This window comes from Musca domestica, unplaced genomic scaffold, assembly GCF_030504385.1.
Source record: "Musca domestica strain aabys unplaced genomic scaffold, Musca_domestica.polishedcontigs.V.1.1 17, whole genome shotgun sequence".
In the NCBI taxonomy this organism is placed as follows: Eukaryota; Metazoa; Arthropoda; class Insecta; order Diptera; family Muscidae; genus Musca; species Musca domestica.
Window position 1 is genome coordinate 10854972 of NW_026712230.1, and position 118147 is coordinate 10973118.

A 118147-nucleotide genomic window follows, 5' to 3' on the forward strand; every position below is an offset into this window, starting at 1 on the left:
GACCGCCTCGTCGTCTACCTGGCCTTTAGCAAGTACAGATTGTCTTTACCTTAGCTTGTTTTTACCGAGCCTTTAGCTTGTTCGTACAGAATGCCAGGCTTTAATCTCATCTAAACCGACTCTCTGACCAGGAACTCGTCTATACCGACTCTCAAGTCTGCAGCTCGTATATACCTACTATCTGGCCTGTAGCTCGTTCATACCGTCTTCCTGAGCCTAATCCTTTGCCTTTAGTTATTCTACACAGACTGCCTGGCCTTTATCTCGTCTATACTAATACTCTCTTGCCTGCAGTTCGTTTATACCGACTCTCTGACTAAAATTTCGCACACATGTTTATTTTGCCAGTAGGTTAGGTTAAGTTCGTAAATGGGTCATTTAGGTTCACGTCTTCGTATAGCCCCCGTATAACGGTACCTCCCGATTTTTGGTATTTTGATGATTTTAGCGACATTATTCACCGGAATTGGTTTCAAATTTGCCATTTGAAGTTCATAATGGATACTACAGCCTGTGACAGAAAATTGTCTATGCAGGTCCAGGTCTTCGTATCGCTCCGATATAACGGTACCTTTTGAAGATGCTACATAATATCCATTTATAATATGGTAATGGCTTATAACAAACAATGCCTATGTAGGTCCACGACGTATAGACCCCAATATAACGGCTATATTCGGTGTTGTTAAGATTTTAATAGAATTTCTAATGGATTTTATTTTTTGAAAATTTCAAAATTAGTTCGAAATGTTGGAGGGTATTCAAAGTTCGGCCGGCCGAACTCACTGCATTTTAACTTGTTTTCCTATAACTTTATAATGTTTATTCGACACACTCAAATGTTTTTAATCTCTCGCAACCTTGACCTAATGCAATAACGAAAACGTTTCATTGATCTTCCATACGAGAGTAATCAGCCTTGGCATTGCTATTTTGAATACATCTTTCCATGACTGGACAGAGATTATCTCACAAACTATATTTTGGTGAATACCTATCCTATGTGTTAAAAAATTTGGACACTTCAATGCATTTCAATGGTAACCACTTTCCGGGACCCTGTAATTCCGCAGAGAAAGCTTTGTACATTTGTCCCCCCTCTGGAACTCAACTGATAAATAGAATCGCAACGGATTTTCACAAACAATCTCAGCATTCAGAAAGAGAATCAATTTATAAATCGATCTTCAGTTTTATTCGAAACCGCTGATAAGAATGTTCGCTTTTCATTGGAATAGAAAGAAGCGTGTTACGTTTTTTCTGTGAATAAGATTTAATTTCGCCATATTATAAAAATAATACAAATAAAAACAAAAGAAAACCACACAAACAAACATGCCACCAAAATTGTCCATGAGAGTTGCCAATAAATCGCCCTGGTTTTGTGTGGCCTGTGTCATGGCCATTTTGGCCATTATTATTTATGCCTGTCTCACCGCGTACAATGTCACAGGCCTGTTGATCTATTATCAAATAATTGAAGAACAAACCAAAGATACGGATCCAGATGTTTGGACAAATGAGCTGAGAGCTCTACTTAAACACATTAGCGGTATGTAGAAAAGATCATTCGAAATCCATTGTTTTTTTGTTCGAGATAAGGAATTGATTTGAGTACACATACACTCGTATAGAATTTATAGAGAACATCATACCAAAATATTGGGATTGTTTGAAATTGTCTTAGGACCATGGAGGGGGTTTACTTTAAGGGCTTGAGGGATAGCAGAATACGAACGAAAAGGTGTTGAAAAGCTAGGGAGTCGGTATGGACAAGGTAATGGTCAGGGGTCGGAATAGACGATGTGATGGCCAGGGAGTCGGAGTAGACGAGCTGAAGGCCAGGGAGATGATATAGACGAGTTTCTGGTCAGGGAGTCGGAGTAGACGTGCTGAAAGCCGGGGAGTCGGAATAGATGAGCTGCAGGCAAGGGAGTCGGAGTAGACGAGTTGCTGGCCAGGGATTTTGAGTAGACGAACTGATGGCCAGGAAGTCGATATAGACGAGCTGAAGGCCAGGGAATCGGTATAGATGAGTTGAAGGCCAGGGAGATGGTATAGACGAGTTGCTGGCCAGGGAGTCGGAACAGACGAGCTGAAGGCCAGGGAGTCGGAATAGACGTGTTTCAGGCCAGGGAGTCGGAATAGACGTGTTTCAGGCCAGAGAGTCGGAGTAGACGAGCTGATGGCCAGGGAGATGGTATAGACGAGTTGCTGGCCAGGGAGTCGGAGTAGACGTGCTGAAAGCCAGAGAGTCGGAAAAGACGAGCTGAAGGTCAGGGAGTCGGTATAGACGAGGTGATAGTCAGGAAGTCGGAACAGACGAGCTGAAGGCCAGGGAGTCGGTATAGACGATGTGATAGTCAGGAAGCCGGTATAGACGAGCTGCAGGGTAGAGAGTCGGTACAGACAAGTTGTAGATTAGGGGTAAACAAAGACAAGAGAGCTGCGCGTCGGGATTCCGTATGGTAGGGAGTATATCATCATTTTAATCTTCCACCTTTTCTACCTTATTCATTTTCCAGCAATTAATCTATATGCCAACATTGCCAGCCTTTTCGTTTACGTAGTCATGTTAATTCTATCGGTGCTAATGATAGTTGGTTTGGAAATGGTAAGTTCTATGCAAAAAGATATTCCCAAAAACTCAATTTAACACAATACTGAAATAACGAACTCTCTTCATAGAAACGTCATCAATTCATTTCACCATGGCTAGTGGCGGGCTGCATTATGGTTGGTTGCGGCTTCTGCCTGAACATCGTTACATCCCAGAGAGATAGCCTCTTGGATTACATTGTGATGGGTAACTTGTTTTGGTGTGAATTATTGTTATTTGAATACATGTATCTTTTATCAAGGCCTCCAAATATTTACGTGGTTTCCCGTCTATACCTATTACAAAAAGCTTCGCCCGACACGTTACTGGAAACAATACGGATTTATTAACGTCTATCGCGTCTGGGATCAACCGGAGAAATTTCATCAATGGCGTGGACAGTTTCCAATTTTTTTGCCAAACAAAAGTTGCACATCTGAGGGAGAAATAAAAGCTTAAATAAAATTGTGATTTTTATTTGTAAATTATAAAAAAAATTAATGAATTAAATAAATTTTTCTGAATGAATGGCATCCCTAAATTATGAGTAGTAATGTCACTTCGGCAAATTTTGTATGTGTTCTCAGGTGTGGGGAAAAATGCTCACTTTTTCGAATTGGTTTTTCTATCTAAAGGAACGCCTCATATGTTCCTTCCGATACAAAAAAGGCATTGGTTACTAATTTTTTCTATAGAAAATAAGACTCATTTCTTCTCAAAATTTAAATTGAAAATATTATTGTATTACTACTCGCCTGTGCTCCGGCTCTCTTTCCATTGATAATAATATTATTAATTTTTTTTCAAAACAATTCAGTTTAATTCATAAGAAAAACTAATCTTTAGTTTGTTTTGAGACGATTGTTTAGATTGATCGCCGTAACGCTATACGTTCGAACGTTTAAACGAATTTTTGTGTTTAAGGCTTATCATGTTATCATCGTTTCGAATTGTCTTCTCGATTGCCATCTATACGACGGTAATGTACACGCTGCTGCTGATCCATAATGTGGTTCTTATCAAAAACTATCATGAGAATATAAAAAATGCGAAAGAAATGGATTATACGTCATATGAAGATGATAGCGATTATGATGGTAGTAGACTGAGGATGGATGAATTTGAAGGTATGTAGGCTAACTGAGGCAAATTTAGGACCTTTGTCTTCTAAAGCATCAAATAATGAAGGAGTTTTAAAGACTTTTTTAAAAAGTTTCGCTAACAAGAGGCAAGGGTGATATCGATTTGTAATATGTATAAATTTGTATACAGGGTGAGATAAAAAACTGCAACCAATTTCAGACTGCTGTCATTTCTAAGCCACTCGTCCGACGGCTGTTAAAATTATTCCACTGACAGCTCATTATATTGTTTACAAACGTATAAAAGCATTTTGGTGACAATTTTCCAGAAAAAAAGTTATTCGTGATGGAATTCAAGCGTGATAGTGTGATTTCTTTATATTTGGCTGGAAAACCACAAATGGCTATCGTATGAGCAATCCATTATTTAAATGTGAATAAATTTTTAGTGTCTCGTACCATCGCTCGTTACCGTGATGCAGGTAGCGTAGCCCAACGTCAAGGAAGTGGACGGAAGAAAACAGCAACATCAGCAGAAATGATTCGAAAATTAAAAAAGCGACTTGATCGAAACCCGCGTCGCAGTGGCCGAAAATTGCTCGTGAGCTGAACGTAGCGCAATATTCCATTCGGCAAATATTGAAAAATGAGCTCGGTCATGAGTCATTGAAATTCCAAAAAATGCAAGGACTTATACCGCAACAGAAAGAAAATATACTAGAAAATAGAAGAGCTAAACAGTTGCTTCGCTTGGTCGAAAGTGAAAATGTGCACCTTCGGTTGGCCACCAGAACTCAAACGCCAGCCTTGGTGATGGTGGGGGCCACCATAACAGCCTATGATCGCCCTCCGCTGGTATTAATCGACCGTGACATTAGAATAAATGCCGAATATTATCGCGAAAATATTCTGGAGGGTGTATTAAAGCCTTGGGCACGCAAACTCTTTGGCCGCAGTCCTTGGACATTCCAACAGGACTCAGCACCATTTCACTCAGCACGCGTCACCAAAGAATGGCCACCAAAATCTCCGTATACCAATCCGTTGGACTATTGTATCTGGAATATTTTGAAAACAAGGTTGGCATTAAAAAATACCAAAGTGTTGATCACCTCCAGCAATCGCTTCGCCGGGAATGGGCCAAAATACCACAGAGCAACATCATTGGCTGTTTGAAGGCCATAATTCGTGCCAAAGGTGACCAATTTAAACAAATCTAAACTTATTCTAAAATTTGATGCTATTTCCAGCTGCAGTTTTTTTTATCTCATCCTGTATATTGTTACTAGATGTTGTTCCTTTATCTAAAAGCCCAGTAAGTGAGAGAATTTAAGAGTACAATTTTAACATTTGTGTTACTGACTGTTTACAAATTCTTATTGAGAAAATTTCGATTGTTTTGTAAACAAACAAATTTGAGTCTTGGATACAAAACGGATAAAGAATAACGAAGTACAATTTTAAACAAGTAAGCAAAGGCTATAGTCGTGCGGGGCCGACCATGTGATACCCTACAACACTACAATATGTTAGAAGCACCCTTATGTCCAAGTCCATTTTGGAAGATTTCGCTTTTGAAATTTTGTCATGGAGCACTGCCCAGATATTGCCCTTACCATTTTGACCAGGGACATTTGCGCACTCCGTCGTGCTGTTAGTTTTTGTGGTCCATTTTACAGCTAAATATAATCCAATGGTCATCCAAAAAGCTAGAATTCTTCCCTATCCCTAACTCTCTTCTCAGGCATGTTGATTGGCTTCAATTGTGTGATCAGTAATTTTTTCTGTTTTGGTTCATTTGAGCCCCTTAATATTTAGCGATCATCTCCAAAAGCAAGAAGCCGTTCTGCATCTACAAATTTAGACCCATCTATATGATTTGCTTGCCTACGATATTTAGCTATATTCATCAACGAAATCAGCATAAAAAAGCCAGAAGTTCGCCTTTTGTGTATTTCGGATATCGCCTGTAAGTAATGTTGGTATTTTTTTCACACAAAAGTTGTGGTCTATTCTACCCGTGTTGTAAGGTGAAAAAATTTTACAAAATGTACATTTCAATATTATAAGTCAAATTGAAAAAATAGCATGCGATAAAAAATATGAAAAAATAAAAACAATTCACTAAATGCTACAAAATCTATAATAACACCATTATTTGCTCATTTTTATGCGATTTTTTTAGATTTTATTCTCTTATGCCAAGAGGGCATTCTGAATTGACAAAATTTGTCAAAATCGGTCCAGCCATTCTTGAGATATAAGTATTTTAGCTAACATCCCCTTCTATTGTATATTTACATTGTATATATTTCCCGATATATATCAGATATATTTGCTATCGGCATCTACGTAACGGTCAGAATTGACCTCTTCATCTATTGTGATTTCGCCGGGATTAAAAATGTTCGCGGTTTAATGAAAAATTTGACTTTTATTTAACACAAATGCTATGGTCTGTTTCACCCACTAAATATTACCCGATGACCATCAAAATTCGAAGACTTCTGGTCAGCCCTAAGATCTAGCCCCATGCTAACTTCCGCGTCGATTGGTCTAAAACTGCGACCTGTAGAGCAACTGTAAAATCAGGAAATTTTTCAGTATTTGGTCCATTTTAACCCCTAAATATTATGCGATCATCTCCAAAACCAAATTTTCTGGGCCAGACCCCACCTCCATTCTAAATTTAGTGAAGATCGGGCCATAATTGCGACCTGACATACATAGCTAGATCGACTCAGCTCGGCGAGCTAGGAAGATCCATATATACTTTCCTATGTGGGAAACCAATATTTCGAGGTGTTACATAATTTTTGGCCCAATCAAACTTATAATACCCCCAACACATAGTGTTGTAGGGTATAATGATTGTCATCTACCAAATTTCGTGGGTAAATGTGACTAGGATTATCAACATACCGAGTACCGGTGGTTATCGTTATATGTGCGCTATAGGAAGACTCGGACCTAAAGTTTCAATTTTCTGCCGCCGAAAAATGTGGCAAAAATAATCAAAATATTCGGAGGTACCATTATGTAGGTGCTATACGAAAAGGTGGACCTATACATACTATGTTTCGCAACAGGGGCTAGAACACATTACGAACTACAAATACCAATTTTTAGACAAAAATCATCAAAATAACGAATATTGAGAGGTACCGTTGTATGGGTGCTATACCATAACGTGCACCTATATATACAATGTTCCGCCACCGGAGGTAGAACCCATTACGAATTACAAATAGCAATTTTTAGACAAAACCGTGGAAAAAATTTAGTGTTGTCTTCCACATAAAAAGTCCAAAATTTCGAAAAAAAATATTTGATATAATCCAATCGTGGCACGTGGGAATCTATATACATAAAAGAGTAGTGAAATAACCTACGACTGAGTATGCCCAGACGAAATGACAGAAACAAGAATCTTGAAATTTTGGGTGAGGTGAGGTGAGAACGGTAAGAAAGCTACTTAAAGGTACCAAATATAATACTCTTTGAATTTGACGAACCAGTAAAGCTAGAACTCTTAAATTTGGAATGTGGGCCATTGATAGGATGTGTGATGGATGTGGCACTTTTTTTGGAAATTCATACGAAAAGTATTAAAATGTGATACATTAAGTACCATTTTGCTAAAAACTTGAAATTTGAAATGGGAATCGAGGTTGAGGAATAAGTTCTATGGGTGGAGGTAGTTTTGAAAGTGTGTACTCATGTATACCAAAAATACCAAGCGGTACTAAATATGATACAATTTGAATTGGGAGAATAAAAATAAAACAAGAATCCCGAAATTTGGGGTGTAAAATTGGGAGGTAGATTGAAGGTAGTTTTTGAAATTCGTACTTACGTGCACAAAAAGTACTAAATGGCACTAAATTTTGTAAAATTTCGTTTTGGGTGAGTCGAGATATCTGTAATACTGAAATTCGGAAATAAGATTATTATTGCATTGTAGGGCTAATGTATGTAGGTAGTTATGGAAATTTGTACTTATGTGTACAAAATTGTACTAAATTTGAAACAATTTGGATTTTGTTGAACCGATAGAGCTGGAATCCTGAAATTTGAAATTAAGATTACTGTTGGAATGTAGGATTGGGGTATGTAGAAAGTTTTGGAAATTCATACTTATGTGCAAGAAATGTACAAAATGGTACTACATTCGGTACAATTCGGATGAACCAATAGAGCTGGAATGCTGAAATTTGGATATAGAATTACTATTGTATTGAAATATGAAATCACGATGAGATAAAAAAACTGCAACAAAGTAAAACGCCATAATTTTTACATTTTATTTAATTTTATTGAGTGAATGCACAAATTGTCGGAAATAGCATAAAATTTTAGAATAAGTTTAGATTTGTTCGAATTGGTCACCTTTGGCACGAGTTATGGCCTTCAAACGGCCAATGAAACCGTCACATGCAGCCCGAATGTTGCTCTGCGGTATTTTGGCACATTCCCGGCGAAGCGCTAGCTTGGTATTTTTTAGTGCCAACCTTGCTTTCCAAAATACTCCAAACACAATAGTCCAACGGATTGGTATACGGAGATTTTGGTGGACATTGTGCGCTGGAAATGAAGCGAGGATCCTCATTTTGTTACCATTCTAGGGTGGCGCGTATTGAGTGCGACGGTGCTGAGTCCTGTTGGAATGTCCAAGGTCTGCGGCCAAAATGTTTGCTTGCCCAAGGCTTTAATACACCCTCCAGAATATTTTCGCCACAATATTCGGCATTTATTCTGATGCCACGGTCGATAAATACGAGCGGCGAGCGACCATCGGCTGTTATGGCGGCCCACACCATCACCATGGGCGGCGCTTGAGTTCTGGTGGCTAACCGAAGGTGCACATTTTCAGCTGGCCTCTTTGCCAAGTAATCACTATCATTTTGTTTGTTTACAAACTGCTGGACAACGATTGTTTTCTCATCGGAGAAAACCAAATTCGACAGTTCACCACTTTCGATCAAGCGAAGAAACTATTTAGCTCTTTTGAGTCTATTTTCTTTCTGTTGCGTTGTAAGTTCTTGCACTTTTTGGAATTTCAATGGCTTTACCCCAAGCTCATTTTTCAGTATTTGCCGAATGGAATATTGCGATATGTTCAGCTCACGAGCCATGTTTCGGCCACTTCGACGTGGGTTTCGATCAAGTCGCTTCTTTACTTTTCGAACTATTTCTGCTGATGTTGCTCTATTCTTCCGTCCTCTTCCTTGACGGTAACGAGCGATGGTACGAGACACAAAAGATGTATTCAAATTTAAATGCTGGAGTGCTCTAACGATATTTACTTGTGGTTTTAAAGCCAAATATAAAGAAATCACACTATCACGCTTGAATTCCATCACGAATAACTAGTTTTTCTGGAAAATTCTCACCAAAATGCTGTTGTGCGCTTGTAAACAATATAATGAGCTGTCGCTGGAATAATTTTAACAGCTGTCGGACGAGTGGCTTAGTGATTACAGCAGAGTGAATTTCGTTTTTTCATCTCACTGCATTTAGTATAGGGAGAAGGAAGAGAGCTGGAGTCCCCAAATTCGGTGTAGATGTCACTACTGGTTTCTCTGGTAAAGATATGTAGGTGGTTGTGGAAATGCGTCCTATATTTGAACGAAAAGTACTAAATCTTACTAAATTTGGTATTGGGAGAAGGAAAAAGGCTGGAGTACTCAAATTTGATATTTAGGTCTCTGTTGCTATCGAAACGAAAAGTACTAAGTGGTACTAATTTTGGATCACTTTTGGTGTCTAAAATGGAAAGATGTAGATTGTTTTGGATATGCGTACTATATATTACTAAATTCGGTATTCGGTATTATTCGGGAATCCCGAAATTTTTTATTGAGGTGTTTGTTGTTATATGTGATTGAGATATGATATGGAATTTGTACTATAATTGTACGCAACTTACTAAATAGTACTAACTTTGGTACTGGGTGTAAATTTTCAGCTCTATTCTGAAATTTTATATGGATATCACAAATGGTACTACAATTGACTAAATTTAGTAATTGGGGGAAATTACAAAGCTGAAATCCCTAAATGTGATATAAGGTCACTATTGCTATCTGAGGTTGAGATATGGAGATTGATTGTTTTATTATTTTAAAGTGCGTACTTTAACACTACGTAAATAACTAAATGCTACTCATTATACCCTACAACACTATGTGTTTCCTTCCTCGCTGAAGGAAAAGTTTGCAACAACAAAAAACTGGATAGCAGCAACTGGAACCCAACCAGACAAAAAAAGGCAACAGATAAGCGGCGCGCGAAAATAAAAACAACGCTTTTTACAATCCGACAAGATTTCGGTTTGAAGAAATTAAGCAAATTTCTTCCGTTTATTAAATGTACAATTTTAATAAATTACACACGATCAGTTAAACAATTCGAATTTCGTGTCTTTTTAGAAAAATGGCGATGCGAACGACAACCAAAGTTTTTCGGTCCAAAAAAAAAGCAACTGAACTCGCCGTCAAACTTGCTCGCTGCTAAAAAACTGACGAGAGGTAATCCATCAAAAAATCCTTCGTCCAGTACATTGTGGCCACATTTATTTCAGTATTGCCATATCTTCTTAGAATTGCAACATCTCCTCAGAATTGCCACTGGAGCTCGTTTTAAAATTGTTCACGAACGTGAACATTCCGCCCACCTTTCAGTCTTTCCATTAGAGAAACGACATGGAAAGGCTCGAAAAAAAAACATGAAAAGAAAAATTAATAAAGAAAACAATGATTAGTTAATTGTTCCCAGTTGTGCATTTTAAATATGACACTCCTTATTTATTTTAGATCTTATTCAGAGAAAGAAACCAATAAATTTACAACAACAATTTCCAATCCAAATTTATTTTATTAAAAATAAGAGAGAAAAATTCAAATAGATCCACTTATGCCAATTCGACTTCAACTGAAATAACAAAAAATAGGGTGAAATAGGTCATGGCTAAAGCTTATATTAGTTGGCTTACATCCAGCTTATGGGGTACACAATCCCGATATAATGTAGCCAAAGATCGTAAATTGTGCCAGAGGTTTTCCAAAAGTACCTCCACTTACCCCATTCCGAATAATTTTGAGTACAGATCACCCCCTAAAGTTATAAAAACAGGGCCAGAGGTGTAAAATTGTTCATCAGCTAGTTGTAGTCCCGGGAAATCTTCGGTAATACGCACGTCAACGGACCTTTTCGGTGTCATCACTTTGTGATCTCGCCTCACCTCAGCGTAGGTTTCAACAGTCGTAGACATACCGTGATTGCCTCTAAGTCTAAGAAGACATCTAGCTTTTTTTTCCGATTTTCACAATTTTTTGACTCATCCTTCTTGCCAATGATTCAGAAATTATTGAAATCTCATTGGTTGGGTCAATCAAAGCCCTTTCATGTATATACCGGTCTCCACAAACTATTTTAACCATCGCCGTCGGTTTCAATAGAACCGTCTCCTGCAAAGTGTATGTAGGAATTACTTCACTGGACTGGTTCTTTCTTCTATTGTACGGCTGAGCATTTCGTCCACGGTAAGGAACAACCTCATTTAAAAGCCTCTTAGACTCACTGTGAGAATTTCGGGACGAACTAGGTCCTTTTTTCAATGCAGATTTGGACGAACTGGGTCCTTGCTGCGATAAGGCTTTGGACGAACGAGGTCTATGCCTATATGACGAGTGACTTTCATTCTCCGATATGGACTCGGAAGTACTAGGATGTTGCCTTGCCTTTCTTTTTCTTGCGATCTCCCTAGACGAACGAGGTCCAGGTTTATGGAGTAGAGTGTGATGCATATCACCACATTTGTGACACTTTCCTGTGCTTGTACATGTGCGCCATGTATGATCATGTCCCAGGCATCCAGCACAATGTTGATAAATTGAAATTATTTTCATTCTCTCCGCATAGTCCATATTTAAAAATTTTTTGCAAAAACGAAGAGGGTGATCTTTCAAGCAGACACGACAAACTATTCGTTTCTTGCCTACTCGATTTTCGACGTTATATTTCTTAGCTTTAACCATTACCCTAAAATAGAAAATTTAATTGATCAATTTGAAGGCAGAAGCACGAGCTTTACCACAGGTCTTACAACAAGACCACGTGATGTTTTGATCTCTGCAACACGCACCAACTGATCGACACCTGGCAACACTTTAGTGACCCGCCCTAACCGCCACTCGTTTGGGGGGATATTGTCTTCCTTGATGACAACCATATCATTTACTTTAATGTTTTCTTCTTGATTCTTCCACTTATTCCTTTTTGTCAGCTCTTTCAAGTACTCATCTTTCCACCGCAGACATAGACGCTGATTGAGAGCTTTGACTCTTTGCCATCGGTTTATTATTGACTCTGGTGTCTCACTTATAGCAGGTTCTGGAGGAGACAAAATTGGACCACCGATTAAAAAATGTCCCGGCGTTAAAACATCCAGTGAAGATACGTCTTCTGAAAGGGGACAGAGCGGTCTTGAGTTAAGACAAGACTCTATGCGTGCCAATAATGTTGAAAACTCTTCGAAAGTATATTTTAAATTAGCTGCTATTCTTTTGAAGTGATATTTAAAAGACTTGACCCCGGCCTCCCATAAACCTCCCATGTGTGGTGCGCTTGCTGGATTGAAGTGCCAATCGATACCTTGTGTAGCATAAGATTTCATTATTTCGGGTGCAATGTCCTTTAGAAAAGATCGAAATTCCGCCTTTAAAGCTTTCGACGCTCCAACAAAATTCGTGCCGTTGTCGGAATACATCTCACGCGGACACCCCCTACGTGAAACAAAACGAGCAAATGCTGCCAAAAACGTAACTGTCGACAAGTCGCTGACAGCTTCCAAATGAATGGCTCGTGTAGCAAAACACACAAAAAGACAGACATATCCCTTTGTAATTAGACATGCACGGCCTGTGTAATTTTTGATGTCATAAGGTCCTGCGAAATCTACGCCTGTTCGAGTAAAAGGTCGATCAAGTACAGTTCTTGAAAACGGCAGAGACGCCATTAGTTGAGTCCTAGTCTTTTTTGCAATGATGGTACAAATTCTACAACGACGTATAGACCACTGTATCAGATTTTTAGCTCGAGGTATCCAAAATTCTGTCCTCAAAATACGTAGCATCAGCTGATTACCTCCATGCAAAGTTATCTGATGAATAAAATTAATTAAGAGGCGCGACAATTTGCAGCCATATGGCAAAATTATCGGATGCTTTTCGGTAAGTGACAGGGATGAGGAATTTTCCAACCGCCCACCTACACACATTAAACCCTTTTTATCAATGAAAGGATTCAAACAGAGTAAATTACTTTTTGGAGAAATGGATTTCCCTTTGGCAATATCATAATATTCTTCTCTGAAATATACCTTTTGGGAAATAAGAACTAATCGCTCTTTGACAGTTTTAAGCTCTTCAGATCCTACAATTTGGTTAGAGAACCGTTTTTGTTTATTAAGGCAGTCAATAAACCGAAAAACGTAGGCCATTATCCGCAATGCCTTTCCATAACACGAAAAACGGTCCAGAACATCATCATAATCTTTAATGAAGGTATGGAAACTTTTCAACTTGCGTTCTTCTTCTTCAGTAGCGAACTCATTGTTGATAATTTCCCATTCGTTACTAGGAGACTTAAGCCAAGAAGGTCCATACCACCATAGTGAATTATCTATAAGATCTTGCGGACGGATACCTCTACTTATTATATCTGCAGGGTTAAATTCAGATTTGACGTGTCTCCACTTGTCCTTTTCAACCTTATCCAGAATCTTTGATACTCTATTTGCAACGAAAGTTGTCCATGAACTAGGGGGCTTTTGAAGCCATGCAAGGACAATCGTGGAATCTGACCAACAATAATATTTGGTATTCTTTTCATTTAGGCACAAGTCAGTTTTAAATGACCCCATCAAATCGGATAATAAAAGAGCTCCGCAAAGTTCCAACCTTGGGAGCGATACAACCTTTAATGGGGCCACTCTTGATTTTGCTAGCAATAAATGTGTTTGTATTGATCCATTATCAGCATGAACTCTTGCATAAACACAGGCCCCATAAGCTTTCTCTGAAGCATCAGAAAATCCATGAATCTCTACTAGTGCATTGGGTTCAAAACCTACCCATCTTGGAATTTTAATGTGATTCAAATATGCATAGTCGCATATAAATTGATGCCATTGATTTTGACTATTTTCAGTTAATTCTTCATCCCAACCTATGCCATCACTCCATATTTGTTGCATCAACATCTTCGCGACAACAATAACAGGACCTAACCATCCTGCTGGATCAAATAGACTTGCTATTATCGACAGAACTTCTCTTTTAGTAAATGTCATCTTCATGTCAATAGGTTTTACCGAAAAGTAAAAATGATCACTTTTAGCGTTCCATCGGATGCCTAAAGTCTTGGCATTACTCTCATCTTCAATTTCCAAAAAATTCTCACGTAGAATATGCTCTGATGGCAACCCATTTAAAATTCTTTCGTCATTGGAAGTCCATTTTCTCATACAAAACCCAGCAGAAGATAATGCTTGAATCAACTCATTTCTAGCCTTGATAGCTAAATCTAACTCATGCGTCCCTGCTAGTGCATCATCTACGTACATCATGCGTCGAAGAATTACTGCAGCTAAAGGCAATTCATTTTCGACATCTTCGGCTAACTGGAGCAATGTTCGAATGGCCAAAAAGGGCGCACAATTGACCCCAAAAGTAACAGTCTTTAATTCAAATTCATTCAGATCAGCTTTGGGGTGTTTTCGAAAAACAATTCTTTGAAACTTGGTATGACGTTCCTCTAACCATATTTGGCGATACATTTTCTCTATATCTCCATTAAAAACAAAACGGTAGAATCGCCATCTAATGATCAACAACATTAAGTCATTTTGGAGGATTGGACCAGCATGTAGAACATCATTTAAACTGAGACCCGTCGTTGACTTGCTAGATGCATTAAAAACAACTCTCACTTTTGTAGAGGAACTCTCAGGCTTTATAACTGCATGATGCGGCAAATAAAAAGAACTGCAAACATCAGATGATTGATCAATTTGAATCATATGACCCAAATTTTCGTATTCTAGTAAAACACTGTCATATATAATTTTAAAATCTGGTTTCTTACACAACGAAGCTTCGTTCCTAAAAAATTGTCGACAGGCTTTAGTTTTAGATTGTCCTAGACCTCGTCCATTTAAAAACTGGGACTTAAATGGCAACGAAACTATATATCTTCCATCTGACCGTCTTTTAGTGGTTTTCTTATAGACTTCCTCACAGTACTCATCTTCGGGACTGAATTCAGAAACTTTTGGTGGCTCTTCTAATCTCCAAAATTTTTCTAAGAGTTTATCCACTTCTACCGAGGTACAAAGCGAAACAAATGTCGTAAACGCAACGCGATTGAGACTGGAAATTGGTCCAGTGAGGATCCAACCAAAAATAGTTTCCTGTGCAAGAAGAGACCCTAGAATATTCTGTCGCACACCGCCTAAAACAATTTGCGGATACACATCACCCCCAATTAGAATATCCACCTTATCGCTTGTTGCAAATTTTGGATCGGCTAATGGCAATGTACCTAGTGAAAAAGAGGAAGGAATATCAACGGAGGTACTCGGTAATCTACCAGTAAGTAAGGGCAGTACCAACGCAGCGACTTCAATATTAAAATTATCGGAATGTGGCGATTTTAAACAAAACTTACATTCCTTTTCTGCAGAACCAGCTATTGCTTCATTCAGGCCAGAAATTCTAGCATTGACATTCGTCACTGGCAGATTGAGCCTTCGTTGCAGCTTTTCTGATATAAAGGTGGCTTGCGAACCCGAATCAATCAATGCTCTTGCTGTAAAAACATCCCCGTTTGAGTGGATATTAACAATGGCGGTTCCCAATAGAACCTGTCTTCGAGTGTTCGTAAAACAACTTTGAACATTAGATCCACTGTTATCGGAATTCTGTCTTGTTTGCTGACTAGTGCTTGGCTGAACATCCGCATCTGTAACAGAATTTGAGATTGTGCGGCATCTATGTAAAAGAGTATGATGCTTCAAATTGCATCTAGAACAACTGAACTGACTAGAGCACTGACTCAATTTGTGATTGTTACTGAAACAATTAAGACATAAATTATTTCTTTTCACCAAATAAATCTTTCTCCCTGGGTCATTTTTAAAAATTTTGGACATGATTTTAGAAAATGATCTTGAGAACATGCAAAGCAAGCTCGTTTATTAACATTTGCCTGATAGGACTTGACTCTCTTATCGGGTCTGGTAGATTCATTTCTTTGTAAACTTTCGGTCCCTCGGGAATGTGTAAGGTCATACACAGTTTCCAATGATTGAAATCTGGAAGTCAAAAAATCATCAAGGTCTGCCCATTTGGAAATTTCAGTTTTATTACTAACTGTTTGCTCCCAGAGTGATAAAGAAGTTGCTGGCAGTTTAGTGGAGCATAAAAATACAAATATTGGGTCCCAATTATCTATATTGATATCGTGTAATTTAAGAGAAGTTATACAATTATTTATATCCCTTTGCAAACGTTTGATTTCTCCTGCTGATTCATTCCGAACAGGTTCGAGGCTAAAAAGTATTTTTAACTGACTGTTTACCAAAATACGCTTATTTTCATACCTATCCCGAAGGTTTGACCAAGCATTTTCAAATCCAGAATTCGTCAGAGGTGATTTTTTAACAATTTCCAACGCCTCTCCTTGAGTACTCTGACGTAAATAAAATAGTTTTTCAACTGGCGTGATAGATTTGCAGCTAATGTACACCGCGCTGAACATGTCTCTAAAGGACGGCCATGAGAGATAGTCGCCGTGAAAGATTTCTGTAGTGCATGGTGGTAAACGTAAACGATGATCGGGTATTCGGTTCTCTAAAGGGTCTACTGCCTGGTTATTTGTGACCATTGTTGACGTCAAAGCGGATTGATTCATAAAAGTTTGCGACAACTCACCCATTTGAGCAGCGCAGACGATGTAAGCTTCTCTACATTGCTTGAACAATTCTGATGCTTCTTTTTCTTCGTCCAATCCATCACTCCCAACACAAAATTGTTCATAAGCCGATCTAACTTTTTGCCAAAGTCCTTTAAACTCTTCTTTCCGAAGCTCTACCGTGAACATCGTATGTTCACTAGGGAGAATAGCAGTATATTCCTTTTCAAATTCAAGAAAAAGAGCGGCAAGCCTTTTGAATTTTAACAACATTGTTGATTGTGACATTTTAATTTCAAATAAAGCTTAAAAACTGCCACAGAATTATTAACAGAGAAAGCAAATTATGACAAATATATTTACAACCGCTTAAGATAACCTGTGAAAATAAGCAACCAGTCTCGTTTTGACGATTCTATTTTATCAATCCAACAATTTGTATTTTATGAGTACTCAGAAATATAAGAACAAATATTCTTTATTCCTGTATTCTGAGAATATTGTCACCGTCAATGTTCGTATAAATTTCAAAAGATAACAAAACAATGAAAGGAAATAAACAATATATATATTAAATTCTATTCCAGTCACGACAGTATAGAAATTACTGAAAGCTCTTGTTATTATAAGTCTCCACTGAAAATTGCCTCGACAACAGATATGTATAACAGCTGAGTGTTATTATTTCGTAGTGAATGCAAACTTCATATGATCACTAAAGTTGACCGAATAAAAAGAAGCAAGAACAAAACAAACCACGAATATTAATTTTTTCTTACTCTCTTTTCTCTTGAAACACAGCAGATAATATAAGTAATTCAAGGAATAAGTTGCGTTCCTTGAATATTTTCCCAACAAATTTAGGTTTATTTTAATCTTTTCAATTTTCACGCACTCACACTCACACTTTATTTTTAATAATATATAAAAAGGGTATGTTTTTCCTCAATTTTTACCACTGGATTTAATAAAGGTTTTAACAATTAAATTTTTTCACTTTTGCTTCAATTTAGATATAAACTAATGAAGAAGTAGTACAGAAAGAAAGGAGAGGACAATTGTTGTTGTTTTGATGCCAAATGTCGACTAGTGGTAGCGTAGTTGCCAGATCAATAATTTATAATGCGTAAAAATGGGGAATACAATAAAATTAACAATTTCCCAAAAAAACGAATTCTTGTTCACAATTTATAAAAAATTTTGGTTTTATTCATAAAACCAACGAAGTGTTACCTTTTTTTATGAATATCAAATGAAAAAATGTTCCTCGTTTTGCTATCCGGCTCGAAGGACTTATGTTTCCTTCCTCGCTGAAGGAAAAGTTTGCAACAACAAAAAACTGGATAGCAGCAACTGGAACCCAACCAGACAAAAAAAGGCAACAGATAAGCGGCGCGCGAAAATAAAAACAACGCTTTTTACAATCCGACAAGATTTCGGTTTGAAGAAATTAAGCAAATTTCTTCCGTTTATTAAATGTACAATTTTAATAAATTACACACGATCAGTTAAACAATTCGAATTTCGTGTCTTTTTAGAAAAATGGCGATGCGAACGACAACCAAAGTTTTTCGGTCCAAAAAAAAAAGCAACTGAACTCGCCGTCAAACTTGCTCGCTGCTAAAAAACTGACGAGAGGTAATCCATCAAAAAATCCTTCGTCCAGTACATTGTGGCCACATTTATTTCAGTATTGCCATATCTTCTTAGAATTGCAACATCTCCTCAGAATTGCCACTGGAGCTCGTTTTAAAATTGTTCACGAACGTGAACACTATGTGTTGGGGGTATTATAAGTTTGATTGGGCCAAAAATTATGTAACACCACGAAATATTGATTTCCCACATAGGAAAGTATATATGGATCTTCCTATCTCGCCGAGCTGAGTCGATCTAGCTATGTATGTCCGTCCGTCCGTCTGTCCGTCTGTCCGTCTGTCCATGTTAATTTGTAATCACTCTACAGGTCGCAATTTTGACCCGATCTTCACGAAATTTAGAATGGAGGTGGGGCTAGGGTCAGAATAGAACCCTATTTCTTTTGGAGATGATCGCCAAATGTTTAGGGGTTGAAATGGACCAAATACTGAAAAATATCGGATTTTGCAGTAGCTATACAGGTCGCAATTATAGACCAATCGACGTGGAATTTCGCATGTAGCTAGAGTTTAGGGCGGGGAAGAAGCCTACCAATTTGGGTGGTCATCGGATAATATTTAGCGGGTAAAATAGACCATATCTCTTTTGTTGAAAAAATTCAAAATTTTTCATTAAAACGCGAATATTTTAAACCCCGGCGAAATCTCAAAGCCATGACAAGGTTACTTCTGATCTTTACATTGATGTTAAGATTCAAAAAATCGAATATATAGCAAATATATGCGATATATATGTCTATCAAAGGAGATATGCTTAAAAGATCTCTTATATGTCGAGAACGGCTGAACTGATTTCGACAGTTCTCATTAATTCAGAATGGTCTCTTGGCAGGAAAGAAAAAACGTCTAAAAAATCGCATAAAAATATCTCTGTAAAGATGAAAATATTGATTTGGTAAAATTTTCTCATATTTTTTCAATTTTGTCATATTTTTGGCATATTTTCATTTTGAATAAAACATTTGGAAATATTTCTACAGCTAACAAAACTAAGTAGTTAGGATATCAGGATATCATATACAGATCTCATTTATGGCCCGATCCTTACGAAATTTTGCATGGGGATAAGATGAGGGTCAGAATAGAAGCCTACTCTTTTTGGAGATGATCGCCATATATTTAGGGGTTGAAATGGACCAAAAAAAACTGCAAAATTGTCGGCAGGTCGTAATTATCGCCCGATCCTCACGCACGTTTGAATGGGGGTTACCTGCAAATTGCAAAAGCCAAGCAGTTTTGGATGGGCATCCAAAAATATTCAATGTGTGAAGGAGTTTGCCAACTTTTGTAGACAAAATACGAAAATATCCATTCCAGAGACTTTTTGGAGAATTCACAAATACAGGAAAGACGCACTTCTGACTATTTCGTTAAGGCTGATTTCGTTGAAGAATATAGTCAAATGTCTGTATCTCATATAGATGCGTTTTAGTCCAAAACCAATAATAAATGATAATCTTTTACCACTTCTGAGAGGTTATAGGTCTTTGGGAAATATTGGTTCCAGATCTAGGAAGACCATTTACGTGCAACATCTACCAATAAATTGGAAATGAGCAAATTAGTTTTAGTTGCTATTATTCGAAAATTAGAGAACGAAACCTGATGGCTTTCTTTTATTATTTGTCACAATATCTTGTGGAATTCTGTCGAGTATTTCGCCTATATAAACTGTATGGTTTATTATAGTGTTGTAGGGTATTCAACGGTCGGCCCCGCTCGACTGTAGCCTTTGCTTACTTGTTTTAGTATTGACTGACTTTTGCCAAAATAAAAATTCTTCTACGTAACATAACTGAGCACTTAGCACAAAATACATTTCCTTTGAAAACTTGGATGGGCACACTCAATATTTCCTTAACTTATTAGTGATGCAAAATGTCTTGATTTTACTACTTAGGAATGCCAAAAAGTTAATTAATATTATCTTTATATACCCTACACCACAAGGTGGTCAGGGTATTATGTCTTCGTGCATTTGTTTGTAACAAGCAAAAGGAAACGAGATAGACCCGTAGTTCCTCTTGATGATTTGCATAGAATCACATTCTGAGTCGATTTATGCATGCCCGTCCGTCCGTCTGTCCATGTATTTTTGTAAACAAAGTACAGTTCGCATTTATTGCCCTATCCAGATGAAATTTTGCACAGATCATTTGTTTGGCCCAAGGACGAACCCTATTGAAATTGGAGATAATCGGTCATAATTTAGATACAGCTCCCATATATATATTCGTCCGACTTGACTTTAATTGTGCACCAAACGTGTAATATCAGCCCGAATAGTATGCACATACAACTATATTAGGCCTGAAAATAATTATGCCAAATTTGATCGAAATCGGTTCCGATATAGCTATAGCTCCCATATATATTGTTCATCCGATTTGTTATTTTTGTTCTCCGCAGCCGTAATATGCACTCTGTAACAACAAAATTTGGGGAAATATAGCAAATACAGCTCAGAAATATCTTTGCAAAAATTTCGGTTCAGATTTGGATATAGCTCCCATACATAACTTCGTCCGATTTAGTTTTTATTGTGCACCAAACGTCTAATATTTGTCCAAATGTAATGGAATTTGGCACTTACGACCGAATTGAGTCTAGAAGCTAGTATGTCAAATTTGGTAAAGATCGGTTCAGATATAGCTATAGCTTCCATATATATTGTTCATCCGATTTGTTATATTTGTTACTCACAACCGTAATATACACTCCGTAACAACGATATTCAGGGAAATATATCAAATACAGCTCAGAAATATCTTTGCCAAATTTTATCGAGATCGGTTCAGATTTGGATATAGCTTCCATATATATCTTTATCCGATTTCAAATTAATTGTGTACCAAATGGGCAATACAAGTCCGAATTTAAAAGATACAAATGCTTCGGCATATTTAGTCCTTTGAACTTTAAATTATAATTATAATCATAGCGTGTATGATTGAATTCTCCCATAAAAACTTTTAAATGTTATGTGGAGCTCTACTAAATTAGAAAAGTGGTGTAGGGTATCATAAAGTCGGTCCCGCCCGACTTTAAGACTTTCTTTACTGGTTTTAAAACACATTTGACTTTTTCGAACAACCATTTGTTCTTTTTCAAATGCTAGGCACCCATGTTTATACCGTAACCGAAGAACTGAATTGGTATGCTGTTATGTGGACCCTGTCAGTGCTCCTGATTGTAGGCGTAAAATTGGTAAGTTCCATTTGTAAAGTGATACAAATTCGTAAACTCTCCCTCTTTAAAAGCAAATCCATCAAGCAATTGCTCCATGGCTGCTAATGGGTGGTATAGTCGTTGTCATCGGTTTCATTGCCGGCACCATCATTGGTAATCCTGAAAAGTATATTTTGGAGCTTTCCGTAATAGGTAAGGTATATTTCCAAATATAGTTCTTTTGTTTTTAAAATTAGTCTTCTTATTCGTTCAAAGCGATTCAAGCAGTGACGTGGATACCCGTCTATTTGCATTACAAGGCATTGCGAGAAAGTTTCTACTTCAAACCGAAGAATTATGTACGGCCCAACAAATATGCTGGAGCTATGGATTAGATATTCATTAACTAAATAAATGAGTTGGTTAAAATGTATAATAAAAAAAATTAATATAAAAAAAAAAAAAAACAAACAAACAAAACAAACAAAAATTTGGTGATATACTTGAAGGGTTTGTTATGTTACGAGGGGGCAAGACACTTGCACCGCCCAGAAGCTAAAGACAATTTAAGGGCTTAAACACAGATACTATCAGTAATATAAATATCAAATTTCATAATTTTATCTCTATCCCTTCACCCAATACTAAATACAGTACCATTCAGTTCTTTTCGTGTAGTTATAGTATACATTTCCGAAACAACTTTTGTGTCTCAATCCTAAACACCAACAGTTACATGTATACCATATTTCGCGATTCCAGCCCTATTCCTTCACCCAATACCAAATTTAGTACTTTTTGTTCAATTGTAGTATACATTACCGAAACCACCTCCATAGGTTAAGGCTACAAATGAACATTGACTAAATGCCAAATTTCAGATTTCAAGCACTATCTGTTCACCCAATACCAAATTGTACCAACAAATAGTACCATTTAGTACTTTTCGTGAACTTGCCATACGTATTTCCAAAACCATCTGAAGTTTTTAGTTCTACCCGTTCACATAATATCGTTTTCGTAACCTTAAAGTTCGAATTTCCAAAAACCCTTTAGTACTTCTATCTTGAGCTCCATTAGTGTCGGCTGTTACCGTGATACTGGTACTGGTACGGTAGCACGACGTCATCAGTAAAAATGATTCTAAAACAAGTAAGCAAAGGCTACAGTCGAGCGGGGCCGACCGTTGAATACACTACAATAATCGATACAGTTTATATAGGCAAGATACTCGAAAGAATTCCACAAGATATTGTGACAAATAATAAAAGAAAACCATCAGGTTTCGTTCTCTAATTTTCCAATAATAGCATCTTTAACTAATTTGCTCATTTCCAATTTACTGGAACCAATATTTCCCAAAGACCTATAATCTCTCAGAAGCGGCAAAAGATTAACATTTATTATTTGTTTTTTGACTGAAATGCATCTATATGAGATACATACATTTGACTATATTCTTCAACGAAATCAGCGTTATCGAAATAGCCAGAAGTGCGTCTTTCCTGTATTTGTGAATTCTCCAAAAAGTCACTGTGGATTTCACACACTGAATATTTTTGGATGGCCATCCAAAGCTGCTTGGCTTTTGCAATGTCCGGTAACCCCGATTCAAATGTGCGTGAGGATCGGGCGATAATTACGACCTGCTGACAATTTTGCAGTTTTTTTGGTCCATTTCAACCCCTAAATGGCGATCATCTCCAAAAAGAGTAGGCTTATATTCTGACCTTCATCTTATCCCCATGCAAAATTTCGTAAGGATCGGGCCATAAATGCGATCGGTATATGATATCCTGATATCCTAACTACTTAGTTTTGTTAGCTTTAGAAATATTACCAAATGTTTAATTCAAAATGAAAATATGCCAAAAATATGACAATATTGAAAAAATATGAGAAAAAGTTACAAAATCAATATTTTCATCTTTAGAGAGATATTTTTATGCGATTTCTTAGACGTTTTTTCTTTCCTGCCAAGAGGCCATTCTGAATTAATGAGAACTGTCGAAATCAGTTCAGCCGTTCTCGACATATATGAGATCTTTCAAGCATATCTTCTTTGATAGACATATATATTGCATGTATTTGCTATATATTCGATTTTTTGGATCTTAACATCAATGTAAAGATCAGAAGTAACCTTGTCATGGCTTTGTGATTTCGCGGGATTTAAATATTATGCGATGACCACCCAAATTGGTAGGCTTCTCCCCCGCCCTAAACTCTAGCTACATGCGAAATTCCGCGTCGATTGGTCTATAATTGCGACCTGTATAGCTACTGCAAAATCCGAAATTTTTTCAGTATTTGGTCCATTTCAACCCCTAAACATTTGGCGATCATCTCCAAAAGAAATAGGGTTCTATTCTGACCCTAGCCCCACCTCCATTCTAAATTTTGTGAAGATCGGGCCATAATTGCGACCTGTAGAGTGATTACAAATTAACATGGACAGACGGACAGACGGACGGACGGACATACATAGCTAGATCGACTCAGCTCGGCGAGATAGGAAGATCCATATATAGTTTCCTATGTGGGAAATCAATATTTCGTGGTGTTACATAATTTTTGGCCCAATCAAACTTATAATACCCCCAACACATAGTGTTGTAGGGTATAACTAAAGAAGCGAAGAATGGTTATAAAATTAGGTTCCTCGCTTCATTTCCAGCGCACAATGGCCACCAACATCTCCGGATACCAACTCCGTTGGACTATTGTGTCAGGAGTATTTTGGAAAGCAAGGTTGGCACTAAAAAATACCAAAGTGTCGATCAGCTCAAGCAAACGCTTCGCCAGGAATAGGCCAAAATACCGCAGAGCAACACTTGGGCAGCGTGTGACAATTTCTTTGGCCGTTTGAAGGCCATAATTCGTGCCAAAGGTGCTATTTCCGACATTTTTTGCTTTGATTCAATCAAATTAAAAGAAAAAATGTAAAAATTATGGCGTGTGACTTTGTTGCAGTTTTTTTATTTCACCCTGTATATACCTTATGGGGTCTACGACGAATATTTTGGGAATTTCAAAATTACAAGAAAATCGAACATTTATATCCAATTTTGTGTGAAATGATAAATTCCGATAAATTTCATATTCATATCAAATTTATGGTTGAGAGAAATATTTAGATATATAGCAAGTTGTAAAGAATAGCTTTTGTGTTTAAATTTGTTTCGTAAGTTATGACCGAGAATTGTGACCCTTTGTGGGTGAGGTACCAGAAGGGGTAGCCAGATATCTATCATCTTCACAACAGATCTTGCGTTAAAAAAAAAATGTTTGGATGAGTGACATTTGAGAGAGTTAATCCGTGTTTTATGAGCGGTTTGATTTTCCATCTTCACAGCAGATCTTGAGTTAGTAGAAATAGTGGGATGTGTGTAAAATGAAGAGGACCGGATGTTTATTTCGGGTTTTATAATCGTTTTGTTTATTCAAAACTTTTGGTTTAAGCCCGTTATTTCGATGAGGCACGTTTTGGCCTTATCAAATGAGATGTACCCTATGTAGCCATGTAGCTGAGGGTGTAAAAATAATAATAATAATAATAAATAATATAACTTTAATTTTTTTAAGGATTTCGAGGATATCCGTTTTTAAATGTTAAATATAAATGTATTAAGTATTTATTTAAGGGCGAATTAAGTCAGGTTCAAGTTCAAGTGTACCGAATTGCCTGCATTCAATATAATGCACCGTTCTCAAAGCAATAATCCCATATTCCAATTTTTTTGGCAGATGCCATATGACCAAAATAACCTTTGTAAAAATTCTCTAGATTTTCCTTCAAAAGAAGCCTATCCGTCTAATTTAAAACTTCGTGTGTCAGCTTCTTCTCCTTATCTACTCGCGAGAACCACAAATAAAACAAAGTCTAATGATTAGAACCTAACCTTTGATTTTTCGGCTTGGTGTAGTCTTTTACAGATCACAGAAATTTTAAAAAAATAACACACAAAATTGCATTTGACAACGTAACAACTACAACAAACGAGCTCATAAAGGAGCATAGCTTAGAATGAATGTTTTTTTTTTTATCAAAAAAACAAATTTTGACCTATGGCGATAACACCAACTTGGCCCGAGATTATAATTTGGCAATTAATCCACAAGCAGACAAATGCGCTTTAAGACTGTCGAAGGTGTAGCATTTTCAGTCAGTTGATTTTTTGCTGCTGTGCTCTAAGTTTGTTAAGAATTTTGCATTCCTGAACGCTTTGCTGCTATCATTATGTCGCGTTCTACATTTGCCGTCGTGATTGGTGTCGTGAGTGCAGTCTGGCATTTCATGGTTGCCGCATTATTGTTTATCATTGGCAATGTTTTCGATGAAGTTGTTGAGGAAGAGAATGCCTCGGAGGTGAAGGATGCAACCGTAGATCCTGAGAAATATGCTGCCATGAAGGAAATGATTAGTGGTAAGTTTGAAGACAATAATTTTGGGAAGAATTTTTTTAAATTGTATTTATATTTGATTTTGTGGTAGATTATGTTATGGGCTTCTTGTTCCTTGGTATCCTTGCCTGTATTTTTGAAATTATTGTTTCTATCCTGTTGGTTGTTGGGGTCAAGAAGGTGAGTGTTGATAAAGTTCTTGAATCGAAATAAATGCATTTTAGCAGATAGTCATTGAAAAAATCCATTATTCAATAGTCCTTATTCATAATCAATCGACTATCGACAATCGACTTTATATACATAGTGAGATAAAAAAAGCTGCAACAAAGTCAAATGCCATAATTTTAATTTTTTTATAAATTTTATTGAATGAAAGTAAAAAATGTCGGAAATAGTATCAAATTTTATAATAAGTTGAGTTTCTTCGAATTGGTCACCTTTGGCACGAATTATGGCCTCCCAATGGCCAATGAAACCGTCACACGATGCCCGAATGTTGCTCTGCGGTATTTTGCCCCATCACCGGCGAAGCGCTTGCTCAAGGTGATCGACACTTTGGTATTTTTTAGTGCCAACCTTGCTTTCCGAAATTCTCCAGACACAATAGTCCAACGGATTGGTATTCGGAGATTTTGGTGGCCATTGTGCGCTGGAAATGAATCGAGGAACCTCATTTTGTAACCATTCTTAGGTGACGCGTGCTGAGTGCGATGGTGCTGAGTCCTGTTGGAATGTTCAAGGTCTGCGGACTCTTTAATAAACCCTCCACAATATTTTCGCGATAATATTCGGCATTTATTCTGATGCCACGGTCGATTAATACGAGCGGAGCGGCTGTTATGTCTGCCCACACCATCACCATGGCCGGCGCTTGACTTCTGGTGCCCAACAGAAGGTGCACATTTTCAGCGGACCTCTTTGCCAAGTAAACACGATCATTTTGTTTGTTTACAAATTGCTGGACAACGAATGTTTTCTCATTGGAGAAAACCAAATTCGGCAGTTCACCACTTTCAGCCAGGCGAAGCAACTTTTTAGCTCCTTTGGGTGTATTTTCTTTATGCTGTGGCTTTATCCTGAGCTCAATTTTTAATGTTTGCCGAATATTGCTAATCAGCTCACGAGCCATTTTCGACCACTGCGATGCGGGTTTCGATCAAGTCGCTTCTTTACTTTTCGAACTATTTCTGCTGATGTTGCTCTATTCTTCCGTCCACTTCCTTGACGTCGGGCTACGCTACCGGTAACGGGCGATGGTACGAGACACAAAAGATTTATTCACATTTAAATGCTGAAGTGCTCTAACGATAGCCGCTTGTGGTTTCGCACTATCAGGCTTGAATTACATAACGAATAACTGTTTTTTGGAAAATTCTCACAAAAATGCTGTTGTACGCTGGCAAACAATATAATGAGCTGTCACTGGAATAATTTTAACAGATGTCCGACGAGTGGCACAGTCTGAAGTTAGTTGCAGTTTTTTCATCTCACCCTGTACATGCGATATCTAAAGTCTAAATATATTTGTGAGCACCTTAAAATACTCTATGAAAATGTGAAAAAGCTACTTTATATATGACTCCAACATGCTAACAAATATTACCTTCTCCATCCAGCAACGCCCTCACCTAGTTGCCCCCTGGGTTTATGTAACAGTTATTGCTCTGGTCCTGCAAATGGTGAACATTTTCGTTGATGCCGACGATAGCAAAGATAAAACTGAATTTTTGGAAATCATTTCTTGCGGTAAGTTAGAAAAAGTTTTCAATCTCTTTTGAAATTGACAAAATTCAATTTTTTGTCGTTTTAGTATTCTATGCTGCCATCTGGTATCCCATCTATCGTCTCTACAAGAAAATGGTTAGGGAACAAAAGACTGTCATGCCCCATACCGTCAGCAGTCCTGTGAATCCCCATTATGTTCCTTATGTTATGTCCGTATCGGATTCCAAGACAGTTCCTCTATCAGATTTTTCTCACAGCGCTAAATATGTTCATGCCGAAGCTAAAGTTGAGACCGTTGTTCCAGCCCAAACAATGTATCCTGAAATGCCCGCCGCTCCCGTTTATCCCACCAAAGTTTAAGCCGATTTGTTTCGTTTGGAATTGGGCATATTGTTTCAAGACAAAATGATAAAATAAAAATAATAAAAATGTGGGCAGATTAAAAAAATTATTTTATCTTCTTTATATTTAATTTGGCTATATTCAAATTGAGAATAAAAACAAATATTGTTTTTTATTTTTATTCTTTTATGAACATCATCAGAAACGTCTGTTGTAATTATGCTACAGTCAAAACGAATTAAGATAGGAAGCGCAGGCAGGTCAAGTTAGAAGATGGGCTATATCGGTCCACGATATCGTATAGCCTTCATACAACGGTACCCCCCGATATTTGGTTTTTTAAGATTATAACCACATTTTTCAATGAAATAGTCTGCAAATAAACACAAGGAGTTCCTTTTGAGTACTTTACCCCATGAAATAGATCTGGTTATATAATTCTAAGATTTCGAATAGCCCCTATGCAACAATAACCCCCGATATTCGGTATTTTGATAATTGTAGCCAAATTTTTTAATGAAATTTTTTGAAAATCCACAAAAGGATTTCCTTCTGAGTACTTTAAGACCAGGAAGATTATCTACATCTATAAAGAGGAAAATGTTTGTATGTTTGTTTGTAATTTATGGACTCGAAACCCGCTGAACAGATATTCCTGAAAATTTCCAAGTATACTACAAATCGCCTGAAAGTAACATAGACTATATAAATTTTTGAAATTTCAATTGGAACTGGAGATATAGGATCACAATCGGAGGTACCTCCAAAAATTTAGATTTTATATGCATATATCTATTAATCGATTACAGAAACAGTCTCCAAATTTGAAATGAGTAACGTTATTTGAAACAAAAAAATATTTGCCAAATTATTTGGAATGTGTGATGGAATTTGTCCAACAAATTTGTTTGCTAAAGTATATTCAAATCGGTTAAGATTTGGATATAGCTCCCATATATTTTCGCCGATTTTATATAATTGTGCACCCAACGCGATATGCATGTCCGATTCCAATGAAATTCGGAGGGAGAGACGAAAGAATTGGCAAATTATATTGAAATCGGTTGAGGTTTGGGTATAGCTCTCATATAAATATTTCGGCCGATTTCATGCGTGTTATGCACCAAACACGATATATATGTCGAATTCCAATGAAATTCAGAATATGTGGTTGAATTTGGTTACAATAATAAATTTGACAAATTAATTAGAAATCTGTTAAGATTTGGATATAGCTCCCATATATGTATGTTCCTGGCCGATTTGACATATTTGACGTACCAAATTCAATAAAAATATGCAAGGTCTGACGGAATTTGGTGTAAAAGTAAATTTTGTCAAATTATATTGAAATCGGTTCAGATTGGGATTGGGATTTATTAAGAAGCATTGGCCCAAAACGCCTTTGCAATGGTATTAGGCTAACAGTAAAAAACTACACAACAATTTAAATGAGGATACGACTACTACGGGGAAGTACGTTGCTACATCGAATTCTCTAAAAGCAGCAGAAATGCCATCTAACTTCAAAAGATTGCAATTTCTTGCACGCTTGGCATTTGCTATGAAATTAATAAATTCGAAGGACAAACCTTTCGTGTATGCGGCCTAAATTTGACATGTTCCTGCTTTTCTCATAGTCAACTGTTTCTGTCATTTTCACGCGTTGGTAGACCGAGCTATTTGTTTATTTACGCATTTATTTTGGGTCAGAAGAATTGGGCACACCTACTTCTTTAAATCTTTATGTATATAATTTAAAATAGTATAGTAATAGTATGAGAACAGCTTAGCCGATTTGTTTTAAATATTCTTTTTGTTATTTGTAATTACAGTGGAAACGTTTTCACGAAAGAAAATATTGAGAAAAGCCTCTAAAACAATCGCGGAACTGAAAAAATTGACTCTTCTATGTTGATACGAAATTGTTTATAGAATTGTTTAAGAATGCCTTTTGGAATCTAAAATTCTTATTGAAAAAAAAAAAAAAAACTAAAAAATTAGAAATTTTGCAAATTTTCTATACAATTAAATACAAGTAAGCAAAGGCTACAGTCGAGCGGGGCCGACCGTTGAATACCCTACAACACTATAATAAACCATACAGTTTATATAGGCGAGATACTCGAAAGAATTCCACAAGATATTGTGAGAAATAATAAAAGAAAACCATAATGTTTCGTTCTCTAATTTTCGAATAATAGCAACTTAAACGAATTTGCTCATTTCCAATTTATTGGTAGATGTTGCACGTAAATGGTATTCCTAGATCTGGAACCAACATTTCCCAAAGCCCTATAATCTCTCAGAAGTGGCAAAAGATTAACATTTATTATTAGTTTTTGACTGAAACGCATCTATATGAGATACAGACATTTGACTATATTCTTCAACGAAATCAGCGTTAACGAAATAGTCAGAAGTGCGTCTTTCCTGCATTTGTGAATTCTCCAAAAAGGCACTGGAATGGACATTTTCGTATTTAGTCTACAAAAGTTGGTAAACTATTTCACACATTGAATATTTTTGGATGGGCATCCGAAACTGCTTGGCTTTTGCAATGTGCGGTAACCCCCATTCAAATGTGCGTGAGGATCGGGCGATAATTACGACCTGCTGACAATTTTGCAGTTTTTTGGTCCATTTCAACCCCTAAATACATAACGATCATCTCCAAAAAGAGTAGACATCTATTCTGACCCTCATCTTATCCCCATGCGAAATTTCGTAATTATCGGGCCATAAATGCGATCTGTATATGATATCTTGATATCCTAACTACTTAGTTTTGTTAGCTGTAGAAATATTACCAAATGTTTAATTCAAAATGGAAATATGCCAAAAATATGACAAAATTGAAAAAATATGAGAAAATGTGACAAAACCAATGTTTTCATCTTTGGAGAGATATTTTTATGCGATTTTTTTAGACGTTTTTTGTTTCCTACCAAGAGGCCATTCTGAATTAATGAGAACTGTCGAAATCAGTTCAGCCGTTCTCGACATATAAGAGATCTTTCAAGCATATCTTCTTTGATAGACATATATATCGCACATATTTTGCTATATATCCGATTTGTTGGATGTTAACATCAATGTAAAGATCAGAAGTAACTGTGTCATGGCTTCGTGATTTCGCCGGGATTAAAATATTCGCGGTTTAATGAAAAATTTTAAATTTTTTCAACACAAAAGATATGGTCTATTTTACCCGCTAAATATTATCCGATGACCACCCAAATTGGTAGGCCCTACAGTCTAGCTACATGCGAAATTCCGTGTCGATTGGTCTATAATTGCGACCTGTATAGCCACTGCAAAATCTGATATTTTTTCAGTATTTGGTCCATTTCAACCCCTAAACATTTTGCGATCATCTCCAAAAGAAATAGGAAATAGGCTTCTATTCTGACCCTGTAGAGTGATTACAAATTAACATGGACAGACGGACAGACGGACAGACGGACGGGCGGACATACATAGCTAGATCGACTCAGCTCGGCGAGCTAGGAAGATCCATATATACTTTCCTATATGGGAAACCAATATTTCGAGGTGTTACATAAATTCTGGCCCAATCAAACTTATAATACCCCCAACACATAGTGTTGTAGGGTATAACAAGAAAGCAAAGGCTATAGTCGTGCGGGGCCGACCATGTGATACCCTACAACACTACAATATGTGAGAAGCCCCCTCATCTCCAAATCCATTTAGGAAGATTTCGCTTTTGAAATTATGTCACGGAGCACTGCCCAGATATTACCCTTAGCATTTGACCAAGGACATTTTCCCGATATTTATGCACTCCGTCGTGCTATTAGTTTTTGTGGTCCATTTTACTGCTAAATATAATCCAATGGTTATCCAAAATGCTAGAATTCTTCACTGTGCTTTACTATCTTCTCAGGCGTGTCGATTGGCTTCAACTGTGTGATCACGATTTTTTTCTGTTTTTGGTTCATTTGGACCCATAAATATTTTGCGATCATCTCCAAGGGAAATTTGGTTATATTTGTCAACGAAATCAGCATAAAAAAGCTAGAAGTTCGCCTATTGTGTATTTCGGATATCGCATGTAAGTAATGTTGGTATTTTTTTCACACAAAAGTAGTGGTCCATTCTACCCGATGTCTGAAATTCTAACTTCATGCAAGATTTCGTGTCCTTTGGTTTCTATTTGTGACCTTTATAACGGCTGCAAAATCATAAACATAAATATATTGCGGACATCTTTGAAGCCCTTCTGAGCCTAACCCTACCTTTGTCAAAAATTTCGTAAATAATAACCCCAACCTGTGTTGTTAAGTGCAAAAATATTACAAAATATACACTTCAATATTATAAGTCAAATTGAAAAAATCGCATGCGATAAAAAAATGTCACAAAATACTACAAAATCTATATTAACATCATTATTGGTATATTTTTATGCGATTTTTTGGATTTTATACTTTTATGCCAAAAGGGCATTCTAAATTTACAAAATTTGTCAAAATCGCTCCAGCCATTCTGGAGATATAAGCATTCTAGCTAACATCCCCTTCCTTTGTATATATACATTGTATATATTTCGCTATATATCCGATATTTTTACTATCGGCATCTGCGTAACGGTCAGAATTGACCTGTTCGTCTATTTCAACCACTATATGTTACCCGCTGAAAAATTGGAATGTTTCTGCCCAGCCCAAAGCTTTAGCCCCATGCTAACTTTCGCTTCGATTGGTCTATAATTGTGACCTGTAGAGCAACTGCAAAGTCAGGAAATTTTTCAGTTTTTGGTCCATTTCAACCCCTAAATATTATGCGATCATCTCCAAAAGAATAGGGTTCTATTCTGACATTATCCCCACCTACATTTTAAATTTCGTGAAGATCGGGTCATAATTGCGACCTGTAGAGTGATTACAAATTAACATGGACAGACGGACGGACGGACGGACATACATAGCTAGATCGACTCAGCTCGGCGAGATAGGAAGATCCATATATACTTTCCTATGTGGGAAATCAATATTTCGTGGTGTTACATAATTTTTGGCCCAATCAAACTTATAATACTCCCAACACAAAGTGTTGTAGGGTATAAATACTTCTTAATGAATCAAAGCGTCTAAAATCTCATCTTTTAAATTTAGGCTATGCCTAATGGGGAACAAAAAGTAAACAGTTATTACCGGTTTTGATTTCACAATACTAAAAACTTTAATGCCAAATGCAGTTCATTCGATTGAAATTATAACAAAAGCATGCAAAAGGACTCATGTTTAGTGGCATACCTAAACGAAACGAATATATTCCAACTTCCTAGGAATATTGTATAAAAGTTCAAAGATTAACCTAAATATTTCGTCTTTATTGAGATTTCAACGAGCGGTCGCATACACAGACGGCCACATAGATTATTTGACATAGAATTTTACACTAGTCAAAACTAAATACCTTTCAATATGGTCTTCTAAAAGTTACAAATTCAAAATTACTTTTGATTGTTAAAATGTTGCTAAGACCTTTATAATACTGACAATTGAAGTGTGAACATTTAATTAAATACCATTATATAACGAATACAAAGAGCTACTGGTGAATAGGAAATAAATCATAAAGTGTATTAAAGCACATTTGGTCAAAGAGTATTAGGAGATAATATTATATAAGAGCTAAGTGAGAACAAATATATACCTTTTGTAACATCAATCACCCCAACAATAATATATGAAAGATGCATATTAAATTTGGTGACCTCTATCGTAGCTGTAAATAGTGAACGGAGAGGCCCACGGACATATTTCATAGACAAAGATTTATAACATACTTTATGGGGTCTATAACTTTTACAAACGGATGACACCTTATTTGTGAGGGTTAAATTAAAGTCATGTTGCCAGGATTTCAATTTAGAAATGTTGAGGTCGAAAACTCAAAAAAATTGGAAACATATATACAAATGTATATGTAAAATGTCCTTCATTCACCATAAATATTGTCCACTCCAAATAAATGAGTTGAGAAGAATGCAACAATAACTCACAAAACAAGGAAAACATCAATAATCATGAACACCACCAAATTTGTGGATTGACGATAGTTGCAAGTCAAAGTTTTTATCAAAGCTTAGGCTTTTTTAATTAGAAATGTTAACCGTTTACAACTTATATTAGGTTCTTAAAAATATGCATTACTCGCTAATACTATGGGCCAGCAACGCGGTCCGGGATAGCTTGTTCATATATAAAATTTTGATCTGCCCTGCCCCTGTTTCGATGCTTTTAACTTCAACGGACTTTGCATGTTTTATAAGTTTGGTGATCGTCTTATTAGGAAATCGTTCATCTTCAGGATTTTTTCTGACGTCATGTTCATTCTTGAAATCGAATTTGCTATTGCTGATATTGAAGACTCTTCGTATGAAGTTTGTTGCTGTATTTATTTTTCTCCTTCGATGATGTTTTGAAAGATATTTAGTTAACACTGAAAACCCACCTCTTAGGCGGTATTTTTTGTGCCCAATAACATCTTTAGTGTTTTATCTGGTCCCTTTAAATGTTTTCCATCTATGGATATATTTTTGTCTACCGAAGTTCTTTGAATGGCTTCTGTATATAAGAGATATTCGACATCTGTACATAGGACACCTGCAATATACAGGTGAGGTGAAAAAACTGCAACCATTTTCAGACTGCTGTCACTCCTAAGAAACTCGTCCGATATCTGTTAAAATTATTCAGCCCATTATATTGTTTACAAGCGTACAAAAGCATTTTGGTGAGAATTTTCCAGAAAAAAAGGTATTTTTTCCAGAAAAAAAGGTATTTGTGATGTGGCTATCGTTAGAACATTAGCATTTAAATATAAACAAATATTTTGTGTCTTGTACCACCGCTCGTTACCGTGATACTGGTAGCGTAGCCCGACGTCAAGGAAGTGGACGGAGGATACAGCAACATCAGCAACATCATCATATCGCAATATTCCTTTCGGTAAATATTAAAAAATGAGTTCTGGTTAAAGCCATTGAAATTCCAAAAAGTTCAAGAACTTACACCGCAACAGAAAGAAAGTAGACTCAAAAGAGCTAAAGAGTTGCTTCGCTTGGCCGAAAGTAGTAAACTGTCGAATTTGGTTTCCTCCGATGAGAAAACAATCGTTGTCCAGCAGTTTATAAACAATCAAAATGGTCGTGTTTACTCGTCAAAGAGGTCAGTTGAAAACGTACACCTTCGGTTGGCCACCAGAACTCAAGCGTCGGCCATGGTGAATGTGTGGGCCGCCATAACAGTCGATGGTCGCTCTTCGCTCGTATTAATTGACCGTGGCATCAGAATAAATGCCGAATTATCGGAGGGTGTATTAAAGCTTTGGGCACGCAAACATGGTTACAAAATGACGTTCCTCGCTTAATTTCCAGCGCACAATAGCCACCAAAATCTCCGAATACCAATCCGTTGGACTATTGTGTCTGGAGTATTTCGGAAAGTAAGGTTGGCACTAAAAAAATACCAAAGTGTTGATCACCTCAAGCAAGCGCTTCTTCGGAACAACATTCGGGCAGCGTGTTTCGGTTTGAATGGCCGGGGATAATTCGTGCCAAAGGTGACCAATTCGCACAAATCTAAACTTATTCTAAAATTTGATGCTATTTCCGACATTTTTTTCTTTCATTCAATAAAATTAAAAAAAGAAATAAAAATGGCGTTTGACTTTGTTGCAGACTTTTTTATCTCTCCTTTTATTTGGGAACTTAAAATCCTCTTTAGGTTTTCTGAACACAAAATACCTTCTCTAGGTTTTTCAGTTATGGAATAGCCAATACACTTCGGCTTTGCCGAGTGTTATATTAGTTTACTTGCTGTTTTTGTTGTTGCCTTTATTTTGTATCTTCGTAATGAGGTTAACATTTCATTCATTGTTCTGAGTATGGCGTCATTTTGTTCGGTACTGTCGCATAACGTGGAGGTTGAAATCTGTGCTCATTCTCAGCTCAGTATTTCTCTTTTGATTCTCTCTCGCACTCCATATTCTCCCTAGCCAAGTGAGAGTATTAATCATTATTGCTTTGCGAAAATTGTGTGTGTACGTGCGTGCGTAAGGCAACCTGTCGCATGGCTCCCCTCCTAACAGGCAAAAGACGATTCCTTTTTGGAGTTGTGTTTGGAATTGAGAGAACGAGTTTAGTTTGTATTCGACCGCCGCCTTTTGCGTTACTTTGTGATTTTTAGCAAAACGCTGTAGAATTTTGCCGGTATTTCTTTTTCTTTGGTTGCCTTGCAACCACAGTTGTATTTTGACAAAGAATAGTATCCAGTGCGGGTTTTGTTGTTGAAATTGTTGCTTTTTTGCGTGGTGTGTTGTTCGAGGACAGTGAATATTGTTGCAATCATAATGGCCAACTCCACATTGTGTGCCATAATTGGCTGGGGAAGTGCAGTGCTGACATTTATTGGCACCATATATTCCTGCGTTCTGCTGGCAATCGATATTGACAGATATCAACATGAAAGGGAAAATCCGGATGGAACCCTTTACTTTGTTAGTGGTGAGTTAGTGAAATCCTCAAAATTCTCCAGAAATTTTAATCCTTTTTTATTGTCGCCCAGATTTTGATTTGACAGAAGTTATTATTGCTGTGGTGGCCTTTGCGGCCATGTTTATAGCTTCCGTTTTATTAATAATTGGTCTGCGAAAGGTGGGTATTGCACGGCAAAGAAAAAAAGGTCAGCGTGGTATTCATAGTATCTCCTCTTCTCTTCCTCTACACCAACAGAAACGTCATCAGTACATAGCCATTTGGATTGGTGTCACCGCTGTATGTATTGTCCTGAATTTGTTGCGTTTGATACGAAGTCAACGTTCAATGGCTCAAAATCTTTTGACTGTGGGTAAGTGTGTGTTCGGAGTGTATGTGTGTGATTCTTCTAGAAAAACATTGAAATTTTATAAAATATTCAAAACTTTATTTAAACGCAATATTTGGGTGTGAAGGAAGATAAAATGAAGAAATTAGCAACAGAATATTGAACAAGCAAGGCAGAAGGTTGTTTGGTCAACGGTGTTTTTGAACAAACACAGGCAGGCGTACACCTACACATGTACACGTGCTAGGAAATACAATACGAAACTGAAATGATTTTAGTAGTTGCTGTTGGTTATCGAAGGTTTGGTTTGGTAGAACTCCAACCCGGCAGTGTTATGGTATTATTCATTTTGTATCGCCTTGTTTGTATTAAACGTTGAGTAGGAGAATAGATAATGGAACTGCATTTTAATTTCTAAATTTTTAAATGGGTTTCAATTCCTTTTCTCGAAAATTGTCGATTCATTCCATGTTTAAATATTGTACCCTTATAACGGTACCACCCGAAAATCACTATTTGGAAAGATCTTTTTCAACCTAACTAGCTGTAATATAGCCATTTACAAGATTGTTTTTGCAAATTTAAATCCTAATGGGTTCATAAACTAACTAAATATTTTATAACTAATTAATTTATTTTTCGACCTTTTTCCAATTTTTTTTTAAATAAACTTTAGGTTAATATTGTTATTTAACCCAATATACTTCGAAATTTCCAAATTGAATATACCTTAATAGAATGAGATACAGTAGCTGAGATAAATTAATTAACATAGCAGTGGAACATACAAAAAAGAAAAAAGGTGTAAGTTCGGCCGGGTCATTTGGAACGATTTTGACAATTTTCAAAAAAATAAAATCCGTTAAAAATTCTGTTAAAATCTTAAAAATACCGAATGTAGCCATTATATTAGTGTCTATACGACGACGTGGTCCTTCATAGGCAACTTTTGTCATGAGCCATTACAATATTCAAATGCGAAACTTTAAAAAATCGGTGAATTTTCTGTCATAGGCTGTATTATCCATAACGAAAGTCAAATACCAAATTTGAAACAATTCCGGTGAATAATGGCGCTAAAATTGTCTAAGTACCGAATATCGGGAGGTACCGTTATATAGGTGCTATACGAAGACGTAGACCTGCACAGACTATTTTCTGTCTCAGGCTGTAGTATCCATTACGAACTTCAAATACCAAATTTGAAACAATTCCGGTGAATAATGTCGTTAAATTGTCAAAATACCGAATATCGGGAGGTACTATACTATATATTAATACTATATTGGGTCTATACGACGTGGACCAGCGCAGACAATTTTCTGTCTTTGGCTGTTGTATCCATTACGATATACCAAAACGGGGACCTCCATGGTCCATTTTCAATACCAAAAGTCCTGCAGACATACATTTGATATACATTTGAGTAAAATTTTATCAACCAACTTCATTCATTCCGAAGCTAGAGTGATTTCCATAGACGGACAGACGGACGGACGTCGCTAAATCGACATAGAATTTTTGCTGATCAAGAATATATATACTTTGTGGGGTATAAAGTGTATATTTGGAGATTTTACAAACGGAATGACAAACTTAATATACCCTCCATACTATGGTGGAGGGCATGGCTTGGGAGCATTGATGTGTCAAAAAAAATTAAATATTTTTTCAAATATAAGTAGATATTTAAGTTTTCTTATATTACGTCATTCGGAGGCTATTATAATTCGCGTTTTCAACAATTTTTACAAATTTAAATAATTTTCCATTCAACATTTTCAATTCCAAAATTGGTTTGACAGTTCATTGTCCCAGCAGCTGTGTCGACGCGTCTACCTATATTCTTCTACCATGGGTGGAGGGTATAAAAATACGTTCTAACATTAAATTCTAACAGGGCAAATGATAAGGGAATGAATGGCATATTGTCATATATGATGGCTTATAAAGGCAAAAAGTCAATGCAGGGAATTCGCTGCAATTTAGAACTAAGATACATAAATTGATTATTTGACTATTTCACTTTTGATTTAGGTCTATCGATCATAGAAGACAAGTTGGATAGAATTAGCGTTCGAACATAAATAGTATGGTACCGTACCGTAGTGTTCAGTACCGTTCCGAGGTGGAGTGGCGAACGAAGATAATGCACCGTACCGGAGCACAACCATTAAAAAATATTTTAGTGATACTGTACCGGAGCACAACTAGAATCGTACTGTACCGCTGTCGGAGCACTACAAAACGTAGTGTACCGCAGTCGGAGCATACGAAATCGTAGTGTTCCGCAGCCGGAGCCTACAAAATCGTAGTGTACCACATGGCGGAACATATAAAAAAAATTTACCGGTAGTGTACCACATGTGTGTTGTTTACAACTTGTGAGAAAAATTAGATTTTGGATGTTTTTGATCATGCAAAAAATTTCTAATACAATTCAATATTATGAAATAAAAGTTTATTTTTGTCATGTATGTTTAGATTAGTTGCGAAATTGAAGATAGTAGAAAACCAGTAAAGAAAGTCTTAAAGTCGGGCGGGGCCGACTTTATGGTACCCTACACCACTTTGCTAATTAAGTAGAGCTCCACATAACAATTAAAAGTTTTTATGGGAGAATTCAATCATACACGCTATTATATTATAATTATAATTTAAAGTTCAAAGGACTAAATATTCCGAAGCATTTGTATCTTTTAAATTCGGAATTGTATTGCCCATTTGGTGTAAAATTAATTTGAAATCGGATAAATATATATATATATATATATATATATATATATATATATATATATATATATATATATATATATATATATATATATATATATATATATATATATATATATATATATGGGAGCTATATCCAAATCTGAACCGATCTCGATAAAATTTGGCAAAGATATTTCTGAGCTGTATTTGATATATTTCCCTGAAAGTCGTTGTTACGGAGTGCATATTACGGTTGTGGGTAACAAATATAACAAATCGGATGAATAATATATATGGAAGCTATAGCTATATCTGAACCGATCTTCACCAAATTTGGTGATAAGTGCCAAATTACATCCCATTTGGAAAAATATTAGACGTTTGGTGCACAATATAAGGTAAATCGGACGAAGTTATATATGGAAGCTATATCCAAATCTGAACCGATCTCGATAAAATTTAGCAAATGTATTTCTGAGCTGTATTTGATATATTTCCCCAAATATTGTTGTTGCATAGTGCATATTACGGCGGCGGTGGACAAAAATAACAAATCGGATGAACAATATATATGGGAGCTATAGCTATATCTGAACCGATTTCGATCAAATTTGGCATACATATTTTCAGGCCTAATTTGGATGTATATGCAAAATTCCATACAATTCGGGCTGGTATTACACGTTTGGTGCACAATAAAAGGCAAATCAGACGAAGATATATATGGGAGCTATATCTAAATTTTGACCGATTATCTCCAATTTCAATAGGGTTCGTCCTTGGGCCAAACAAAAGATCTTTGCAAAATTTCATCTGGATCGGGCAATAAATGCGTCCTGTACTTTGTTTACAAAAATACATGGACAGACGGACGGACGGACATGCATAAATCGACTCAGAATGTGATTCTATGCAGATCATCAAAAGGAGCTATGGGTCTATCTCGTTTCCTTTTGCCTGTTACAAACAAATGCACAAAGACATAATACCCTGACCACCTTGTGGTGTAGGGTATAAAAAATGACCAAAAACCATTGAAAATTGAAATTTTTAATTTTCCGCGAAAAAGGGTATTTTAGTCGTTGCGTTGTAATGGGTTATTCTGCAGATACTTTACTTGCTATTTTGTGGTATCGAGAAATCAATGAATGTACGCGTAAAAAAAATTAATATTTTACAAAATATGGCAATTGTATGATTTCGATTTTTTTTAATGTGGCACATGTGGTACACTGCGATTTTTTAATGCTCCGACTGCGGTACACTACGATCATTGTTGTGTTCCGGTACAGTATCACTAAAATATTTTTTAGTGGTAGTGTATCGGTACACAACCGCTAAATTGTTTTTAGTGATACTGTACCGGTACTGTACACTATGTTTATGTACTGTCTATTTTCGAACGCTGGATAGAATACAGGAATTCACAAATATAACACATTGTATTTTTTAATATTTTAAAGTTCTGCGTTAACAACAATAGATATATTAAATACGATGATAAAGTATACAAACAGAAGAAAAGGACTACGAATCGTGTCTTCTCCATGCGATGAAACTACTTGACACGGTTACAGAGAAGCTACTTGACGCCTGTCAGGAACAAATTGCGAAGAAGAATATGGATGATTTTTTTTTTAATTTTTAAGGGTAGGGTAGGTTAAATCAAAAGTTGATACTATGACGATAATTAAGAAATTGAATAACAATATGAAGTTCACAATAGAAGAGCGATTTGATACCATAGCTTGACATCCTTATAACACAGAGTAATGGGAAATTGAAAGTTTCCACTCTAAGCACCCCAGAATCAACACAGGACGAAACTTTGTAAACATTAAATATAAGTGATTAAAAATTTTATGACAATAGCAAAAAGAAACCAGTAAGGAAAAGTCGAAATTCGTGTGGGCCAACTATTTGATACCCTACACCACTATGCATATTCAGTAGAATTTATTTGAAGTTGATCATACCACCTATCAACTTTTGGTACCAAATATTGTTGTGGGGGACTTAAAGACCAAATCTGATGAAACATATATATGGGAGCAATAGTTATATCTGAAGCGATTTCCACCAAATTTAATATACTTGCTTCTAGACTGGATTCGGTTGGATGTGCCAAAATTTAGGTCATTTGGCCATTGGTGATATTGGCCATTTGGTGCACAATTAACCCGAAATCGGTTGAAGATAAAAATGGGAGCTATATTTAAATTTAAACCGAATCTCAACTAATTTGCTTGCGCCAAACGAATATTGTTTGGAAAATTTCATCTCAATTGGATAATAAATGCGACCTGCATTTTTGTTCACAAAAATACATGGTCAGACTGACGGATGGACAGACTGACTTACATGCATAAATTGACTCAGAAAGTGATTCTATGAAAATTCCCAAAAAGTAACTATGGGTCCATCTCGCTTCCTTCTCCATGTTACAAACAAATGCACAAAGACATTATACCCTTACCACTATGTGGTGCAAAGTATAATAATAAAGGACGAATAACCAAAAATGAATTCCTAAAATAGTTAATTGAAATTTTACTATCTATTAGCTGGCCCGGTCCGCGTTGCTGGTCCCAATGCTTATTGTTCAATGCCGATTTATTTTTTAGAAAATTATAATCTTCAAATTAAATTGAATTGTCTTAGCCATAAAAATTGCAACCTTATGCTTCTTTCTTTTGCTAAGAAATATCGATTTTCAGCAGCAGGTGCCAGTTTTCATGATTTAGGTTTGTTGATGCTTTTCTTGTTTAGTTGATTATTGCTGTAGTCTTTTGACATCTCAAACAATTTCGGTGGGTATTGTACCTAAACGTTTACCTAATACCAAATATAGGGAGATACTGATATATGGGGCCATACGAAAACCTGGACCTGCATAGAAAATTTTCTATCACAGACTGTAGTTCCCACCACGAACTCTAAATACGTAATTTGAAACAATTACGATGAATAATAAAGCTATATGGGGACTATATAAAAATGATTCGAAAATTAAGGAAGCGAATTCATCGAAACCCGCGTCGCAGTGGCCAAAAAATGGCTCGTGAGCTGAACATATCGCAATATTCCATTCGTCAAATTTTAAAAGACAATATTGAGGTCGGGAGAAAGCCATTGAAATTCCAAAAAGTGCAAGAACATAAACAGCAAGAGAAAGGAAAGAGCTAAAGAGTTGCTTCACATGGCCGAATTTGGTTTTCTGCGATGAGAAAACATTAGTTCTACAATTTTGCACAGATCAGTCTTTTGTCTGCAGAGAGGTCAAGATGATGGGCTATATCGGTCCACGATATCGTATGGAGAGACACTATGGAGAGACACAGCCTTCATGGCTATATCGGTCCACGATATCGTATGGAGAGACACTATGGAGAGACACAGTCTTCAGCTGGTCTATGGAGAGACACAGCCTTCAGGGCTATATCGGTCCACGATATCGATATTTTTCAATGGATGTGGGTAAAATCATGAAAATACCGAATATCGGGGGGTACCGTTGTATGGGGGCTATAGGATATCGTGGACCGATGTAGCCCATCATCTTGACCTCTCTGCAGACAAAACACTGATCTGTGCAAAATTGTAGTTGCCCATCTCAATTCGTTTTGACTTATTATTGATCAGCGTAAAATTCTAGGCCGATCCGTTATTCCGTCTTTCCGTCTGTTGTAATTACGCTACGGTCAAAACGAATTAAAATAGGAAGCTAAAATCCTGTACATATCTGTCTTTTGTCTGCATGTAGGCCAAGTTTGAAGAAGGGCTATATCGATCCACGATATCGTATAGACCCCACATAACGGTAGCCCAATATTCGGTATTTTGATGATTCTAGCCAAAATTGTTAATAAAACCCACAAAAAGAGTTCCTTCCCAGTACTTTACTCACTGTAAGAGTATTGTTTATATAAGTACACGATATCGTACATTCCCAATATAACGGTAACTCCTTATGCTCGGCATTTTCAATGGAATTGTCTAAAAATCCATATTAGAAGTTCTTTCTAAGCACTTCCCTCTGGTAGAGAAATGTCCATATAGGTCACCGATATCGTATAGTCCACATACAACATTCCAGTTGTTTCAAATTTCGTATTTATTGTTGTGTTCCTTATGGAGCTACAGTCTATGACACAAAATTGTCTATGCAGGTCCAGATCGTCCGATCCTCACGAAATTTTGCACGAGGGTAGGGTTAGGGTCAGAATTAAAGCTTATTGTTCTTAAGATGTACATTTAGAGATGCAAATGGACTAAAAAAATTATTTGTTTCTATTCATAGGCCACAATTAAAAACTAATCCACACGGAATTTCGCATCAGAAGAGAGTTAGGGATAGGGAAGAAGACATTTTGGATGACCATTGGATTATATTTAGCTGTAAAATGGACAACAACTTTCGTGTGAAATTGTTTTGAATACTTACCAACACTACGGAGTGCGTAAATATTGCCCAAATTCTCCGGGTCAAAAAACTAAGGGTAACCTCTGGGCGGGGCTCTTTGACATTATTTCAAAAATGAAATCTTCCAAAATGGATTTGGATATAAGGGGACTTCGAACATATTGTAGTGTTGTAGGGTATCACATGGTCGGTCTCGTACGACTATAGCCTTTGCTTACTTGTTTTTTTTTCTAGTTTTGTATTTGAATATTGTAATTGCTTATGACAAAAGTTGTCTATACAGGTCCACGTCTTCGTATAGACCCCATTTAACGACTATATTCCGTATTTCTAAGATTTTAACAAATTTTTTTAATGGATTTTATTTTTATTTAATTTTTTTTTTTTTCAATTCAAGGTTTGGTCCGCCCGAACTTACTGTTTTTATATTTGTTTAATGTAATACTTATCAAAGTCACATTATGCACTCTATAGTAATAGTTGTGTTCCAGAACCTGCAAATTAGTACTAATTAGCACTAATTCTGCAACAACGCGTTCCCGTACTTCAAAAACTAGCAAAACTTGCAGCTCTCTCGAGAAAAAAATGGCGCTGAGTGGTGCACATTTCTGCTTGTTTTAGCTACATGAATTTGGCTGAGCAGAAATGTGCATATTGTAAATTTGACATTTAATTGGCAGGGCTAACAAGGTTGAAACATGTATTGATACATTTCAATAAAGAAAATTATCAACTTGAAAACTAAAGGAAAAACTAATATTTGTCGTGCAAAAAACAAAAAGAGAAAATATGGAGCAACTGATGTATTCACTTTTGGATGATTCCAGCAGTGAAGAGGACTGGCTGAATGAGGAATCAGATTATTAATTATTATTATAAATTATTAATTTTAACTTATCGTCTTCAATACTCATTTTTTAAATGTTGGCGCTCTTTTCAGTAAGGTTTCACCAGTCCGATTTAGGCTGTTTACTTTTGGAATTTTGAATTTTGACATTTTATCGCATTTCTGCTAATTTTCCGTTCCCTTATTTTTTGAGCAAACCTAAATGAGAATGACATTTCGAACTGTTCTCTATTCTGCTAGTTTTACTACTAAAAAAGTACTGGAACACAACTAATGTTATTTGGTACGATAGATACAAATGCCTCCTTCGAATTTCTACTGATTCAAAATCTGATATACCTGACATATATTAGTTTCCTCTGGTTCCAAAATATAACAGCTCTAAACAAATAATACGCATTCACAAAAGGTTCACATAGTGGTGTAGGGGATCATAAAGTCGGCCCAACCGACGTTTGACCTTTTTTTACTGGTTTATATACAGGTTAATGTACACTATAATTGCTGTGTTCCAGAACCTAGAGAATGTAAAACTTTTTACTACGATAACCGATTCTTCCTTCACGATATCGAAAAAAATACAAGACTCGTTGATTCTTGCAGATGCTGGGACTTTTCTGGAACAGAGAAAATATAAAGTTTTTACTTTTTAGTTAAAAAACTGTGATTGGTTCTAAAAGTATGATAAAATAACAATTTTTTCGATTTTATCTTCTCTTCTAGGCATACAAGTCTGCTTATGGTATCCCATTGTTAGCTACTACCGAGATATGCGTAAAGATTTAGTTCCCACCACAGCTGAGGAGGATCCCCTGGACTTTACATCAACATCAAAAATTCAACAAAATAACGTTGATAAGCAAAATCCTGCCGTACAGCCGCTATATCCCAAGATACCAGGCGCAGAGCAAAATGCTGCCGTTCCATTGGAGAGAACCAAGTTAACGGGCGAGGAGAAACCCACAAATACAACTTATCCAACATTACCAAAGGAGTGAAAGGAAATAGCAAAAATTTTATAAGACTATTTATATTCAAAAACCAAAGTGAAAAAAAATTAAATAAATATGATAATCAATGTAAAAGTAATAACAAACCTACATATATATTCTAAAATGCCTTGAAGTATATATCTATAATATTTATACGTTTTTTATAATTTTCTAAAATCAAGTAGTTGTATTAAATCTGAAGAATGTATCTATTTAAGTTAGTTGCTATTTAGTTTTTTTTTGTAAGAAATTCAAGAAGTACCTTATTTGAAATGTGCTAAAATTGTTTTTTTTTTTTCAAACGAATTTCAAGAAAAAATATTTAGTTTTAATTTTTACGACATAAGTATTTGTGCATTTAATAAATAAATATGTTTAACAAAATACACACATTTTAACAAAAATTTGTTAAGAATCGTTTAAATCTAAAAGAATTGTGAGGTTTGTAGAAAATATGTTAGTTGAGTAAAGAAATTTTCACTTGTACTTCGGCCAAACGTTACACGTGTGAATATGGCACGCCCGATTTGCCTTTAATTGTGCACCAAATTTGTAATATTAGTCCAAATAGGATGGAATTTGGCACATATAACCGAAATAAGCCTAAAAACATGTGTGCGTGTTTGTGAAAATCGGTTACGATGTACAGTGTGAGATAAAAAAACTGCAACAAAGTCAAACGACATTTTTTTTTAATTTTATTGAATGAGAGTAAAATGGTCGGAAATAGCATCAAATTTTAAAATAAGTTTAGATTTGTTCGAATTGTTCACCTTTGTCACGAATTATGGCCTTCAAACGGCCAATGAAACCGTCACACGCGGCCCAAATGTTGCTCTGTAGTATTTTGGTCCATTCCGGGCGAAGCGCTTGCTTGAGGTGATCGACACTTTAGTATTTTTTAGTGCCAATCTTGCTTTCCAAAATACTCCAGACACAATAGTCCAACGGATTGGTATCCTGAGATTTTGGTGGTCATTGTGCACTGGAAATGTAGCGAGGAACCTCATTCTGTAACCATTTTGGATGGCGCCTACTGAGTGCGATGGTGTTGAGTCCTGTTGGAATGTCCAAGATCTGTGGCCAAAATGTTCGCGAGCCCAATACTTTAATACACCCTCCATAATATTTTCGTGATAATATTCGGCATTTATTCTGATGCCATCGGCTGTCATGGCGGCCCACACCATCAGCATGGCCGGCGCTTGAGTTCTGGTGGCCAACCGAAGGTGTACATTCTCAGCAGAAGGTGCACATTCTCTTTGACAAGTAAACACGATCTTTTTGTTTGTTTACAAACAGCTGGACAACGAATGTTTTCTCATCGGAGAAAACCAAATTCGGCAGTTCACAACTTTCGGAATCTCAATGGCTTTACCCCGTGCCCATTTTTCAATATTTACCGAATCGAATATTGTGATATGTTCAGCTCACGAGCAATTTTTCGGCCACTACGATGCAGGTTTCGATCAAGTCCTTTTTTAACTTTTCGACGCTGTTGTCTGTCGTCTACTTCCTTGACGCCGGGCTAAGCTACTAGTATCACGGTAACGAGCGATGGTACGAGACACAAAAGATTTATTTACATTTAAATGCTGGAGTGCTCTAACGATAGCCACTTGTGGTTTACCAGCCATATATAAAGGAATCACACTATCACGCTTGAATTCCATCACGAATAAATTTGTTTCTAGAAAATTCTCACCAAAATGTTTTGTAGGCTTGTAGAAAATAATTTTAACAGCTGTCGGAAGTGTGGCTTAGAAATGACAGCAGTCTGAAGTTGGTTGCAGTTTTTTCATCTTACCCTGTATTTGTAGCGTCTTTCACTTTGTGCCACATTTTATTCATAGTCATAAAGTTGTAATACATTTCATTGGGAGGTAACCAAAGTAGGGTGGGAAAGTCCGGTTCATCTTACATTTTTATACCCTACACCACAATGCGGTCAGCGTATTATGTCTTTGTGCATTTGTTTGTAACATAGAGAAGGAAGCGAGTAGACCCATAGTTCATTCATTCTGAGTCGATTTATGCATGTCCGTACGTATTTCCATGTATTTTTCAAACAAAGTACAGGTTGCATTAATTGTCCGATCAAGATGAAACTTTGCACAAAATATTTGTCTGGTCCAAGGACGATCCCTATTGAAATTGGAGATAATCGGTCAAAATTAAGATATAGCTCCCATATATATATTTTTTATTCGATTTGGTGTTAAAGTCGCTCACATTTGTAATACGCATTCGACAATAATGATATTTGGTTCCAAATATTTTATATAGCTCGGAAATGTCTTTGCCAAATTTGATCAAGATTGGTTCAGATTTGGATGTAGCTCCCATATATATCTTCAGCCGATTTCCGGTTAATTGTGTACTAAATGGCCAATATCAGTCCAAAAGTCCTGAATTTACGTACGTCCGACCTAACTCAGCCTAGAAGCAAGTATATCGAATTTGGAGGAAATTGGTTCAGATGTAGCTATAGCTCCCATATATATGTTTCATCCGATTTGGTGTTTAAATCCCCCACATTCGCAAAATGCATTCGACAACAATGATATTTGGTATCAGATATTTTATGTAGTTCGGAAATGCCTTTGCCACATTTTATCGAGATCGGCTAAGATTTGGATATATCTCCCATATATAACCTTAATCCGATTTCTGGTTTATTGTGCAAATAATGGCTTATATCAGACCAAATGGAGTGAATTTCGGGACGTACGTTTCCATTTTGTGGAACTCGGCACCGATATATATTTATTATAAGTTTGATTGGGCCAAAAATTATGTAACACCACGAAATATTGATTTCCCACATAGGAAAGTATATATGGATCTTCCTATCTCGCCGAGCTGAGTCGATCTAGCTATGTATGTCCATCCGTCCGTCTGTCCGTCCGTCTGTCCATGTTAATTTGTAATCACTCTACAGGTCGCAATTATGGCCCGATCTTCACGAAATTTAAAATGTAGGTGGGGTTAATGTCAGAATGGGTTCTATTTCTTTTGGAGATGATCGCATAATATTTTGGGGTTGAAATGGACCAAAATCTGAAAAATTTCCTGATTTTGCAGTTGCTCTACAGGTCACAATTATAGACCAAACGAAGCGAAAGTTAGCATGGGGCTAGAGCTTTGGGCTGGGCAGAAACCTTCCAATTTTGATGGTCATCGGGTAACATATAGTGGTTGAAATAGACCATAGCATTTGTGATAAATAAAAGTCAAATTTTCCATTAAACCGCGAATTTTTTTAATGCCGGCGAAATCACAAATAGACGAACAGGTCAATTCTGACCGTTACGTAGATGCCGATAGTAAAAATATCGGATATATAGCGAAATATATACAATGTATATATACAAAGGAAGGGGATGTTAGATAGAATGCTTATATCTCCAGAATGGCTGGAGCGATTTTGACAAATTTTGTAAATTTAGAATGCGATTTTTTCAATTTGACTTATAATATTGAAGTGTCTATTTTGTAATATTTTTGCACTTTACAACACAGGTTGGGGTTATCTATATCTATAAAAGAGGAAAATGTTTGTATGTTTGTTTGTTTGTTTGTAATTTATGGACTCGAAAACCGCTGAATAGATTTTCCTGAAAATTTCCATATATACTGCAACATCGCCTGAAAGTAACATAGGCTATATACATTTTTGAATTTCCACTTGGAACTGGAGATATAGCATCAGAATCGGAGGTACCTCCCAAAAATTTAGATTTTATATGCACATATCTATTGATTGGTTGGAGATACAGTCTCCAAATTTGGAATACGTAACGGAATTTGGAACAAAAATAAGTTTGCCAAATTATATTGTAATCGGTTCAGATTTTGATATAGCTCCCATATATATTTTCGACCGATTTCGTTCATTTGATGCCTCAAACACAATATAAATGTTCGATTCCAATGAAATTTGGAATGTGTGATGGAATTTAATCCGAAAATAAATTTGTCAAATTATATTGAAATCGGTTCAGATTTGGATATAGCTCCCATATATATTTCCGGCCGATTTCAAGCATTTGATGCACCAAACACGCTATGTATCACCAATTTCAATGAAATTTGAAACGTGTGATAGATTTTATCTAAAAAATTGATTTCCCAAATTATATTGAAATCGGTTCAGATTTGGATATAGCTCCCATATACATTTTCGGCCGATTTCATGTATTTGGTGGACCAAACACGACATGTATTTCCAATTGTAATGAAATTTAAAATAAGTAACGGAATTGGGAGCCAAAATGAATTTGTCAAATTAAATTGAAATCGGTTCAGATTTGGATATAGCTCTCCTATATATTTTCGACCGATTTCATGTACTTTATGCACCATACACGATATGTATGTTCGATTCCAAAGAAATTTGGAATATGTAACGGGATTTTGATTAGAAAATAAATTAGTCAAATTATATTAAAATCGGTTCAGATTTGATTATAGCTCCCATATATATACTCAGCCGATTTCACATAAATGATGCACCCAAAGCGAGAGATACAAAATCTAGCACCAGAAAAAAATGCCAAATTATATTGAAATTAGTTGAGGTTTGGGTATAGCTAACATATATATTTCGGGCGATTTCATACATGTTATGCACCAAACATGATATATATAACCGATACCAATGAAATTCAGAATGTGTTGCGGAATTTGGTTAAAAAAATAAATGTGACAAATTAATTGGAAATTAGTTAAGATTTGGATATAGGTCCCATATATATATTCTCGGCCGATTTCACATGTTTGACGCACCAATTTCAATGAAATATGAAAGGTGTGGCGGAATTTTTTTAAAATTATATTTAAATCGGATCAGATTGGGATATGATTTTAATAAGAACCATTGACCCACAACGCCTTGGACTAACACTAAAAAACAACACAAAAATTGATTTGAAATACGCTTATTACGGCGAAGTATGTTGCTATCTCCAATTCACTAATTCACTAAATGCCACTCAACTTCAAAAGATTGCAGTTTACTGCACGCTTGGTATTTGCTATGAAATAAATAAATCCGAAGGACAAACCCTTCGTGTATGTATGTCATGTTTCTGATTTTCTAATAGTTTTGGTTATTTACGCATTAATGTAGTGCAATAATTTTTTTTTACTTTTTAAATTTGTTTTTTTTTTTTTAACCAACATATATTCGTAAATAAAATTTTGAATGCATATAAAATCAAAAGGGGTAGCGAAGTGCACCGGGTTCAGCTAGTTTGGTATAAAAGATTCGATTCAGAATTGGATATATCTCCCCTATATTAGTTTCCTCATAAACCAAATTATAACTGCTTTAAAGCTAAAAGGTATGATCTACTTAATCTACAAATATTTGTTTTTGTTACGAGAGCTCTACTAAATAAGCATAGTGGTGTAGGTCATCAAATAGTCGGCCCCGCCCAACTTTGACAATCCCTTAATTTTCTGTGCATTTCGTAATGCATTTGTTTTTGAATTCATATTGAAGATGGTAAATTACTTCAATCCTAAATCGATTAACACATTTATGTGGAGATTATATTAAACAATTGTACTTCTATTTTCGCATGACAAAGTTTCATCTTCTAAGAAAACTCTTCTCATATCATAAAATTACTTAAGATCTGCATATACTGTTATGACTGATTTGACCTCATTATAACCTCAATCATGAGGTGATCAAAACTTACCTTGCAGCATGATTTCTAAATGATACGCATTTAAAATTCCAGCTCATTTGATTTGACTTGATGACCGAACTTAGAATTTTACGCTGATCGAGAGTATATATACTTTCCTGGGTCTGATATGAGTATTTCGAGGCGTAACAAACGGAATGATAAAGTTAATATACAAGATAGAAACAATTTAAAAAGTAGTAAGTTCGGCCGGGCCGAACTTTGAATACTCTCCACCATTTGAAACGAATTTGGAAATTTTCAAAAAATAAAATCCTTAAAGATTCTGTTAAATATAGCCGTTATATTGGGGTCTATACGACGTGGACCTACATATGCATTTTTTGTCATAAGCCATTTCCATATTCAAATTCGAAACTTGAAATAAACGGTGAATAACGTAGCTAAACTCATCAAAATATCGTATATAGGGAGGTACCGTTATATCGGAGCTGTGCGAAGACCTGGACCAGCATAAACAATTTTCTGTCACAGACTGTAGCATCCATTACGAACTTTAAATACGACATCTCAAACAATTTCGGTAGGTGTTGTACCTAAAATCGTCAAAATTCCGAATATAGGGAGATCCTGATGTATGGGTCCTATACGAAGACCTGGACCTGCATAGACAATTTTCTGTCACAGACTGTAGTTTTCATTGCGAACTCTAAATACGTAATTTGAAACAATTCTGGTAAATAATGATGCTAAAATCATCAAAATACCGAATATAGGGGGTTCCGTTATATGAAGTCTATAAGAAGACGTGGACCTGTATAGACAATTTTCTGTCATAAGCTGTAGTATCCATTACGAACTTCAAATACGACATTTCAAACAATTCCGGTTAATAATGTCGCTAGAATCATCAAAATATCGAATATAGGGAGGTACCGTTATATGGGGGTTATATGAAAACGTGGACCTACATGGCCCATTTACGAACTTAATCTGCCTACTGTAAAAATAAACATGTGTGCAAAATTTTAGCCTTTTTTCTCAATTCGTTCGAAAGATAGTGTGATTACAACCGACGGACAGACTGACGGACATCGCTAAATCGACTTAGAATTTTACGCTGATCAAGAATATATATACTTTGTTGGGTCTGACAAGAGTATTTCGTGGAGTTACAAACGAAATGGCAAAGTTAATATACCCTCCATAATAAGGTGGAGGGTATAACTAGTAAATTCTTGCAGATACTTAAATAGAGCAAGTGTTAGATTTTCACCCGAAGCCATGATTTAAGCTTTGATCTGTTTCAGCCTTAACGACTCTTGGCTTTTGTTATATAGTCGTGGACTATACGGGGTGAGATGAAAAAACTGCAACCAGCTTCAGGCTGCTGTCATTTTTTAGGCAAGTCATGTTGACTTGCCAAAGAGGTCAGCTGAAAATGTGCACCTTCGGTTGGCCACCAGAACTCAAGCGCCAGCCATTATTCCCCGGAATTGTTTCAAATTTGGTATTTTAAGTTCGTAATGGATACTACAGCCTATGACAGAAAATTGTCTGTGCAGGTCCACGTCTTCATATAGCCCCCATATAACGGTACCTCCCAATATTCGATATATTAATGATTTTAGCATCATTATTCACCGGAGTAGTTTCAAATTACGTATTTAGAGTTCGTATTGCAGGTCCAGGTCTTCGTATAGGCCCCATATATCTGTACCTACCTATATTCGGTATTTTGATTTTAGGTACAATACTCACCGAAGTTGCTTGTGATGTCGCATTTGAAGTTCGTTGTGGATGCTACAACCTGTGAATGTCTGATATTGTCTATGCAGGTCCAGGTCTTCGTATAGCTCCGATATAACGGTACCTCCCTATATATTATTATTATTTTGATGATTTTAGCTGCATTATTCACCATTCATTTCAAGTTTCGAATTTGAATATAGTAATGGCAAACAAAACCTATGTTCGGTATTTTTAAGATTTTAACAGAATTTTAATTTTTGAAAATTTCTAAATTCGTTCCAAATGGTGGAGGGTATTCAAAGTTCGGCCCGGCCGAACTTACTGCTTTTTAACTTGTTATTGATAAGTCCAAGTAAAAACCAGTAACGAAAGGTCAAAAGTCGGTCGGGTCGACAACATGATACACCACTATGCGTGTTTAGTAGAGCTCCCGTAACAAAAAAGTTTATATTGGGAATTTATGTGAAGTAGAACATACAAAATATGAACCTTATGTGCTAATCTATCCAATTGGGGCTGATATTACATATATGGTGGATAATAACCGTAACACCGGATGAAAACGTATATCGAAGGTATATAAAAATCTGAACCGATTTCGATAAACTTTGGCAGAGGTATTTAGGAGGTGTATCTGATGTCCGGTACAACATATCCTTTTTGTGGAGTGCGTATTACGCAAGTGAGGGACTTTAACACCAAATCGGATGTAACATATATATGGGAGCTATAGCTATATCTGAAGCGAATTTCACCAACATTTGAAGTACAAGCTTCATGGCTGAATTTCATCGGAAGTGCCAAAATTCACTCCATTTGGGCTGATATGAGCCATTTGGTGCACAATAAACCTGAAATATGATAAAGATATATATGGGAGCTATATTCAAATCTGAATCGATCTTGTTTACCTGTAATCTTTAGGCAGTTTCTTCTGAGGTATATCTGATATCTGGTACCAAATATTATTCTTGTGGAGTGTATATTACGCATGTGAGGGATTTAAACCCCAAATCGGATGTGTCATTCGGTCGGATGTGTCATTTGGGCTAATATTGGCCATCTGGTGCACATTTAACCCAAAATTGATTGAAGATATATGTGGGAGCTATATCTAAATTTGTACCGATTTTCTACAATATCAATAGGTTTCGTCCTTGGGCTAAACAAATATTATTTGGACAATTTCATCTCAATCGGACAATAAATGCGTCCTGCATTTTGTATACGAAAATACATTAACAGACGGACGGACTGACATGCATAAATCGACTCAAAATGTGATTCTATGAAGAACCTCAAAAGTAACTATAGGTCTATCTCTCTTCCTTCTCCATGTTACAAACAAATGCACAAAGACATTATACCCTTACCATTATGTGGTGTTGGGTATGAATACACACACACTTGCAGTTCGTACGGCGCCAATATTGTCATTTAAATAGAGGTGATTGCTTTTATTCCACTTTTATGTGGTCGGCAGTGCGCCTTTCGTCTTTTATTTCTTTGTTTGTACGCATTGTATTATTGTGGGTCGTTGTCCCATCTAATGCTTCATTTATTACCCTGTGGTTGAAGAAAAGTTCTCAGATTGAATTTTGGGGGAAAAAATAACGTATGAGTAATATTCGTATAGTATTACTCATTTGCTGAGACAAGAGAAGACGTTAGAGAATCTCTGTTAACAATCAATGTTTCACAAATTATATTGTTCGAAAAATTGATTATTCTTGATCAAATTTTACAAAATAATTCACATTTCAGGGTGCACATTTTATTATCAAAACTCATAAATGTTAGCAAAAGTAGAACTTTTTTATGAACAACATGAAGACTATATTAATTGAAATAACGCTTTCGAATTCGCAAAACAAAAAATAGTTAGATGAAAAATTCAGCTGATTATGAAAGCAAAGCAAACAAGTAAGCAAAGGCTTTTGACTGAAACGCATCTATGTGAGATACAGACATTTGACTATATTCTTCAATGAAATCAGCGTTAACGAAATAGTCAGAAGTGTGTCTTTCCTGTGTTTGTGAATTCTCCAAAAAGTCACTGGAGTGGACATTTTCGTATTTTGTCTACAAAAGTTGGCAAACTCCTTCACACATTGAATATTTTTGGATGGCCATCCAAAACTGCTTGCTATTGCAATGTCCGGTAACGCCCATTCAAATGTACGTGAGGATCGGGCGATAATTACGACCTGCTGACAATTTTGCAGTTTTTTGGTCCATTTCAACCCCTAAATATATGGCGATCATCTCCAAAAAGAGTAGGCTTCTATTCTGACCCTCATCTTATCCCCATGCAAAATTTCGTAAGAATCGGGCCATAAATGATCCGTAAATGATATCCTGATATCCTAACTACTTAGTTTTGTTAGCTGTAGAAATATTACCAAATGTTTAATTAAAAATGAAAATATGCCAAAAATATGACAAAATTGAAAAAATATGAGAAAATATTAAAAACTCAATATTTTCATCTTTAGAGAGATATTTTTATGCGATTTTTTAGATGTTTTTTCTTTCCTGCCAAGAGGCCATTCTGAATAAATGAGAACTGTCGAAATCAGTTCAGCCGTTCTCAACATATAAGAGATCTTTCAAGCATATCCTCTTTGATAGACATATATATCGCACATATTTTGCTATATATCCGATTTGTTGGATGTTAACTTTAATGTAAAGGTCAGAAGTAACGTTGTCATGGCTTTGTGATTTCGCCGGCATTTTAAAATATTCGCGGTTTAATGAAAAATTTTGAATTTTTTCAACACAAAAGATATGGTCTATTTTACCCGCTAAATATTATCCGATGACCACCCAAATTGGTAGGCTTCTTCCCCGCCTTAAACTCTAGCTACATGCGAAATTCCGCGTCGATTGGTCTATAATTGCGACCTGTATAGCTACTGCAAAATCCGACATTTTTTCAGTATTTGGTCCATTTCAACCCCTGAACATTTGGCGATCATCTCCAAAAGAAATAGGCTTCTATTCTGACCCTAACGGGCCATAATTGCGACCTGTAGCGTGATTACAAATTAACATGGACAGACGGACGGACGGACATACATAGCTAGATTGACTCAGCTCGGCGAGCTAGGAAGATCCATATATACTTATATGGGAGGTGTTACATAAATTCTGGCCCAATCAAACTTATAATACCCCCAACACATAGTGTTGTAGGGTATAATAACTTCTGGGGAGAATATCCCAGACAAAAAAAACAAGGGAACTGATGAGGATTGGTGGCTCTTTCCGAAACCTAGGTATTCCCCGTCTTACCCCCTGGTAAACATTACCATCGTTCTCCACTAATAAACAAACGTTGTTTTTATAAAAACAACAATAAAGGGATAAAGCCTGACCATTTTGCAACAACAAAATACTACGGTATCCCGAACAAACAAGCCACACCGTTCATTCAATAAAATTATCATCTCCAAAAACAATATACTTATATTATCTCTCCACCTCCATTTTAAATTTCGTGAGGATCGGGTCATAATTGCGACCTGTAGCTTGATTACAAATTAACATGGTCAGACTGACAGACGAATTGACTAAAAGGTTAAGTTATAGTACTTGGCCTGATTTATTCGGAATATTCATTTGAAATATATTCATAGAAATATACCTACATATATTTCTTTCTTTTCATGTTTCACTTAGACAGATTCGACTGTATCTGTGGTGGAATGTTTATTTCAAATATGTGCGAAAATAAACATTTTATTGTGTGGGTGTCTCTGTGGCTTTATGATAAATGACATCTTAAGAATGTAAAGGCTAGCTAACAGTGGCCACCACTTATTTCTCTATTAACACATGATCACCCATGGTATTAATTGTGGGTGGTCCACGTTTGAGAGAGGGCCGAGAAAATATAATTTTGTGTCTTCCGTCAGAACTTATCTGTACAAAATAAAAAAGCCTATTGCATATCTGCTTGGTAGGCTATTTGAATATGAGTTTAATTTCAAATTAAATACTTAGAATGGAATTTGGTGACGTCGGTAATTTATTGTGATCTACCGGCAGATTCCTAATATAGATGTTGCTGCGATGTGTCGCGCATAAATTAAGACTTTTTAACAAATCGCTTTAAAAGTAGTCGATGCTATATCCGTCATTTAATAGAAAGGGGAATAGAGAAAAGCAACAATATTTTGAATAGACTTAGTTGTTTAATTATTTTAAAATAATAGCGTAGCCTTATTGGCTTTACTGACGTATGCAGATACGAAGATAGAGAAACATTAGAATTTCGAGATGTGTGTATATTAAAACCAAATTTTTGATATGTGTTCTTGTCCGGATTTCCATCATATGGTCTTCACAGAATTAAAAGGACTATCTAGCAGTGAAAATAGATTATATGTTTTTCTCGAAACTCAAAGTGGCATACTTTCCGTCAAAATTTTATTTTAGTTTACAAATTAGTATACCAATCGAAAACTTTTAAAGTAGTTGTTAAATTGTTAAACACTTAGTTAAATTCCACAAAGTTGGTGGAAATCACGACGCTTTAATTTAATCTGCACAAATTTTGACAAATCGTGTCAAAAAAACGAGTAAAAAACATTAAGTTCGGCCGGGCTAAAAGTCTCCACCTTAGGGTAAAGGAAACATTAAAAGAAATGTGGCAAAAACCATTAAAATGCCGAATATCAGGAGGTACCGTTATATGGGGGCTATACCAAATCGTGGACCTACACATGCAATGTTTCGCCATAGGAGATAGAACCCGTTATGACCAACAAATACCAATTTTTAGACAAATCCGTGAAAAAATGTGGCAAAAATAATCAAAATACCGAATATCGGGAGGTACCTTTATATGGGGGCTATACCAAAATGTGGACCTATACATGCAATGTTTAAAAAAGTTTCTCTAAAAAACCCATACACGAGCCGAGATAATGGTGAATGATATGGGTAACAAGATGGAAGCAATGGAAGAAGTATACACTAGCAGTATGCATTGACATCGAAGGTGCGTTCAACAACGTCAGCACAGATACACTCATTCAATCCTTAGATAATTTTCAGGTCGACCGGGCCCTAACGGACTGGATAAACCATATACTAAGGAATATATGGATAAGCTGTGGGCTATATGACGTTAACATAAGGGACAAATTTGGTCAAGGTCAGGGAGGGATATTATCACCCCACCTGTGGGTTATCACCATTAACAGTCTTCTAAAGATTTTAACCAATGAAGGCTTTGAACCAGTCTGTTATGCAGACGACGTTATAATACTTCTGAGGGGAAAGAACCCTAGCATGCTGTGCAGAAGGGGCGAGTCGGCTCTGAAACTTTCATACAACTGGGCCAGACCGAGAGGTCTTAACGTTAACCCGGAAAAAGCTGAGATATGTCTATTCACTAGAAAAAGAAAACTGGGCCATATCGTTGAACCGGTCTTCCAATAAGGTCAAATATCTGGGTGTGATTTTAGATAGAAAACTTAATTGGAGGGACCACATCCAAGAAAGAGCGAACAAAGCTATAGGCTATAAATGGGGTTTCAATGCAAAGATGACATACTGGCTATTCAAAAGAGTAATTAGACCTGTTCTAACATACGCATCGGTAGTCTGGTGGACAGCTATGGATAACAAATGTAACATCAAAATACTACAGAAAGTCCAACGAATGTGCTGCTTAAGCATCTGCGGCGCAATGAGGACAACACCAACTAGGGCATTAGAGACAATTCTATTTGTTCACCCAATAGAAATTCAGATACGGTATGAAGCGGCCGTCGCGGCCTTAAGGCTCAGGGCGACGGACGAGTAGATAAACAAAGGCCACGCTATATACTATCAAACAATTTTACAGGTAACAACGTCAGAATCTATAAAATTTTGCATCGGACCGGATATCTCAAACCTTTGTAGCTGCTTCATGTGAAACATTAATCCCTACCAGAGACTCGTGGATCGACGGATTTCTACTACAAATGCCGACTGGAAACTGTTGTTATACAGACGGCCTAGTGCTTGGGGAGGGAGCGGGACTGCTACTTTTTATCGAGGATACGAACACATAAAATCTCTTTCCGTTTGACGGATCACAATACGATCCTGCAAGTGGAGGTCCGGGCGATTGCAGAGTGTCTGAACTGGCTTAATGCCAACACGAGACCGACTACCGTAAACGTCCTAACGGACTGCAAGACAGCTATAAGGGCGACAATAAACGTTGACAGTCCAGTGCCGCTAAATGCGTCACGTATAGTATTAAAGACATGGGTAAAAAACGCCCACAAATCCCTATGGAACAATGAGGGTGTAGGGAAAACCACAAAAATCTTATAGAGCGATCCCGATGAGATAAAAACGAAGAACCTTTTATTACTAGATAAAAAATAGATCAGTGAGGTAACAGGCACCTGGGCCTACAAGCTCATCTGTACAAGATAGGATGTACAGATAACAGCATATGCAGGGGCTGTGGGGAAGATGACATTGGAACATTTTCTCTGATATAAGACAGTTAAGAAATTTCATAAAGGCAACTGAATTTCAAATATAACAGACTGTAAACTGCCCGTCTTCTTCAAAAAACCCTTAGTCTAGGGCTCACAACAGGCCTATACTGGCTTAAGTATATGCCCAACAGGGCATGCGGCGAATTGCTTCGCTCCTCTTTTCAACCTAACCTACCAAAAATGGGACTATATGTACTGAATGAAGTGGAACTAAATCTCAAAATTTTTATGATAACCGAATGTTGTACAAAAACTATTTGGGTGAATTTGTACTTCAAGCTAAATCAAATAAGCGACGACTATAGGCGGAGTAAAAAAGCATATAGGTGTCTATATTATATAGGGGTCGCAATTACTGGCCGATTCTCACAAAATTGAAAATGGAGGTGGTGTTCTGATCAGAATTGCAGCCTATTGCCTTTGGAGATGAATTGGACCAAAAATTTTGTAAGGTCGCAATTTGGATGGTCATCGGGTAATATGAAGTCTGTGAAATAGACAATAACATTGGTGTTAAATAAAAGTCAAATTTTTCATCAGACCGCGAATATTTTTAACCCCTGCGAAATCAAAAATAGACGAAAAGGTCAATTCTGACCGTTACGTAGATGCCGATAGTAAATATATCGGATATATATAGCGAAATATATACAAAGGAAGGGGATGTTAGCTACAATGCTTATATCTCAAGAATGGCTGGACCGATTTTGTCAAATTTTATCTGTGCTCTCTTGCTCTCTTGATATAAAAGTATAAAATTTAAAAAATTCGCATGAAAGATGCCAATAATTATGTTAATATAGATTTTGTTGTATTTTGTGATATTTTCTTTTTTTTATATTTTTTATCGCCTGCGATTATTCTGGCATCAGAATAAATGCCGTATTAAAGCCTTGGACACGCAAACATTTTGACCTCACCCTGTATAGAGGTTTCCGTTGTGGTATGGCCCCCATATAAGGGACTCATCCACTTTATGGTTTCTTGAAAAGTTTAACACCATTACGGTCTTAGTGGTATTTTTAGATTGAAGTGGAACATGTTTCAATTCAGATACTTTTATATAAAAATGTTTTTTTTTACCCAATGGTATTTATAGTTCGGCCCGGCAGAACATAGTTTTTATTGCTTGTTTTAAAATAAGGTGTTAGGAGTAAGTTTTGTAAGAAGAAATTAGTTGCAAAATTTGTGTTTTAAATCCATTTTTTGCTGGATTCTTTTGATTTTAATATCCCCCTTTCTCTCTCTGCCTGCATAAATTCGGCACCATAATGTTGAATCTCAATCTCATGTAAGGCATTGGGTGTTCATTGACCTTGCACCATAAACTTTCCGATGCTTTAGAAAATCTTTGCCCAGAATAACTTATTGGGTACCACTACTACACAGATGTAAGTGGTGTGGATGGTGATAAGGCACTTGTCGATTCCAGGTAAACAAGCGAATGTTTTTGTTTACAACATTTTTTTCCTATGTTACATGGAGTGAGATTACCCAATTTGGGGGAGGTGCTAACAAGCACATAAAACCAATTCGATTCACCTTACTTTGGCACTGTTCGATATCGAAAACAATGATAAAATAAACAAAATTTTCAAAAGTCAAAGAAAAAAATAATTAGCGGTAAAATTCGGCCATTTGTAAATCAACAGTTTGTATGAACTTGAAAATAGGAATTCGTGTGGTGTATCGGTCTACAAATTATGGCCAACACTTTCCATAATTGCCTCAAATAGTTTTCCATATTGGAATGATTGCCATAAGCGTAAGGTTGGCGGGTGGCGGCGGGTTTTATTTTGCTGTGATTTGTGTTGAACGCTGGTAGGAAGCTACAAATGCTAGCTGGCGGGCTGGCTGACTGCTTGGTTGGATGGTTGTTTGGCATGGAATATGTTGATGACAGAGGAATACCATAAAGCACCTTCCGCGCCGTCTCCTCCCACCCGTCCCCGTCCCCTTCCATTTTGGAAACACAGACAAAAACTATTTGATGTGCGTCCGCCAAAAGGGCGCCTTTTTGGCGCACCACATAGCTGCTGACACTATGTCTCGCACACAAAATTCCCATTTTTATAATGTTGCCATTTTTGTTGTTGTTATTGTCTTACTGCGCTGTTGTTGTTGCTGTTTGTGTCTTACTATCAAAATTCTTTTGGAGCATATATTTTTGTGGATTTCCATTTTATACAATTTTCGCCAATTTTTCTTTAGTATCAATTCGGTTTTCGGCGCGTTATAAGACACAGCGCTGTGTTCCTTTCAGCTTTATTTATTTATTTGTTTTTGTTCGTTAATTTGGCGCGGCAATGGCAAAATCGTCGTCTTCTTCGTCTTCCGCATCGCGACGCTCGAGTATCCTCCATATTATTGGCAACATTATCGGTTATATGCAAATTATCACCTTCACCATTCTGCTAATCTGTTCGGGTCACTTTGCTTTCAACGTTGACACCTGCCCCTTCGACAGTTGTAAGTTCAGTCTGAGCGTGTGAGTGAGTGAGCGATTGAATCATGAGCTGGTTTTTGATTTTCAAAAACTCAGAAACAAAAAATAAAAATCCTTTCTATGCGGAATCCAGCTGATCTTCTTCTTAACGTTTCTCGTTTCGTTCTCGAAATGCAGCCGCCTATGTTTGCCTGGGAGTGTTTTGTGTGATGTTGGCCATGTTTCTGTTGTCGTTTATATTGGCCGTGGCCATAACAATGGTAGGTGGTGTTAAGTGTCTGTGTCAATTGAAAGTGTTAATGATTTTGAAAGCAAAGCAAAAGAAGAAGAGCCAAAAAATGGAGAACATTTATGTCATGCATGATTCATGTCTTTGTTTTGGGGTGTTTTCCAGATTGTGATGATGACAAAGGTGTGAAAACTAGAAACAACTCAAACGACCTATTTTCAACTTCACAATATGTGCTTAACGTCCTTGCAAAAACATTTAATTATTTATACGCGCTTAGATAAGAAAGTGTTTTTTTTTTATTAATTTTAATAATAAAAACTTGAAGAGACTGACATGACCCATTTTTTAACCTGTGATTCTTGAAATAATCCAAAGCTCTATACAAATATCTGAGCTCAAAAAAAAAAATCTTGCGAAATATTGCTCAAAATATCGGAACCCTTTGTGTTTGGTTAAAAGTCATAAAAAGTTTGGGATGGAGTAATGAGTAAAATGGAGGGATATTAAGGTGGAAACATGGCCCTTCTATTTAGGATAATTTTAGATGCAAAAAAATGCCGAATTTAACGCTTTTTTGCTTGTCTTTTAAGTTAATTTTTGTTTGTTCAAGTATATAAGTTTGAGCATTGAAAATAGAACAGAAGTTTTAGAAGAACACCTATATTTCAGTATTACACTTTTTCTTCAATATTAAAATTTCGTTATAGGCAAGAGCATAATTAAAGGTGATGTAGCATTCATTTTTTTCAAAATGATTCCTATTTCCAATATATATCTAACGCCTTCTATATTTCAATGTTTTCTCTGACAATTTTTAGAGGCTTTTGTTCCTAACTACTACTGCAGATTTTTTAAATTTCTTTAGAAACGTTCCGTTTTAGGGGCATCAGAAGCCATTTGCCTAAAATTTGGATACCAATTCAAATTCGTAGACATTACAAAATTAAAACAAGTAAAAAGGTAGCTAAGTTCGCATATGAGGAGGACATGCGTACGATTTTTTTTGTATAGGCTATAGTACCAATTTCAATTTTCGAAAACAACATTTCAAATAATAATGTCGCTAAAATCATCAAAATACCGAATATCGGGAGGTATTGTTATATGGGGGAAGACGTGGACCTGCATACAAATTTTGCATGGAGCTAAAGTTTAGGGCTTGGTGGAAGCCTATGTTCACTTCAGACCGTATCGAAGATACCGCATATATATATCAGAATATATGCAATATCATATGTCAAAGAGGGGAGTGTTAGTTATACCGCATGTAACTCAAGAACGGCTGGACGAATTTTTCACAAGCCTCATCAATTTGAAATGGTCATTTTGCTGGAAGGAATAAAATCTGTGAATTTTTTCTGTAATATTTTGTTATATTTTTTTATTTTTTGTCATATTTTTTTTACCGCATGAGTTTTTTCCACTTGACTTACAGTATTGTAAAAATTTTTTCACCTTACGAGCGCTATGTATTGGGGGTATCTTATTCAGGATCAAAATAGAAGTCTTTTGTGTTGGAAGAAGTTCGCAAAATATTTAGAGTATAGAATGGACTTAAAAATGAACAAGTTAAAAATTATCAGTCGGCTTTGCTGACAGATGTTTACCCTCAGCCACTGTTCAAATTATTAACCCTCTCTGAAGAAGGTTCCGAAGGATTGGGCCAATATTGTTCATTTCGTATCGGACTTAAATTAATATGATATAAATCTTGAACTATATTGTTTACTTCCTTCACTTTATATGAGACTAGCTGGCCCGGTCCGTGTTGCCGGCCCGTAGTTTTTGTCTATCATGCATATTTGTCCAAGCATAATTATTCACAGATATGACTTATAATCCAAGATGACAAATAGAGGCCAAATCAAAAATATAGCAGAACAATATAGCATGTCATAGCATTTCGTGATTTAAATAATTAAAAATAGTTTTATCCATCTCATAATTGAGGGCAGAATGATAAGATGGGAATTAATTTTATTTGCCATTTAAATTGTAAGTTGGAGACCTCTTAAAGTCCATATTTTCGTCATAGTATAATTCCATGATGATTCAACAAATATTCGGTCCCGTGCTATTTGTTCATGTTTCCACAATTTATTTCATATAGATGTACATCCCAAATTTACGTTCCCAACCAATATTCTCTTGGGGGTTACAAATTCAATAGAATACACAATTTTCTTTTCTGATCACACATTAGATGTGAAAGTGGACTTGGGGATAATCCAATGTGGGACTTAACTTAAATAAATTCCTATGTGGCAATTATCTGTATGATGGTTCCCCACCCCAGGGTAGCATCAAATTTTATGCGAAGAGGTTCTCTACCCCCTTAGAAAGAAAGATGCCAAATATGGCGAAAATATGAAAAAAAAAATTGCCAAGAAATATGAAATCGGGTTGTACCCTTATCCGTGAGTTATGATCGATATCATGACCTGCAAAATCAATTTAAGGTATCTTGTATGTTTGGGAAGAATTTCTGGAAGGATAGATATCCTTTTCTTACTAAAATTTCCATTCGCTCTACTATTTTGCACCCTTTAAATTTGGTATTTTACTGATTGTACTCCCAAAGAATTTTGAGCTCTCATTGGACGGATTATTGTCACATGAAAGAAGTAGGTCCACGCTTTGAAATGAGCCCCATTAGGCTTCTTCGGTCATTTTTGTTTGATTAAATGTTCGCATCTTCCAGCTGAACCACGATGTAGGCCCTGGAATTGAAAGGTAGATGTCAGTTAAAATCCTATTTCGCACTTATTTTTTTTTGTGAAAAATTGTAGATAATGAAAAATTATTCTTTATTTTGTTCATAAAAAAATCACTGAATTCAATATGATAATACAAATTGAAAAAAAAAAAAACCAGTAAAGAAAGTCTTAAAGTCGGGCGGGGCCGACTTTATGATACCCTACACCACTTTGCTAATTAAGTAGAGCTCCACATAACAATTAAAAGTTTATATGTGCTATGTGCTAAATATGCCGAAGCATTTGTATCTTTTAAATTCGGAATTGTATTGCCCATTTGGTGCACAATTAATTTGAAGTCGGATAAAGATATATATGGGAGCTATATCCAAATCTGAAGCGATCTCGACAAAATTTGGCAAAGATATTTCTGAGCTGAATTTGATATATTTCCCTGAATATCGTTGTTACGGAGTGCATACTACGGCTGTGGGTAACAAATATGACAAATCGGATGAACAGTATATATGGGAGCTATAGCTACATCTGAACAGATCTTCACCAAATTTGACATACTAGCTTCTAGACCCAATTCGGTCGTAAGTGCAAAATTGCATCGCATTTGGACAAATATTAGACGTTTGGTGCACATTAAAGGTAAATCGGCCGAAGTTATGTATGGGAGCTATATACAAATCTGAACCGATCTCGATAAAATTTAGCAAATGTATTTCTGAGCTGCATTTGATATATTTCCCCAAATATTGTTGTTGCAGAGTGCATATTACGGCGGCGGTGGATAAAAATAACAATTCGGATGAACAATATATATAGGAGCTATAGCTATATCTGAACCGATTTCGATCAAATTTGGCATACTTATTTTCAGGCCTAATTTGGTTGTATGTGCAAAATTCCATACAATTCGGGATGATATTACACGTTTGGTGCACAATAAAAGGCAAATCGGACGAAGATATATATGGGAGCTATATCTAAATTTTGACCGATTATTTCCAATTTCAATAGGGTTCGTCCTTGGGCCAAACAAATGATCTGTGCAAAATTTCATATGGATCGGGCAATAAATGCGACTTGTACTTGGTTTACAAAAATACATGGACAGACGGACGGACAGACGGACGGACGGACATGCATAAATCGACTCTGAATGTGATTCTATGCAGATCATCAAAAGGAACTATGCGTCTATCTCGTTTCCTTCTGCTTGTTACAAACAAATGCACAAAGACATAATACCCTGACCACCTTGTGGTGTAGGGCATAAAAAGTGAGTCAAAATGGAAAAAAAAATCATGCAAAATAAAACATTACTATTGTACATTTCAAAAGTCAAAATGAAAATGTTAATATATCGCATTTTTACGATTTTTTTGGATATTATCCTTTTCGGACAGGAGACAATTCCGAATTTGTATGAATCGTAAGAATCAGTCCAGCGGTTCTTAAGTTATAAGCGTAGTAACTAACACAACTTTTTTATATATATAGATTTAGATCAAAAAGTAGACGTGGTTAGTTCCTCAGCCGCCAAATAAATACTCACGGTTGGATGGGAAGTCAACAGTATCTCGTGTAATAATTTTCAACTCGATATCTTCATTATTTTGGCAAATATAAGGATTTTTGATAAATCGAAATAATGAGCGTAAAAGTATGCGAGGTCAATATTTTTTTCTTTAAAAACCTAACTCGGGGTATGACGAATGTTTATACCAAAAATCATGCAAATCGGTCCAGCCGTTCTCAACTGATTCCATTACCAACAAACAACAATTGATTTTTATATAAATAGATAAAATAATCAGCATAAAATTCTAAGACGATTTAACGATGTCCGTCTGTCTCTTCGTCTGTCAGTCTGTCTGTTGAAATCACGATACAGCCCACATTAATTGACGTAGAGCGTCAAAATTTAGCAGAATAATTTGTATTGTGCCTAGGATGGTTGGTATTAAAAATGAAATATATCGGTCCACGTTTTGGTATAGTCCCCATATAACCGATATTCGGTATTTTGGTGATTTTTGCCAGGGTTGGGCATATTGCACTAAATTTTTAGTGCACTAAGAATTAAATAATTAGTGGTAGTGCAAGTTTTAATTCCACTACCACTAAAGGGTTAGTGGTAGTGAAAAATAAATTGCACTACCACTAACCCTTTAGTGATATTTAAAAAAAAAATTGCACTACCACTAAATTTTAGTGGTAGTGAAATTTTATTAGCACTACCACTAAATTTAGTGATTTTTCAAATAAAATTTGCACTACCACTAAATTTTAGCGAAGTCAAAAAAAGCACTATGTATATAAGTATTATACCAGCTATAATGAAGTTTAATGAAGTGAGTAGTGAGCAACAATCCAGAATATATAGTAAATATTCATAAAATTTGATTTCTTTTCTAAATAGCACTAATTTAGTGCTATTTTTTATGAAATACCACTAATTTAGTGCAAGTTTTTTTAAATACCACTAAATTTAGTGGTAGTGCTATTGAAATTTCACTACCACTAAAATTTAGTGGTAGTGCAATTTTTTTTTAAATATCACTAAAGGGTTAGTGGTAGTGCAATTTATTTTTCACTACCACTAACCCTTTAGTGGTAGTGGAATTAAAAATTGCACTACCACTAAATGAACAGTGATAGTGAAATTATTAGTGCACTAAAAATACAGTGCATTATGCCCATCTCTGATTTTTGCCACACTTTTTCATGGATTTGTTTATAAATTGGTATTTGTTAGTCACAATGGGTTCTAGCTCCGGTGGCGAAACTTTGCATGTATACGTCCACGTTTTGGTATATCCCCCATATAACGGTACCTCCCGATATTCGGTATTTTGATGATTTTTACCACATTTTTTCACGGATTTGTCTAAAAATTGGAATTTGTTGGTCATAATGAGTTCTAGCTCCGTTGGCGAAATATTGTATGTATAGGTCCACGCTTTTGTATAGCCCTATACAGCGGTACCTCCCGATATTCGGTATTTTGATGATTTTTGCCAAATTTTCCCACGAATATGTCTAAAAATTGGTATTTGTGGGTCATAATTGGTTCTAGTGCTACCATTACCCTAAGGTGGAGGGTATTAAAAGTTCGGCCTGGCCAAACTTAATGTTTTTTACTTGTTGTTGTATCAAATGATATATACCCTCTCTAGCCATGTGGCTGAGAGTATAAAAATAGTCGACATTTTGCAGTCGCCCTACAGTTCTCAACAAAGGGCCAATGGATTTTTTTGTCAGATTAAAGTTTAGGACAGCGCTAAAGCCTAGCATTTTAGATGGTCATCGAAGAATATTTAGCTTGTGAAATGGTCCACAATTTTGTGTAAAAAATACATATTTCTTAGGGGTATTCGGCATTCTCGGCATTAAAAGAGTTTCAGTTTTGAAGACATTTTATCGCAAATTGTAGTGTTGTAATTGTTTGAAATTGCATATGCAAGTCCAAGCCATCGTATAGCCCCCATATTCAGTTTTTTGATGATTTTAGCAACATTATTCTCCGGAATAGTTTCAAATTTCCCATCTGCACTTTGTAATAGGTACTACAGACTGTGGTAGAAAATTGCGTTTGCAGGTTCACGACTTCGTATGGACCAAGTTAAGGTCGTATGGACCTTAACTTTGTCATTCCGTTTGTAACATCCCTAAATATTCATCGTAGACTCCATAAGGTACAATATTTAACGATGCCCGTCTGTCTGTCTATTTAAATAACGATACAGCCCACATTATTTGACGTAGACTTTGAAAAATTGGTATATGTAAGTCATAACGGGTTTTAGCTCGTGTGACGAAAAATTGTATGTATAGGTCCCCGTTTTGGTATAACCCCTATACAAGGGTACCTCCCGATATTCGGTATTTTGATGATTTTTGCCACATTTTTTTTTCGCGGATTTGTCTAAAATTGGAATTTGTTGGTCATGATGGGTTTTTTCTCTGCTGGCGAATCATTGTATGTATAGGTCCATGTTTTGATATAGACCCCATGTAACGGTACCTCCCGATATTCGGTATTTTGATTATTTTTGCCATATTTTTTCACTGATTTGTCTAAAAATTGGTGTTTGTGTGTGGATTCTAGCTCCGGTGGCGAAACAGTGTATGTATAGGTCCACGTTTTGGGAGAGCACCAATATAACGGCACCCTTGATATTCGATATTTTAATAACAATTGGTATTCGCAGTTCATATTGGGTTCTAGCCCGGTGGCAGAACGTTGAATATTTAGTTCCACGTTTTCCTAAAGCGCACATATAACTATATCCACCGATGTTTGGTATTTTCATAATTCCAGTCATATTTACCCACACAATTGTTTCAAATTTGGTATTTTAAAAGATTTGATAGATGACAATCCTTGAAGTATAAAATTGCCTATAGAGGTTACCGCTTTGGAATGGCCCCATATAACGGCCTCACTCACTCCTCTATTGTTTTTATACCCTCAGCCATATGGCTACAGAGGGTATATATCATTTGATACGGTCAAAACGTGCCTAGTCGAAATAACGGTTTTAGACCCTAGGTCTCTTTGGACCAAATCCGTTTCAGAACATTTGGAGTCGATCTACCGATGTCCGTCCGTCCGTCTGTCTGTCTGTCTGGCTGGTGCGCACAATAACTCTTGAAGGGAGTATCCGATTTGGTCCAAACTTGATACATCGTAATATTTTTGTCAAACTTAGATCGAGTTCGGAGATGGGCAATATCGGTCCACTCCTTCTGGTACCACCCCACAAAAGGTCGAAATTTTCAAAAAATTTATTTTTTGCACAGAAAGAGAAGCGATAAACCGATTTTGCCCCAACTTTGCAAATCTTAATATTTGCGTCAGTGTTAGGTCAAGTGTGAAAATGGACAATATCGGTCCACTCCATCAAGTACCTCCCCCACAAATGGTCAAAATTTTGAATAATTACAACTCTCATAATATGTGATGTAAGTGTCCGATTGTCTTCAAATTTCACACATGCCAATATTTATATTAGCCCAAGGTCTGGTGTTAAGATGGAATATGTCGGTCCATTCCTTCTGGTACCTCCCCCACAAATGGTCGAAATTTTAACAAATATATATTTTTTGCACAGAAAGAGAAACGATAATCCGATTTTGCTCAAACTTTGCAAATCTCAATATTTGCGTAAGTGCTAGGTCAAGTGTAAAAATGGACAATATCGGTCCACTCCTTCTGGTACCTCCCCCACAAAAGGTCGAAATTTTCAAAAAATTTATTTTTTGCACAGAAAGAGAAGCAAAAAACCGATTTTGCCCCAACTTTGCAAATCTCAATATTTGCGTAAGTGTTAGGTCAAGTGTGAAAATGGACAATATCGGTCCACTCCATCAAGTACCTCCCCCACAAATGGTCAAAATTTTGAATAATTACAACTCTCATAATATGTGATGTAAGAGTCCGATTGTCTTCAAATTTCACACATCTTAATATTTATATTAACCCAAGGTCTGGTGTTAAGATGGAATATATCGGTCCACTCCTTCTGGTACCTCCCACACAAATGATCAAGATTTTCAAAAAAATCTATATATATAAAAGAAAGTTGTGTTAGTTACTACGCTTATAACTTAAGAACCGCTGGACTGATTTTAACGATTCATACAAATTCGGAATTGTCTCATCTCCGAAAAGGATAATATCCAAAAAAATCGCGTAAAAATGTGATATATTAACATTTTCATTTTGACTTTTGAAATGTACAATAGTAATGTTTTATTTTGCATGATTTTTTCCATTTTGACTTATTTTTTTCTAATGTACATTTGTAGTGTTTTTTATATTTTATTTTTGAATTCAAATATTAATACCAATTTATTTAATTGACTTGATTTCTTGAGAAATTAAATTGATGGCGATTTACATGGAAGTGTAGTACCGAATTATGTGGTGGCGAAACGGAATAGATGATGTCGAAATAATTTAATGGAATCGAATTTAAAAATAGAAGTACATTCTATTGACAAACTATATAAGGATCTTTAAACATTTGCTGTAAAAAATCAGCGAACAAGTTGAAGATTTTTTCAATATGTTATTCTTCTTTTGTCAATTTTTTTCAATTTGTATTATCTAATTGAATTCAGTAAATTTTTTGTAAACAAAATAAAGAATAATTTTTCACTATATAAAAATTTTCACCAAAAAATGAAATAAGTGGGAAATACGACGTAAACTGACATCTACCTTTCAACTCCAGGGGCCGACATCGTGGTTCAGCTGGAAGATACAAACACATTTAAACAAACAAAAATCACCGAAAAAGCCTAATGGGGCACATTTCAAAGCGTGGAACTACTTCTTTCCTGTCACAATAATCCGTCCAATGTAGAATCAGAAAAATACCAAATATAAAGGGTGGAAAATAGTAGAGCGAATGGGACTCTTAGTAAGAAAAATATTTCTATACTTCCAGAAAATCTTCCCAAACATTCAAGATACCTTAAATCGCTTTTGCAGGTCATGATATCGATCATAACTCACGGATAAGGTTACAACCCGATTTCATATTTATATAACCATCGTATGATTTAAGCTATTTTTGTTGTCTTGGTCACTTTTTTAATATTTTGGCCATTATTTGGCATCTTTGTTTCTAAGGAGGTAGAGAACCTCTTCGCATAAAGAAATTTTCAGAGTAGGGCCCATTTTGGTCTTGACCACATTCATTAATTGATTTGGCTAAAAACTGTATTTATTCTACCCTTTGGTAGGGAGCCATCATACAGATAATTGCCACATAGGAATTTATTTAAGTAAAGTCCCCACATCCCCAAGTCCACTGTCAGAAAAGAAAATTTTTTTCTATTGAATTTGTAACCCCCAAGAGAATATTGGTTGGGCCACGTTTTGGTATAACCCTTATATAAATGTATCCCTGATTTCAGCTGTGACCGTGGTCTTGGCCACGTTTTTCAACTGATTTGGCCATTATTTGCTGCATTTGGGCTACTTTGTGAGTAGAGAACCATCTTACAGGAAAATGTCAACGTACGTAAATATTTTGGTACAGTCCCCATATAGTCCCCAGGTCCGCCGATCTATAGTGATGTTTACCGATTGGCGGACAACAACGCGGGTATTGTTTAATCGTCATTGAATTTTACTATGAACAAGAACATAAACTTTTTGGGGACTATAATGAGCAATTTGAGGTGCTATGGTAATGGGTGTAAAAGCGTAATTAACTTTGACTATTCTGAAATTATTTTGCCCTCCTTCCATAGTTATTTATTTCTATTTAGTCGAATCAATATTTATATTACAATTTGTTCACCTTTATAAGCTAGATTTGTGAAATATTATGCTATGCAAAATTTGCTTTAAAGACTAAAATTACGGGCCGGCAACGCGGACCGGGCCAGCTAGTAAAATATATAAAAAAAATATTTTCTGCACAGAAAGAGAATCGATAATCCGATTTTGTTCCAACTTTGCAAATCCTGATATTTACATCAGTTCTAGGTCAGGTGCAAAAATGGATAACATAGGTCCACTCCATCAAGTACCTCCCCCACAAAAGGTCGAAATTTTGAATATTCATCACGCTCTTAAAACACTTGAACACGATTCCATTCCAAAGAATCCGAAATAAACATCCAGTTCTCTTCATATTACACACGTCCCATTATTTCTACTAACTCAAGATCTGGTGTGAAGATGGGATATATCGGTCCACTCCTTCTGGTACCTCCCCCACAAAAGGTCAAAATTATGAGTATCCATGAAGTTCATAAAACGCAAAATTATCATCCGATTCTATTCAAACTAGGATGATGTATTTTATCTGTATTAGATGAAGTGTGAAAATGGAATACTTCGGTCCGCTGTATCTGTTACCTGAGGCATATTTCCATTTTCCGAAAAGGTGCACATACCTCATATAAAGTACAAGAAGTAGTCGATTTAGTCCAAATCTGTCACGTTCGTAACTCAAGGCTGAGGGTATACATCTGTCGGCAAAACCGACTGATACTATTTTACTTGTTTTTGATAAATTTAACTGCATTATGCAAACGTTTTACTGGATACTTTTATATAAAAATATTTTTTTTTTAACCTAAGGTGGAGGATATTGAAAGGTCGTCCTGGCAGAACTTAATGTTTTTTACTTGTTTTTACAAATTTGTTTCACATGGTGGAGGGTATTCTAAGTTCGAAACTTACTGCTTTTTAACTTATTTTATATATACATTTGTTTCATAGCATCTAAATATATTCCTTCTTCTTTCCTTCCTTTCAGCGTCAAGCAGCATTTATGTTACCATGGCTGATAATGTCAATTGTTGTGATAATAGGTGACATTACCTATCTTGCGGTATTCCCAAATATCATATTGGGTATATTTAGTTCCTTGGTGATATGTAAGTTAATCTATATTCAAACTTAATAAATTCAACTAATATTTCTTTCTCAATAGGTCCCCTTCTCCTTTCCTGGTATCCTCTCTATAAATTATATGGAAAATATAACAAAGAGAAAACGAGAGAGGAACAACGTCTCTCAGATGCCTTGGACGAAACGCACACTCTGAATAGGGCAGCACAACTAACGACGCCACCATCCACCCTATATCCCAATGACGTTGTTCAATATTATCGATCGTTGGATCGTCGGCCGGATAGTGCTGCCTACGACGCAAGTTTACCGGTCGATCCCAACTTTGCATATATATCCGGTACTCCGGCACCGGGTTGGCGAATTGGTTTATATCCGAAAATGTCAAATAAAGAATATGTTTAGAATAGGAAATGAGAATATTCATTTTATTGCATATGCGTAGGGAAAAATCGGCACAATTGAATTTCGAGGGATTCTAATTTGGAGGGATGAATTAGGAGTTAAGACTTCTTTCGGAAAGACTTCAAGAGTAGAAGTATAGTAGGCTTTGTAGATAAAGTAGTGAATTTTGTTGATGACTTCTTTATGTGTTATTTTCCTTAACAGGTGGTAAATATATATGTATTGTAAGAAAGTCAATTAAGGTAAGGTTGAAAAGGATCGGTTATGTACTAGTTCAGTGAATTATGGCGTTGGATGGCATTGATCTGGACAACGTCTACTTTCAACAAGACTGCGCTACGGACCGTGTTATATCTTTAAGAGGTGATTACAATTGGTCACTGAGATCTTGTGATTTGAGACCTTGGGGTCAAGTGAAAAACCAGTAAAGAAAGTCCTAAAGTAGGGCGAGGCCGATTTTATGATACCCTACACCACTTTACTAATTTAGTAGAGCTGCGCATAACAATTAAAAGCTTTTTATGGGAGAATTCAATCATACACGCTATGACGCTATTACGGAGGGCATATCACGGCTGTGGGTAACAAATACAACAAATCGGATGAACAATATATATGGGAGCTATAGCTATATCTGAACCGATCTTCACCAAATTTGACATACTACCTTCTAGACTCAATTCGGTCGTATGTGCCAAATTCCATCGCATTTGGACAAATATTAGACGTTTGGTGCACAATAAAAGGTAAATCGGACGAAGTTATATATGGGAGCTATATCCAAATCTGAACCGATCTCGATAAAATTTAGCATATGTATTTCTGAGCTGCATTTGATATATTTCCCCAAATATTGTTGTTACAGAGTGCATATTACGGCTGCGGAGGACAAAAATAACAAATCGGATGAACAATATATATGGGAGCTATAGCTATATCTGAACCGATTTCGATCACATGGCACACTTATTTTCATGCCTAATTTGGTTGTATGTGCAAAATTCAATACTATTCGGGCTGATATTACACATTTGGTGCACAATAAAATGCAAATCGTACGAAGATATATATGGGAGCTATATCTAAATTTTTACCGATTATCTCCAATTTCAATAGGGTTCGTCATTGGGCCAAACAAATGTTGTTTGGAAAATTTCATCTCAATCGGATAATAAATGCGACCTGCATTTTGTTCACAAGAATACATGGACAGACGGACGGAAGGACGGACGGACAGACGGACCGGTCGCCAACTGAGAGTCGATTGAAGACCTCAAAGATGGAATTCGTATGCCTATACTGGGCATATGCATATGAGTTTATGCTACATTATATGAAAATAATATGATCTTTTAAGCGTGCTCGTGGTGCCCACGTGGTCGATTTTGTTTTCCATTATGGCATATGTGTTATTAAATAAAATATTTTAAAAATGAAAATTTTCTTAGCATAAAATAAATAAATAAATAAATAAACAAAATATATACAGGGTGAGATAAAAAACTGCAACAAAATCAAACGACATATTTTTACATTTTTTTAATATTATTGAATGAAAGCAAAAAAATTCGGAAATAGCATCAAATTTTTGAATAAATTTATGTTAGTTCGAATCGGTCACATTTGCCACGAATTATGGCCTTCTGCCGTATTTCGGCCCATTCCCGGCGAAGCGTTTGCTTGAGGTGATCGACACTTTGGTATTTTTTAGTGCCAACCTTGCTTTCCAAAATACTCCAGACGCAATAGTCCAACGGACTGGTATCCGGAGATTTTGGTGGCCATTGTGCGCTGGAAATAAAGCGAGGAACCTCATTTTGTAACCATTCTTGGGTGGCGCGTGCTGAGTGCGATGGTCCTGTTGGAATGTCCAAAGTTTGCGGGCAAAATATTTGCGTGCCCAAGGCTTTAATGCACCCTCCACAACATTTTCGCGATAATATTCGGCATTTATTCTGATTCCACGGTTGATTAATACGAGCGGAGAGCGACCATCGACTCACACCATCACCATGGTCGGCGCTTGTGCTAGTAAACACGATCATTTTGTTTGTTTACAAACTGCTGGACAACGAATGTTTTCTCATCGGAGATAGCCAAATTCGGCAGTTCACCACTTTCGGCTCTTTCAACTCGCGATATATTCAGATCACGAGCCATTTTCGGCCACTGTCGTTTTTTATACTTTTCGAACCATTTCTTCTGATGTTGCTGTTTTCTTCCGTTCACTTCCTTGACGTCGGGCTATGCTACCAGCATCACGGTAACGAGCGATGGTACGAGACACAAAAAATTTATTCACCCTTTTCTCCAATTTCAATAGGGCCAAACTAACGATCTGTGTAAAATTGGATCTCGATCGGACAATAAATGCGACCCGTACCTTATTTACAAAAATACACGGATGGACATGCATAAATCGACTCAGAATGCGTTTCTACACAGATCATTAAAAGGGACTGTGGGTCTATTTCACTTTCTTCTCTATGTCACAAACTAATGCACAAATACATAATACCCTGACAACAATGTGGTGCAGGGTATAATTATGCAATTGTGGAGATTGGTCCACGTTTAGGCACTGTCTCCATATAACTGTAACCTCCGAAATTTGAAGATTTAAGGTACACTTTTTATTAAAATGGATTTTAATTTGACATTTAGTGTTCTTAATGGGTACACAAGAATTGAGGCCCTGATGTCCTTCCAAAATAATGTTAATATGGATCCACAACTTTATATAACTCCCATAGAACCCCACCCCCGATTTCAATATTTTTAAAAGATTTTCATTTAACAATATACTCAAAAAAAGAAAAAAGGAAAAAGCAGCTAAGTTCGGCCGAGTCGAAATTTTTATTACACCCTACACCACAAGGTGGTCATTATACCCTATACCACAATGTGGTCAGGGTATTATGTCTTTGTGCATTTGTTTGTAACAGGCAAAAGGAAACGAGATAGATCCATAGTTCCTTTTGATGATCTGCATAGAATCACATTCTGGGTCTCCGTCTGTTCGTCTGTCCATGTATTTTTGTATCAAAGTACAGTTCGCATTTATTGTCCTATCCAAATGAAATTTTGCACAAATCATTTGTTTGACCTAAGGGCGAACCCTATTGAAATTGGAGATAATCGGTAATTATTTAGATATAGCTCCCATATATATCTTCGTCCGATTTGCCTTTTATTGTGCACCAAACGTGTAAAATCAGTCCAAATAGTATGGAATTTTGCACATACAACAAATTGGGCCTGAAAATAAGTATGCCAAATTTTATCGAAATCGGTTCAGATATAGCTATAGCTCACATATATATTGTTCATCAGATTTGTTATTTTTTTCCTCCGCAGCCGTAATATGCACTCTGTAACAACAATATTTGGGAAAATATATCAAATACATCTCAGAAATACATTTACTAAATTTTATCGAGATCGGTTCAGATTTGGATATAGCTCCCATATATAACTTCTTCCGATTTACCTTTTATTGTACACCAAACTTCTAATATTTGCCCAAATTGGATGAAATTTGGCACTTACGACCGAATTGAGTATTGAAGCTAATATGTCAAATTTGGTGAAGATCGGTTCAGATATAACTATAGCTCCCATATATACTGTTCATCCGATTTGTCATATTTGTTACCCACAGCCGTAATATGCACTTCGTAACAAAGATATTCAAGGAAATATATCAAATATCTTTGCCAAATTTTATCGAGATCGGTTCCGACTTGGATATAGCTTCCATATATATTTTTATCCGATTTCAAATTAATTTTGCACCAAATGGGCAAAACAAGTCCGAATTTAAAATATACGAGTGCTTCTCCTTTCCTTTGAACTTTAAATTATAATCATAGCGTGTATGATTGAATTCTCCCATAAAAAACTTTTATTTGTTTATGCGCAGCTCTACTAAATTAGCAAAGTGGTGTAGGGTATCATAAAGTCGGCCCCGACCGACTTTAAGACTTTCTTTAATGGTTTTTATTTAAAAAAATTCGTTGAAAAAAATACTCATCTAGTGAAAACCGTTATATGGGGGCTATACGAAGACGTGGTCCTTCTGAGTTAATTTTTTGTCATAGGCTGTAATACCGGTTACGAGCTTCAAATACGACATTTGCAACAATTCCGGTGATTAATGTCACTAAAATCATGAATATACCGAATATCTGGGGATAGCGTTATATGGGTGTTACACTAAAACGTGGACCAATGTAGGCAACTCTCTTGCAGGCGGTAAAGTACTCAGAAGGATCTCTTCAGATAACTCCATTAAAAAATGTGTCTAAAATTATCGAAATTCCGATTATCTGGAGGTATACGTTGGGGGTATACGATAGTGCGATACTACTCGGAAGGAACTTTTTGTGTGGATTTTCAGACAATTCCAGTGAAACTTTTGTAACAATAATTAATACACTGAATATCGGGGGGCTATACTATATAGTGGACCGATATAGTCCATCTACGAACTTCACCTGCCTGCAGACAAAAAACTCTGACTCGATCAATTATTATACTTATTTATTTTTTTTAATTGTTATTTGTTTTGTTCGTTTTACCAAAATTATAAAAATTGTACAAAAAGTCCTCTTTTTAGAAATATTAAATGAAATGTGTGCTTTTTGTAAATTACACAATTCATTAAGATTTTGTTGGAAAAAAAATTGGATAGGTGAAAAGGGGGCTTAAAAGTGCATTCGATTTATGCATATTATTCGATTGAGATGAAATTTTGCACAAGTCATTTGTTTGGCCCAAGGACGAACCCTATTGAAATTGAAGATCAAAATTGAAGGTCAAAATTTAGATATAGCTCCCATATATATATTCGTTCGATTTGCCTTTTTTGTGCACCAAACGTGTAATATCAGCCCAAATAGTATGAAATTTTGCACATACAATCAAATTAAGCCTGAAGAAAGTATGCCAAATTTGATCGAAATCGGTTCAGATACAGCTACAGCTCCCATATATATTGTTCAACCGATTTTTTTAGTTTTGTCCTCCGCAGCCGTAATATGAACTCTGTAACAACAATATCTGGGAAACATATGAAATACAGCTCAGAAATAACTTTGCTACATTTTATAGAGATCGGACAGATTTGGTTATAGCTCCTATATATAACTTCGTCCGATTTCCTTATTAGACCAAATGGGATGGAATTTGGCACTTATGACCGAATTTAGTCTAGAAGCTAGTACGTCAAATGTCGTGAAGATCGGTTCAGATATAGCTATAGCTCCCATATATATTTTCATCCGATTTGTTATATTTGTTCCCCACAGCCGTAATATGTACTCCGTGAGAACGATATTCAGGGAAATATATCAAATACAGCTCAGAAACATATATATGCCAAATTTTATCGAGATCGGTTCAGATTTGGATATAGCTCCTATATAAATCTTTATTCGATTTTAAGTTAATTGTGCACCAAATGGGCAATACAAGCCTCAATTGAAAATATATAAATTCTTCGGCACAGTTAGTCCTTTGAACTTAAATTATAATTACAATCATAGCTTGTATGATTTAATTATCCCACCAAAAATTTTAATTGCTATGTGAAGCTCTACTAAATATGCAAAGTGGTGTAGGGTATCATAAAGTCCGTCCGCCCGACTTTAAGATTTTCTTTACTGGTTTTTATTATCTTATGACGATTTTAATGGTTTACGCGCAAAGATAATAACGTCGATTTAAACCATTTCACAACAAATTGTCTTTTATTTATCTCTTGTTGTTGGTTTTCTTAAAGACATGTTAATTGGCCGATAATTCTTTGTTGTTACAAACGAGAAAAGACTGTTGCCGACCCAATATGACGGAAGCATAGCCATAATCCATTGTTAATAGCTTCCAATTGACTTTTTTGCCGGTTGCGCATCAGCAGTTGTCGTTCGCTCGTTCGACATACCCCTATCTCATATGATTCTCCCGCACCATAGCCATAGCCATCGCCGTTGTCGTTTTCGTTCCGCTTCATTTGTTGCGATTTGTGTCTTCTTCTTTGTTTGATTTTCGATGCTAAAATATTTTTGTTTATTTTTGTTGGCATCTCTTTTCAGCTGCTCTTTCATCAGCTTCTACTAAAGCGGCTGCTTTAAAATTCAAATTCTGGTTTTAATTCATGCATTTCACGAATTTCACAGAGCAACAAGTTTTGTCTCTGTTGCTGCTGCTGTTGTTGTTCTGGTTTTATTTACGATTGGTAGTAAGCGTTTAGCAGCTATTTCGCCCAGCTGCTGCGCTATTCTTTTGGCTTGTCTTGTAGCTTTTGTGGTTTCGTCTTCTACTTTTAGTTCAGTTTCCTCTTTCATTGGCTTAACAACACACACTTTGCTGTGCAATTTGACCGGCTGTCCAGCACTTTGACTTGGTGTCCAAAACAAGAAGTAGAAGAAGAAGAATAGAGAATAAAAAAGGCCCAGACAAAACCAAAATAAAATGCTGCCCCTCCGAGATGACGTTCTGGATAGAATGGGTAAAATGATTGGCTATACCCAGGTGTATCTTTTTACGATCCTACTAATGTACATCTGTTATACATTCCGAATGTCAGCCTGCGCACTGCCCAGCGATGCCCAGTCTAATGTCTGTCTGGGGACTGTGGTCCTAACGTTGATAATGTTGGCTCTGGCCATTACACTGGCCGTGGGTATTTCATTGGTAGGTAAGACGGACTGACTAATTGTCACAACCAATGTCACTGTAAATGCCAAAAAAAACATTGTTTTTTGTGAGTGTGTTTGTGTGTGCAATTAAATGTTTGTGTAAAAATGCAGTAAATGTAACAAAATTAAGTAAGTTTTAAAGTAAACCAAACTAAGCCTATGGGAATTTGTTAAAAAAAATATGTGAACATAAGAAACATCCAGAAATATAACCAACCAGTAAAAAGGCATTAAGTTCCTCTAATACCCTCCACCATTAGGGAAAGAAAACATTTTTATGCAAAAGTACCTGGATTCAATCGTGTTCCACTTTAAACTACAAACTCCAGTAAGATTGGTAAAAGAATGCAGTTGGAGTTTTCAAAAAACAATATAGTGGTTGGAGGCGTTATATGGGGGCCATACCAAAACGGGAGCCTCATAGACAATTGAACACTACAACGATTGTAATCAATTGCGAGTCTTAAATACCAAATTTGACATGATTTCTTAGAAAAATGTGACTACGATTATCAAACTACCGAATATCGGTCTATATATCCAATATCAAATACCTAACCGTTGTATGGAACCCGCTGACCGATATGCACAATGTCTGGACCCATTATAAAGTACAAATGCCAAATTTCACACAAATGTACTAGAAAATGTGGCTTAAATCGTAAAAATACCGAATGTCCGAAGGAACCGTTAAACGTGGACCAAGGCATAGTATGTTCCGTCCGAACCCATTACGAACTACAAATACCAATTTTTAGACTAATCCGTTAAAGAATGTGGCAAAATAATGAAAATACCGAATTCCGGAGGTACCGTTATATGGGACTTTCAAATCGTAGACCTATATGAACTATGTTCCGCCACTGGAGATAGAACCCATTACGAATTACAAATACCATTTTTTAGACAAATCCTTTTGAAAAAGGTGGCAAAAATAATCAAAATACCAAATATCGGGAGGTACCGTTATATCGGGGCTGTACGGAAACGTGGACCTATATAACCAATGTTCTGTCAACGAAGCTGGATTTCATTACAAAGAGCAAATACCATTTTTAGATAATTTGGTGAAAAAAATTGGCTAAAACCATAAAAATACCGAATATCGGGAGGTACCCTTATATGGGGGCAATACGAAAACCTGGACCTATATACACAATGTTCCGCCATCGAAGCTAGAACTCATAACGAACTACAAATACCAATTTTTAGATAATTTGAAGACAAATCCGTTGAAAAAGGTGGCAAAAATAATCAAAATACCAAATATCGGGAGGTACCGTTATATCGGAGGTGTACGAAAAAGTGGACCTATATAACCAATGTTCTGTCACCGAAGCTGGAATTCATTACAAAGAACAAATACAATTTTTAGATAATTTGGTGAAAAAATGGCTAAAACCATCAAAATACCGAATATCGGGAGGTACCGTTATATGGGGGAATACGAAAACCTTGACCTATATACACAATGTTCCGCCATCGAAGCTAGAACTCATAACGAACTACAAATACCAATATTTAGATAATTTGGTGAAAAAATGTGGCTAAAACCATTAAAATATTGAATTTCGGGATCTACCGTTGTATGTACCCCAAAAACGTGGACCGATATATCTTATTTCCAAGACCAGCCATTCTAGACACAATACAAACGACTGTGCCAAATTTTAATAATGTGGCCTGTATCGTGATTTCAACAGACGGCCAGACAGGCAGATGGACGGACGGACAGACTGAAGGACGGACATCGTTAAATTGACTTAGAATGTCATGCTTATCATGAATTATGCTGTTCAGAAGTTGTTACAAACGAATGTCTCCTTTCCAAGGTTGAGGGTAAAAAAATAAGGAGTATTCGTATATAAAGTGCATTTAGGTGAATAATGTCGCTAAAATCATGAATATACCGAATATCTTGAGATACAGTTATAGGGGTGCTATACTAAAACGTGGACCAATGTAGACTCTCTTCCAGGAGGTAAGTAAGTAAACTCCATGTGTGGATTTTCAGACCATTCCTTTGGAAAATGTGGCTAAAATCATCTAAATACCGAATATGGGAATGTGCCAATATATGGGGGCTATAGGAAAACGTGGACAATTTTCTGTCATAGGAAATAGCATCCACTAGGAGCTCCAAATACCGAATTTTAAGTTATTCCGTTAGAAACAATGACTAAAATCGTCAAAATAATGAATATCGGAAGGTGTAATAATATGGGGGTATACAAAAGCATGGCCTTATATGGACAATGTTCTGCCACAGTAGTAAGTTCTATCATTACGAAGTCCAAATACCGAATGTGGGAAGGTACAATTCTGTGGCAAGCATGGACCTAGACATAGACTTATATGGACATGGACTTTTATGGACACTGTTCTGCCACAGCAAACACATCAAAGGAAATCCCATTATAAATTTCAATTGCCGAATTTTAAGCTTTCTGCTAGAGACTGTGGCAAAAATCATAAAAATACCAAATGAGAGGATGTACATTTATATTGGAACTACATGCAAACGATATAGCTAATCCTCGAATTTAACCTGCCTGGAGGGAAAGGTCAACCGTTGGCAATTTCTTAGCTTTCAGTCACGTTGCGTTTGGATAAATCGACTTATAATTTTTGATTATTCCAATAAGTTACAAACTCAATACATCCTCCATACTATATATGGTGGAGGGTATTAATATGAAAGAACAGTTAACATTTGATATGAGATGGAACTAATATGCAAAATCTATATAATTTAATTTGGAACCTTAAAGGTTAAATCGAATGAAATTTATATATGGACGCTATAGATATATTTGAAGCGATTTGGTCCCAATTTGACAGACTTTATTTTAGTCGAATCTTGATCGTATAATCCCAATTTTTTAAAATTCGAGCATTTCCAGAATATCATTAACAAATATATATTTTTGAACCTATATTCTTCTGTTTGTACATTTGATTGTTTGTAATTTATACACCCAAAAACCGCTAACCAGATTTTCCTGAACATTTTTCCAAATATACTGTATCGCCTAAAAATAACGTAGGCTATATAATTTTTTTTTGAATTCCACTTGGAACTTGAGAGTTTGTATGCTCATATGTATAGGTACAGAAGTAAACTGGCGTAATTATATTGAAATCGGTTCAGATTTGGATATAGCTCCTATATATTTTTTCTTCCAACTTAAGGTATTTGTGGAATCAGTTTCCAATGAAACTTGGAATGAGTGATGGAATTTGGTCCATAAATTTATTTTTCAAATTATTTTGAAATCGCTTTATATTTGGATATAGCTCCCATACATATACGTCACATATTCTAAAGATTTCTAATACGATTCTCGCTCCCCTTTGCAGCGCCAATCAAAATATATCCTGCCCTGGCTCATAATGTCCACCGTAACGGTTGTTGTCATCATCATTTATTTGATCATTTATGGAAACATTTTTCTTACCATTATGGGAGGACTAGTGTTATGTAAGTAGATAGTAAAAACATTATATCCTGATCTCCAATATTAATCCTCTCTTTATAGTTCTGGTTATTCTGTCTTGGTATCCCTCACTCAAGCTGTACCAACGATTTCGTACAGAGCAAGACATTGAAATGCAACAGTATCCAGCTGAGGAATCTAGACCGTTATACCATCTACCACCCTCCGCTTCACTGCCCCTCTACAGTGAAGTAGTGCGTGATCCCCTACAAATGAACACCATGGAACCACCCTCGTACGATGAAGTGATAACCATGAAGATGAAACCCATCGATTCACTGGACATTTGATACCGAACCGGTTTTGGGAGAATGCAATCAATTGAAATTTTGTTGTTGCTAAAATTTCATCTAATTTCTAAAATAGCCAGCGCTGCGGTCACAAATCGTGTTTTACTGCTGCCCAAGGCCACTTGAATTAACGCCTTATTAAGAGTTCATTAGACCCCTGTCACCCAAACACCAACAGCAACGACATCGCTATCACCGTAAAACATTGTCTTGTTAGGTGGTAAAGGGTGTTGTGTTATTTCGTTTGATAAATATTTCATTTATTAATTTGGAACAGAAAAAAGTGTAGATCGATGATGTTATTTTATGTCATTATCATTGACATTTGTAAATATATTTTTGGATTGAATTATAAACAAAACTTTGAAATAATAAACCAGTAAGGAAAGCTCAAAAGTCGGGCGGGGCCGACTATATGATACCCTACACCACTATGCATATTTAGTAGAGCTCTCGTAAAAAGGTTTATACAGGGCATTTCAGAGCTCTATGAGATGTTTGGTACAAAATCAAAATCTATCGTGCATTTTACGAACTATAGCTATCTTTGAACCGGATTTCTCCAAATTTGACGTATTAGCTTCTAGACTGAATTCGGTCTTATGTACGAAAATTCAGGTGATTTGGGCTGATATTGGCCATTTGTTGCACAATTAACACGAAATCGGATGAAGATATATATGGGAGGCATATCCAAATCGGAACAGATTTTAATAAAATTAAAATCAACTATTTTTGGGCTTTATCTGATATCTGGTACCAAATATCATACCTGTGGAGTGCATATTACGAATGTGAGGGACAAATCGGATGAAAGATATATATGGGAGCTATAGCTATATCTGAACCGATTTTTACTAAAATTGGTGTACTTGCTTCTAAGCTGGTTTCGGTCGGATTTGCCAAAAATTGATGCTATTACGGCCATTTGGTGGTCAGTCACCCGAAATCGGATGAAGATATATATGGGAGCTATATCCAAATCTGAACCGATTTCGATAAAATTTAAAACAGCTATTCCTGTGCTCCATCTAATACTTGGTACCAAATATCACGGTTGTGGAGTGAATATTACGAATGTAAGGGACTAAAACACTAAATCGGATGAAACATATATATGGTTGCTATATCTATATCTGAACCGATTTTCACTAAATTTGATATACTTGCTTCTAGGCTGAATTTGGTCCGATGTACTAAAATTCAGTCCATTTGGTCTTATACCGGCCATTTGGTTCACAATTAACCCGAAATCGGATGAAGATATATATGGGAGCTATATCCAAATCTGAACCGATTTCGATAAAATTACAAACAGCTATTTCTGGGCTGTATCTTATATCTGGTACCAAATATCATTCTTGTGGAGTGCATATTACGAATGTGAGAGGCTTAAACACCAAATCGGATAAAACATATATATGGGAGCTATAGCTGTTTCTGAACCGATTTTCTCCAAATTTGTTGTATTTGCTTTAAGGCTAATATCGGTCACATGTGCCAAAATTCGGGCCATTTGGGCTGATATTGGCCATTTGGTGGTCAATTAACCCGAAATCGGATGAAAATATATATGGGAGCTATATCCAAATCTGAACCGATTTCGATAAAATTTAAAACAGCTATTTCTGTGCTCCATCTAATACCTGGTACCAAATATCACGGTTGTGGAGTGCATAGTAGGAATGTGAGGGACTTAAAGATCAAATCGGATGAAAGATATATATGGGAGCTATAGCTATATCTGAACCGATTTTCTCCAAATTTGATATACTTGCTTCTAGGCCGAACTCGGTTGGGTGTGCCAAAATTCAGGTAATTTGGACTGATAGTGGACATTTGGTGCACATTTAACCCGAAATCGGATGAAGATATATATGGGAGCTATATCCAAATCTGAACCGATTTCGATAAAATTTAAAACAGCTATTCCTGTGCTCCATCTAATACCTGGTACCAAATATCACGGTTGTGGAGTGCATAGTAGGAATGTGAGGGACTTAAAGATCAAATCGGATGAAAGATATATATGGGAGCTATAGCTATATCTGAACCGATTTTCTCCAAATTTGATATACTTGCTTCTAGGCCGAACTCGGTTGGGTGTGCCAAAATTCAGGTAATTTGGACTGATAGTGGACATTTGGTGCACATTTAACCCGAAATCGGATGAAGATATATATGGGAGCTATATCTAAATTTGATCCGATTCTCACCAATTTCAATAGGGTTCGTCCTTGGGCCAAAAAAATGTTGTTTGGAAAATTTCATCCCAATCGGATAATAACCTGCATTTTGTTCACAAGAATACATGGACAGACGGACGGACGGACGGACGGACGGACAGACGGACTGACATGCATAAATCGACTCAGAAAGTGATTCTATGAAGGTTCTCAAAAGTAACTATGGGTCTATCTCGTTTCCTTCTCCATGTTACAAACAAATGCACAAAGACATAATACCCTTACCACTATGTGGTGTAGGGTATAAAAAAACATTACTGAGTGCCAAATTACCAATTCCTCGATTCAATAAAAATTGAAATATAAAATGTGCGTATTATTTTAACAAGTATTTTTGAAGAGGAATAAATTACATGAGGGAAAACATACCCACCACCATAACAGAATACCAAATAAAATAACAAGTAAAAAAGCTGTAAGTTCGGCTGGGCCGAACTTTGAATACCCTCCACCATTTGGAACGAATTGGGCAATTCTCAAAAACAAATAAAATCCGCTTTTGTCAAAATCTTAAAAATACCGAATGTAGCGGTTATATTAGAGTCAATACGACGACATGGACCTGCATAGGTTACTTTTGTCATAAGCCAGTACAATATTTAATTGAAAACTTAAAAAAATCGTTGAAAAATGTAGCTAACATCATCAATATATTGGAGTATATACGACGACCTGGACCTGTACACATAATTTTCTGTGTAGTATTCCTTACGAAATTCAAATACCAAATTTGAAATAGTTCCGTTAGTTACATGGCCCATTTTCAATACCAAAAGTCCTGCAGACATAATGCACATTTGAGTGAATTTTTATCAACATACTTAATTTTGTTCGGAAGATAGAGTGATTTTCCCAGACGGACAGACGGATGACGGACGGACATTGCTAAATCGACATAGAATTTTATGCTGATGAAGAATATATATACATTTTGTGGTCTAAAATTTATATTTCGAGGTGTTACAAACGGAATGACAAACTTAATATACACTCCATACTATGGTGGAGGGTATAAAAAACCTTTTACAATGAGCAGTAAAATATTAATAACCAGAAATTTCCAAATATACCTTGGAAATGCTGTTAAACCTTGAAAATCCAGAAAACCGCAGTCATCATTGTTCTTTGGCTTTATCTAAAGTATGAAAGTAGAACTAAAAATAGAAGACAGGTGTATCGACATTTTGAAAGTTGGCATTACAAAGTAACCTAAGTAGAACGAGCAATTTCTCCCCTCTTCCTCAATTTTATAAATTTTCGGACTAAAATTCCTTGAATTTGGCAGTATAGCAGATATAATAGATATATAACAGTAGTAAGTTCGGCCAGGCCAAACTTTGAATACCCCTCACCGTGTGGAAGGAAAAATAAAAGAATAAATAAATAAAATTTTATGAAAAATACTGTTAAAATCATATAAATAACCAATCGCTAAAATCGTCAAAATACCGAATATAGGGAGGTACCGTTATGGTGCCTACATGAAAACGTGGACCAACATGACATTTATTTTCGAACTTCATCTGACTGACAAAATACGCATGTGTGCAAAATTTTAGGCTTTTATCTCAATTCGTGCGAACGGAATGACGAAGTTAATATACTCTCATACCCTCCATACTATGGAGGGTATAAAAATGTTAATCACAGCAGAAACTAAATGCATTATGTGCAGATGCACCATTTGGAAAAAACCGAAAAAACCGTTTAAATGATAATCATTATATGGGGCTATACGAAGACTGCATACGAAATTTTCAGGCATAGGCTGTAGTACCCATTACAAACTTCGAATACGAAATTTGAAACAATTAGGGTGAATTATGTAGCTAAAATCATCAGAATATCGAATATCGGGGGGTACAGCTATATGACGAAGTGACGGAATGAAAAAGTTATATACCCTCATACCCTTCATAGTATTGTGGAGAGTATAAAAATTGTTAATCATAGCAGAAACTAAATGCATTATGTGCAGATACACCATTTGGAAGAAACTTGAAAATTTTCAAAAAATTCCGAAACATACCGTTTGAATGATAACTTTTATATGGGGCTATAGGAAGAGGTGGACCTACATAAGTAATTTTTGTCATAGGCTGTAGTACCCATTAAGATCTTCAAATTCAAAATTTGAAACAATTCCGGTGAATAATGTTACTTAAATTATCAAAAATCCGAATAAAGGGGGGTACTGTTATATGGGGGCTATACGAAGACGTGAAACTGTATGCGAAAGTTTTAGGCATATATTGCAGTACCCATTACAAACATGGAATACGAATATCGGGAGGTACCGTTATATGGGGGCTATACGAAGACCTGGACCTGCGCAAATAATTTTCTGTCTTAGGCTGTAGTATCCATTACGAACTTCAAGTACCAAATTTGAAACAATTCCGGTTAATAATATCGCTAAAATCATCGAAATACCGAATATCGGGACGTACCGTCATATGGAGGATATATGAAGACGTGGACCTGCATACAAAATTTTATGCATATGCTCCCATTACATACCACAATTAGCGTGAATAATGTAGCTAAAATCATCAAAATATCGAATAAAGGGGGGTACCGGTATATGGGGGTTATACGAAGACGTGGACCGACTTGGCCCATTTAGGAACATGCTTACGCAAATTACACATGTCTGCAAAATTTTAGCCTTCTATCTCAATTCGTTCGAAAAATAGCGTGATTACAACAGATAGACAGGCGGACATCGCTAAATCGTCTTATAATTTTACGCTGATCCAGAATATTGTAGGGTCTATCATAAATATTTCGAGGAGTTACAAACGGAATGACGAAGTTAATATATCCTCCATAGAATGGTGGAGACAGACAGACGGAAATGGGGAAATCGACATCAAATTTGATGCTGATCAAAAATATATATTCTTTGTACAATGGATATTTTGAGGTGCTACAAACGGAATGACAAACTTAATATACCCTTCATACTTTGGTAAAGGGTAGAATAACTTCTAAAAATGTATACCTTTTGAAAGGATTCTAAAAAAAATTGTGTTTTTGAAGTATCAGAATAAATTGTTCTTGAAGAGTTAAGCGTGTAGTTAATGCTGTCGTAAGATTTGTGTATGGCTTGAAGAAACGTGATCATATCTCAAATTTTGTTATAGATTTCCTGGGAGTTTCTTTTGAGCAATTTTTATCTGTTAAGTTATTGCATTATTTTTACAAAACTATCAGAGGTGGTGTTCCTAGGTTTCTGGCTAACATGTTCAGTTTTTCCAGGTCAACTAGGAGTACTCAGATATTAATACCCAGAATAAATAACTTAACATTTGAAAAGTCTTTTATTGTACGTATTGCACGCTTGTGGAATTATCTACCTATTGAGCTTAGAATTTTTTCCCATTCTAATAATGCCTTTCGTTTGAAAGTGTTGAAACATGTCCTGCATCCCGGTATATATACCAATTAGTTTTATTTTCGTTGTTTTGAGCTTTTATTTTCTTCATTTTACTCTTTTTTAATTATTAAATAATAATTTTTAAATTATTTTTATCGTCGCCTTTATTGTTCACCTTTCTTAAAAAAATTTAATTGCTTGTTGTTGGTTATTTTGCCTCTATTGACTCATTTTTTTTACTTTTGTTCTTTTTTTTTGTAGTTTTGGCTGGGGAGCCTTTTATAATTTGTTTTTTAATAATGTTATAGTTAATTATAAGTTATTTTGAATTTTTCTACTTGGTATTGAGTACCTTATTAATACAATTAATTGGCCTTGGAGGCTTTAGTATTAAGTATGAATTGAATAAAGAAAGAAAGAAAGAATGTCGAAATATGCAGTCTTAAAGTTATTTGTTTTATCGCTCTGCATTAACTAACAATTTGTTTTACAAAGATTCCTTTATCGCCGCTCTTTATAAATGATTCGTATATTGGAAATACGTGCATATAATCACGATGCAATCAAGATGTACGAAATTAAATTGATTTTATTAATGTACGAGACTGTGCGAGATCGTACTGCTCTTTGTCGGTTATTTTAAACCCCAGTGCAAATAAAGTTGAAAAAAAAAAAAAACATTTTATGAACACCTGTAACATCCACGGACATTCTAATGACCTACTGGTAGTAAAAATAACCGCAGTATTTTGTGACACGTTCTTACATAATCTGTTCAGCAATGAGATTAAGAGTGTTATAACTAAAAAATTTCAAATTGTTTTTAGAGGCTGTAGAGAATTACAGAAAAAAATTATGATTCCATTTATGTTTTGAGAATGGGTATATAAATACACATATATACATAGTATGGAGGGTATATTAAGTTTGTCATTCCATTTGTAATAATAATAATTTTGTAGATAACAAAGTATATACAGGGTGCGATAAAACCAGTAAAGAAAGTTCAAAGGAATAAATATGCCGAAGCATTTGTATCTTTTAAATTCGGAATTGTATTGCCCATTTGGTGCACAATTAATTTGAAATCGGATAAAGATATATATGGGGGCTATATCCAAATCTGAACCGATATCGATAAAATTTGGCAAAGATATTTCTGAGCTATATTTGATATATTTCCCTGAATATCGTTGTTACGCAGTGCATATTACGGCTGCGGAGGACAAAAATAACAAATCTGATGAACAATATATGTGGGAACTATACCTATATCTGAACCGATTTCGATCATACTTATTTTCAGGACTAAGTTGGTTGTATGTGCAAAATTCCATACTATTCGGGCTGATATTACACGCTTGATGCACAATAAAAGGCAAATCGGACGAAGATATATATGGGAGCTATATCTAAATTTTTACCGATTATTTCAATAGGGTTTGTCCTTGGGGAAAACAAATGATTTGTGCAAAATTTCATCTGGATCGGATAATAAATGAGAACTGTACTTTGTGTACAAAAATACATGGACAGACAGACAGGAGGACTGACATGCATAAATCGTCTCAGAATGTGATTCTATGCAGATCATCGAAAGGAACTATGGTCTATCTCGTTTCCTTTTTCCCCTTTACAAACAAATGCACAAAGACATAATACCCTGACAACCTTATGCCATAATTTTACATTCATATGCCATAATTTTTACATTTTTTTTTAAATTTTATTAAATGAGAGCAAAAAATGTCGGAAATAGCATCAGAACTTAAATAATTTTAGATTTGTTCGAATTGGTAACCTTTGGCACGAATTATGGACTTCAAACGGCCAATGTTGTTCTGTGCTATTTTGGCCCATTCCCGGCGAAGCGCTTTCTTGAGGTGATCTAAAATACTCCAGATACAATAGTCCAACGGATTGGTATCCGGAGATTTTGGTGGCCATTGTGCACTGGAAATGAAACGAGGAACCTCATTTTGTAACCATTCTTGGGTGGAGCCTGCTGAGAGAGATGGTGCTAAGTCCTGCTGGAATGTCCAAGGTCTGCGGCCAAAATTATTGCGTGCCCAAGGCTTTAATAACTCTCCAGAATTTTTTTGCGATAATATTCGGCATTTATCCTGATGTCATGTTCGATTAAAATGAGCGGAGAGCAATAATCGGCTGTTATGGCGACCCAAACCATCACCATGGCCGGCGCTTGTGTTCTGGTGGCCAAACGAAGGTGCACACGTTCAGCTGACCTCTTTGGCAAGTAAACATGGCCATTTTGTTTGTTTACAAACAGCTAGACAACGAATGTTTTCTCATCGGAGAAAACCAAATTCGGCAGTTCGGCCCTACCAGTATCACGGTAACGGGCGATGGTGCGAGACACAAAAGATTTATTTACATTAAAATGCTGGAGTGCTCTAACGATAGCCACTTGTGGTTTTCCAGCCAAATATAAAGAAATCACACTATCACGCTTGAATTCCATCACGAATAACTTTTTTCTGGAAAATTCTCACCAAAATGATTTTGTACGCTTGTAAACAATATAATGAGCTGTCACTGGAATAATCATAACAGCTGTGGGACTAGTGGCTTAGAAATGACAGCAGTCTGAAGTTGGTTGCAGTTTTTTCATCTCACCCTGTACAGGGTTACCCATATTCGACGAACCCATGTTTTTTTTGGGCCCATTTCAATCGACCAGGCTTGTCTGCAGGCAACATTCTTTGCGTCAATTGAATTTTGTAGAGGAACAAATGCAAATCAATCCGAATAATCCGTTGTAAAGTGGAGCCATGCCCAACTGCTGAGAACGGCGTTTTTGGGATGTTCTTGGGCACTTCTCAACACTGGCTCGTACGGCAGCGATATTCTCGGCCGATCGCCTTGGTCGACTTTTATATGGCCTCTTCGGATTAGAAAGAGCCTTACCAGTCGAAAATTTTTCGTATAAACGCTTAATGGTGTTCTAAGAAGGCTCACTTCTCACATTTTTTAATGTTTTAAAAGCACGTTGAGTTTTCACAATTGACTTCTTCTGTTGAATGTAAATTTCAACTATTTCAGAGCGCTCGCGTGGCGTGTATTGGCTCATGGCAAAAATCTGCTTGGACTAACGCTTCAAACGCGGTATGTCATTAAGCGATGTGACATCTCTGTCAAAAGTTATGGCGTTGCCAGATGGGTCCGTCGAATATGAACAACCCTGTATATTATTGATCAGCGTAAACGATTTAGCCCTTCCCGTCCGTCTGTTGTAATCACGCTAGAGTCAAAACGAATTAAGATGGGAAGCTAAAATTTTGCACAGATCAGTCATTTGTCTACAGGCAGGTCAAGTTTGATTCGTATAGCCCCCATAAAACGGTACCCCCATCCCCCGACATTCTGTATTTTGCTGAGTGTTGCTAAATAGTTCAATGAAATTGTCTGAAAATCCACAAAAAAAGTTCCTTCCTTCCTCTAAGAGTATTGTCTCTATAGGTCCACGATATCGTTTAGCCTCCATATAACGGTACCTCCCAATATTCGGTATATAGGTCCACGATATCGTTTAGCCTCCATATAACGGTACCTCCCAATATTCGGTATATTGATGATTTTAGCGACATTATTCACCGGAGTTGTTTCAAATTTCGTATTTAGAGTTCGTAATGAAAACTACGGTCTATGCCAGAAAATTGTGCATGCAGGTCCAGGTCCTTCGTATAGACCCCACTGATACTACCGGATAAAACAGAAATTGGGCCATGTAGGTCCACGTCTTCGTATAGCCCCCATATAACGGTACCTCCCGATATTCGGTATTTTGATGATTTTAGCGACACTATTCATCGGAATTGTTTCAAATTTGGTATTTGAAGTTCCTAAAATATACTACAGTCTGTGACAGTTCAAAACCATAATAATTTATATATTTTCATATTTTAAAAGTCCCCAATATTGTTTGAAAACAATACATCGTACGTATATATATATGTGTGTATGCGCATTTTGAAAAAGATTTGAAATATAGGCACGTGCATAGATGATATATAATGCCAATAATACTTTGAATATTAATGAATTAACACGTCTAGTTCAAATCATCGGCTGCATTGCCTTTGATTTGCGTCATTTGATTGTTAGTTCATTTAAACGTTCATCATTTCTTTGGATTCTGAATCCCGTTCTCTACAACAGCAACAGCAACGACAACGGGGAAAAATGCTAAACTGTATTCTGATGATATTCTGCGAGACAAATTTTGTAATTTTATAATTTGTTTGTTTTAATTTCATTTCATTTTGACTGAGTTCAGTATTATTTCGGACTTGATTCGAAGCGGCAGATTTTTAACCTTCGCATGTGTATAGCTTGATCTCAACATGGACGGAAGGCAGAGTGAAAAGGACTTATTGGAAAAATTGGGGAAATTTATTGCCTACAAGCAAATATTATTGTTTGCCTTGTTGTTGGTGTTTGCATGCCACATCACCTATAGTTCATTTAGTTGCCCGATTTGTGGACCGGGATGTGAGTTGAGAATATTATTTTTCCTTTGTGTGTATTTTGTTGTAATTTCTCCCCTCCCATTTGCAGTTGAAGCTGGGTGTAAAATATTTACTGCCATGTTACTCATCATCATTACAACCATGTTTATATTTGCATTTATTTTATCGCTGGGATTATCAATGGTAAGTATTTCCGGATTGATGGATTTGGGAAAAAAATTTTCCGCAAAATTTGTCATTACAAAGGGAATTAATAAGCCATAGTTGAACAGGACCATGTCACATGAAATAGGTACTTATGACTTGGTCAAAAAAGGGGTTATTCTTTTGAGGTAACCCAAAAACAATATTTGGGCAATGGAGCTAGAACCCATTAGGATACAAAAATACCAATTTTTAGACAAATCCGCGAAGAAATGTTGCAAAAATCATCAAAATACCACACATCTGGAGGTACGGTTATATGGGAGCTATGGGGACTATACCAAAACGTGGACGGATATATCTCATTTTCAATACCAATCATCCTAGGCACAATACAAATTATTCTGCTTAATTTTGACGCTCTACGTCAAATAATGTGGGCTGTATCGTGATTTCATCAGACAGACGGACGGACGGACAGACGGACATCGTTAAGTCGACTTAGAATTTTATGCTGATTATGAATATATATACATTATGGTGTCTACGACGAATATTTAGGGATGTTACAAACGGAATGACAAATTTAATATACCCTCCTTTCCAAGGTGGAGGGTATAAAAATATTTATTGAATCTATTCAATTTGGGCTGATATTACATATATGGTGAGCAATAACCGTAAAATCGGATGAAAATGTATATCGATATAAAAATCTGAACCGATCTCGATAAAATTTGGCTGAGGTATTTTCGAGCAATATCTGATGCCCGGTATCATATGTCATTGTTGTGGAGTGCATATTACGCATGTGAAGTACTTTAACACGGAATCGGATGAAACGGGAGCTATAGCTATATCTGAATCGATTTCCACAAAAACCTGAAGCGCTTGCAAAATTAAGTCCATTTGGACTGATATCAGCCATTTGGTGCACAAAAGAAATCCTCGACAAATTTTTAAACACTTATTCCTGAGCTGTATCTGATATCTGGCACTAAAGATTATTGTGGGACATTAAACCCCAAATCGGATCAAACATATATATGGGATTTATAGCTATATATGAACCTATTTACACCAAATTTGTACGAATTCGGTCGGGTGTGCCTAGCATGCATTTTGTTCACAAAAAAATCCATGGACATATGGACGGACGGTCAGATGGACTCAGAAAGTGATTCTATCAAGGTCGTCAAAAGTAACTTCGGGTCTATCTCGCTTCCTTTTCCATGTTACAAACAAATGCATAAAGACATAATACCCTTACCACTATGTGTGTAAGGTTTAGAAATTATAAAAAAGGGGTATTATAAGTTTGATTGGGCTAAAAATTTATATTGGCCCAAGACATAGGATGCTATGTATGGATCCTCTTATCTCGTCGACCTGAATCGATATAGCTTTGTGTGTCAGCCCGTCCGTCTGTCCATGTTAATTTTTATTACGCTAGGTGTCGATCCTCACGAAATTTTGCATTGGGAAAGGGTTAGGGTCAGAATGGAAGTCTATTTGTTTTTGAAGATGTTCGCAAAATATTTTGGGTTTAAAATGACCCAAAAACCTAAAAATTTTCTAGATTTTGCATTCGCCCTTCAGTTCTTAAAATACTCATGCTTTTTAGAGATTGTATGTTTTTTGGAAAACATTGGTTCCAGATCTATAATGATCATTCGAAAAGGGGATCAATTAAGTTCAACATTTGACTTTTTATACCCTACACCACAAGGTGGTCAGGGTATTATGTCTTTGTGCATTTGTTTGTAACAGGCAGAAGGAAACGAGATAGACCCATAGTTCCTTTTGATGATCTGCATAGAATCACATTCTGAGTCGATTTATGCATGTCCGTCCGTCCGTCCGTCTGTCCGTCCGTCTGTCCGTCCGTAAATCTGTCCGTCCGTCTGTCCGTCTGTCCATGTATTTTTGTAAACAAAGTACAGGTCGCATTTATTGCCCGATCCAGATGAAATTTTGCAAAGATCTTTTGTTTGGCCCAAGGACGAACCCTATTGAAATTGGAGATAATCGGTCAAAATTTAGATATAGCTCCCATATATATCTTCGTCCGATTTGCCTTTTATTGTGCACCAAACGTGTAATATCAGCCCGAATTGTATGGAATTTTGCATATACACCCAAATTTTGCATATACATGCCAAATTTGATCGAAATCGGTTCAGATATAGCTATAGCTCCCATATATATTTTTCATCCGATTTGTTATTTTTGTCCACCGCCGCCGTAATATGCACTCTGGGGGGAAATATATCAAATACAGCTCAGAAATACCTTTGCTAAATTTTATCGAGATCGGTTCAGATTTGGATATAGCTCCCATATATAACTTCGTCCGATTTACCTTTTATTGTGCACCAAACGTCTAATATTTGTCCAAATGGGATGGAATTTGGCACGACCGAATTGAGTCTAGAAGCTTGTATGTCAAATTTGGTGAAGATCGGTTCAGATATAGCTATAGCTTGCATATATATTGTTCATCCGATTTGTTATATATGTTACCCACAACCGTAATATGCACTCCGTAACAACGATATTCAGGGAAATATATCAAATGCAGCTCAGAAATATATTTGCCAAATTTCATCAAGATTGGTTCCGATTGGGATATAGCTCCCATATATATCTTTATCCGATTTCAAATTAATTGTGCACCAAATGGGCAATACAATTCCGAATTTAAAAGATACAAATGCATCGGCATTATTTGAACTTTAAATTATAATTATAATCATAGCGTGTATGATTGAATTCTCCCATAAAAACTTTTAATTGTTATGTTGAGCTCTACTTAATTAGCAAAGTGGTGTAGGGTATCATAAAGTCGGCCCCGCCCGACTTGAAGACTTTCTTTACTGGTTTATTTTGTGATATTTCGTAGTATAATCTTCATTCTAGTCAAAACGGTTTCAGGTCTGTAGAAATGTTACCGCAACTGTTGTAGAGTATCAAAAGGTTGATCACCTTTGCCTTTGCTAACATATTTTTAATGCCATCCTGGGTTATGATCATTTCCATCAATAGCAAATATATGGACGATCTTCTATCCTTGGAGACCCATGGGCGATCCTTTATTACTAGAATACCTGTGGAAGCCCCTATAACTGCTAAACACCTGTGGAACGTCTTCTATTCATAGAAGTCTTGTAAACGATCTCTATCCATAGGAGACTTTTAGAAAGTCTGTGAGTATTGATATAAGACAAGTTGAAGGTATTTCATCCACAGAAGACCAGTGGAGGATCTATGGAAGTTCTATAAATTGAAGATTTGTTGAAAGTCTTCCATCAGTCGAAGAAGAGGGGTTTACCAGGAAGGGGGCTACCATCAACAGAAGACTTATGGAAAGTCTTTTGTCAATAAGTAACCTATAATAAAGTTGTGGGAGGTCTTCTATCAAGAATGAAACATCTTCTTTTAATAGAAGACCTGTATAATATTTTCTATTCATAGAAGACTTATAGGAGGTTTGTGAATATTGATATATGAACTATGAAAAATATATATTGATTATAGAAGACCTTCCTATAAAACATCTTCTATTTATGGAATTCAATCCACAATTTCCTATTAAAAAAAAACCTCCGCAGAATACTTTTCATTGTCATTTTGCTGATGGAATACCTTTCACAGGTCTTAATTAAATGGAAAATTTTCACTGGACTGCTTTGCATAGAATACATTCCACAGGTTTTTTGAAAAATGAACCTATAGCAGGTCTGCTGTTGATAGGAGGTATTCCACACATATTTTATTGATAGAATACCTTTCACAAGAAAAAACAGAATAGGTTTAGAATGAATGGATAGAATGGATTTCAATGTCACTTTGCACATGGAATACCTTCCACAGGTAAATAGAAAATTTTCACTTGACTTCATTACATGAAAACCCTTTCAAAGATTATATGAAAATTGAAGACCTGTAGCAGGACTTCGGTGGATAGGAGATATTCCACATTTATTCTATTGATAGCATACTTTCCACAGGTCTTCAATGAATGAGTACATTCAACAGCTGCCAGAAACTCGCCAGCAGGTCTTTTATAGTTTGAATTCCTTTTGGGACTTCCTTTTGTGGAAGACCTCTTCAATGAGTGGAAGACACCACAGACTTCTAATTGATAGAACACCTTCCTCAGTTTTCTAGAAACCCTTCCGCTGGTCTTTTATTTATAGAGTCCATACAAAGGGACTTCCGTATGAGGAAATCTTTTACCAAATCTTCTATAGAAAAAATAATATTCCATTCATTAATTAATCTCTATAATTTACAGCGTCAATCGGACTACCTACGCCCCTGGCTGGTGACAACAGTATTTCTGGTAATCTTGGACATTGCCATGATTTCGCTGACCGAGGACAATATCCAACTCATTTTGGGTTCATTGGTCTTAAGTGAGTACACCAACACTTTCAAAACTTTCCATATTTTTCTAACAATTCTCCACCTTCCCTCCTAACCAGTCTGTCAAAGTTTATCATGGTTTCCCATATATAAGCTCTACGAAAGATTTAACGATGAACGACGATTACGCGAAGAACAACGACCGCATCTCTGTAATATGGAACAGAATTACATTCGCAGTAGATCTTCGTCGACGAACCTACCCTATTACCACGAAATCAATGTCCACGTGCAGTCAATGCAAAATGAAAAACCCCCTCCCTCGTATGAGGAAGCTGTGAACATGGAAACTCCACCGCCACGTTTTGTTGACATACTGGGGTGGTTTGGGGCATCGGTGTGATTGAATGAATGTTTAACCGCAACACGTGTTGTGTGCCAGGCAGGTGGGTTCAAACACCGCCTTTCTCATCTAAGACTGATTTTTTTTGTGATTTAGAAACAAACAAAACATACATGTTTAAGCAAATGTTTAACGAAATAAAATATATAAAAAACCGGTTTAGTGTAGCTTATTTTGTTAATAAATTAATTATTTAACATTATTTTTTTAACAAACAAATTTTATTTTATTGTTGTTTTAATTACTGCACAGTTAAACATTGATATGACGTATTAATTGTCATTTAACAGTTTTTATTAAGTTTTAAACCAATAACTTCTCTGAATAATCTAGAATTTGTTATTAAAAAATTATAGAAATGCTGATTATAACTGGGCTTTACTGTTTCATATAAGTTAATGTATTTGGTTGTTTCTGGTATAAATATTAAGCCAAAATCTCAGTATCTCCATATCAGACAACCGCTGAAATCTCAAGCAGATAAAACGCTAATTAATCATTTACTCAGATTTGTATCCGTATTCATTTATAACACTTTTTAATGACATGTCACTCCATAAATTACCCAGCAGAGTTATTATTGAGATGAGTACAGTACCAATCAAAATAATAGCAAACATTTTGAAAACAAAGCAGATCACGTCTAAAAGCAGTTAAATCCAACTTTTGATATTTTGTGTGGTCATCGGCCAATATTTAGCGGGTAAAATAGACCATGACTTTAATGTAAAAAATAACGAACATTTCCTTGAAACCCTGAAAATTGTTATTTCCAGGGAAATCACCAATACACGAAAATCGTATATATAAGAAAATATATACAATCTCATATATCAAAGAAGGGGATGTTAGTTAGACCGCTTATAACTCAAGAACCGCTGGACTGATGGTGACAATTCTCACCAATACGGAATAGCCAGAAAATGAAAAAAATCTAAGAAAATCGCGTAAATTTTTTTTGTCATTTTTTTTTGGCATGAGATTTTTTCATTTTGTTATATTCAGGTCACAATTATCGTCCGATCCTTAAGAAATTTTGCATGGGGGTAGGGTGAGTGCTAGAATCATGAGAATGAATGTGTATGTATATTTAGGGGTTCAAATGGGTACACAATTATCGTCCGATCCTCACGAAATTTTGCATGGGCGTAGGGTTAGGACCAGAATCAAAGCCTGTTGTTTTAGAGTATGTATATTTAGGGGTTCAAATGATCTAACAAATTTAAATTTATGTGGGGGCTATACGAAAACGTGGACCTCTACATACTATGTTACGCCACCGGAGCTAGAACCCAATGTGACCTACAAATACCAATTTTTAAACAAAGCTCTAGAAAATGTGGCGAAAATCATCAAAATACCGAATATCGAGAAGTATCGTTATATGACGGCTATACCAAAACCAGGAACGATATATCTCATTTTCAATACCAACCATTCTAGGCACAATACTAATTGCTCTGCCAAATTTTAATACCCTACGCCAAATACTGGGGGATTTATTGTGATTTCAACAGACAGGCAGACAGACGGACATAAAATTTTATGCTGATCATGAATATTTATACTTTTTGGGGTCACCGATGAATATTTATAGTGATGTTACAAAAGGAATGACACAGTTAATATACCCTCTTTTCCAAAGACAAATATTTTATTAAGATTCTTCATTTCGTTTGGAAGCTAGAGCGATTTCTATAGACGGAGAGACAGAGGGACGGACAAGAATATATACAGGGTGAGATGAAAAAACTGCAACCAACTTTAGACTGCTGTAATTTCTCGTCCGACAGCTGTTAAAATTATTCCAGTGGTAGCTTATCATATTGTTTACAACCGTACAAAAGCATTATGGTGAGAATTTTCCAGAAAAAAAAATTATTCGTGATGGAATTCAAGCGTGATAGTGTGATTTCTTTTTATTTGACTGGAAATCCACAATTGGCTATCGTTAGAGCATTCCAGCATTTAAATGTGAATAAATCTTTTGTGTCTCGTACCATCGCTCGTTACCGTGGTACTAGTAACGTAGCCCGACGTCAAGGAAGTGGACGGAAGAAAACAGCACCATCACTACAAATGGTTCGACAACTAAAGAAGCGCCTTGATCGAAACCTGCATCGCAGTGGCCGAAAAATGGCTCGTGAACTGAACATATGGCAGTATTCCATTCGGCAAATATTGAAAAATGAGCTCGGTTTAGCCCGACGTCAAGGAAGTGGACGGAAGAAAACAGCACCATCACTACAAATGGTTCGACAACTAAAGAAGCGCCTTGATCGAAACCTGCATCGCAGTGGCCGAAAAATGGCTCGTGAACTGAACATATGGCAGTATTCCATTCGGCAAATATTGAAAAATGAGCTCGGTTTAAAGCCATTGTAATTCCTAAAAGTGCGAGAACTTGCACCGCAACAGAAAGAAAATAGACTAAATGGAGCTAAATTTGTCCTGCAGTTTGTAAACAAACAAAATGATCGTGTTTACTTGCCAAAGAGGTCAGCTGAAAATGTGCACCTTCGGTTGGCCACCATAACTCAAGAGGCGGTGATGGTGTGGGCCGCCATAACAGCCGATGGTCGCTCTCCGCTCGTATAAATCGACCGTGGCATCAGAATAAATGCCGAATATTATAGCGAAAATATTCTGGAGGATGTATTAAAGCCTGGGGCACGCAAACATTTTGGCCGCAAACCTTGGACATTGCAAGAGAACTCAGCACCATCGCGCCACCCAAGAATGGTTACAAAATGAGGTTCCCCGCTTCATTATCAGCGCACAATGCCACCAAAATCTCCGTTGGATTATAGTGCCGATCACCTCAAGCAAGCGATGTGCCGAGAATGGGCCAAAATACCGCAGAGAAACATTCGGGCAGCGTGTGACCAATCCTAAAGGTTACCAATTCGAACAAATCTAAACGTATTCTAAAATTGATGATTGATTTTTTTACATTCAATAAAATTAAAAAAAATGTGTTATCTCACCCTGTATATACGGAATCATGAACTTAATATACCCTCCATACTGGTGGAGGGTACAATAATGACCAGATACCGGGTACAAGGGTACGGCCAATATAATGCAGTTTTGAGGAAAAAATGATTCATAAAAGTATGGTGGTACGAAAACTACTCAATTATATGAGGTGTTGTAGCACTGTAATTCTGGAAATTTCCTTAGATTGGGTGAAAGGTACCCTTTTAGGTGAACTTACAAAAAAGATATGATTACGTACATAATCGACACAAGTGGTTTTAAAAATTTTAAATTTCCGAAGAAATATGAGCATTATTATATTCCTTTCTTTTGGTGCAAAAAGCTTTGTTTAAATGTTAACGGAAATAGTACTATTTTCAAGACAATCGACTGTATAATTTGTGGTATCTTAAAAATCCAAATGGGAACATTGAAAACTTAAAATACGTATAAACAATTCCATTACTTCTAGATTTAAAAAGGAAATTAAAAATCCCATACAAAATAGTATATAGTGTGCATGGGGCTGTATCTATGAATTTTGGTAGTATATACTGGCCCAAATTCTTTGATTTTGTAATTTTGGTTGACTTTCTGAAATTTGGTGTAGGTGTTTTAAAAACAAGTCATTAGATTCTAATAAATTTGCTTTGTTTAGTTTCGTACATAATTTTATTGTCTCTATTTGGTTAAATTTTATTTGAACATATTTTGAGTGAATTTTGTACCATTGTAAGTCTCTTAGTTATCCTTTGGTTCCTTCTTTTCCGATTCCTTTAAATCTCTTTCAATTTTACTAATTTTTTTAACTTTGTAAACGTCATGTCCAGCATTCCTAGAGGTGGAAGAGTTTTCCGTTGTTCCGTCTCGCAATCCAACTGTGTCATTTTCATTTGCTACCGATGAATAAAATGATGTAGTGGTATGTATTTCACTTTCTGTCACAGGATATGTCGCAAGAGCTGCAGTGTGTATCATGGTTGGTGTCAAATGTTTGCTACCACTGAAGACTTGCCCATGTCCTTGATGATGGACGCTGTCCATTGTATTGTATGACACATGTTTATGCCCTGAGTGTGAAAGGTGTCGCTCTTCACTTGCAGCAGCCGCTTCCTCGGCCGCATGTAAATCCATTATTGTCCCACTGTAATGAATAATGGTATTTCCTATGTGGAACTCGGCCGTCTCTTTGGCATCCTTTTCAGCTTTTATTTGGCGATATAATTTGAAAATGGGATACCAGGCCACAATATTGGAGACTGTAATGGGTGTTGGTGGAAAACAGAATGTTTGAATAAAATACACGATAGTAGCTTTGAAAAAAAATTGAGAAAACATTCCATAACATATACAGGATTATAGCTCTGAAAGTTTCTAAGAGAAAGCTTTAAAACATACACAAAACATCGTTTTAAAACTTCCTGAAAAAATTGGTCCAAAAAACTACGATTCTCAATCAGACAGTTCTTGAAAAAACACATTCTTTTATAATGTACGATTGTGTGGGCTGCCCTAAACAACCGCTCGTAGTAATCGACCGTAGCATCAAAATAAATGCCGAATATTATCGCGAAAATATTCTGGAGGGAGTATTAAAGCCTTGGGCACGCAAACATTTTGGCCGCAGACCTTGGACATTCCTACAGGACTCAGCACCATCGCACTCAGCACGCGCCACCCAAGAATGGTTACAAAATGTGCTTCCTCGCTTCATTTCCAACGCACAATGGCGACCAAAATCTCCAGATACCAATCCGTTGGACTATTGTGTCTGGAGTATTTTGGAAAGCAAAGTTGGCACTAAAAAATACCAATGAGTCGATCATCTCATGCAAGTGCTTCGTCGGGAATGGGCCAAAATACCGCAAAGCAACATTCGGGCAGCGCGTGACGGTTTCATTGGCCGTTTGAAGGACATAATTTGTGCCATAGGTGACCAATTCGAACAAATCTAAACTTATTCTAAAATTTGATGCTATTTCCGACATGTTTTGCTTTCTTTCAATAGAATTTTAAAAAATATAAAAATTATGGCGTTTGACTATGTTACAGTTTTTTATCTCACCCTGTACTTTCCGATGAGGGAAATATTTCGAGGTGTTAAATAATTTTTGGCCGAATCAAACTTATAACACCCTCAACACACAGTGTTGTGGGGTATAAAAATCCACCACAATAGCTCTGGGGGTTCAGTTTTGAAAAAAATCCATGATTTAGCTTTTATCCACAAAATAACCTGAAAAGTCTTATTCATTGAAAATGTCCTTTAAAATATATGCGATTTATATTCTTTGTGAAATCTAGTACTATTATTCTTTAAAATTGTTGCAATTTTAAGGCACATTATAGTCTTTGAGAACATATTTTTTTTTAAAAATCTGCTATTAAAGCTGCGATGGTCCCGACCTCGTGGTGATAGACTGACCTCGGAAGGTCAAACTAATTACCATCAGCAAATAGTTTTATAAGCTTGTATTTACCTATTAAAATAACCATTCCAATTTTTGTGGGTGTTTTCACCAGAAAATAGATAACAACACAAATCAGTGTCATTAATGGTGTGAGAATAATCCATGGAAGCAACTCCTTCGAATTTCCCTGCGTTAGTGAAAAAAGAGAACAAATTTTTAAAATAAAAATAAAGAAAAATATACCACCTCATACTTACCGTTTTAATACCATCTGGAATGGCCGCTGACGCCAGGACCATAACCAACAGTACCAATATAATACCATAGCAGCAATAGTATGCTGTCATGCGGAAAAGGAAATACATAGTTAGGGAAATACCAATTTTACTCAATTTTCCAAACACTCACGTATTGGAAAAGCACATTTTGTGTGAAAAATAGATTGCCGTAAATTATAGGACAAACAAATGCCGTAGAGAAGTGTGTGATAATGACCGATCCATTTGCACCAAACTTTAAACTTGTCAGGATGTTGATTTGTTCCATCCATTTTTGTTTTATTTGGCAACCAAAAGTTTATGAAATTATTCCAAAATAACTCTGGCTGTGGTGTTAATGCCGCCACCGACAACGTTCAAATACCAACTAAAATGCCATCATCAAGAAAAGTTAAACTGAAGCTGTGCGGAAAAGCCAAAAGGAACTCCAATGACAACAAACGAAGATAGCCGCAAGGCGCCAAAAACATGTCGAATTTTGTAGGAAGTAATCAATGTTTATAGTTAACTTCCAAGATTTGTTGTTGGGGTTGATGTTTTTGCTGTTGTTTTTGGAATAAGAATGTAGAACATGTGCTTAATTTGTATGTGTAATTGTGTGTGTGTGTGTGGATATTAAGTTTCATAGTTTATGCTGCCATGAGTTGTTCCAGCATTTGAAGGTCAAGGACTGTTAAAATGTCCTTATGTTGAAATCATTTTACAATGAGTCCTTAAAACTTATAATTAAGATTTATATTACTTAATTTGGTCGTTTACATGGCAATTGTTGTTGACAATGGCAAGTTTGAGGGAATGAGATATTTTCAAAGGGAAAAATATATTTGTAGTACAGGGTTGTCCATATTCGACGGACCTTTGGGCCCATTCCAATCGACGAGGCTAGTCGATTATATGGCCTCTTCGGATTATAAAGAGCCTTACCAGTCGAAAATTTTTTGTATAAACGCTTAATGGTGTTCTTAGAAGGCGCACATCTCAATGTAAATTTCAACTATATATAAGGTTCGAGTAGATCCATATTTTGACAAAACATTTTTTTCGATTTTCAATTGATCGGTTTTCATAGGCGGAAATATGTCGATATAAACTATAGATTTCAAAATCAGAAAACCTCATTATAAGGCAATTAAATGAAGGTTTAGCTAAAATTAGGATGAAACAACTGAGCCCTTTTTATTTTTTAAAAAAATAAAGGCAACATTTTTACTTTTTTGAAACATACAGACAAAAAACGAACAAATTTGGAAATTTTCAAAAAAAAGTCTGTTAAAAATTCTGTTAATATCTTAATCCGAATATAGCCGTTATATTGGAGCCTTATCGAAGTCGTGGAAATGCATTGGCAACTTTTGTCATAAGCCTTTACAATATTCAAGTACGAAACTTGAAAAAAATTCGGTGAATAACGTAGCTTAAATCATCAAAATACCGAATATAAGGAGGTACTATTATATGGGGGATATACCAAAACGTGAACCTGCACAGACAATTTTCTGTCATAGGCTGTAGTACCCATTAGGAATGAAAATGCCAAATTTGAAACAATTCCGGTGAATATTGTACTTAAAATCGTCAAAATACCGATTATAGGGAGCTACTGTAGCTAAAATCATTAAAATACCGAATATAGGGAGGTACTGTTATATGGGAGATATACGATATCATGAACCTAAGTTGGCAATACTCTTCCAGGGCTAAAGTGCATAGAAATAACTTTTTGTGCGGATTTTCAGACAAATTTATTGAAAAATTTGGCTACAATCATCAAAATACCGAATACCGGGGCCATATGATATTATGGACCGATATAGTCCAACTTCGAACTTGACCTGCCTGCGGATAGAAGACTGATCTGTGAACATTTTAGCTTTCTATCTTTATTTGTTTTGACTCTAGCGTGATTACAACAGGCGGACGGACGGACAGGACAAAATCGTCTTAGAATTTTACGCTGATCAAGAATATATATGCTTTGTTAGTTCTAAAATTATTATTTCGATGAGTTACAAACGGAATGACGAACTTAATATACCCTCCATACTATGTATGATGGAGGGTATATGGCAGTGTAATTCCTTATTGCGTCCTTTACATTGTTACCCAGAGAGAGAGAGAGAGAGAGAGAGAGAGAGGAAGACATTGGACAGATGATGTTTCCTTAACAGTGTTGCCGTTTGAAATTTTTATTTCAGCCCAATTTTTTTCTAAAAACCGCCCAAAATCGACCATATCCGCCCAAACTGTAAAAAGTTGAATAATTTATATGTAGTTTGTATTCAAGTAAATTTTATTGAAAATTTTACACTATACATAAAAATGGTACTCAAGTTTTATTACATTCAATGTATTAAATACATTAGAGAAAAGTTTATGTTATTTTACTTCAAGTTTATATATATATATAATAACATAATACAAGAATTCAAGGTATTAAATACATTAAAGTCATTATTATTATTCAGGTTTTTATACCCTACAACACTATGTGTTGGGGGTATTAAAGTTTGATAGGGCCAAAAATTATGTAACACCACGAAATATTGGTTTCCAACATAGGAAAGTATATATGGATCTTCCTATCTCGCCGAGCTGAGTCGATCTAGCTATGTATGTCCGTCCGTCCGTCTGTCCATGTTAATTTGTAATCACCGATCTTCACGAAATTTAGAATGTAGCTGGGGTTAAGGTCAAAATAGAACCCTATTTCTTTTGGAGATAATCGCATAATATTTAGGGGTTGAAATGGACCAAAAACTGAAAAATTTCCTGATTTTGCAGTTGCTCTACAGGTCACAATTATAGACCAATCGAAGCTGGGGGCTAGAGCTTTGGACTGGGCCTTCCAATTTTGATGGTCATCGGGTAATATTTAGTGGTTTAGTAGACCATAGCATTTGCGATAAAATTCAATTTTTCCATTAATCCGCGAATATTTTTACTGCCGGCGAAATCACAAATAGACGAACAGGTCAATTCTGACCGTTACGTAGATGCCGATAGTAAAAATATCGGATATATATAGAGATATATATACAATGTATATATACAAAGGAAGGGGATGTCACCTATAATGCTTATATCTTCAGAATGGCTGGAGCGATTTTGACAAATTTTGTCAATTCAGAATGCCCTCTTGGCATAAAAGTATAAAATCTAAAAAAATCGCATAAAAATATGACAATAATGATGTTAATATAGATTTTGTAGTATTTTGTGACATTTTTTTTATTTTTTTTTCATATTTTTTATCGCATGCGATTTTTTCAAATTGACTTATAATATTGAAGTATTTGTTTTGTAATATTTTTTCACTTTACAACACAGGTTAGGGTTATTATTTATATACAGATTGCAATTATCGTTCGATCCTCACGAAATGTTTCACAAAGGTAGGGTTAGGCTCAGAAGGGCTTAGCCTATTGTTTTCAAAGATGTCCGCAATATATATAAGGGTTGAAATGGACCAGCAACTCAAAATGTTCCTGATTTTGCAGCTGTTATAAAGGTCCCAAATATAAACCTAAGGACACGAAATCTCGCATGAAGTTAGAGCTTAGAACAGCGGGTAGAATGGACCACTACTTTTGTGTAAAAAATACCAACATTACTTACAGGTGATACACAATAGGCGAACTTCTGGCTTTTTATACCCTACACCACAAGGTGGTCAGGGTATTATGTCTTTGTGCATTTGTTTGTAACAGGCAGAAGGAAACGAGATAGAAACATAGTTCCTTTTGATGATCTGCATAGAATCACATTCTGAGTCGATTTATGCATGTCCGTCCGTCCGTCTGTCCGTCTGTCCGTCCGTCCGTCCGTCCGTCTGTCCATGTATTTTTGTAAACAAAGTACAGGTCGCATTTATTGCCCGATGCAGATGAAATTTTGCCAAGATCTTTTGTTTGGCCCAAGGACGAACCCTATTGAAATTGGAGATAATCGGTCAAAATTCAGATATAGCTCCCATATATATCTTCGTCCGATTTGTCTTTTATTGTGCACCAAACGTGTAATATCAGCCCGAATCTTATGGAATTTTGCATATACACCCAAATTAGGCCTGAAAATATGTATGCCAAATTTGATCGAAATCGGTTCAGATATAGCTATAGCTCCCATATATATTGTTCATCCGATTTGTTATTTTTGTCCACCGCCGCCGTAATATGCACTATGCAACAACAATATTTGGGGAAATATATCAAATACAGCTCAGAAATACATTTGCTAAATTTTATCGAGATCGGTTCAGATTTGGATATAGCTCCCATATATAACTTCGTCCGATTTACCTTTTATTGTGCACCAAACGTCTAATATCTTTCCAAATGGGATGGAATTTGGCACTTACGACGGAATTGAGTCTAGAAGCTAGTATGTCAAATTTGGTGAAGATCGGTTTAGATATAGCTATAGCTTCCATATATATTATTCATCCGATTTGTTATATTTGTTACCCACAACCGTAATATGCACTCCGTAACAACGATATTCAGGGAAATATATCAAATACAGCTCAGAAATATTTTTGCCAAATTCTATCGAGATCGGTTCAGATTTGGATATAGCTCCCATATATATCTTTATCCGATTTCAAATTAATTGTGCACCAAATGGGCAATACAATTCCGAATTTAAAAGATACAAATGCTTGGGCATATTTAGTCCTTTGAATTTTAAATTATAATTATAATCATAGCGTGTATGATTGAATTATCCCATAAAAACTTTTAATTGTTATGTGGAGCTCTACTTAATTAGCAAAGTGGTGTAGGGTATCATAAAGTCGGCCCCGCCCGACTTTAAGACTTTCTTTACTGGTTTCGTTGACGAATATAGGCAAATATCGTAGACAAGCAAATCATATAGATGAGTCTAAATTTGGAGACACAGAGGGGCCTCTTGCTTTTGGAGATGATCGCAAAATATTTAGGGGTTTAAAAAAATTTCCTGATCACACAATTGAAGCCAATCGACACGCCTGAGAAGATAGGTAAGCACAGGGAAGAATTCTGGCATTTTGGATGACCATTGGAATATATTTAGCCGTAAAATGGACCACAAAAACTAACAGCACGACGGAGTGCATAAATATTGGGAAAATGTCCCTGGTCCAAATGCTAAGGGTAATATCTGGGCAGTGCTCCGTGACATAATTTCAAAAACGAAATCTTCCAAAATGGATTTGGACATGAGGGGGCTTCTAACATATTGTAGTTTGTAGGGTATCACATGGTCGGCCCCGTACGACTATAGCCTAATGTATTATATATATTATTAAAAAACTTAACAAAAATCTATAAAATAAATAACGATTCATTTCAATAAAAAAATATAAAATTCAGTTAGTAATAAAAAAAATTAAATTACGTAAACATAAACAATGAAAAATAAATTTGTACCCAATATGGAAAAAATCCGCCCAAAATCCGCCCAAACCACAAAATGTATCTTTTTTCCGCCCAAATTTGAACGGAAACGCCCAAAACGGCAACACTGTTCGTTAAAGCAAATAAATCTATGGTCAGAGATTTTGTTCGCTTTCGACAAGAACATTTTGAAATGTATTTCAGACATTTAAGAATTTATATCTCCATATGTCAATACGATCGAATTATAATTTTAAATATCCAAAACAGCATTTCTCCAAATTAACTAATATTTTATTTGCTACACTTTCCACCAATGAAGTTCGTGTTTCCTTTAGAATCTTACGAAAAACGTCTGTGAACTGTACATTTAGTATCAACTTCTCTGTTTCCTTTTCAAAACTGGTTCCAAACATCGAATGAAAAAAATATATTTTATTGCACGAAATAAATACCATGTATTTTGTATTAGGCTACAGGTAGAAATAAACAAAAATTCAACAATTAAATGCAGACCAACAACGCCGATGAATACAACAAAAACCTCCAAGCAAACATTAATCCACATACAAACACAAAAATACAATTGGAAAGCCCAATTGTGGATACATTTTGTTTTGTTTTGATCAGAATTAATTTGGGAAACTAGTAATAACAGCTGGAGGCAGAGTGCACTTGAGAATGCTTTACTACTTGGTGGAGCCAAATTTAGAATGTATTGATTTTGTTTTTGTACCCCCATACATAGTATGGATGGTATATTAAGTTCGTCCTTCCGTTTGTAGCCCATCGAAATAATAATTTTAGACCTAACAAAGTGCATTTATTCTTGATCAGCGTAAAAGTCTAGCCCTATCCGTCCTTTGTTCGTCGGTTGAAATCACGCTAGAAACAAACCGAATTAAGTTGGACGGCAAAAGTCTTCAGGCAGGCAAGTTCGAAGATGAGCTATATCGGTCCACGATATCGCATATCCCCCATACAACAGTATCTCGGTATTTTGATGATTGTAGTCACATTTTTCAAAGGAATTGACTGAAAATCCACACAAGGAGTTCCTTCTATCTAAGCATTTTACCCCCTGAAAAAGTACCCCCTGATATTCGATATTTTGATGATTTTGGGGACTTTATTCACTGGAATTGTTTATTCAGAAACTGAAATTGTCTATGCAGGTACAATTTTTTGTATAGCGACCATACAACTGTACCTTCGTATTTACGGTATTTTGAAGAATTTAGCGACATTATTCACCGGAATTGTTTCAAATTTCATAGTTAATGTTCCTAATGGCTATCACAGTATATGACAGATAATTGTCTAAGCAGGTCCACGTCTTCGTATAGTCCCCATATATCGGTACCTCCATATATTCGGTATTTTGACGATTTTAGGTACAATATTCACAGTAATTGTTTCAACTTTCGTATTTAAGTTCCAATACAGGGTGAGACAAAAAAAACTGCAACAAAGTCAAATGCCATTATTTTTCAATTCTTTTTTTAAGTGTTATGTTATGAATGAAAGAAATTTTCGGAAATGGCATCAAATTTTAGAATAAGTTTAGATTTGTTCCAATTGGTCACCTTTCGCACGAATTATGGCCTTCAAATTCCAAGGCCAATGAAACCGTGACAGACTGCCCCAATGTTGCTCTGCGGTATTTTGGTCCATCCCCGGCAAAGCGCTTGCTTGAGCTGATCGACACTTTGGTATTTTTTAGTGCCAACCTTGCTTTCCAAAATATTCCAGACACAACAGTCCAACGGATTGGTATCCGGAGGTTTTTGGTGGTCATTGTGCGCTGGAAATTAAGCTAGGAACCTTATTTCGTAATCATTCTTGGGTGGCGCGTGCTGAGTGCGATGGTGCTGAGTCCTGTTGGAATGTCCAAGGTCTGCGGCCAAATGTTTGCGTGCCCAAGGCTTTAATACACCCTCCAGAATATATTCGCGATAATATTCGGCCTTTATTCTGATGTCACGGTCGATTAATACGAGCGGAGAGCGGCCATCGGCTGTTATTGCGACCCATACCATCACCATGTCCGGCGCTGGAGTTCTGGTGGCCAACCGAAGGTGCACATTTTCAGCTGACCTCTATGGCAAGTAAACACGATCATTTTGTTTGTTTTCAAACTGCACAAGGAATGTTTTCTCATCGGAGCAAACCAAATTCATCAGTTCACCACTTTCGGCCAAGCGAAGCAACTCTTTTGAGTCTATTTTCTGTTCTTTCTGTTGCGGTGTAAGTTCTTGCCCTTTTTGGAATTTCAATGGCTTTACTCCGAGCTCAATATTTTATTTCAATGGAATATTGCGATATGTTCAGTTCACGAGCCATTTTTCGGCCACTGCGACGCGGTTTTCTTCTTTACTTTTCGAACCATTTCTGCTGATGTTGCTGTTTTCTTCTGTCCACTTCCTTGACGTCGGGCTACGCTACCAGGACCACGGTAACGAGCGATGGTACGAGACTCAAAAGATTTATTCACATTTAAATGCTGGAGTGCTCTAACGATAGCCACTTTTGGTTTTCCAGCCAAATATAAAGAAATCACACTATCACGCTTGAATTCCATAACTTTTTTTCTGGAAAATTCTCACCAAAATGCTTTTGTACGCTTGTAAACAATATAATGAGCTGTCACTGGAACAATTTAAACAGCTGTCGGATGAGTGGCTTAGAAATGAAAGCAGTCTGAAGTTGGTTGAAGTTCATCTCAATCTTCAATCTTTATTCATCATCATCTCAATCTTTATTGTTCCAATACGATATGTTGTAATATTAATGAGAGATTTATGTCAGGTACGAAAAGGGACAATATAGGTCTCTAAAAGTCAAAATTTTTAATAATAGTAACTTCTTAAAGTGGGAAGAGCTATGGCATTTTTTATAAAATTTTTCACATCCATATACTTTTGTTTATATTGAAGCTGCGAAAGTGGAATATATAGTCCACTCTCAAAAACCGAAATACAAATTTTCAGATAAATTGATTAAAAAGACCCTAACAATAAGAAGAGGGTATATTTATATAAGAGCTTTACAAAAACGTAAACCAATATGATTTTTTTTTTGCTAGTTGCATTGCTACGAATAAAAATTGTGGGCCGCAATATTTTATGTTTTTTGTAGCAAAGACATAAAATGGTAAAGACTAGACAAATTGCATTCCGAGCTAATGGTTTGTGTCTATACCATTTAGATAACAGCTCATGACATTTCCATGTTAATATAAAAAACACATTTATTGAAAAAATGACAAACAAAATTTGAAAATTTTAAAAATTAGGTCTCACAATTCTATTCCACAGACTTTCCCACTTAATTGTATATTTCCTAAGCGGTTTAAATCGCAAAACATTGTTAACTATGTTGTTACGATATCATAACAACAGAGGTATTTTCACAGGATTGCCATATCTTGAGTCTGTCTTGTCCCATCTTTACACTTTTATGTCTTTGTTTGTAGTTCATATAGAGTACTCAAATTTCGTTTATTAAGAAACTATTAAAATTTAGGGTTTCACATGGTCGGCCCCGCACGGCTATAGCCTTTGCTTTCTTGTTTTAAATATAACTCTTCTCGAACTGATATAATTCACTCTATATCAATGTTATTTTTTATAAAAGATTAAAATGTCTTAATGTCAAATTTAGTGAAATTCGATTCAGAATTGGATATGCTCCCACTATATCAGTTCCGTCGGAAACCAAATTATAACTGCTCTAAAGCCATATGTTGAGAGGTGGTACATTATGGCAGCTCTACTAAATATGCATAGTGGTGTTGGGTATCATATTGTCGACCCCGCAACCTTTTCCTTACAGTTTTTTAATGAAGATGAAAAGAAGACGAAACAAAAGCTTATATTTTGATGCGAAATATTAAAAAAAACAAAACTTGAACTTTGACCTTGAATTCCTTTGTAACTGCCAAATTACTTCGCATTATTTTTAGATCAGCGGAAAGCTAATTGTGTTTCCTGTCAAATAAAGAAAAAATTATGGAAATATCTCTATCCGTTCAAAAGTTATAGCAAAAAATTATTCAGAATCTCTGCCTTTCCTCATTAACGTGAATACCTATGACGTCATCCGACTTTGTGATTTATGCTCATGCCCGTGATGGCTAGCCCAATGAAGACACAGCCCAACACAATGCGATCGCAATTTTGCGATGAAGTAAAAATAAGCAATAGGTAGTAAGATAGAATTGGATTGTGCATGGTGCTCGCACTCACAGGCTTGATGGTTGGCGAAAATTAAAAAAATGGCAATATATAGTGGAAAACGTAGTGCGACGGTTTTGGCTGAACTGGCTGTGCTTGGGCTAGCAGGTTGGCGAAAATTAAAAATTAGCAATATATAGAAATAATCTTGGTGTCTCGATTCTGACTGAACTTTCGCCCTCGCATGCTGGCTGGACGTATTGTTGAAAATAAAAAATAAGCAACATATAGTCATAAGCGATTTGCGATTGCTTGGCCTGAACTGTGTAGCAGGTGCTCAGAAAAGCATTCATACAGAAAGATATTTCCATTGCCATTCGTTTGCTTGCTTACCCAAGAATATGCCGGTCATTATAATTATCGTTGGTACGGAAAACGGTAGAGAGAAGTGTAGGGAGGTAGACGGCAATGTAGTGACTCTGAAATTGGAGGGTGGAGAGAGCGCACCCATGAATGTGAATGTGAACAGCATGGAGGTTGATGATAATGAGTTGATGTGTATGGATGTCGATGAGGAGAGAGACTCATACAATTACGGTATAGAAATAGAGGCAATGGAAGTTGATGGTGTGGAGAATACATCCATGAATGTAAACAGAGAAAGCATGGAAGTTGATGACAATGAATGGATGTGTATGGATGTCAACGGTGAGAGAGACTCATACACCTACCGTAGAGATATAGAGTCTATGGAAGTGGACTTTGAAAAAGCTGAACATATGGATGTGGATAGCGAAAGCATTGATGTGAATGGATGGCAACCAATGCATATGCAATAGTTCTCATGCAAAGACATGACAGATTTGAGAGAAACACTCGCTCTATCGATTTTCACCGTTCGTAATATTAAATTTATAATTTTTGCAATTAACTCTCAAATCCGGCACTTGTCTGTGAGAGCTAATGTACATGTATTGGTTGCTGATAGCGACGATACGACTGATGTTTGTTATTTCAACGGAATGCGTTAGCAAACAACAACAACGTATAGCAATGTAATAAACGTTTTGTATGAATGCTTTTCTGCACGCCTGTTACACAGTTCAGGTCAAGCAGTCGCTTTAGCCTTATTGCCTATCTATATATTGTTTTCTTTATTTATACCCTCCGCCATACAATAGAGGGTATATTTATAACCTACACCACATAGTGGTAAGGGTAATGTCTTTGTTCATTTGTATGTAACCTGGAGAAGGAAGCGAGATAGACCCATAGTTACTCTTGCGAATCTTCATAGAATCACTTTCTGAGCCGATTGTATTCTTGCGAGCAAAATGCAGGTCGCATTTATTATCCGATTGAGACGAAATTTTCCAAACAACAAAAATTTCCAAAAACTGGTGAGAATCGGTTCAAATTTAGTTATCGTTCCCATATATATCTTCAGACAATTTCGGGTTAATTGTGTACTAAATGGCCAATATCAGTGCAAATGACCTGAAAAAAATGCAACAAAGTCAAACACTATAATTTTTACATTTTTTTCAAATTTTAAGTTTTGATTCGTTCGAATTGGTCACCTTTGGCATGAATTATGGCCTTCAAACGGCAAATGAAACCGTCACACGCTGCCCGAATGTTGTTCTGCGGTATTTTGTCCCATTCTCGGCGAAGCGCTAACTTGAGGTGATCGACACTTTTGTATTTTTTAGTGCCAACCTTGCTTTTCAAACTACTCCAGACACAATAGTCCAACGGATTGGTATCCGGAGATTTTGGTGGTGGTTAGTAACCATTCTTGGGTGGCGCATGCTGAGTGCGAATCTTGTTGGAATGTCCAAGGTCTGCGCCCAAAATGTTTGGGTGCCCAAGGTTTTAATAGACCCTCCAGAATATTTTCGCGATAATATTCGTCATTTATTCTGATGCCACGGTCGATTAATACGAGCGGAGAGCGATCATCGCATTTTATGGCGGCTCACACCATCAACATGGTCGGCGCTTGAGTTCTGGTGGCCAACCGAAGGTGCACATTTTCAGCTGACCTTTTTGGCAAGTAAACACGATCATTTTGTTTGTTTACAAACTGCTGGACAACGAATGTTTCCTCAATGGCTTTACAAATGGCGTACCAAAGGTAACCAATTCGAACAAATCTAAACTTATTCTAAAATTTGATGTTATTTCCGACATTTTTTGCTTTCATTCAAAAAAAAAAAAAGGAAAAGAAAAAAAATGTAAAAATTATGGTGTTTGACTTTGTTGCAGTTTTTTTATCTCACCCTTTATATCGGCACCTATGTAACGGTCAGAATTGACTTTTACATCTATTTGTGATTTCGCCGGGATTAAAAATATTCAGTTTAATTGAAAATTTGACTTTTATTTAACACATATGTTATGGTATTTTTCAATCACTAAATATTACCCGTTACTATCCAAACTGGAAGGCTTCTGCACAACCCTAAGCCCTAGCCCCATGCTAACTTTCGCGTCGATTGGTCTATAATTGCGACCTGTAGAGAGACTGCAAAATCAAGAAAATTTTCAGTTGTTGTCCATTTTAACCCATAAATATCATGCGATCATCTCCAATAGATCAAAGCTATAGGCGCCATGTAGAGTGATTACAAATAAACATGGACAGACGAACGGATATACATAGCTAGATCGACTTACCTCTGCGAGATAGGAAGATCCATATATTTTCCTATGTGGGAAAGCAATATCTCGTGATGTTACATAATTTTTGGCAATCAAATCTTGTAATACCCCCAACACATAGTGTTGTAGGATATAAATAGCATAAAATATATGGTTAATTTCATATTTTCATAGAACAAGAATCCAGTTCCAACTCTTATTTTTACCATTCGTTTAAATTCCGACACATAAATTGGAGAATATTCTCAAAAAGTATACATGTTGACATCATAAAACAAGTAAAAAAGCTGTAAGTTCGGCCGGGCCGAACTTTGAATACCCTCCACCATTTGGAACCAATTTGGCAATTCTCAACAACAATAAAATCCGTTAAAAATTCTGCTAAAAATCTTAAAAATACCGAATGTAGCTATTATATTATGGTCTATACGACGACATGAACCTGCGTAGGTAACATTTGTCATAAGCCATTACAATATTCAAATGCGAAACTTAAAAAAAATCAGTTATAATGTCCATAAAATCATTAAAATACCGAATGTCGGGAGGTACCGTTATATGGAGGCTCTACGAAAACGTGGACCTGCAGAGACAATTTTCTGTCTTAGACTGTAGTATCCATTACGAACTTCATATACCAAATTTGAAACTATTCCGATGAATAAATTCGCTAAAATCAGCAAAATATCGAATGTTGGGAGGTACCGTTATATGGGGGCTATACCAAAACGTGGACCTACGTGGACCCATTTTCAATACCAAAAGTCCTGCAGACATAACATATATTTGAGCAAAATTTTATCAATCTACTTAAATTCGTTCGGAAGCTAGAGTGATTTCCACAGACAAACGGACATAGAAATTTAT

The 118147-nt window shown here is 36.1% G+C and overlaps 8 protein-coding genes across 10 annotated transcripts; 7 read left to right on the plus strand and 1 right to left on the minus strand.

Moving 5' to 3' along the window:
* Positions 1–1166: 1166 nt before the first annotated feature.
* Positions 1167–3140, plus strand: LOC131801710 (uncharacterized). The gene is made up of 4 exons (XM_059120642.1): positions 1167–1552; positions 2526–2614; positions 2689–2806; positions 2862–3140. Exons 1-4 carry the CDS (start codon positions 1336–1338, stop codon positions 3056–3058), a joined length of 621 nt encoding a protein of 206 aa, XP_058976625.1. The 5' UTR covers positions 1167–1335; the 3' UTR covers positions 3059–3140.
* Positions 3141–3412: 272 nt separating this feature from the next.
* On the plus strand, positions 3413–21925 carry LOC101888517 (uncharacterized). Its single transcript, XM_005178323.4, has 4 exons — positions 3413–3726; positions 21433–21521; positions 21575–21695; positions 21759–21925. Exons 1-4 carry the CDS (start codon positions 3531–3533, stop codon positions 21875–21877), a joined length of 525 nt encoding a protein of 174 aa, XP_005178380.1. The 5' UTR covers positions 3413–3530; the 3' UTR covers positions 21878–21925.
* A 3710-nt stretch (positions 21926–25635) lies between these two features.
* LOC101888344 (uncharacterized) lies at positions 25636–28065 on the plus strand. The gene is made up of 4 exons (XM_005178322.4): positions 25636–25909; positions 25978–26066; positions 27506–27635; positions 27700–28065. Exons 1-4 carry the CDS (start codon positions 25723–25725, stop codon positions 27972–27974), a joined length of 681 nt encoding a protein of 226 aa, XP_005178379.2. The 5' UTR covers positions 25636–25722; the 3' UTR covers positions 27975–28065.
* Positions 28066–35925: 7860 nt separating this feature from the next.
* On the plus strand, positions 35926–45923 carry LOC101892376 (uncharacterized). Its single transcript, XM_005178347.4, has 4 exons — positions 35926–36495; positions 36557–36645; positions 36724–36838; positions 45523–45923. Exons 1-4 carry the CDS (start codon positions 36342–36344, stop codon positions 45795–45797), a joined length of 633 nt encoding a protein of 210 aa, XP_005178404.2. The 5' UTR covers positions 35926–36341; the 3' UTR covers positions 45798–45923.
* Positions 45924–61874: 15951 nt separating this feature from the next.
* LOC101892209 (uncharacterized) lies at positions 61875–73883 on the plus strand. The gene is made up of 4 exons (XM_005178346.4): positions 61875–62181; positions 62336–62418; positions 73384–73504; positions 73561–73883. Exons 1-4 carry the CDS (start codon positions 62019–62021, stop codon positions 73881–73883), a joined length of 690 nt encoding a protein of 229 aa, XP_005178403.2. The 5' UTR covers positions 61875–62018.
* Positions 73884–80036: 6153 nt separating this feature from the next.
* On the plus strand, positions 80037–84741 carry LOC131801711 (uncharacterized). 3 transcript variants are annotated; one of them, XM_059120644.1, is made up of 4 exons: positions 80038–80391; positions 80470–80576; positions 83942–84062; positions 84121–84741. In XM_059120644.1, exons 1-4 carry the CDS (start codon positions 80355–80357, stop codon positions 84366–84368), a joined length of 513 nt encoding a protein of 170 aa, XP_058976627.1. In that variant the 5' UTR covers positions 80038–80354; the 3' UTR covers positions 84369–84741. The 3 variants fall into 3 exon arrangements, with proteins under 3 accessions (XP_058976628.1, XP_058976627.1, XP_058976626.1); XM_059120645.1 differs by having other exon boundaries at positions 80037–80580; XM_059120643.1 differs by having other exon boundaries at positions 80041–80576.
* A 9545-nt stretch (positions 84742–94286) lies between these two features.
* Positions 94287–99550, plus strand: LOC131801712 (uncharacterized). The gene is made up of 4 exons (XM_059120646.1): positions 94287–94505; positions 94572–94666; positions 98925–99045; positions 99115–99550. The coding sequence occupies exons 1-4, from the start codon at positions 94358–94360 to the stop codon at positions 99396–99398; spliced, it is 648 nt and encodes a 215-aa protein (XP_058976629.1). The 5' UTR covers positions 94287–94357; the 3' UTR covers positions 99399–99550.
* Positions 99551–103043: 3493 nt separating this feature from the next.
* LOC131801713 (uncharacterized) lies at positions 103044–105379 on the minus strand. Its single transcript, XM_059120647.1, has 4 exons — positions 105197–105379; positions 105046–105128; positions 104858–104975; positions 103044–103636 (listed from the first exon to the last, which is right to left on the minus strand). The coding sequence occupies exons 1-4, from the start codon at positions 105336–105338 to the stop codon at positions 103119–103121; spliced, it is 861 nt and encodes a 286-aa protein (XP_058976630.1). The 5' UTR covers positions 105339–105379; the 3' UTR covers positions 103044–103118.
* Positions 105380–118147: the final 12768 nt, after the last annotated feature.

What these genes read in the sequence shown, in the direction of transcription:
- LOC131801710 (XM_059120642.1), top strand. Translation starts at nt 1,336, where the DNA reads ATGCCACCAAAATTGTCCATGAGAGTTGCCAATAAATCGCCCTGGTTT. An exon ending in TGATAGTTGGTTTGGAAATG is followed by an intron (nt 2,615 to 2,688) that starts GTAAGTTCTATG and finishes CTCTCTTCATAG; the next exon opens with AAACGTCATCAATTCATTTC. An exon ending in CTTGGATTACATTGTGATGG is followed by an intron (nt 2,807 to 2,861) that starts GTAACTTGTTTT and finishes TCTTTTATCAAG; the next exon opens with GCCTCCAAATATTTACGTGG.
- LOC101888517 (XM_005178323.4), top strand. Translation starts at nt 3,531, where the DNA reads ATGTTATCATCGTTTCGAATTGTCTTCTCGATTGCCATCTATACGACG. An exon ending in TGATTGTAGGCGTAAAATTG is followed by an intron (nt 21,522 to 21,574) that starts GTAAGTTCCATT and finishes CCTCTTTAAAAG; the next exon opens with CAAATCCATCAAGCAATTGC. An exon ending in TTTGGAGCTTTCCGTAATAG is followed by an intron (nt 21,696 to 21,758) that starts GTAAGGTATATT and finishes ATTCGTTCAAAG; the next exon opens with CGATTCAAGCAGTGACGTGG.
- LOC101888344 (XM_005178322.4), top strand. Translation starts at nt 25,723, where the DNA reads ATGTCGCGTTCTACATTTGCCGTCGTGATTGGTGTCGTGAGTGCAGTC. An exon ending in CATGAAGGAAATGATTAGTG is followed by an intron (nt 25,910 to 25,977) that starts GTAAGTTTGAAG and finishes ATTTTGTGGTAG; the next exon opens with ATTATGTTATGGGCTTCTTG. An exon ending in TGGTTGTTGGGGTCAAGAAG is followed by an intron (nt 26,067 to 27,505) that starts GTGAGTGTTGAT and finishes TTCTCCATCCAG; the next exon opens with CAACGCCCTCACCTAGTTGC.
- LOC101892376 (XM_005178347.4), top strand. Translation starts at nt 36,342, where the DNA reads ATGGCCAACTCCACATTGTGTGCCATAATTGGCTGGGGAAGTGCAGTG. An exon ending in AACCCTTTACTTTGTTAGTG is followed by an intron (nt 36,496 to 36,556) that starts GTGAGTTAGTGA and finishes ATTGTCGCCCAG; the next exon opens with ATTTTGATTTGACAGAAGTT. An exon ending in TAATAATTGGTCTGCGAAAG is followed by an intron (nt 36,646 to 36,723) that starts GTGGGTATTGCA and finishes CTACACCAACAG; the next exon opens with AAACGTCATCAGTACATAGC.
- LOC101892209 (XM_005178346.4), top strand. Translation starts at nt 62,019, where the DNA reads ATGGCAAAATCGTCGTCTTCTTCGTCTTCCGCATCGCGACGCTCGAGT. An exon ending in TGGCCGTGGCCATAACAATG is followed by an intron (nt 62,419 to 73,383) that starts GTAGGTGGTGTT and finishes CCTTCCTTTCAG; the next exon opens with CGTCAAGCAGCATTTATGTT. An exon ending in ATTTAGTTCCTTGGTGATAT is followed by an intron (nt 73,505 to 73,560) that starts GTAAGTTAATCT and finishes CTTTCTCAATAG; the next exon opens with GTCCCCTTCTCCTTTCCTGG.
- LOC131801711 (XM_059120643.1), top strand. Translation starts at nt 80,355, where the DNA reads ATGCTGCCCCTCCGAGATGACGTTCTGGATAGAATGGGTAAAATGATT. An exon ending in TGGCCGTGGGTATTTCATTG is followed by an intron (nt 80,577 to 83,941) that starts GTAGGTAAGACG and finishes TCCCCTTTGCAG; the next exon opens with CGCCAATCAAAATATATCCT. An exon ending in TATGGGAGGACTAGTGTTAT is followed by an intron (nt 84,063 to 84,120) that starts GTAAGTAGATAG and finishes CTCTCTTTATAG; the next exon opens with TTCTGGTTATTCTGTCTTGG.
- LOC131801712 (XM_059120646.1), top strand. Translation starts at nt 94,358, where the DNA reads ATGGACGGAAGGCAGAGTGAAAAGGACTTATTGGAAAAATTGGGGAAA. An exon ending in CCCGATTTGTGGACCGGGAT is followed by an intron (nt 94,506 to 94,571) that starts GTGAGTTGAGAA and finishes TCCCATTTGCAG; the next exon opens with TTGAAGCTGGGTGTAAAATA. An exon ending in TTTGGGTTCATTGGTCTTAA is followed by an intron (nt 99,046 to 99,114) that starts GTGAGTACACCA and finishes CCTCCTAACCAG; the next exon opens with TCTGTCAAAGTTTATCATGG.
- LOC131801713 (XM_059120647.1), bottom strand. Translation starts at nt 105,338, where the DNA reads ATGGATGGAACAAATCAACATCCTGACAAGTTTAAAGTTTGGTGCAAA. An exon ending in AAAATGTGCTTTTCCAATAC is followed by an intron (nt 105,129 to 105,196) that starts GTGAGTGTTTGG and finishes TCCGCATGACAG; the next exon opens with CATACTATTGCTGCTATGGT. An exon ending in TTCCAGATGGTATTAAAACG is followed by an intron (nt 104,976 to 105,045) that starts GTAAGTATGAGG and finishes TCACTAACGCAG; the next exon opens with GGAAATTCGAAGGAGTTGCT.